General features: G+C 43.2%; 7 protein-coding genes and 2 long non-coding RNA genes across 14 annotated transcripts in view; 5 read left to right on the top strand and 4 right to left on the bottom strand.

The window, feature by feature from the left end:
* Positions 1–18,222, top strand: part of camkk1a (calcium/calmodulin-dependent protein kinase kinase 1, alpha a) — a 52,630-nt gene extending 34,408 nt beyond the window's left edge. For 2 of the 3 annotated variants that reach the window (XM_076888878.1, XM_004561664.5), the window contains 11 exons: positions 2,424–2,460; positions 2,772–2,793; positions 5,870–5,958; positions 7,295–7,494; positions 8,834–8,887; positions 9,118–9,191; positions 10,624–10,711; positions 12,058–12,186; positions 13,032–13,135; positions 14,712–14,759; positions 15,112–18,222. In XM_076888878.1, the coding sequence (XP_076744993.1) occupies positions 2,424–2,460; positions 2,772–2,793; positions 5,870–5,958; positions 7,295–7,494; positions 8,834–8,887; positions 9,118–9,191; positions 10,624–10,711; positions 12,058–12,186; positions 13,032–13,135; positions 14,712–14,759; positions 15,112–15,184 (918 nt within the window). In that variant the 3' untranslated portion in view covers positions 15,185–18,222. The remainder of the gene's footprint in view (positions 1–2,423; positions 2,461–2,771; positions 2,794–5,869; positions 5,959–7,294; positions 7,495–8,833; positions 8,888–9,117; positions 9,192–10,623; positions 10,712–12,057; positions 12,187–13,031; positions 13,136–14,711; positions 14,760–15,111) is intronic. The other variant, XM_004561665.5, reaches the window with a different exon arrangement.
* Positions 18,223–18,272: 50 nt separating this feature from the next.
* Positions 18,273–31,543, bottom strand: p2rx1 (purinergic receptor P2X, ligand-gated ion channel, 1). 3 transcript variants are annotated; one of them, XM_004561662.5, is made up of 14 exons: positions 31,049–31,528; positions 27,507–27,651; positions 25,830–25,901; positions 25,438–25,495; positions 24,295–24,382; positions 24,116–24,196; positions 23,581–23,722; positions 23,347–23,477; positions 22,617–22,707; positions 22,469–22,534; positions 21,306–21,401; positions 20,936–21,025; positions 18,749–18,793; positions 18,273–18,653 (listed from the first exon to the last, which is right to left on the bottom strand). In XM_004561662.5, exons 1-14 carry the CDS (start codon positions 31,183–31,185, stop codon positions 18,648–18,650), a joined length of 1,248 nt encoding a protein of 415 aa, XP_004561719.1. In that variant the 5' UTR covers positions 31,186–31,528; the 3' UTR covers positions 18,273–18,647. The 3 variants fall into 3 exon arrangements, with proteins under 3 accessions (XP_004561719.1, XP_004561718.1, XP_004561720.1); XM_004561661.4 differs by having other exon boundaries at positions 25,426–25,495; XM_004561663.5 differs by lacking the exon at positions 20,936–21,025 and having other exon boundaries at positions 25,426–25,495; positions 31,049–31,543.
* Positions 25,489–27,125, top strand: LOC105941161 (uncharacterized). Its single transcript, XR_001167784.3, has 3 exons — positions 25,489–26,121; positions 26,226–26,369; positions 26,947–27,125. It is a non-coding gene; the product is annotated as an uncharacterized LOC105941161 (long non-coding RNA).
* A 4,315-nt stretch (positions 31,544–35,858) lies between the features above and the next one.
* dhx33 (DEAH (Asp-Glu-Ala-His) box polypeptide 33) lies at positions 35,859–40,881 on the top strand. The gene is made up of 12 exons (XM_004561660.6): positions 35,859–36,271; positions 36,555–36,715; positions 36,814–37,041; positions 37,153–37,323; positions 37,452–37,637; positions 37,741–37,852; positions 38,420–38,579; positions 38,673–38,761; positions 38,849–38,976; positions 39,075–39,278; positions 39,360–39,446; positions 39,717–40,881. The coding sequence occupies exons 1-12, from the start codon at positions 36,061–36,063 to the stop codon at positions 40,023–40,025; spliced, it is 2,046 nt and encodes a 681-aa protein (XP_004561717.2). The 5' UTR covers positions 35,859–36,060; the 3' UTR covers positions 40,026–40,881.
* Positions 40,882–43,595: 2,714 nt separating this feature from the next.
* On the top strand, positions 43,596–46,971 carry c1qbp (complement component 1, q subcomponent binding protein). The gene is made up of 6 exons (XM_004561658.4): positions 43,596–43,995; positions 44,447–44,597; positions 44,667–44,757; positions 45,930–46,025; positions 46,107–46,232; positions 46,333–46,971. Exons 1-6 carry the CDS (start codon positions 43,743–43,745, stop codon positions 46,480–46,482), a joined length of 867 nt encoding a protein of 288 aa, XP_004561715.3. The 5' UTR covers positions 43,596–43,742; the 3' UTR covers positions 46,483–46,971.
* A 5,748-nt stretch (positions 46,972–52,719) lies between these two features.
* On the bottom strand, positions 52,720–74,963 carry nherf4b (NHERF family PDZ scaffold protein 4b; the record flags this gene model as incomplete). Its single annotated transcript, XM_076888879.1, has 11 exons — positions 52,720–55,839; positions 55,973–56,093; positions 56,190–56,399; positions 56,535–56,731; positions 56,814–57,018; positions 57,111–57,247; positions 57,355–57,553; positions 57,648–57,859; positions 57,941–58,005; positions 65,255–65,282; positions 74,921–74,963. Coding segments are annotated over 11 exons (1,434 nt in total), but the record flags the coding sequence as incomplete, so codon positions are not given.
* Positions 74,964–79,136: 4,173 nt separating this feature from the next.
* Positions 79,137–115,155, top strand: cltca (clathrin, heavy chain a (Hc)). Its single transcript, XM_004561654.3, has 30 exons — positions 79,137–79,463; positions 92,365–92,572; positions 96,661–96,929; positions 97,084–97,245; positions 97,327–97,440; positions 97,937–98,110; positions 99,939–100,136; positions 100,233–100,433; positions 101,068–101,220; positions 101,374–101,496; positions 105,289–105,426; positions 105,518–105,682; positions 105,800–105,980; positions 106,447–106,610; positions 107,716–107,841; positions 107,928–108,070; positions 108,407–108,641; positions 108,751–108,873; positions 108,956–109,101; positions 109,179–109,362; positions 109,453–109,645; positions 109,865–110,022; positions 110,116–110,388; positions 110,539–110,856; positions 111,116–111,247; positions 111,347–111,457; positions 111,542–111,712; positions 111,801–112,022; positions 113,548–113,623; positions 113,901–115,155. The coding sequence occupies exons 1-30, from the start codon at positions 79,422–79,424 to the stop codon at positions 114,032–114,034; spliced, it is 5,037 nt and encodes a 1,678-aa protein (XP_004561711.1). The 5' UTR covers positions 79,137–79,421; the 3' UTR covers positions 114,035–115,155.
* Positions 115,156–116,275: 1,120 nt separating this feature from the next.
* Positions 116,276–118,137, bottom strand: ptrh2 (peptidyl-tRNA hydrolase 2). Of its 2 annotated transcripts, none has more exons than XM_004561651.5 (2): positions 117,981–118,137; positions 116,276–117,622 (listed from the first exon to the last, which is right to left on the bottom strand). In XM_004561651.5, exon 2 carries the CDS (start codon positions 117,611–117,613, stop codon positions 117,104–117,106), a length of 510 nt encoding a protein of 169 aa, XP_004561708.1. In that variant the 5' UTR covers positions 117,614–117,622; positions 117,981–118,137; the 3' UTR covers positions 116,276–117,103. The 2 variants fall into 2 exon arrangements, with proteins under 2 accessions (XP_004561708.1, XP_004561709.1); XM_004561652.4 differs by lacking the exon at positions 117,981–118,137 and adding an exon at positions 117,818–117,971.
* A 1,448-nt stretch (positions 118,138–119,585) lies between these two features.
* LOC143420658 (uncharacterized) lies at positions 119,586–120,974 on the bottom strand. The gene is made up of 3 exons (XR_013100382.1): positions 120,812–120,974; positions 120,427–120,487; positions 119,586–120,352 (listed from the first exon to the last, which is right to left on the bottom strand). It is a non-coding gene; the product is annotated as an uncharacterized LOC143420658 (long non-coding RNA).
* Positions 120,975–122,107: the final 1,133 nt, after the last annotated feature.

Genomic DNA, 122,107 nt, shown 5'->3' on the forward strand with positions numbered 1-122,107 from the left:
TTATGGGACACCTTGTTAATAACGCAGCTTTAGGGACTGAACCGGCTGATATTAATTCACACCGAGTGGCAGGACGCCCTGTAACTACTGCCAGATCTCAGCTGGTGTCGGGGCTTTTGTCATTTCTCAGTATCCCACTCGTTGAACGTGTGGATTGGATATGTTGTTACCGACGTCTGGTGAGAATTTCATGTCAATAACACTATTAGAGACCGAGTTACTTGGTCAGGTGTTCAGTACTTACTTGCCCACTGTATAAAGCACCAAATCACAGTCGCGGGCTGCCTGGGGGGCGGGCAGACACGCGGGGCAAAAAGGTGAACCAAGAAGTTGTGGATTTCTGTTTAAACACAGACTGCAGGTGAAATTACTGCGGCTCTGCTTGTTTTCATGGCCGAGTCCGGATCGTGAGTCTCCATCCTTACTGTGTCAGCTGTTGGATTTCTGGGAACATCTCCACTAAAGTTTAATATTAACATCGATCTCACGAGCCATAATTGGATCAGTATTGATGCAAGCGTTCCTCTTTCTTCTGTTTTTTCTTCCTGCTGCTGCTTCGAGCCTGACAGACATTTTGGTCACAGTGAGGAACTAATGATTGTACGGCTGTTTAAAGTGTCCCAGTTTGCCATTATATTGAAGTAGTGTGCAAACAGAAGAACTCCCGTAAGAGGAATGCAGGCACCAATAATAAATCTTTGCCTGCTGTGACAAGTCAACATGAGAAACGTCTGTTAGCTGCAATAAAAGACCATTAGCACCAGCTAATGTCAGCTCAAGCTGCTAGCTGTGAGCACAGAGGGCTACCGAAGTCCTCGAGCCGAGGCTGTTTGTTTCCCCTCTGTCAACAGTGAATAATGTCACTCTCTGCACTGACGCATTGTTTGTAGTCTCCTCTTTCAAATCTTTACATCGCAGATTTTGGGGTGGATACTGCACACCAGAGGACGTCTCACTTTACTGGGAAATGGTTGCATCAGTATAGAAAGAGCTGCGCGGGTTCATTGCAGCCTGTTGCCAAATATCCCAGAGTCCAAACGTTATTGGACAGATGCACATAAAAAATACCCCAAATCTGTAAACTTTGTTGTTGCTGCTTCGGCCACGTTGTGATGTTGTCCTTCTGAATGATGACATGTCAACATAGACTGGAACAGCTGTGTGATCACCCTGCTGATGCCGGCGTGCCTCAGCGATAGCACCGCTACGTTCGACAGACGAGGGGGGGCTGTGACTCCTGAGCCGCTCCTTTAATTCTTCACACTTTCTATTATTTATTTATTTTTTAGAGAGGTTGACCTTTCATGCTTCCACAGAACTTTATTTCACGAAGCTGCTGGGTTTCTTTTGGGCCTGACCTTTCTGTTTTTAAGGCTCAGCAGGGGGGGTGCACGTCCCATCCCCGTGCCTCTGAAGCCTGTACTGCTGCCACCACTGAGCTCTCGTTATGTTGCTAATAGAGTCAGTCAGCGATGTAAGAGGCAGGTACCGTGAAAGCTCTGTGGTGACGCGCAGTTTAATCTGGGAAAGAAAAGCGTCTGCTGAAGATGTTTCATCCCAGAAGCTTCTTCAGTTCTACTGATGAGCAACTGGTGGAAAGTCCCAGATTCAAACCCTGTGGGAGTGGCCCCCCCAGAGGGTCACGGACCCCCTATTGATCCTCTACGTAATCACACGAGCCAAGCTGTGAAACAGGTGTGGGTCACAATCAGCCAAGGTTTCACCAACCGTCTGCCATCTACAATCCACCCACTCACATCCTTCTGACCTCAGCGAATCAGGTGGCAGGGTGGGGCCAGGTTGGCTGATTGTGTGAAATGGAAGCATGTCAGAATAATGTTTTATTCTGGTGCTCGTGCAAATAGTTTAAAAAACATCATGTCTTCACGTATCGTTCTCAAACATGAACGAACCTCAGCGTAACATCTTCTTTGTCATCCACTCATCGTCTTTGAGCTCATTTGACATTTTGAAGGTGGACTAGTTTTCAAAGGCACGCGTTGTACCTGTGCTGTCTTGTACACAGCTCAACCTTAAAACACTTAAAAAAGGCTACACGGAGCATTGTTCCAAATTGTCATAAGAATAGTCAAATACAGCTTTTGCAGCGATGGCGGCCTCTGCCCGCGTTAATGCGTCCGTGGTGTTGTTCAGTAGAAAAGGTGTACGCAGCTTTTCAGTCAGCCTGTGTACCTGGTGAAGCGTCGACTGCACAGATATCATTTTTGTGCAAATGACGCTGAGCCACTGTTTTAAATTGTAACTCCTCAACCTGCTGACTGCCGAGAGTTGCAGGAAGCTTTTATGGTAGCAGACGAGTTGTGCAGTGAGTCAGTGAATGCATGCTGTCAGCTCTTTAAATGAAAGCACTGAATGTTTTTATGTTGCTCACCATTTACGCTGACTGTGTTTTGATGCTGCAGGTGCTGGATGATCCATCGGAGGACAACCTTCACATGGGTATGCACGTCTTTGTTTTATGTGTCCAGATACTTTTGCTCTGTTCTTGCCCTGTGTCTGTAAGCCTGTGGCGTTCGATGCGTATGGCGCCGACAAGTGTACGTGTCATTTATTCAGAGATGGTCGTTTCCCTGCAGACCTGCTTAGGGCTGGCGCGTTATGCAGAAGCTCTCCATCAGCAGTGCTGCAGTCAGGCTGTAGAGTAATACGCAGCCTGGTGGCAGCAGCGGTCACAAACAGGCCGAATGAACAAAAGAATGAAATATTTGGTCTCACGTGTTCGTGTTTCCTTCTCTCCCTGTTTCTGACAGTGTTTGAGCTGATGCGTAAGGGGTGAGTAGAGAACCCGTCCTTCTGTCTCTAAATAATTTAAGGCTCACCCACCCACCTTCTCCTCCTCATTTCTCCACCCTTCATCCCTGCCTCGATCACTGCTGCGCTCTTCTTTCATTACTCTGAGCCGTACGGCCGTTTGTTCCACCTCAGGCTTCAAAGGGATTCGTCATTTTCTTGGGTTTTCAGTTCTTGGCGCTGAAAGCGTTTCACATCCTCATGCATGAGCCGCTCCTTGCTACAGTGCTAAAGACATTATGATGCACAACCTTTTGCTGTTATAACCAAATTGGAGATGAAGGGGACGGCTGGTATCATCCACATGTGCACGTCCTTCTCAAAAAAACTAGCATATTGTGATAAAGTGCATTATTTCCTGTAATGTACTGATAAACATTAGACTTTCACATATTTTAGATTCATTACACACACCTGAAGTAGTTCAAGCCTGTCATTGTTTTAATATTGATGGTTTTGGCATACAGCTCATGAAAACCCAAAATTCTTATCTCAAAAGATTAGCATATTTCATCCGACCAATAAAAGAAAAGTGTTTTAATACAAAAAGAGTCGACCTTCAAATAATTATGTTCAGTTATGCACTCGATGCTTGGTCAGGAATCCTTTTGCAGAGATGACTGCTTCAGTGCGGCGTGGCATGGAGGCAACCAGCCTGTGGCACTGCTGAGGTGTTATGGAGGCCCAGGATGCTTCGATAGCGGCCTTAAGCTCATCCAGAGTGTCGGGACTTGCGTCTCAACTTTCTCTTCACAATATCCCACAGATGCTCTATGGGGTTCAGGTCAGGAGAGCTGGCAGGCCAATTGAGCACAGTAATACCATGGTCAGTAAACCAGTTACCAGGGGTTCTGGCCCTGTGAGCAGGTGCCAGGTCGTGCTGCAAAATGAAATCTTCATCTCCATAAAGCTTTTCAGCAGATGGAAGCATGAAGTGCTCCAAAATCTCCTGATAGCTGCATTGACCCTGCCCTTGATAAAACACAGTGGACCAACACCAGCAGCTGACATGGCACCCAGACCATCACTGACTGTGGGTACTTGACACTGGACTTCAGGCATTTCCCTCGCCCCAGTCTTCCTCCAGACTCTGGCACCTTGATTTCCGAATGACATGCAAAAGTTGCTTTCATCCGAAAACAGTACTTTGGACCACTGAGCAACAGTGCAGCGCTGCTTCTCTGTAGCCCAGGTCAGGCGCTTCTGCCGCTGTTTCTGGTTCAAATGCGGCACCTGTAGCCCATTTCCTGCACACGCCTGTACACGGTGGCTCTGGATGTTTCTACTCCAGACTCAGTCCACTGCTTCCGCAGGTCCCCCAAGGTCTGGAATCGGTCCTTCTCCACAATCTTCCTCAGGGTCCGGTCACCTCTTCTCGTTGTGCAGCGTCTTCTGCCACACTTTTTCCTTCCCACAGACTTCCCACTGAGGTGCCTTGATACAGCACTCTGGGAACAGCGTATTCGTTCAGCAATTTCTTTCTGTGTCTTACTCTTGAGGGTGTCAGTGATGGCCTTCTGGACAGCAGTGAGTCTTAGCCATGATTGGGGTTTTGAGTAATGAACCAGGCTGGGAGTTTTTAAAGGCCTCAGGAATCTTTTGCAGGTGTTTAGAGTTCGTTGATTCAGATGGTTAGGTTAATAGCTCGTTTAGAGAACCTTTTCATGATATGCTCATTTTTTGAGATAAGAATTTTGGGTTTTCATGAGCTGTATGCCAAAACCATCAATATTAAAACAATGAAAGGCTTGAACTACTTCAGGTGTGTGTAATGGATCTAAAATATATGAAAGTCTAATGTTTATCAGTACATTACAGGAAATAATGCACTTTATCACAATATGCTAATGTTTTGAGAAGGACGTGTATGCGTAAATAACTTTATCCTTTTCATATGAAGCTGTTTTAAAGGATGGATTTGCTCTCTTACTGCCTCTGAGTCGGCTGCTGTTAGCGTGAGCGTCGGGCAGCTTGATGTTCACTTCATAGAGCTTACAGTCACGCTGTTATCTTTGCTGTAACAGGCGATAACAAAGCAGCTCGTTTCACCCATGCAGTCACTGCTTTGCTGCTCTGACATGAAGCTGCATTTAAAAGCCTGAGCAAATGAACTGTAAGCAGAACAAACACGGCAGCAGCCGCTCTGTGTGAAAGCGTCATGCTGCTGGTAATGTTCATAATTTGGTGCTGCAAAGCGTCACCTCCTCATTAACAGCTCTGAGTAACACGTGGAGACTGGTGTGCAGCTTTAGACACACAGAGGGTTTTTAAAAGCATCCAAAAAGAGAGCACAGACACTCACACACAAAAGTACAATGACATTTGTGAATGTGTTTTCCCACACACGTCAGTCATTAATGAGCAAAAATGATATTATGATGTATTTGTAAGGAACAAAGTCATTTAAAAGTATTTGTTGACGTCTGTTTCATTCATTAGAGACAAAGAGGCAGAAAGATTTAAACGTTTGGTGAAGGCAGAAGATGTTTGATCAGATCTGTGATTATTACACAGAAGAGTCAGCTGTTGCTTTGTTGTTTAAATTGGTTTTTAAAAATATGGATGATGCTCAAAGATAACGTTGGTTCTTCACATGTGAAGGATTTAAATGGATCCTCTGTGGAGATGTCAACCAGCCCTTTCACAGATTTGTTCCTTATAAATGTGCAGTTTGAGATGGGATGAATGTGAATTCAAACTTAGTGATAATAAATGTTTATAGAGATATCTGTCTGTATGCGGTGTTATCCATCGGTATCAGTGCGTGATGGAATACGGAGCGCGACGCAGGAAAATGCTGGGATGGTTGGGATGATGTGGCTCCCAGCACCGTCTGCAGCGTCACAGCGTTGTTGAAATTACAGCGAGGGCTTCGTTCGTGTCCTCGTGTGTAACTTGCTGTCATCCAATCAGACGCGTAGCTGCCTGCTGCTGAGCGTCGGAGCTTAAATCACATTTAGAGTCAACAGCACAGCTACCAGTGAAACAACTGTTACACATAATCTGCACATTTGTCTGTCACGCTGCCTGTGTTGTGTGTGTCTGCGTGGATTTGCAGCCCAGTGATGGAGGTGCCCACAGACAGTCCTTTATCAGAAGAGCAAGCTCGCTTATACTTCAGAGACGTCATCCTGGGTATCGAATACTGTAAGTACCACGCACCCTCACAAAGTGACTAAAAGATTCAAAGCAGTCATTTTAGCGCCGTGTGAGATTGGCGACCTGTCCAGCTCTGCCTCTCGCCCTGTCGCAGCAGCCCCTCTCCATCTTTGAGCCTCCGTCACTATCCAGCTTCTATTAAACGATACAGCTTTGCCCGTGCCCAGGCCTCGTGTGTTGCAGGTGATTAATTTCAGCAGGCGATGATCTTAATCGTTTAGGAGCAGTGCCGTGTCATCCTGAGCTCCATGGTGGTAACAATGGGACAAAATGGAAAAGTACAGTCACCAGTAAAGCCCAGTCACCCAGTGCTAATGAAGCAGGTTCCTCTGATCACACAGCTGTTTGCTAAGCATTAGGGTTTGTTCCCACTTTAAGTAATGATGGATTTCAAAAGTCCAAATTGTTCCAATTACAGATCAGTTCAACCTGCTTCTGCTGATTATTTCCATTTTTGAAACCTTATAATTAAAACCTGCGTTTGAAAGGAAAAGCGCTTCCCGTCACCATGTTCAGCTGACAGTTATAATTACTCGTTAGTGTTCATGTTGACATTTAATTACAAGTAATATTGAAACATTGTTTCAGTACCTAAAATACCTAATGGTTGTTTTTTTGCAAATCCTGAGGTGGAACTTTGGAAACTGATGAAACAATAATTATAATGAGCTCATATGTAACACTTTGTTCTGTTGTGTGTCAGTGTCTGTTTCTCTCTTTATGTCTACAATGTAACGTAGCATTTCTTCTACATGATCCCAGCTGTATTTTAGTGTGTTCACGGTTGGCAACAATTGCATCCACCATGGCAGGCGTTTACACCGCCATCCAACCAGTGAAAGGTCACTGGTTCCTCTTTGAGCTTGAGCCACATAATATAATATTAACCTTTATAATGCAATGCTTTGTTAAAGATTGAAATAATTCCCAACAATTTTGGCTTGTTCTCGAATTTGGGAACCTCCCATTTGCTGAGAGTATTTATTTTCCTCCAGTTTGAACACCAATCAGGACGCAGGCTGAAGAAGCGCAGCTCTGCCCTCATAATGACACAATCACCACAGTCTGGGCTTTGTTCTTCCCCATGAAGACGACATTTCACCACCTGCCCTCTGCCCTAATGACATGTTCTCAAACCTCGGTGTATACGAGTAAAGATGCGACCTGAGGATCCTCAGGCTGCGTTCCGGGTTCTGCGTTTTTCCAAGGATAGTTCCAGTTTGTGTTTAGAAGCTGGAAATATTCCAGAAAACAGAAATAAGCTTCCACGTGTCCAAAGGGGAAACTTGCGCTCTCTTCTTTGTGTTTTCTTTTTTTATCCCAGTGCACTACCAGAAGATTGTCCACCGCGACATCAAACCCTCTAACTTGTTACTCGGGGACGATGGCCATGTGAAGATAGCAGACTTTGGAGTCAGCAACCAGTTTGAGGGCAACGACGCTTTGCTGTCCAGCACTGCTGGCACTCCGGCTTTCATGGCACCAGAGACGCTGTCAGATGCGCGAAAGAGCTTCAGTGGAAAAGTGAGTGAACTCGATGAACATGAAGAGAGTTTAAAGTGTAGTGTTTGATGTGACCCAAACTGAAAACGCTGAACCCGAGCCTCCAACTCCAAATGACAGCTGCTGAGCTACAATGAGTTTCTGGCGTTTAGCCGGCCCAAGAACAAGGAAGTGATCGACACCGGGATAACGACAGTGGTCTTGTGTTCAGTTTCCATCGAATGAATCAGAAATGTTTCACCTTGTTATTTCCACAGTTAGACAATGAGCAGTTCTGTCTATAGCAGATAAGCTTCCATCTTTTTTATCGTGATGAGGCTGAATATAACGCACAGCCGCTGATTGGACAAACCACACACTGTATATCAGCACAAAGGCCTCACGCCAACATGAGGACCTGACACTTGTTGGTGATCCCACGCACAGCAGCAGCAAATCAAACCGAGTCCAGAGTCCAGACCTGAACCCGGCTGAGGTGGTGCGGCGGGATCTAAGAAACTGATGAAGCCAAACAGAAAACTCAACATTTGTTTTGGTTTAATGACATTGTGTGTTTTTTATTATGTTCTCATACGAGAAACCTTAAAATTGTAGAGGGTGGACACTTTATGAGACACTGCCAGTCCTTTAGAGATTTGTATAATAGTACTTTGATGGTCCTGATTGTTGCCGTAGTCCTTATTTCGGTGAAATAAGCCAATTGTTTTTAACGTAACTAGCAGGTGGATGTGAACGTCCACACGCTGGAGCTGCTGCAGGGAGGGGTTAAGACATCAACATCACCAAATCGTCCCTTTTCTCCCCTCAACCCTCCATCACAGACTTTGTCAGGTTATATTCTGCGGTTGTCTGAAAGGACAGACTGGTGGATTCGCTCAGACGCTGACCATGAACGAGGGGCCGGAGCAGCTGATTACAGACAGAAGCCATCAGGGTGTAAGAGTCACCGGAGTGCCTCCGTCTGCTGTTTGGGGGTTTAGAGCATTTTAAGAGATGCACTTCTAGTTTCTGCCTGATGACTCGGCCTCTGTAAAGATGTGATTTGGCCAAACTGTTTTCAGAGGATGTGCAAATCAGCAGACAGGATGCTTCATGTCACATCTGCAGCAGTGTGGCTGAGATATTGCACAGGTTCAGAGGGCTGCTTTAATCATCCGTATCTATCAGGGATCACAAACAGATCCGAGCTACAGGGAGCGAGGGGTGGGGGGCACATGTGCCGCTGCTATGTCATCACATAAATTCATCTTCAGGGTATCTGACAGTAGCTGCCCCCAAACAATAACCTTAAAACGACTCTTGTCCTCTACATGTTTCCCATTTATCTGAATATAATGTCACTGCTGGAACTGTCTTACAGGCGCTGGATGTTTGGGCCATGGGGGTTACCCTCTACTGCTTCGTCTTTGGAAAGGTAAATGTGACGTCTGCCCCACAAGTCTTCGTTTAAAAGCATAGAAGAATGTGGGAGCGCAGTTTTGAAACAGCAGCTTTCTCGTGCTGTCGTTGAATGTAATGAATCCAAGCGGCCGATTGCTGCTGTTGTTCGTCTCGGTCGTCTTTTCTGATATTGGCCCGGTGCAGCAGTCATCGTGCATGTGTGTTCTTGTGGTTTTCACCTCCTTTCTTCTGCTCTTCCTGCAGTGTCCCTTCATTGACGAGTACATACTGGCGTTGCATAATAAGATAAGGACCAAGCCTGTAGAATTCCCAGAAACGTAAGTTTCCACTTTATTGAAATGGACAGTCATCATCTTCACTTTAGTTATCCTTCGTCTGCAACGCGGTCACGAAAACGTCTTCTTCTGTTCTTTTTCCCCAAAAAGCTTGGCAGGATGAACGTCACCAACATGTGAATCAAAACGAGCTGAAAAAGCAAACGGAGGCTTCAGTAGCTACATGAATACAAGGTCAAAGAAAAGCTGGCAGGCCTGCTCACTGTAGGGGAATATCATAGAGTGAATAAAAGACAGATGTTAGGCAGTGGTGGAGGAGGACACGCTGAGAAGGGAGAAGAAGTGAAGAAGGGCGGTGTGAGGAGGTGTGAGGACAGGGCTCAGTGTTGGTGTTGGACTGTGCCTTCCAACAGCCGCGTTCATTAAATCCACACATATCTGTTCTATTCCAACAGAATGGAGCAGATTATTGTTAGCTAAAGCTACTTAGTATCGTGCGTACCTTCCTTTTTTAAATTTGTGTGTGTCATAAACGGTGGAGCATGCACGTCACGCACCGCGGCCTCCATCTCTTTTTTAAGCGTCTGTGGCATAAAGACAATAAAATGCAATTAGTGAAAAAGTCTCATCATTTATTCATCTGAACACTTGAGTACATATTTTTGGCTAACTGCTTCTAGCATTAATCCAAGCTGACTATATATTTTAACAGTTTAGCCCTTTTGGCTAGCTAGTGCACTTTACCAGCTGCTGCTTGTGTCAGCTGGTTACTTCTAGCTGCTAATTTATTTTTAACTAAATGTGGTATTTTTGTGTTGTGGCTGATCAAATATAAATATAATTATGTCTGTTTGTCTATATGACATTACTGGCATGCAGTAAGCCTCCCTTTCAGTTACAGTCACCCCCTCAAACAACAGCCAAAGCTGCCTGAAGGAAAAAGTCTTCATACAAATACAGACCATTTACCGTTTTCAGGGCTGCTTATAAATTTCTTTCACTTAATAGAAAAGCCTTTTTTTTTCTTTTTTTCTAAGAGCGGTTTGGAATATGTGGGAGGAGTTAAGTGAGCATTTCTTACAAAGAGCAGAAATGACGGCTCTGTTACACAAAGGGGCCAAAATGTTTCTGCTGGCTTCACTTTGTCCAACATGTGACGACCTGTTGGCAGTTTAATGCCGAGCCTGTGTTTAGACTTCATGTGACCAAATCTTCCAGCGGTGAATAAAAGTTTTGATTCGTTTTTGGGGACGTTTTTTTCCCACAGCGAGTCCAAGAAATGAGTAAATGATCTTTTGCATGTTAACAAACACGGCTTGATACAGGAGACAGCAGAAAAGTCATAATTTCATGCTGTTCCTGTTGAGTGTGTCTCATGTTAAATACAATCATTCGATTTCCTCCTCAGGTAAACATGATGGAAACATGTGGGTCAGAAAACTTTTCCCAAATCGTCATTTTGTTTTTTCTTCAGGCCCAAAATCAGTGAAGAGCTGCAGAAGCTGATCTTGCAGATGTTGGATAAGAACCCCGACAGCAGGATCAGCATCCCAGAGATCAAGGTACCAAACTGATGGATGATAAGAAAACCAGCTCAGATTACTGTCCTTCAGCTTTAGCACCTTCTTCATACTTATAAAGCATCGCTGTGATTTTCTCACTGCTGATTAACACATGAGATTGTGACCTCGCTGTGTTCCTACAGAGTAGTTCTTAGACAAACTGAGTGTGTATTAGTGCCGTGGATGGTCCACAATCATGGCCCGATCACATTCCCACGCCCCACTGTGTCTCCATCACACAATCTAGTCATGAGTCATGTGACTCTTTTTCTGTGTGTTCGTGGAGATATGGAGGCTCTCGGGCGTCGTGCACGTCCTCGTGCACAAACACACGATGACTCAAAAACCAAAAAAAGCATTTTTATTGTGACCTTGCACACAGCGTTGGCTCACCTCGTATTTTAAAAAGAAGAGGCTTGAATATTTCCTGTTAATGCAGCTGTTACAGTCGCATGTGTCGTGTGAGATTTGCATTACCTCGGAAAGTCGGATAAATCTGGGACAACCTGGCATGTGCATCTGCCTGCAGAGCTGTCAGCTGTGAGCCTTCAGCAGAGTCAAAGGAGCTCTGAGTGCAAACAAAGCAGGCCATCCTTGGGCTGCTGGAATCAACTGACAATCGGAGACAAACATGCGGTGAGCTCAGCTGCAGAACGGTGTAGTAAACGAAGTGCCGTCATATCCAGTCAAAGGCTGATTCAACAGTATCTAATTACAAAGGCTGTAATCAGCCTGAAGAAAAGAGGCTTAAATATACAAATACACAGGCGTGACACGGGTATCTGTGAAGCACAGCAGAGGCATCACATGTTCCCATTGGGTCACTAATGTTTGCTAATGTTTGACAGAAAGAGCCTGTTTCATTCGGCACATTTAATCAGCTTATATTTATATTCAACTTTTGTAACTGTCTAAATGTTTGGCACACAGTTGGAGAACTTGGCTTTCTTGCACCTCCAACATGGAAAAAGGGAAATGCAGAGCAAATCCATCCCGCCCTCTCTGCAGCCCACAGAGGGTCTCGTTGCGTGAAGTGGAAAATGCGCAGCAGTGATTGGTCAGTGAATGTCACTTAGGTCACACTGATGCCTTGAATCACCTACGACGTCTTACCATGTTGGTTCTTGCAGAGTAACACTTGTAATCAGTACTGAGGACTGTAATCTGAGGACCGCGCAGCCTGAAACAAACCTTCCTGTAAACGTAGGAAAGCTCGCGTTTGCCATTAAATCATTGCTTGGACACAAGCTGGTAAACTGACTGTATTTACTGCTGTGCGTTTCTGTGAACCTCTGGGTGTCAAGTTATGAAAGTGCCCTATTTCACTGCGGTCCATGCCCTTTCAGATGGACCCGTGGGTGACCCAGGGAGGTGCTGACCCCCTGCCTCTGGAGGAGGACCACTGCTCTGTGGTAGAGGTGACAGAGGAGGACATCCAGAACTCCGTCAAATTCGTTCCCAGCCTCTCTGCAGTGGTAAGAAACACAGAGTGTCCTCCGTTTATCAAACTGCTGCGTGCAGCAGCACTCAGACTAGCTGCTCTTAACAACCACAGCCTTCTGTCTGTTAACCAAAGATGTGACAAAGCGCAGCCAGACAGAGGGGCGGGGTTTCATCACTGTTCAACCATAAAAGAGCCAAATGAATGCATTTGAATGTCTCCATTATGTGTCTCCTTAAATGCACTAATGTTGCATTCATTTGAAAGCAAGCTCACATAATAAGCTGTGCAATCACTGCAGACCCTCAGCCTGGGCTTCTGTTAACTGTGTTGGACATTATTAGTCTAACGAAATGAATTGAATTAGGGAAGCTGAGGACGGTATACTGCACACCAAGACCAGAGTCAACACAGAATAAGTGAGAAGTTTTCCAGTTTAAAAAAAGCTCATTACAGCAGCAGGTTACGTTATATGTATACAGTTACAGCAGTAACACAAAGTCCTCTATGAGCAAGCACTCGGTAACAGTGGGAGGGAAAAACTCCCTGTTAACAGGAAGAAGAGGCAAGACGAGACACGCTGGGCAGGAGAGCCAGAGATTAACAACGAATGATTAAATGCAGAGCGGCGAATAAACAGAGAGTGAAGACGAAACACTCAGTGCATCATGGGAAACCCCAGCAGATTAGGCCTGTTGAAGAATGAAGATCACCTGATACGTCGCCACAACATTAGTAACAATATTAGAGGAACATTGTAACCACTTGTCTGCTCCACATGTTGAGAACAGTGTTTCCCCCTGCATGTCTGTAACAGTACGGCGCCCCCTGCGCCCCCTCTCATGTAACTCGTGTTCGTCCCGTGTTTGTCTGTTTCAGATCTTGGTAAAGGCCATGCTGAGAAAGCGCTCCTTCAGTAACCCCTTTGAGTGCCCAAGCCGGCGGGAGGAGAGGTCCATGTCTGCACCTGGTAGTCTGCTCATGTAAGAGTTCAGCTTCCTGATTGTCTGCAGCTCAGTACTTGCTTATCTTGTCTTTGAAGACGATCTTTTTGCTTGAGATTCTAACGTAGATCTTTTCTCCACACCTGTCTCCTCCTTCTTCAGGTTAAATAGCGCTCATTTTTTGCAGCAGCAGCTGCTGCTTCCTTGTGTTGCCATAGCATCATAATTCACTCTTTCATTGTATGCAGTGGAGCTTACAGCTTGTATAAGTGTTTCTTTGTGTGTTGCTTTTAGCTCTCAAGACTAGAAGGACTCAGCGTGACGCAGAATGAGCTAGTGCCTCAGGCTGAGCTTGATTTGTCAGTAACGTGGATTCAAAGTATCACAGGTGTCAGTGGCCAATCGGCTCGTCCCGTCCCCGCTGTGCATTTTCAACTTGTATAGCCGAAAACAAACAGGCGCACGCACAGCTGTTAGCAGGTGTGTCGTGGGCACCGTGGGACTGTCTTCTGATGATGAACATGCTGCTGCTCGTGGACCGTTACACGCTCGGCCGTCAGAGGTGGAGGTGTTTTCACAGCATATGGATGTTTGAATAATACTGCCCCCTGCTGCACAGTGGAAATCCAACTATATGGCTATCATAGAGTAATGAATACAATTCTGAGTGAGTACAATATGTTTATGTAAAGATGTCAGATATTATTTTATAAACATATGGACACATAACCAAAAACCACTGGAAAGCTCTGAGAGCTTTGATTTCCTCCACGTCAAAGTCCAAGTGGAGCAGAGCTGGTGGGATATTTTTCTCCTTTGATGAGGGGAAGCAAATGAATGCTAACGGCTAATGTGACTGACAGATGCTACCAGTGCCAGACGCTTTTTTTCACCAGGATTTGTGGGGGAAAGATGACGTAGCCGCTATTATATGTTGTCCTATTTTGATGAAACATCACAGGTGGCAGCTTCTTGTGTCCATGGTGACTGTATCCAGGGAAGCTCTGCTGACTCAGCAAAGATTTGAGTTTCTCGCTAAGCTACAGTTTCTCAGGCTGGAATTCAACTAGAAAATTTCCGGCCTGCATGTTTGAAATTGAATGCACCATTAACACCAGTGTTCCCATGCAGCCCACCAAAGTATATTTGGAGACAAATTTTCCCCTTTCTTTCATCCAGGAAAAAAAGAAGTTCATCAACAGCCAGTTTGAGTGGAAAGTCCCGTCGCTTTATTTTGAAAGTTCTGCTGCAGCTAAACCCAGCCTTTTGTGGCTCGTGCTTGTCTATCAGGGTCATTGTATTGACAGTTGTCAGTATCATTGAGCTGCTGCGCTGAGCTGCAGCTGCAGACAAAAGTCCTTTTGCTCTGGTTATCGGCGCATCCTGAGTCAGAGTGCGGTTTTCAGATTCAGCCACAGGGAGGCCTTTAAAAATGTGTTATTTACTTTGCAATGCTACGATACAAATGAAACTCTGAGGTGTGTGATCATTTTTGAAAGATGCTAAAAGTGCAGCTGGACCCTACGTGGTGGGGAGGCGGGTTTCCTCCCACGGGCCTGCGTTCCTTTGTCCTCTCATATGTGACTTGTCCATCTTCTCTCCCACTTTGCTGCAGGGACTCGTGGCCCTTCCGGCCCTCTTTTAAACTTCAGCCCTCACTCAGGTAACACTTCGTGCGAAGCAGTCCGGCCTCTGTCTGTCCCACATCCTCCAGCCGCTGCTCCATCATCATTTTCGATCCTTAAACTTGTGCTTGTCCACATCACGAGATGTGATGGCAGAGCAGCCTTCCCCTGCTGTCGTGTCCCTGCTGCTGTCATTTAAAAGCCATCCTACGTCCATAAAGCCTTCTGTGTGTTTTTGATATTCATCATGCATCAACAACATCCAGACCTTCTCTAATTAGCAGGCTTGGTAGTGTCAGCATTTAGATAATTCCCTCTCTGCTGCTGTCCAACCTCGAATGATCATAAGAGCTGTGACCCGTGTTTGTGGTTTTTCTTGTCTCTTTTTAGAAAGGCCAGCACGGGCGATGGACCCAGAGAAGGAGAGCTGGAGGACCTGCATGAAGATGAGCCCTCCTCTTGAGTCCCAGCGACCCTCCTGCGTGCGCAGCGTCCTCTTTATATCCACTTACGCCTTCATTCACACCTCAAAGTGGTCACACAGTGCAAACGTATCATTCTGCACCTGAAACACAAAAACTCGAGGTTTTTTGTTTTGTTTTTTGGGGAGAAGTTTGTCATGTGACGTACACGCTTGCTTCTGCGCTGTGGAGCTGTTTTATCCTCAGCCGATGTGAGGAACACGAGCACGTCTGTGGATCATCACCGGTTTATTTTGCTGGCCTGAAACTGTATTACAGGCAAAGACAGACGAGTTTTTCCCATTGTGCATGGCGAATATTTAGACCGCATCTTCAGCCCGTCTGCAGCCACCTGACAGGAGGAAACAGACCTCAGCATGTAAAGGACACTGCACTGTCTCCTAAGTGAACTACGAGGCTTTCATTTCATCAGTCACTGTAATGTTGTACATACGTGTCTTGTGGTATCTGCTGTGTTATTGTGAAGACCCTTTAAGCATATCTGTGCCAACCTTTATTCTGAAGCAGGTGCTTCCTGCGCTGCCTTCAGACACCTCGATCGACTGCCTGGCAGTGATCGCAGGGTGACTGCGAGCTGTGTGTTAGTCTGTCCTTCACGCTGCTTCTCCTAATGCGTCGTCTGTGTCAGTCTGGTGGTTCTTGTTTCTTTGATGCTCTGCTGTTGGATGTGTTTGCGATCGGATGGGAAAAGTTTTTGGATGGTGAGAACGAATGTAGTGGAAAACTGATGTTACTCTGTATGTAAGCACTGTTCCAATTTATACGTTATTTATAATATTAATATATTGTAAAGTTCTTGGATGCAGAGCTGATTTTAAAGCATAAATAATCTGCATACAAATGAATCACTGAGTGCTTTGTAGAAGAAATCGAATCACGTTGTTCGTTATTATATTAAGGAGAAGCGTCTGTACCCAAATCATTTTAATGTGAAATGATGCATGCACCTTTACTCTCAGGAAACACTGACCTGCTCTCTTTTTAAACAGTCTGTCACCTGTGTTGAAGCACATTCACAGAAGAGGAAAATAAGGAAACTGTGCTTCAGAGACAATCATCAAGGATCAGATACATTAGTGATCGTTTCCCCTTCAGCTCTGTCTAGTGGACCATGCAGAGCTGTCACTGCGGCGTCAGGCTGCTCCCACATAAAGCCATGAAGGAGCAGAAAATTCATCCAGAAGAGCTTCAGGCGGACTCTGGACAAAGAGCAGCAGACGGAGGAGGTGCTGGAGCAGGGCTGGTGTTTGTCCATCCGCAGCTGATGGTGTCGTGTTTTTGACTTCATGTTTTCATTTTGTGGTTGCTCTTGTTAATTTGAAGTTTTGGTGAGCTTTTAGAAAAGGACCGTGTGTTTGTGTTGGCACAACGTGTCAGTGCAGCCGCAAACTTCTCATTATAATAAATGGGAACACAGATAATGCACGCGCTGGCCACCGCAACATCACTGTTTCCTGTAAACGTTGACATCTGCTTACACAGTGAGGAGGAAGAAAAATATAAAGCATGGCTGTCCGTGAACACGGAGTTGTGTTCTCGTGATTTTCCATTTGATAACCTGTCAAAGTGCCAACAGTAGATGCTGACGATGGCCAGTGAATCAGCTGTGCACATGTGAACCCTCTACAAATGTGGGCGTGGTGGATAAAAGAAAGAGAGGCGTGTCCATTTAAAGGCGCTTGGTTTAACAACGTGTCCTGGTGTGTTACCCCTGTGGGGGGAGAGCTGGGGGAGCGCTCGGAGCAGCGTTGTCCTCTGGCTGGTTGATGCAGCTCGTTTCCTCCAGGGAAGGATGCTAGCTTAGGCTCGAGGCGTGCAAACGGGATTTCAGGCCGTGTTGTTGAGCCGGGGGACATGACGTCATAACTGCTGTGACGTCAGTCATAAACTTTATCATCATCCTGACGTTTTGATGTTCAGCTCTAAATGCTGCACACCTTTAATGAAGGCAACCAAAAATGTCACATGACGTCTTCTGTTTGACGTCACCTGTTTAAACGCTCGTCCTTCTGATTCTCGCGTTTTTATTCTGGGTGTTGTTGTGCTGGACGTTTGTGGGTCAAAGGTACTTTATTGTTGTCTTTACAGCTCTCGACCTTTAACCTGTGTTTTTGTTTATGTTCAAATTCTTGCACTTTTCCACTTAAGTATGTATAACGTCATTATTGTGAGTACGTTTAACACTACTTCGGCCATTAAACACTGTACAGTTTGTGTGTGTCCACCTGTGAAACACCGTATGTGCTTGTTGTCTAATCTCACTGCTGACAACATGCAAAATAGTGAAATACTGTGAAACTGTACGGAGGGGGCAGGTGTGCGCTCAGGACATTCTCACTGATCACTAAATATCACAACAACAATATTTAAACCGTGGGATTTTCCTCTGTGGCCATTTCACGGTGGAAACCCTGAACTCCAGCATAGATTAATCCCAAAATATGTCAGTTTGTTCATACGGGTCTATTTCTCCACCAGAGGTTTCCTTCCTTTTAGATGTTTTTCATCATTCAAAACCCTTGAATGATTTAAATGGCCATGAATCAAAGATCACCTGTGCGTGACCTTTGAAACCCTGCATAATTAGAGTATATCGGTTTAAACCAGGCGACCCTCCCGTGGATTGATCAGACCTGCTGCTGTTGCTGCAGTGACACAGAAGAAAAGTCAGTGGGTGTGGCAGCACAGGAAGTGAGTGGCATGACTCGTTTTATTGTGATTTCAGGTCATATTTAGATCCAAAGGACGGAGACTATGGTGGAGTCTGTACATAATATGAAATCCGGGACTATGTGACTCTCCTGGTCTGTGCGCATGCGCGTGTGCCTGTCTCAAAGGCATCCGCCGTCTCGTGTCGTCTCGTGCTTTTCTCTGACTGTACCCACTAAAACGGAAGCATGGCACATCCATATGGAACGTAGTTACAATGTAAATATGTACCGATATATATAAATGCGCTATTTTTTGCATGCTTTTTGTACACATACTCGAAGAAATAAAGAAATCTGAATCATTTCAACATTTTTCTCAGGTTCTGTTCGACCAAAGCAAAAAGAAACTGCGCTGATGTTACTGTACATGTTTTTATTAAGTCAACAGCCGATCACAAGGTGCACACGAGGGACGATCACTGACAGCAGCGCACCTACATGTTTCTTTTACAACGACGGCGACTGAGGTAACAGAATTACAGACAGAGGCAACACCCAAAGCATGAAGACAAGCAAACAGTAACACCCAAGAAAGTACACACACCGCCGAGCTTGGCTGCCTCCACATACAAGCGTCACAGATCCTCAGGATGACTAAGCTGCTGATGGGAATAACGTGACTCCATCTCGCTGTGCTCCTTTCTGTTAGTCCAGGTAGTGTCTGAAGGATCCAGGCTTCCAGTGCGTCACACCTCCAAAAGAGGCGTGGCCTTTTGGCTCGTTTGCTCCCGGGTCACTTCTGCACGAGAAACAGCAAATGAATAAAACATCAGTCATTAAAACAAGTGAGACTCGTGGGAGTGATTGTTTTGGAAGGATACGACGACGCCTTACTTTAGACACATCAGTCTCTGTGCTGCCTGCCTCTGAATCAGGATCCTGTGGGACAGGAGACATTCAGATCATGTGCAAACCACGCTGCTGCTCATCAGAATCAGAATCGTGTTTATTGGCCAAGTATATGTGCAGACACATACAGGGAATTTGGTTCCGGTAGATGGCGGCTCTCAAGCACAGTAATGTAAAAAACACACACACACACACACACACACACACACACACACACACACACACACACACACACACACACACACACACACACACACACACACACACACACACACGTCTATATATACATTACACATGCATACACATACATACACAAGCTGTGTAAACCAACTATAAATAACGAATCTAAACTTGTATACATGAAATACAGAAATCAATGAGGTGGAATGAATACTACACAATGTACATAAGGTGCAGCTGCAGTCTGGCAGTGGGAGCAGTGTGACAGGTCAACTGTTTAGGAGGGAGATGGCGAGGGGAAAGAAACTGTTCCTGTGTCGGGTGGTCCTGGTCTGCAGGCTTCTGTACCGTCTGCCAGAGGGCAGCAGATCAAAAAGTCTGTGTCCAGGGTGTGAGGGGTCTGTGATGATTTTCCCTGCCCGTTTCCTGGTTCTTGAGAGGTACAGATCCTGGATGGAGGGCAGGGGGGCGCCGATGATCCTTTCTGCTGCCCGTACAGTCCGCTGCAGTCTGCTCCTGTCCTGTTTAGTGGCTGCTCCATACCAGACTGTGATGGAGGAGCACAGGACAGACTCAATGACCAGTGTAGAACTGGATCAGCAGCTCCTGTGGGAGACTGTACTTCCACAGTTGTCTCAGGAAGTACATCCTCTGCTGGGTCTTTTTGAGGATGGAGTTGATGTTGGTCTCCCACTTCAGGTCCTGGGAGATGGTTGTACCCAGGAACTTGAAGATCTTCACAGTCGACACAGGGCTGTCTGATATGGTGAGGGGGAGCAGAGTTGAGGGATGTCTCCTGAAGTCCACTGTCATCTCTACAGTCTTAAGAGTGTTCAGCTCCAGATTGTGCTGACTGCACCAGAGTACCAGCCGCTCAACTTCCTGCCGGTATGCAGACTCATCACCATCCTGAATGAGGCCGATGACGGTGGGGTCATCTGCAAACTTTAGGAGTTTAACAGCTGAGTTCTTGGAGGTGCAGTCGTTAGTGTAGAGGGAGAACAGTAGGGGTGAGAGGACACATCCTTGAGGGACCGGGTTTCAGAGGTGATCTCCCCCAGCCTCACTTGTTGCTTTCTGTCTGTCAGGAAGCTGGTGATCCACTGACAGGTAGCTGGTGACACGCTGAGCTGGGAGAGTTTGGAGGAGAGAAGTTCAGGCACAATGGTGTTAAAAGCCGAACTAAAGTCCACAAACGGGACCCTGGCATAAGTTCCCGGGCGGTTGAGGGTCCAGCTGGTGGCCTGTAATGTCTTTCAGATGGGCTAACACCAGTCGTTCGAAGGATTTCATGACCACAGACGTCAAGGCGACAGGTCTGTAGTCATTCAGTCCTGTGATGGGGATCTGTTGAAGATGCGAGTAAAGATGGGAGCCAGCTGTTCAGCACAGGTTTTGAGGCAGGAGGGTGAGACGCCGTCTGGTCCGGGGGCTTTCCTGGGCTTCTGTTTCTGGAATAGTCGGCTCACATCCTCAGTGTGTATTCTGAGTTTCAGTGAGGAGGAAAGGGGGGTGAGAGGTGTGGTGGAGGTCGTTGAGTCTTGATTGGGGAGGGCGGTGGTGGTCGTTGAGTCTGGATTGGGGAGGGCGGTGGTGGTCGTTGAGACTGGATTGGGGAGGGCGGTGGAGGTCGTTGAGACTGGATTGGGGAGGGGGAGGGTAAAGGAGGGAGAGGTGGAAGGTGTGTTGGGGGTCAATGTCTGAAGCAATGTCCCTGGGGAGGGGAGGGTGGGGCGTGGGAGTCTGTCTGTCTCAAACCTGCAGTAGAAAGTGTTTAACTCGTTGGCCAGGTCTTTGTGTGCTTCAATAGTGGGTGGGGGCGTCTGTAGCTGGTGATTTCCTGCAGGCCCCCCCACACTGACGCAGGGTCGTTGGCTGGGAGCCGTTCTTCCAGCTTCTGGGAGTAGATGCTTTTAGCTGTCTTAAATCTGCCGCGCGATTAGGCTTAAAATAAAAGAACCTGCTCTACTGCACAGACTGCCTCCTACTCACTTTGGACCGGTCTTTGCCTTGAGCCTGTTTTGCATTTGCTTCGAGGGTGTAATAGACGTTCGTGTCTACACCAACCGACTCGCTGTCCTGCTGTAAAACAGAAGTGAAAGAGGAAAGCAGTCTGGGTGGGACGGACACAGATTTCATCTTCCATCAGATAATCTGTACTAATCACAGACTCTCTCACACGTTATGGGAATGAACACAGCAATAATCTGATGGTAAGTGAAGGTTACGGCTTCCGTGTGAAATGTATGGCTGGACGTGGTGAAGGAAAATAAGCTCCAATGACTTTCTCTGATTGGTTGAACACCTCTCTGCTGCCCTCTGCTGTTCAAAGAGAGCACAGACTCATTTTTGAAGGTCTTACCTGTACTTGTGTGTCCGTGTATTTGAATTTCATGTTCTTGTAAAATTCTCTTTTCGGTAGCAAATAGAGCAGCACCAAGTCACACACTACAGTCGCCTAAAAAGAGGAGAAAGAAACAACTGCGTCATCTCCTGTTGGATTACAACACTGTGCAAAAGTCTCGAACCACCGAATATTTTAAATCTTTGTCATTACCTACAAAGAGAACACCTCTGCAGACTCTGGACACTCACTGGAGTTACTTTTAGCTCCTCATCAGCACAGCAGGTAGCGCTGCGTGTTTGTGTGTCGCTGGCTAGAATGAAACCAGCAACCTCTCACCTGCCACACAAATGTGTAAACTACCACATTATGGAGCCTCACACACTAGCTACTCACTAGTAGGTGCAAACGACCTCTGATCTCAGCCAAGCCAAACTAACGGAGCCACCGTTAGGCTTTTACAGTGTTGGGTGGCCGATTGCTGAACCAGGTGTGCACTGGCACCTGAGGGGAAAACTGGTGGCAGCTGAGTTCAAGGAAGACAAAATAGTACACAGATATAAAGGCCTGCTTTGTCTGCAACACCAGGAACATTGGACATGTGGTCGAACGTACAGTTTGTTTAACTGAAACAAGTCTTTATTCTTCAACACAGCCTGAACTCGTTTGTTGTCATTTCTCTTCAGGAACAGTTCTCCAGACTTTTTGAAGGACGTTCAAAGCTCTTCTTTGGATGTTGGCTGTTATTTGTCCTGTTCACTGCTTCAGTAATGTTGAGATCTGACTGATTGTGTGTTTGTGTATCCAGGTATGCCTTTGCTGCATTGTGTTTGGGATCATGGGATCATTGTCACGCTGAAGCTGTCACCAATCAGAAGCTTTCCACTCTTGCTGCACCGTGGATCAAAATCAGATTTTTGTTTTTTTCCATCAGTTTTGACACGACCTCCAACACCACGACATAACCTGCACCACATTTAACCGCGGTATGTTTGGACACAGTCCCTGGAGTTAGGTGCCTCAGTCATTCATATGTCAGTGTCCACAGAGGCCTTCAGAAAACCTGGAGAACCACTTTAAAACTTAGAACGGAGCCTGGTTCCTAAGAGTATCAAACACGAGGGCCGACTTTTGCACAGACGTGTGGAATATGTAAGTAAATATTTCAGCTTTCAACATACCACTCCAAAAATTCCCACTCCAGAGCCGATGGCTGTGAGGGTAGGGATGATATCAAATTTCCGCGCCTGTGAAGAGCAGAGTCATATCAACTCCTTTGGTTTATTCTTCCAGTGACAAAAGCATACTTAAGATAAACGTGTTACTCACAAGTGACTGGACGATGATGTCAAACCTGATGCCAAACACTTTCAGAAGTGTTCTTTTCTGAATTTTGTCCTCCATATAATGCCTCGCAAACCTGCAGACAGACACAACCACAATATGTTAGCAGGCATATGAAATACGTTTCAAAAGCATTTGACAAACACGTCATCATCCGTGTATTTACTGAGCGAGCTGTGAAGAAACAACAAGAAAAGGCAGTTGAGACAAGTCAACACTGTTTCACTGAGCAAACATCAGAAACTTCAGCCAGTCGACTTGGCAGATTCAGCGGAGCTGAAGCAGCATTAGGAGCAAATAGCGAGTGAAGCCGATTCCATGGAAAATGAACAATAACAGTGACAGAACAACATTTCTCCATCAGCCAGCAGGTGAACAATGAATAACAGAGCAGGAGCATGCATGTGTCTGTGGTGCGCGAGGAAGCAGAAATGAACTGCAGTAGTTTCAAACACTGAGCCAATATGTGCGATGTTGTCAACAGTTTCAAAGGTTAGATGAGAAGAGCGAGTCCACGTTATCATGAAGTTAGCGAGAGCTCAGCAAATGGAAGTGTAAAGCTTATTAATTAATATATAATATTAATAATATTATTAACATGAGACCTTAAAAGTGCTGCAAGCTAAAATGATAATATATGCGCTTCAGAGGTTTTCTGGACACAAACTAACAGAAAAAGGAACAAATCTCTCGCTGAGCTGTGTTTTTCACACACCTGAAATTGTAGCCCACTGAAGAGCCTTCTTTGCTTCCATAGAGTCCATGAAAGGTGTACTCTGGTTTACAGTGTTTTACATGCACGTCAAAGTTACACGTCCAGTCGACCACGATCCCGATGGCTCCTCCCTGTCAGGACACAAACGCCGTCTTCATCACAGCAGGAGAAGAAGAGAAGCAAAACACGGAAACATGACAGGAATTTCAGAAAGAAGCAGAAATTCAAACTCACCACTTTAGCTACTGTTTGAAAGTTTAAGCCAGAAAGTTTAATAATGTCTCCCAGTTTGAATATAGGGCACAGGGGAGCGCTGAGTGGATGATACAGGCAACTGCTGATGTAGTTGGAGTCGACGTCCTCCACTAGGTTGCTCCTGAAAACGAAAAAACAGTGAAATATTTGACACTTTCTGTACTTTTACCAAAATGAGTGATTAGACTTGTGGTTTGATTTAGAAGCTGAAGATATAAGAGTTAAAAGAAGAACAGAGTTTACTGTGTAGCTCTGTTTGCTTCAAAGCTGTGTTTCATTTGGCAACAGGTTACAGAAGAAACTGAAATGTATAAAATCATTGTGATTGTTTTTATGACATCATAGAAACGTGAACAAATATCTCAGTAAAAACTGAAGAGTATAAAAAACAAATTTGTGCCACTGACTGAAGATTTCTGGCCACAACTGTTTTATAAAGTTACAATAGTCATGCCAGAGCAGGACACACTCATCACACTCATCACATCTTCTGAGGTAAATGTGTCTCCGTCACCTCGAGACGCCGAATGCGGGGAACGTGACGGAGTTTTTGATGAACAGAGTGTAGTTCTCTGCAGACAACAACAGCGGAGGACTGAAACGGAAACAAGATCAGATTTCAAATGAGCATGTTTGCTTCCACAGATGATTGTGTAATCGCACAATCGTGAATAATTCAGTTTGTCTGCGTACTCTGGTACGTCGCGGTCGTCCTCCACTGGACACCAGGCCAGCACTTCACAGGTCTTAGTCCTGTTCACGCAGACTCCGGTCATTTCTCCTTGATACAGAAACAAAGAGTTAGAGTCGATTACTCAACAGTGAAACAGGCAGCAGCGTGGGCGTTGGCAGCAGTTTCAAACACTTTCTTGCCTCCACTTTTATCTTGAATTAGCATCAACAGCAGCGTATAAAAGCAAAGCAAACGCTGAACCAGCTCTTTCTTTTAGCCTTAATCCCAATGTTATCGCCTCCCTGTGCGCGTACAGCTTCGCTGCTATCGGTCTCTCATCGTGCGTGTGATGAGCTTGCAGACAGTCTCCAGCAGGCGCCCACTCGGCTTCGGCCCTCTGACCTTTGTGTTTGGCTGCAGGACAGTCCCGCGTTTACTTGTTTTTAAGCGTGGAGGCTGAGCGCCTGCATGTGACTGGTGTGAGCCAGACAGATGTAAAGCTTCGGTCTGATTGAGGGCGACGTGGAAAGGCTCTGAACTGAACTCTGGGACGGATGAAGGACAATAAGTTTATATAACTGTTCTTAGAACCAGCCACACATTTGGACACATTAGAGCTCATGTGGCTGTGTCTTTGTGTGCTTGCAGTTTATATTAGCTGGCATGCATGCAGTTGAGCGTGCTTATATATACATGCATGTATGTCTGTTTGCTTAAGGCAGAGTTTCAGCTGCTTACTTTAGCGGACAACAAGCCGTACTACAAACACACACCAAATGTTTGGTTGCTAAGGCCTGGTTTGTTGAGATGAATCTGTTTCTTCTTCTCAGCGCCGGACGAATGCAATTCATGAATTCTGTGTAAATGTTTACCTCAGCAGCCGTGACTCATATCTGCTGTATTTATATAGATGCTGTTGCGTGAGCCTGTCCTGTCACAGCTACGGCCCACTTTGCAAATACACTGCTGCTCCATCACCTGACACCATCCCCGACCTCGCTCAATAAATGGCTTCAGTGAGTTTCAGAAGGCTTCTCAGCTCCGGCGAAGCAAAATTACATAACAAGAAGCACAAAATCTGGACTGGTGTGAGTTGGCAACAGACTCAGTGAGGACCGCTGAGGTCACACTCTCAGCCTGTCAGGATTTACCGTTTCCCGTACGTTTGAAACTCCCTCCTTCACAGTCGGCGTCTGTATTGCAGTTGTGTTTGCCCGGGAGCTGTTATAAAGAAGACACTGGGGTCAGTCTGTGTACACAAGTACAAAAGAAGGACATGAAGAAGAAGACAGGAAAACACCCTGGGAGTGTGAAAGAAACGTCTTGTTTTTATAGTCTTACATGTATGGATCCCACACACACTGCTCTTTGGGCCATTAGGCTTTAAAAGAGCCCTTTTCTGCTATACAACTTTCGGACAATTACCCAATTACAGAAATAGTCTTGGAATGAGATACAACTTCCGCTCGTTTTACTAAATATGGAAGCGCAGGAGGAAAGGAAGGAAGCAGGAAGAGGGAGGAATGAGAGAGAGAACCAGTGCTTTTTCACCTACCTCTGGACAGGTTCCCATTGACTGACCCTCAGTCATGATATAGTTTGTCATCACTACAAATGATGAGTCTCCCTGAAGTTTTAAAAGAGAAGAAGCAATGTGTTTAAAAGCAGTGAGCACAGACCTTAAAGCAAACTTCTGCGAGCCATGGCTCGTTGTATTTCACAGGAACTGGAGCAGAAGAGCTGAAATAGTTGCAGAGCAACAGAAATCCCCTCACAGGAAGAAGGTTGGGGTGGATGGATGGGTCAACACGGCGTTCGACGGTCAGGATCATTGCACAATCTCAACTGTGAGACTATTTACAAGGCCGTGATCATATTTACAGTACAGTGATAAACGATATGATTGGACCGGTTCGTATATAACACCTTTCTACTCTAACACTTTTTACAGTGCGCCTCATTCACCTTCGGTCCAGCACCGACCCTCCTGGAGGTGACGTGGGTTTCAGCATCGTACCCACGGATGCTTTGACACGCAGACTCGAGCAGCAAAGGTTCGACCCCCCGAGCGTCTGCAGTCACCCTGAGCACACACGTATGTGAGAGCTGTCACGCAATTTGTGTGTTGTGTAGCGAATGTCCTGGTTCCTCTGTGTTTCCAGTTTGTGATCTAAGCCAATAGAGAACTGTAAGCATCTTTATTATACTGCGAGTTGAACTTTTGGCAGGTCAAATGCCATATCATTAGGCAGTAGGAGGGGGTAAAACTCTCTTTACTTTTGCTCAAAATCACAGTTAAATTAAAATGTTCTGTATAAGTTCATTGTGACACTGACACATTCCAGGTTGTTTTTCTTCTCTTTTGCATCTCTGGTGGCTTCCTGTGTTTCCTGTGTCTCTCGGTTTGTCTGTGGAGCCTTTCAGTGTCACTCCTTGTTGGTATTTCCTGCAAGGTTACCTACTTGTCTTGTGTGCTCGTGTGGTTTTTCTCCTTCGTGATTGCTGGCTCCGTCCTTTTTGCTTCACCTGTATCTTGTTATCCAATCAGCTGTTTTTAGTGCAGCCCTGATGCTGGGCTTCAGTTATCGCCGACACCCTTCCTCTTGTGCTTTGCCTTAAACGATTGCATTCATATGTTGTTCCTGCCAATGTTTTCTTTCTTCCTTTTTCAGGCCTCTCTTTGAACCGAACGTCGACATAACAGTGAGGTCACGTGACGATTACTAAAACAATGACCACCTGACAATAAAGTGCATTTGATCAAAGTGCGTGATGGAGAAAAGTGATCTTTTCATTGTGTAACACTGAAACCACCTGTTTGCCTTGCTCTGAATTAAAGCCCACACCCACACCTCAGAGCAAACATGGCAGCCTACATTGTGTCTTCTTTTTTCTTTCCCACAGTTAACAGGACACAGCAACACTGGAGGCAAACAAAGTTATCTATTTGATCAGTGTCCCTGCTTTGCTCTCACATGCAATAAAGCTGCAGAGTCGCGTCGACAGAGGTGAACGTTACAAACCTCTGCTTCTTTGTCAGCCTTGAGTTTTCTAGCAAACAGCAGTGACACGTTGTCCTGCTCAGCTGATGTTTCCTCACTCTGACAGTTGATTTCATCAAATCTGCCTCTGGTGACCGACTTACATCAGGTGCCAAACAAATTACCGACCACTTAGGAGTCACGAGACGACGACATATCAAATGTTACTGGGGGCACGAAAGGTCACTGACCTGTGAAGGGAAGACATAATCAGCCACGTCCCAGACCCTCTCTCCCCCGCTGTTGTTGGTGTAGCCCACTCCTTTCATTTTGGTGAAGACGGAGCTGACGGCCGTGTCTGTGGACTGGTAACCTTTCTCATAGATGAAAACCCACCTGTGCACGAAACAGAGAGCATTCTGTTCAAAATCCCACTTCACCCCAAAGCAAGGGCTTGCACAAGGACGACACCGGCACTGCACACAGCCATCAGCACAACTACCAGGACAAACGTGCCTGTAGTCATGCAACGCACTGGCTCGTGTTCTTGTCCATTCAGCACCGCAAAGACACAGCAGACGTACTGCATCTCAGCTCCAAACTATCACAGCAGCTGCTGAAAGAAAGCAAAGGTAAAAGTGTTCGTGCTGAGCATTAATAGGGGCGATCGTGGCTCAAGAGTTGGGAGTTCGCCTTGTAATCGGAAGGTTGCCGGTTCGAGCCCCGGCTCGGACAGTCTCGGTCGTTGTGTCCTTGGCCAAGACACCGTTGCCAGTGTCCGGCAGCCTCGCCTCTGTCAGTGCGCCCCAGGGTGGCTGTGGCTACAATGTAGCTGCCATCACCAGTGTGTGAATGTGTGGATGACTGGGTGTGTAAAGCGCTTTACTGGTCCCTGAGGACCCCAAAGCGCTTTACAAATACAGACCATTTACCATTATCAGGGTCCTGATCAGTGTTGACAGGATTTCTCCAGAGTCTGTGTCACATTCAAAGGTCAGCTTTTGTGTGGATCTGCAAACACGTCAGTAACAACTAGTTAAAAGTTATTTCATCTGTTTGTTAAACCTGACTCTCAAATAGGGAATATGACATTATCATGTCCTTCACAGCTGGAGTGAGATGGACTGCATCCCAGCTGTATAGTACTATAGATGAGTCCGGTCCCCAGACCTGTTGTCAGCAGGGACTCCTTTAAGATCTCCGAGTCTTCCCACCAAAGACACATTTCCCCTTCGGTACCCGTATGGCTGCCGTATATGAAAACTGCTATTTTATTTCTTTTGTTTTAAATTTGTCAGAAGGTTTGAAAAACACTACAATTTTTAAAAAGTTAGAATTTTTCATGGTTCGTGCTCGACGGGGTTAAAAACGTCTTTCACAGCATCAGCACATTAACACATACTGTAGTTACATTTTTGTGATGTTGTATTAGCTCTAAGTTTGTGAATGATGGTCCGGTCTTTCCACTGGCTGCGACAATACAAAAAAGCTGCAAGATCCACGGCCCACATCTCGCTGCAGGCACTTTCACTTTGTAAAGTCATTGTTAAAAACATTGAGTCCTCACAGAAACTGAGTGCTGGGTTTGTCACGGTGAAGCTGAAACTTTGCTCACATGAAAGGATTCCAGTTCAGCAAAAAGCAGCTTTACACTTGGGGTGCATCACCTTAAACTCATTTACTTCCTCTGCTTGCGTGTCTGTGTGTGTGTTTGTAGCCACGAGGTAAAGGCAACAGCTGGTGTGCACTGAGCTGATACAGTGTGTACACACACACTGTGACGCATGTGTAGAGCTATTTCATACAGGCTGTGAAAAAGCAATTAGCCCCTGGCAGGAAGCCCACAGGACAGCGTGTGGTGCAGCATATCTTCATTCGTCTGCAATGAAAGCTCCTCAGAGCGGCGAACGAGAAGAAGCATCTTTCAAACTGCAGAGTGAAGTCGTAAGCACAAAAGCAGCAACGTCTATCAGCATGGCAAATCGAATTATATAGGTTGGAGGGAGCTGGTGAAAAAATGCGGAGAAACGGGAGAAAAAACAGGGCAAATTAAAGGAATAAAGAAAGCTATGAGCGTGGAAATAATGGAAGCATCTTCCAAAACAGCAGCGTAAGAGAGATGCGTATCTGCGAGCGGCTGGGAGGAGGCTCTTTGATGTTGGGGAGAGTTTCCCACCATACTGTGCTGCTGAGATTAGTTTTTATTTAAAGACAGAATGAAAAGAAAAATAAATCAACCTTCAAGTTAAAGCCAAAAACATAAACAGAGGATTGGGATTTTTTTTTTAGCATAAAAGTTACAAAAAGAGAGTGTGGTTTTCTGGGGCTGTTCTTTATCCCCTTCTACTGCTTATTTGAGTCCAGGTCGCAGGGCACCAGCCCAAACACCCCTCTCCCACCTCCTCCTCCAACTCATCCAGGAGGACACCAAAGCATTCCCAACACACCAGAGATGTAATCTCTCCAGCATGTCCTGGGTCTACCCCAGGGGCCTCTCAAACAACCTGAACTGTGAGGGATTTATGAAGGCCACTCAAGTGTTTATTACATGTGAAGTTTGAGTATGTTCGTCTGTTTTTTCCTGTTTCATTTGATAGATGCTTCCCAGTTAATTACCCAGCAGAATGTCCTCTATGGGAGCGCCTCTGTCTCAGCATCCATGTCTGTAGTCTGTTGCCTGCCTTCGATTCTGTTTGTCCCCTGAGCTGTTGAAGGCTGTTTGCTCAGGCTGCCTCTGCTGTGAGTCTCGATTCACTGAATCCCTGCTTCAGCATCCGAGAGAGAGACGGGCGGACTTCTGCCCTGACCCGTCCGCTTCAAGTCTGAAGAGAGGAGACGGCTTTATAATTGCATCTCCCTCATGCACATCACCACGCCGCTTTAATGTGGCTGCAGGAGGCAGGTGTGTGTGTGTGTGTGTGTGTGTGTGTGTGTGTGTGTGTGTGTATGTGTGTGTGTGTGTGTGTGTGTGTGTGTGTGTGTGTGTGTGTGTGTGTGTGTGTGTGTGTGTGCCATGAACTTTTTCTGATCTTGATGATTCAGATCTGAATCAGCCGTTTAAAATCACATCCCTCACTTATAAAAACCCGACTTTAAACAAGACACGATGTTAAACTTGTCTACTGCTTTTCCATTTTTGGTCACCAGCAGCAGCAGATGATAATGCGTCTGTGCTCTGTTTGGCAGTGAACTGGGCAGCAGTTGATTGTTATCTGTTTGAGCATATGCCCGGGCATATTTATCACACGCAGCTCCTCAGGTTCTGCTGTTTGGAGGTGCATGAAGGGAAACGTTAGAGTCACACAGCTGCATAAGCAAGTAACCGTGAGATGAAGTGAGATAAGTAAAGGAAACAGGTTCTCCCTTTTTCAGGATGAATTTCCAGCGAATAGCTCCGGCATGTCTAATCAGGTTAGGGTGGGTGGGTGGGTGGTGAGAGGCTGAGTAGACAAACAAGTATGCTGCAGGGGTTTTGTCCAAACATGAAATGGGCAGGAGCTCGGCTCTGTTGTGCCATGTTCACACCTTCTTTTCACAGTCAATCATAGTGATTCTTACAACTGTCATTTGTGCCTGTTTGCTGTGTCAACAATAACTGCAGTGACGGTATGTGTCCCTGCACAAGCCCAACATCTTCCTTTCACTTTCCCCCCACTCTATCCACACAAAGTGAACTCTGGGTCACTCGGGAGGGAAGTTCCAGACAAGATGAACTACACAAAGTGATGCAAACCCTTTCTCACCATTTCCTTACAGCTAAAAACAAAAAGAGAAAAAGGTGTGCAGGTCTTACCCGATGATGTAAACCAGAACCCCCAGCTGGATGAGCCGGCACACCACTCCCACCCTCCTGTTCCTCACCAGCACCTGGCGGGGAGTCTCATACTCAAAGAAGAAGTCGGAGAGGGCGCTGGTGATTTGGTTCTTCATCTTCTCTCACGGCTGACCCGCAGGGAAGAGGGTCTCTGTTTCTCCTCACTTGCATATAAAAACTCCCAAGAAATTCTTTTTTCCTTTGTTCTTCACTTGTGTCCTCTGCCTCCTCTCATGAATAATCTCTTATACTCTTCATGTGAAGTCCTAAAGTCTAAAGACTTCCTCCTCCCTTCCTCCTCTCTCTCTCTCTCTTGCGCTCCGTCTCTCCTCCTCCTCCTCTCTCTCTCTCTCTGCACTCGGTCGCTCTGTTATCAGCCTGTTGCCTTTTTGCGTAACTTGACCGTTTCCGTGCATCTCCTGGCTTTTCTCAGGAGACATAATAAGCACAGAGACATCTGTCGAAATTTACTGTTAACTTGGTCTGCAAGTTTCAATAACTTAACAGTTGCCACACACAAGCACCGGATGCCCTCCTCTCTTTGAGCAATCAAACCTTATCAGCCACGCTGACACTCTCTTCCTGCGTGCTACACAGAGATAGAAGCCACAGAAGCTAAGCATAAACACGGTGCATCTTCCACAGTTCTGCATGTTTGCCCACTCTCGTCTCACCGTTTGTCAGGCAGTAAGCCTTCTTAACTTTTATCAACACCGTGTGTGGGCGCACGCCGCCAAACACTTTGATTTTCTCATCCAGCTCAATAATTCAGGCCCCTTCTCTCCATTCTCATGCCGACGGCTGCTTTGCATTTTCTAATCTTCACAAAGGGAAGTCCAAATGGCCTCATGAAACTGTGAGGCTTTGAAAAATGTTGCTTCCACTTGTGAGCATTTCTTGCCTTCTCGCTCCCGATATAAATAAACGGGGGCATCTCGTCTGGAGTCAAATCCAAATCTAAATCTGGTTAAATCTAAAAGACACGAGTACATGCTGGGAATCGCCACAAAATGCCATGCATAGAATTTAGTGGGATTGCAAGGATTGGGAAGGATTTTAAGGATTTTGCAAAAAAAGGGCTGCATGACAATCAAAGTATTAAATGAAACGCTCTGTTAGCACAATTGGCACAAACTGCTGTTTTTATAGGCACACTGGTGGATAAATGACTGAGAAACAAGAGCGAGCGTCAGATCACTTTATAATTCAGGCACTTTTCCAGAGTCAAATGAATGTTTTCCCAGGGTGACATGCAGTGTGGCCCTGACTCCTGTGCTCCAGAACAACCCCGAGACTGAGGCTGAGCGTCACAATATGTGAATGAATGAACGCACCACGAACAGGAGGGGCTGGATGAGCCTCAGACTGACAGTAATTGGCAGAGACAGACTGAAGTCACGACTCGTGAATGACTGCGTAGAAAGGATTAGTGCTGACTGCATGCCTGAACTAACTATCTTCACTGAACTAGTTCCCGTTGCTGTTTTTCTTCTCCTCTGCCTCACGTACGTGCTGTTGGAGCAGTGAACTCTCATGAGAAACGTGGCCAAACCTTCAAATAATGAGACCAGTGCATGTAAAAGTAGCCCGCAGGGTTATGGCTGGTGATGGAGGACGCCGTGGCGGGCAGACTAACCGGAAGAAGCACAAAGACAGAAGCACAAATTCCACAAAATGGTAATGGGAGGGTGAACACGGGAGGAGGGGACAACACTGTGCACTGACAGGAGACACGTGAACCCACAGGTGGGAACGAGGCACAGGTGGGGACAGTGAGCACGGCAGCTGTGTTTCATGGCTTCCTGTCACAGCACCCGTGATGAAAGCACCACGACTCTGTTTGCTGAATGTTGCGTTATTCTGACTTCTGCTGGTTCAGTATAGTCTCAGGCTCTTTGAGTTTAGTTACACAGGTTCTGCTTTTGGTTACAGTTCATATCCAAACCCCCCCCCCACACACACATACACATTAGGCACCTGTGTGTAGGGCTTTAGTTTGCATGTGTTCTTTGTTGTGGTGTCTGCTTCTCTACCTGGTCTGGGATTCATTCATGGACTTGTTTTGTGTCAGGCGCTTGTGAAGCATCAAATAAAGGTTAGTTCTTTAACATGTTCAGCTCTTTGTCTGCCTCGTGGTCCACATTACCACCATCACGCACAGAGAAAAGGTGAAGGGTTTGTTTACAGCTGACTGTATTTAATAACTGGTCTAAGATGTGAAGACAACAAACAGGTATTTAAATGATCCTCCTTCATGTTCCAGTTGCAGCTGAGGAGGACTGAAGACAGTGGAGAGAAGGCACTAATGAGAGTAAAGCCTCCACAAAGCAATCATCAATGTAGAACAAGTCAGTGGGATAAAGTTATCCAGAGGGTAACTTTTTTTCTTGCTTGTCGGGGCAAGAGCCACGATTCGCTCCCGGGAAAGGAGACAAATTCCTTTGGGCTTGCGTCAGGAAGTGCGTCCGATTTAAACATCTACAAATCGAACATGGGAGCTGCTCGCTGTGACGACCTCTTGTTAGTAAGGGAGCAGCTGAAACAGCATTATCACACACAGCCCAGATAGCAAATATTCATTCAATTAATGTTTAATCAGCATCAGTTCAATGTCCTCCTGCTATCTGGGGGATCTATAAGAACTAGTGATGGGAATTCCCAGTCTCTTTAGATTCTTTATGATATGCTGTTCTTGCAGACTCTACACTCGGCCTCTGTGTTGTCTATAAAATTCCAGATAGAAATAGATTTTCAATCTTGAGCCGAGCCACAAACAACCTGCACAGGCTCCTGAGAACTGTCCACCCATCAGTGCAAGGGGAAGATGAAACACAATCAGCTGAGTGTGATATTAACGAAGATGCCAGTGTGTCTAATGCACCTGCTGCTGCTGCATCTACAGCATCTTGCAGTACACCACCATCACCACCTAAACCAACCCAGAGCTCTATGAGAGCGTTTTTGCAGAAGTCTGTGACCCAGCAAGACACAACTCAGCTGATAAAGACCTGAAAACGATTGCACTTGATTTCCAACTATTTTCAGTTGTGGATGATAAAGGATTCAGAAAGTTTATTCATGCACGGAATCCTATGTATGTAATTCCAAGCAGGAAAACACGCTCCCAAAAAATCCTCCCAGGCCTGTCTGACAGAGAACACACATCTTCTTTTTGTTTTGCACATTAATTTATATTTCATTGTGTTGTGGTTTGCAGTGTTTTGTGTTGTTTCACTTTAAATTTATTTAAAAGGAAAAAGCTGAAAATTTAAATGGTCCAAAGTTGAACTGTAAATAGTTGGTTTTTGTATTTTATAATGTATTTTTTTAATTTTAGGTGGAGTGAATAAATAAAAGCATATTTATATAATAAACATATATAAATAAAAAACTTTTTTTACATTAGTATTTCATGTTGTGCATATTTTTATTGTTGTTGATAATAAATTAATTAAAGCAACAAAACAACCTGAAGAAAGAGCCGGCTCTCTAAAAAAATCCCATCACTGATGTTGACATGTGTGTCAGTGGGGCTGTTCATGATTCTGTCTGCATGTTGTAATATTAATACTGACTTTAATGACTGACCACGGACTTTTGGAGCTAGAAATAAGAGTGGCACAGTAACCGTTTCTTCATCACACACGGACGGCTCTGGATCGGGTTTGTGTTCTTCTGCACTTTGCACAGCTCGTGTTTTGAGAACAGATGTCAGGTTTATACGGTGAAATTTGGAAGAGTGTAGTTCTCCTCTGACTGACTCCGGCTGAATCCACATGAATCTCAGCCCACAGGAAAACAGTCCCATCAGCTCCTGACATCAATAATCTGTCAGTTGCCCCTCAGTGATTTAAAAAAGAAATTCCCAAATGCCTAAAAGCCGTGGTTACGTAGTGTTTTGATAAGCTGACTACGTTAATAAGATCTTGGTACAATCCTGGTTATTAATGACATGTCTTTGTTTATCAATTAATCCATTTTTACTATATAATCCACAGATTTTCATCTCACGCAAACTCGTGCTCGTAAAGTTAGTGTTAGTCTGACCTTTAGGGTGATACTAGCTGTCAGAGTTTGAGTGGCAGTAACAACGCAGGCGGTGAGAAACCGAAGGACACTGAGGAACAGTGAGGAGCGCCGCACCTGTAAAAATAAAGTGCTTTTCACCACAGGAAGTGAGTAACGTTAAAAAAACTGTTGCAGTCGCTCCCATCTCATTTATTGTTTCATGTCCTCCAAACTAGAGTGATGTTAATGGACTAAGAAGTGTAAAGTGTGTATATATCCTGTTTTGTAGAGCACTCTTGTATTGCTTATACTGCAGTTTAAGTCACACTGGTGTCTGCTATATACTCCCTAAGACACACCTATTGCCTTGAGAACTGTTTAAACTGTGGCACAGATTCATTCCTCAGAGATGCTGGTTCATACAGACATGATGGCGTCACACAGCTGCCGCAGATTTGTCGGCTGCACATCCATGATGCCAACCTCCTGTCTTACATCATTTATGATGTAAGGAGTGGCTCCATCTTTCTCCTCTGAAATCTCTATCAGCATCAAGTCACCAGCTGCCGCTCACTGGATGTTTTGCTCTCAGCTGCTGATGCTGCCACCAACAGCCATGCCGCGTTCAAAGTCACTGAGGTGAACTCAGTCGCTTGCTGCCCTTAAAGACAGTTGAATAGCTGTACCTAATAACGTGGCCGGTGTAGTAAAGGCAAACTGTATGGATATGTCCAGGAGGTCAAAGGGCTGTGCGCCAGTACAGGACGTATGTTACTACGTGCTATAAACGCGACCTATGACGTCAAACCTCTGCGCCGACCACGTGGGAAGGTTTTTTTTGCCGAGGTAGCAAAACATCCGCAGTGCCGCTCGCTGGTCTGGCAGCGAGTATGAAAACAACTTTATTTTCTTCATTTCTGGCGTGAAACAATCTGAAAAAGGGCCCTCGGCGGTTTCGCTCCCACAGTCACTTTTTCCAGAACATGCCTCACGACCCCGACCCTCCTCCGGCTAAAAGATTCAAGCCGGGATCCGTGTTTTTCCGCCTCGATAAGAACAAGCCTGGAATGCTGCTGCCTAGAAAGGGAAATGCGAGCACTCCGATAGACGTCCAGAGGAAGCAGCTTCCCATCTATCAAGCGAAGCCTCAGCTCCTGAGCCAGCTGAGGCAGCTGCACGGTGCTGTCCTCATAGGTGAGTGTTCACAGCTACAGCTAGCTGCTGCTACACCTGAGGCCAGCCGCACACGTGAACAACACTATACTCTGTAGTTTATCTTAAACTGCCTATTTTGTGTTGGGTTTGTGGGTAGAAAGTCTGGCTAACGTCTCTTCACAGACATGTGTCTTCTGTTATTTCTGCCCACGTGATAATCAAAAGTATGCAACGTTAAATATATAAATAGAGTTAAAGTTTGCTTTGGGCTCCGCCCTGTATCTGTATGTGTCAGATAACTCAGTCCTGTGTGATCCGGCAGGTGAGACCGGCTCTGGGAAGACCACTCAGATCCCTCAGTATCTGTACGAGGCTGGCATCGGGCGGCTGGGCATGATCGCTATCACTCAGCCCCGAAGAGTTGCTGCCATCTCACTGGCAGGAAGGGTGGCAGAGGAGAAGAGGACTCAGCTGGGGAAGCTGGTACTCACGATAAACGGGATTCCCGTCTGCTGTGGACACCGGAGTTGATGCCTCTGCGTTGTTGACGTCTGCGCTGTGTTTCTGTTGCTTCCTCTTAGGTTGGCTACACGGTGCGTTTCGAGGATGTCACCTCCCCTGAGACAAAGCTGAAGTTCATGACTGATGGTATGCTCCTGCGCGAGGCCATCGGAGACCCCCTGCTGCTGCGCTACACTGTGGTGGTCCTGGATGAAGCTCATGAGCGCACTGTGCACACCGACGTGCTCTTTGGTGTGGTTAAGACGGCTCAGCGCAGGCGCAAGGAGCTTAACAAGATTCCCTTGAAGGTAGGAGCAAAGTTCACACGTGTTGTGACTTCGGCGTTTCTAGTAAACGCAGTGTGAATCGCCTCACCGCATCTGCTCTAAAGCCTGCACCTGGTGTCCTAACCTCCACAGGTCATAGTGATGTCGGCCACGATGGATGTGGATCTGTTCTCCGAGTACTTCAACAAGTCCCCCGTGTTGTACTTGGAAGGCAGGCAGCACCCCATTCAGATCTACTACACCAAACAGCCACAGTCAGACTACCTGCAGGCTGCTCTGGTCTCCATCTTCCAGATCCATCAGGTAGTTTCTGTGTCTCCTATTTCCAGTTTAGATGAAGCCAAACAAACGCACCGCTCTTCTTAGCATCATTATTGGAAACACAGGTTACGTTCTGTCGTGATGACGATTTTCCACACACGGTCATGCAGGAGGCTCCTTCATCACACGACATCTTAGTCTTCATGACGGGCCAGGAGGAGATTGAGGCACTGGCGAGGACGTGTCGGGACATCACCAAGCATCTGCCTGACAGCTGTGGCCCGATGGTAGTTATCCCACTATATGCATCTCTGCCCCCAACACAGCAGCTCAGGGTCTTCCTGCCAGCTCCAAAGGTACAAACATGTCTCAACATCTCACACTGCTGCTCTCAGCAGTATCTTCTGATTTAGACATTCAGCATCATGTTGTAAGTCTTGCAAACGTTTTTCTCTCCAGGGCTGCAGGAAAGTCATTCTCTCCACAAACATCGCCGAGACATCAGTTACAATCTCTGGGATCAAATACGTCATAGACACGGGGATGGTGAAGGCCAAACGCTTCAATCCAGGTGAGAAGATTCAGATTGCAAATTCACAAATCACGCAGAGAGAAATACTTGTGCTTGAGTCTTTCCATTTAATACTAAGGGGGGGGAAACACGGTGCACCCGACCCCTGCAGCGCCTCCTGCGGGTAGTGGGCCTGCAGGAAGATGGGTCCGTGTCCCTTTTTCACACTGTGCCACATGGATTTAGGCCCAGCCACCAGACGCTCGCCCGCAGGCACCCTCCCCGGGCCTGGCTCCAGGGCAGGGCCCCGGTAACCCTATCCCGGGCAGGGGGAACTGTTCCCTCGATGGGCTTCTTCTGAATTGTTCTTAGTCTGGTCCCTCGGTTGGGCTGCTGCCCCTGTGACCGGCTCTGGATAAGCAGCAGAAGATAGATGGATGGAAAAAAACCCACAAATGGGAAAAAATGTGGTTTCCAGGGTTTTTTTGCTGTAAGGATCATTTAGATGTGTAAAAATATTTGTTTGGCTTGTGACCCTTTGAAAGAAGTCGAGCCCTCCCCCGTGATCCTAAATTGAACGGCACAGATAAGGTGTTCTCCTAACAGCGCACATGATGTGACTCTCAGACAGCGGCCTGGAGGTGTTGGCGGTGCAGCGTGTTTCCAAAGCGCAGGCGTGGCAGCGAGCAGGCCGGGCTGGCAGGGAGGACTCTGGCTTCTGCTATCGTCTTTACACTGAGCAGGAATTTGACAACCTCGTCCCCACGACTGTTCCTGAGATTCAGAGGTAGGCTGTGGAGTCTGCTCTACACGCGTGATAGTAAAAATCCACCTCACGTGTCTCATTGATTTAGCTGTGTGTGATGCTTCTCACCCGCAGGTGTAACTTGGCAGGTGTGATGCTGCAGCTCATGGCTCTGGGGATTCCAGACGTGACAAACTTTGATTTCATGTCCAAGCCTTCTCCAGGTAAGATGCTGTCAGTCAGGAATCCCCTCTGGTCCTCCGGTAAGCGATGCAGAGTTAGCTGTAGTAGTGCTTTGTGTTTTCCACCAGAGGCCATCCGTTCTGCTGTGGATCATTTGGAGCTGTTGGGAGCTGTGGAGAAGAAGGACGGGCAGGTTTTCCTCACCACTCTGGGAAAGAAGATGGCGAGCTTCCCTCTGGAGCCCAGATATGCCAAAGTAAATCCTGCTGGTTCTGCTCTGATATTCTTTGTACATTTAGTCAAAGACAAAGTGTCAGCTCACAAGCAGACCCCTCTGTTTGCTCCACGCCGCAGACCATCCTGCTGTCCCCGGACTACTCGTGTTCCGAGGAGATTTTGAGCATCGTGTCGCTGCTGTCTGTGGACACCGTGCTGTACAACCCTCCGGCCCGGCGGGACGAGGTGCTTGCAGTGCGCAAGAAGTTCATGTCCAGTGAAGGAGACCACATGACGCTGCTAAACATTTACAGAGCGTTCAAGAAAGTCGGTGGCAACAAGGTGGGTGCGATGAACACAACTAGTGAAAATACATAAATGAAATCGTGCTGCTGAGCTGTCACGTGATCTCTGCTGCTGTAGGAGTGGTGTCGGGAGAACTTTGTCAACAGCAGGAACATGGGCCTCGTGAAAGACGTCCAGGCACAACTTAAAGAAATCTGCCTTAAGGTACATCTGCTGACCTCTGCCAGCACACAGGGATTCTCCCAGGAATCGCTGTTTATCCTGATCAACTACAGAGTATTTATTAACATTTAATGTGTAAATATTATTATGAATGTGCATCATCTCACAGGCTAACGCCTCCGGGGCTATTTTGAAAACAGCGAGTTGATGAATGGGTGCTTTCCTCCTTGATCTCTGCTGCACACCTGTCTTTGTGCGTCTCTGCGGTGAAGTCATGTGACCTGTCTAATAAGTCACGTCTTGTTTTCCCAGCTGAACCTGAAACTGGAATCGTGTGGAGCAGACACGGCGAGCGTTCGCCGCTGCCTTGCCCACGGGATGTTTGTCAACGCTGCAGAGCTGCAGCCCGACGGCAGCTACTTGGCTCTAGACACCCACCAGCCCGTGGCCATCCACCCGTCCTCCGTCCTTTTCCAGGCCAAGCCAGCGTACGTGGTCTTCAACGAGCTGCTGCACACCTCCCGCTGCTACATGAGAGACCTCTGTTTGGTCGACGCCGACTGGCTGCTGGATGCAGCGCCCGAGTACTTTGGCCGCAAGCTCCACCTCAACAAGAGCTAACCAACAAAGAAACGGGCCGCCTGCCACAAAGACTCTTATTGCAAGTTGGTGCAGAACGTCCGCTGTGTCGTAAACTACTCTGGATTTCACTACCTCCCAGTTGACAAGCTTTGGGCATGTGTCACTGAAGCAGAAGTCTGCATATCGAAGCTTGACTTCCTCCGGACTGTCATTCCAATTTTATGAGCCGTAATTTCTTCTTCTCGTCATTTAGCCACACGGTTGGCCTGAAAAGCCAGTTTGCTTTGAAGTGTCTTGCTTTGATTCTATCAGTAGTTGCATGCATTTACACAGCACAGGTAACCTCAAAGGAGCACAGCACGGGGCTGTTCTCCACCATGTTCTTCTTCATTGCTACCAAATAGCCATGAAAACGCTACAGCAGACAGATCAGTGGCTGCTCTACTCTGAAGGATGAGTTTTTCAGGAGCTAAGAAAAGCACTCTGATTGTTTGGGGTCTACATGAAGTGGTCTTACAGGGGTTTCTTTATGCAGTCAAAGTAGATTTGTTTCAGTCTACTGTCAGCTGTTCCCTTATTCACAACATGAAAAACAAACGCAGCGTGTCACACTGACATGGTTTCACTTACACAGCCTTGTTAGCTCGTGCATGCTCTTCTTCCCATCTGCAGTCGTGTCACCGTCCAGCATGCCTTCCTCTCCAGGTTCTGCTTGTTGCTGTTGGTCGTGCAGATGCCCACGCAGTCACCACACGTACGTGCAGACGCGTGCGGCTCCGTCACGCTTCGTAGAATGTAAATGACGCCGTGTTGATGAACAGGACGGAGTGTCTTTTTTTTACACGTTGGACTCAGGATTGTAAAATATAACCTGAATAAAATACACAGTTTCTAACTTTGTAGTCAAACGCTGAATGCTTTAGAGAATTATCAAAAGATCTGATCTGCATGAAGTTTATTGGAACGAATGCACGCCTGCCGGGGCTCCTCTCTGCGTGGATCATCTGATCCTAATACATGTTTGTTACGTATTCTAATAAAAACGAATCCACCTGACTCGGCACACGTCAGTCAGGTTCTAACATGTGTTTAGTGTTGTTGTGTTATGGCCATAGTATGGTTTAAGCACTGTGCGAAAGTCTTGAGCCACCTCGTTTTTAAAAACATTTTGCTTCCAAGCAGACGACCTAAGTGCTTTTGAGCAATAGTTCTCCAGGCTAAGTTCTCCGTTGGATGCTGGATGCTTTTTCACTCATTTTCAGTTCTGACCATTTTCAAAGGAACGTTTTGGGTTTTTTAAATTTATTTATTTATTTATTTAGGACAGTGCATGTTAATGAACATAAATGTAAAAAAAAAATTTACATGAATGTAAACATACCAGATTATAGCCAAGGGCTAATTTCCATCTGTTGTCCTTAAACATAAAAAATAGACATAATTCATAAAAATTCATCATTCATTCATAATAAAAACTCCATCACCAAACTTACACATACACACCATTCTGTTCCCAAACATTAAAACTATACAACTCATACATGATCTCACACTTGATTTGTCCATAACCAGTTTTTAACCTTTGCCTTAAACAAATTGAATGTCGAGCATTCTCTAATGGGTTGAGGAAGACTGTTCCACAGATGGCCTCCTGGACAGAGAGGACGTTCTGCCCAAATGCTGTCCGTCTGTGGGGTATAAACAAGTCTCCTCGGATTAAAGCTCGAGTGGTCCTGTCTGAGCTTTCTTTATGCCTAATGAACTGCTTTAGTGGTGGTGGAGCAAAGGAGTGTAAGACTTTATATATTAAACTCTTTTAAGTTTCACTAAGTTATTGAAGTTCAGTAATTTCTGTTTTTTTAACACATGACAGTGGTGGTGGGAGGTCGGTTTTTTGTCAAGTAGTTTTAAACGTCTTTTATAAATGTTTTCAATAGTTTTAAGTGTTGTTGGACAAGCAAGTGACCAGGACGTCAAACAATAGTCCATATGAGAGATGATCATTGAGTAAAAATAAGTTTTTGCAACATTCATATTTAAATTATTACGTATATGATTAAAATTTCGATTATTAAATTTAAGTACCTGGGACACTTTATGTGACTCTTGAAGGATAATGTTGGGTCTAGAATGACCCCAAGATATTTAAATTCTGGAGCTAATTCAAGCTCTACTCCATCCAGGAATATGTTTGACTGCTTCAAGTTTAAGGGGCGTTTTGAAAAATACATACTGACAGTTTTTGAGGTGTTCAACATTAGGCATGAGTCTAATTATTATTCAAGTCTCTTAAACAGCCAACACTTTGCATAACTTTGAGGGAGAAGCCAGTGTTGTCTCCACATACAACCTGTCATATCTTTAGACGCTGTGTTACTATATCATTCGCTCCCATTTCTTTATTTGAATCAACAGAAAATGCCAAAGATGACATTTCCTCCAGGGGCTCTTGTGTTATGATGGAGTTATGATTTTGACCCACCATGCAATACTATCAGAAGAGTAGTGTGTTTGTTTTTTAGCATGATATTGGTCACAAACACTCTGCCAATGCAGTAAAAGTAGACCTGGATAGAAAAGCACGCAACAGCGCACCATCAGTCGTGGCCTGACGTCTCCATCGCTGAAGCAGTGAAGCAGCCGACATGCAAAAAAGAGCTTTGAATGTCCGTTAAGAAGCCCGGACGACTCTTCCTGAAGACTACTCAAAGAAATGGCAAGACTTGTCTAAGAGAGTTTAGGCTGTGATGAAGAATAAAGTGTTCATACCAAATATTTGGACTTTCAAGCTCATTAGAAGTGCACAAACTCTGTTTTTGCCTCATGTATTTGCGTTTATGTTTCAATGGACTTATTTCCCATTGTAGTAGCAAAACGGAAATGAGAAGCGTCTCAAGACTTTGACTGTTCATTGAGTCACTTCAGTACACAGGATCTCCCTGCTGCCGTTCAAAGACAGGTTCACAGACGCTGTCTGCGGGCTGTTGAAACACTGGAAAGCAGCTCCATCTGCTGGCGGGAGGGATTCACATGATGCACCTGATCAGCGAAGTGTCTGTTTTACTTTGGCTGATGCAATCCCGTCCTTAGGAACCTCAGTCGATCATGTATGCACACACACACACTGAAAAGGGAAATTCCTACAAATGCACTACGGTAAACCAATCGAAATAAACCCCTTCCAGCTTTTCAGTAGCAGAACTGAGGCTGGGACTATTTTATTGAATCTTGACAGTTTTTAAGCCAAAACGGGGTTTAACTCTGGAGCAAAGCCTTATTAAATCTCGCCCCTGCACGCAGATATTTTTGCACTTAATCTCCTTAAATATGTATTTGTAAGCGTTTCTGTTTTAGTGTCACAGCGTGAAGTTTTAGATTTGTAGCCACACTGTAAAAAGCTGCAGCGCCCTCTGCGCTCGCTGATTTGAACTGCAGGGGGCGCTGATGTGTAGACAATCGTCTACACACACGTAATTTTTCCAAATAACTTTAATTAGTTTATTTATTATTTATTTTTCCTGTTATAGTCCTTTTTGTCGTATTCTGTGTAGTTTTTTAATATTTAAAATTGCTGTTTCGTGTCTTTCGCTTTTAGAGTATTACTTCCGGCGCAAAGAGTATCTGGGTCAATGTGTCCTTCCACACGTGCTGTCGGCGTCTTCTAGAAGCAGCGTCGGTAACCGGTGTTCACAGTTAGCTGTGCGGCACTGAGCGCATTGATTCTGTCGTGACAGGTCGTGGTGTTTTTGTACAATCATGCTAAAGTCAGTCGTCCGTGCGGTGGGAGCAGCTGCTCGCCTTTCTTCAGCCAGCACCTCCGCAGCGCGAGTTCTGCCCCTCAGCTACCCGGCACTGCGCTCTCCGAGTTCGGCAATAACTCGGCCCTTCACCCGGTCTCTCTGGATGTTAAGTAATAACGGAGCCTCGTCTGGATACAGGCCCAAACTCTTCAGCTCCAAGGTGTTGAGTCCGTCGGTGTCGTGTGGCTGTGGAGGACTGCACACAGAAGGTGACGTTTGGTTTAATCTGCTTTATACAAGCCAGGCAGCCAATAAACGTAACATTAGATGGATCCGGCAACTTGGACTGCTTGGATCAACACGTCCTTTACAATTTAAAGGGGTAAAAAGATTGTTTAACGATCGTTATAGACTGAGATCAGCATCTTCGGAGTCTTTCACCTTAAACTGTGATTAGTGGCTGTCACTGAAAAAGGCTCTGAACCTGCCAATAGTCTTTGATCATTCAGCACACGTGACACGTGTAGGACTGTTCATAGTGTCAAACGAGAAGTTTTTGGACAGCCACAAAGCAGATGTTTCATTTTCAGCAGTCTTACCAGCACCCGTGTGTTGTGTAAAATGTTAGAATCAGCCTCGATGGTCATTTTAATTGTCAAAATGAAACCTTTAAACAAACTGCATCACGTCTCATGATGAAACCATAACCTCTTTGTTCAGGTGACAAAGCTTTTGGCGACTTCCTGTCTGATGAAATCAAAGAAGAGAAGAAGATCCAGAAAAACAAAAGTCTTCCTAAGGTGTCTGGAGGATGGGAGCTGGAGATGAATGGCACAGAGGCTAAACTCACAAGAAGTGTTTCTGGAGAAAAGTAAGTCTGCTAAAATGTGTGGGCAGCGTGGCGTGACAGACCAGCTCACCGTATTTCTGCTCTTCACAGAGTCACGGTCACATTCAACGTCAACAACAGCATTCCTCCCAACTTTGAGGAAGAAGTGGAACAGACACAGCAGAAATCAGCAGAAGAGGAGGTGAGGCACAGCCAGTGGTTTGACGAGGTTAAGCTTTTTAACACTGACCTGTGTGTCATTCAAACATAACCAAAGACGCCTACGAAAGACAACAGACGATTTAGAAAAGAACTTAAACTTGTATCTTTAAGCACTTCGTTGCTAGCAGCCTGTCACAAAAACATTTATTCCCATTTCTTTAGTAGAAACTGTGAAAAACACGCCAGCGATGGTTGGACGCAGTTTGACAGGTTAAACATTGTATTTCTGCAACAACAAGATGATTCCCAAAGAGCTGTCATTGCAGCATGTTGTGCAATATGGCCTTTTAAAAACATCTGAGGAAACTGGACAACAAGTGATAGGCCTAAACCAGGGGGGTCCAACTCCAGGCCTCGGGGGCCAGTGTCCTGCAGGTCTTAGATATCACCCTGCATCAAGTGATTAGTTCGTTACCAGGCCTCTGGAGAACTTCAAGACATGTGGAGGAGGTCATTTAGCCATTTAAATCAGCTGTGTTGGATCACCAGCCCTCGAGGCCTGCAGTTTGACACTCCTGCCCTAAACTATCTACAGCAGATGAAGAGTGTCTGAAAGCTGCGTCCTTAAGAAATGGATGAAAAAATACAGCAAAGATTTGACAGAGAACACGAGAGAAGTTTGTTTATCTACTGCGACCTCATCAGAAATGAAGTGAAAGGCTGGCTCTCAAGAAGCTGTTGAACATTAGTGAGGAATCTAAATGTGAGAGTTTTCTTTCAAATCATAGTCGGTACGTACAGAAAAGGTCAGGAGAGGGAAAACAGGCTCCGACTGTAAAACAGTGGAGGCTGCATTTCAGCCAGCAGTGCTAATATTAGATAAGATGGCCTTTTGTTAGTCCAAGAGATGGAAAACATCTCTGTTAGCGCGCTCGTCAAACGCAACAAAAGCTGAGTTGAAGAATAAAGACGAAATATTGACTTTCAGGCTCATTAGAGTTGTATGAACTCGTAAGTTTGTCTTCTACACTGTTTTCATATTAGTTTACTGTGTTTTCATGTCTGCACTCGTTTCAATAAACGCCTCCTCCATTTGCTCATTTCCTAACAACACTTAAACGCTTGCACAGCGCCGTAGGCGGCTCCTGCCTTACACACTGACGTTTTTAACCTTAACGTTTCACGTATTAAGCTTTTTCCCCCTTTTTGCAGCCGGAGATTGTATCAACACCCAACTTTGTTGTTGAAGTGACAAAGCAGGCTGCCAAACATTCCCTGGTGTTCGACTGCCATTTCCCTGAAGATGAGGTAAAGTCAAATAAAATGAATGTCTAATATTGCCAGTAGGAGCAGTACAGTGCTCAATACTGAACAATTTGTATTTTGTAGATGAGTCACGGTGAGGGAGAAGAGGAGAGCGACATCTTTGCCATTCGAGAGGTCAGTTTTCAGCCACAGGGAGATTCAGAGTGGAAGGAGACGAGCTACAACCTCAACACAGACTCTTTGGACTGGGTGAGAGCCGAAGCAGTACACACAGCAACGGTTCAATTATAACAGTCACTGAAACCAACGCTGTGTTCAAGGTTGCTTACTTTCTTGTACTGTTTCTCAGGCCCTGTATGACCATCTGATGGACTTCCTGGCTGACCGTGGGGTCGACAACACCTTCGTCGATGAGCTCACGGAGCTGAGCACGGCCATCGAGCATCAAGAGTACATCAAGTTCCTGGAAGACCTCCAAGGCTTTGTCAAATGTAATTAACCTTACTTCAGTGCACATTCTGGGAGAGTTCGAGGTGAGAGGGTACAGTAAGACTAAAGCACTCGGCGGTCCATCGATATGTTTGATGACCCTAAAAGACTGATGATGCCATCGGCCAGCAGCTGTCACGTGGCTGCAGATGTGCTTTTTGTGACGCTATTTTTCTGTAACTTGAGGTTCAGACACAAATGTATGAAAAGAATTACAAGTTGTGGTCATGTGTATAATCTGCTTTGTTGCAGTCAATATTTAAATATTCTAACAGTTCTCAAGCCAGTAATGGGACAATTTGTCAAAGTGAGACGTTGAACATTTCAATAAAAATCATCTCTTTGGTGTAAATGTGACAGCCTCTGATTTTAAAGCGTGACCACCTGGCTTTGAGTCTAAAGTGTGGCTGGCTGAGCAGAGTGTGTGGCCTTACTGAATGTGAATCATGTTGGTCAGAGGAAGGAACGGCGCTGTTCAATAAAACGGTTTAATACAGTACGTTTGTCTATTTTCATTTTTACATGTATTCATACAGTGTGACTTTATTTCATGCACTAAAAAGTCATTTTAATTCATAAACTAGTTTTTGACACTGTCACCAGCAGGCACACACAGCTAAGACCCGTCAAGCACCTGATATTTTGAGCTCTTGCTTGGTCCGTAGCGTTCTGGTTACAAAGTAACAGAAATGTGTCGATTGCCTGCAGCTTCATGCATATTCAGATGCAGATATTTGTTTCTAGACAACATTTTTAAAAACTCGTTACTTTTGGCCCTTGAACAGAAAGTAATCCAAGTTTTAAGTCAGTTAAGTTGTTATGGGCTCAAAATGTGGTCATAAATATTTTGTACTTGTAAATCAGTTTCGTATGTGTAAAAAGAATTTGTGTGTGCGTAACAAAGATTTGTGTGTGGACTTAGCCAAAAAAAACCCTGCAAGTTACAAGTACGAATTTTGACCCTATTTTTCTTCCTTTCATCTGATTGGTGAATGTCATGTCGATCACAAATGTAACAATCCAATCAGAGAACAGATGGGTTTGGCTGTCGGAGGGGCGCTTTTTTGAACTGCAGGTCCTTGAAGGGTGATACAGTTTGAAGCTGGAGGATCGCTATATAAATATCCGATAGCAGCTAGGTCCCCTAACTTTCAGTAGCTGTTGAAAGGATAAAGTTGTGCTATATCAGTGGTTAGAAATACTATTATTACTTTAGGATTAGTTTAACACAAAGTCAGGGCTGACCCAGGACCATTGCTGTGAGTCACAGTGCGCAGCATAAAGGTCCTTTCACATCAGACGCAGGATGTGCTGCTAATGCTAACTGCTAACTAAAAGCAAAGGATCCAGAATTTGTTGCTGGCTGCTGGGCTCTGTGGGTTTTTGCAGCAGCTCTACCTGTACTAGATGCACCTGCTCCTTGTCTTTTCTCTGACTTTATGTCAACTACAAGAGTTTCTGGGTTTTTTTTGCTAGTTCTTCAAATGTTCAATAAAAACATGTATGCTAATTCATAACGAAGAAAGCTTTGTAATGAAGACTGTCATTTCCAAAACACTGCCCACCCCCACCCCGCGGTCCGCAGCACTGTTGAAAAGGCTGTGGAAATCCCTGTATTAAACACGTAGACCTGTGACACAAAAATCACCAAACTCGGACGACCACAGACTGTTTTCCTTCGTGGTGATGAAGGAAAACGCTGGGTTGGCATGTAAAAGGGCATTTATTCCCTTCAAAGACCTGCAGTTCAAAAAAGCGCCCCTCCGACAGCCAAACCCATCTGTTCTCTGATTGGATTGTTACATTTGTGATTGACATGACATTGACCAATCAGATGAAAGGAAGAAAAATAGGGTCAAAATTCGTACTTGTAACTTGCAGGGTTTTTTTGGCTAAGTCCACACACAAATTTTTTTTTACACATACAAATCCTGATTTACAAGTACAAAATATTTATGACCACATTTTGAGCCCATAAGTTGTTGCTTAAAATGTCTTTTGAATCTTAAGAAGAAGGAAGAGAACAGGCTGCATTTCCCTGCTGTCATGCCTTCTTTCATTTTAGTAAACAGTCGCACACACAAGTCTAAAGAATCACGTCTGTGAGGCACCAGTGAACAACCAAAGGCTCTGGGTTGGAGTGATTTTGATGGAAACATTTTCTGCAGCTAATAAAAGACAAAGTGGCTGAGCTGATGGTTGATACAGTGTTATCAGTCGTGTGATGGAATATTTGAATGATAGTCTTTTGCTGCAACCACACACGGCGGATTGTTTAATGCTCGCAGCTGAGCTGTATTTATTAAAACTCTGAGCGTTAACAAGCTTGTGCTGTGTCTAAAACTCTGCAGGTGCAGGTTTAAGGGAAACCGTTACCGTTCATCCTCCAGCTTCTTTATGTTTATGGTATGCTAACCATAGCTGTGTAGCTAACCATAGCTGTGTAGCTAGCCACCGCTGACAGACCACGTGACTTTCGCGCATTGCATTGTAGGTACGAGTGGCAACAAAATCAAAACACTGCATCAAGCCTTTCCAGCACCGGTAATCATTAATTCTGCAGTTTTAATCCCCACTTGCATTTTATTTGCCCCAAAAACAGTTCTGTGCAAAACGACGGAGAACACGGCAGCTCCGCACGAAGACAGACGTGACGAAAAGGCAACAAAAAGTAGAGGAGTGAAAGGGTCAGACCCACACGAGCACAGAGTGGAGTAAGGACGTGCTGCCCAACTGTCAGCACGCACATATTCATTATTATATGGTCCTAAGTGTGAGTGCACACACTCACAAAATGTTTAGTTACTTCAGTTCACTGCAACAAGCCCAAGTCCAGTTTTCTAAGGCACCTTTGAAAAGCTCGTCCATTTGTATGACCTGCTGACTTCCTTCCTGAGCATATCTTCCAGTTTTTTCCTTTTCTTTCACTGTCTTCATCTCCCCATCAATATTACAAAGAACCCCCAACAATCAGATGAGCCCTATGAGCAAGGATTTGGTGACAGTAGGAAGGAAAACCTCACTTTAAACAGGAAGTAACCTCCACAGAACCAGGCTCAGGGAGGCAGCTGTCTGCCACAACCGGTCAGGGTTGAGGGGAGGAAGACAGGCAAACCATATTAATGATGCAAGGAAGGCCCCAACCCCGCCTCCCTGATGTGGGAGCCAACCAATAGGACCACTCCCTCCATAACTGCGACCAGTAAGAGCACGATCATCACCACCTAACAAGGTACCAGTGGTATGAAACACACACGTGTTGTATTCCACTTGTATGCACAATCATAGTGTGTCACAGGCTGAACAGATATCCACAGGTGGTACGTGGCAGTCAGGTGAACAGGTCGCTGGAGGCAGGAAACGAAGTCCGTGCGTCAGAGGGGGAAAGCCGAGATTCAGTTTGTTAGGATGGGGGACAGTGGGTTTGGAGGATGGGTGCAACACTGAGCGTCCAGGAGCAAAATTCAGTGTTTGGACTGTTTTCTGGGTCTCCCATCTTCCTCTTCATCATCCTCCTCCTCCCTTGGTCTCCTCCTTGAACCTCCCAGTACTGGGCTGGGGGGCAATAACACAATCCTGACTCCATCATGTCTCCATCATCATCACTGTCGTTGTTATCAGTGTCACTGAGGAGGCTGAGAGGCTGTCACTCTCAGCCTCCTCATCATCCCAGAACCGCCTCATTTCTTCAGCTATGGGATCTTCTGCTTGCTGGGCCGCGTTTATTTCCATTTCTCCTGCTGGGATCTCTGCTCTGTTATTGACCCAGGGTCCTTCTACTTCCTGAGGTGGATTTATTTCTATGCCTGCTGCTGGAACATCAGCATCTTCCTCATCATTCCGAAGATTGTCCTCCTCCTCATCATGTTGTTGCAGTTGGTTAATAACTTGGCCCAGAACACGGAGGTTTTCTTCAGTTAAGAGGCCGCGCAATAGACCGAATTGAAAGCAGCAGACCATCGAGTGAATCTCTTCAACATCTGGACGCTGTTGCAGTTCAAAAACCAGTTCATCAGCTGGTACCCCTACAACAACAAACAGAAATATTATTGTTATCATTCATATGATGCTAAAACTGTCCACAAATTCCAATTTATGCAAAGTAACTACATAGGGAATATACAAACATACGCCCACTACACTTATTACAGTGTGTTTGCTCCTTCAAATAAAAAAGGCTTCAGTCGATGAGCAGCAACGTGTAAACGTCCTCATGTCAGTTTTCCTCAGCCCTCACTCACTGTTGTAATGCACTATTAAACTAAATTATTAGGATATTGTTACAATTAAGTGCAAAGTCTAAATCCTTTTTATAAAGAGACGTGTATTCCCAGTGCACCAGGAAATACACAGTACCACACAGATGATTTCAGGGCTCAGAGCAGCCTCTGGGCTTGTGTGACTGAGGCCTTAAAACTTGAGAAACGTTCATGTGTAGAAACAAACTGTCAGATAATCCACGAGAAAAACTGCAAAGAGAGACCACACTCCTGTCACAGCCCTGAAAACAGGGGGAAAGAATCACAGAGTGATATTTAGTTGTGTCTGTCATGCAGTAGTTTAATGCAAAGAGGAGAACGCGTGAAAGCCCCCTGGTGGAGGGTGGAGTCACTACCAGTCGATCCCAGAGAAGGCTTACTAGCCGATGAGTAATGTACAGATCGCGGGTCTCTTGATGACAACCATTAATGCAACGTGAAAAATAATAACAATTTTCTTATCGCATTTACATCGTTTCTATGCTTATGGCACCAAATATGAATTAGTATTAACTGTATACACCTTTGCTTTGTCGTGAACCCCATGAATAACAGCTGTATGGAGCTTTTTGATACTGCCTATGGGGAATAACAGTAGCCTTCCAACCGATCACGCTCTTACTTTGAATCGGGTTGTCTCTTCGTCCGTCTCCTCTGTCCATTCTTCTGGGATGAAAACAGTCTGGAGGAAACTAAAGCAGCACAGCTCTCAAACTTTAGCTGACTGGTTTCAGACTTTTAAAATGTCCAGAGTGATGACAAAGTCCTTAAAAATGCTGTGAAGTCTTTCAGCTCTTTAAAAACGCGGAGAAAATGTAGACTAATCGCTAGTGAATGCTGCGAGGAACGCTGCCAACTGTTTACTGATATTTCTCCACCAACTATCCAAATATAACGATGATGATGATGATGATGAACGTCACAGGTTAACTTGGTAGTTTTCTGGCTCTTCAGTGACGTCATCGACTGAAGCTGCTCTGCTGGTGAAAAAACGTCACTTTGAAGCATTTTTCACAAATCTTTGAAGGTGTAGTGACAGAAGGAGGCCACGAGATGGCGCCATTCTTCACGTAGTGGATACCGTTTGTTGGCTGTTTGGTTTCTGTTCACACCCTCCACGAGTGTTTTGCATAAAGTTTCAAGCATTCCTCAGGCTCATGATTTACGTTTCCTTTCTGGACAAATTAAATTAAGGAAACTCGGGCGAGTCTTTCACCAGTAATTCGCTATTTTAAACACTTTGCTTCCTAAAGCGCATTTTTGTTGCTTTGTTTGCTGAACTGTTTCATGGGCTAAAAACTTGCTGACTCTGTTCTTCAAATAAAATCTGTACTTTGTTTTCCATTTGGCTTCCTGGATTGACAAATTTCAAAATAAAAGCATTGAACAGTGTGAGTGTCAAAAGTGTAAGTGTAGAAATATTTCTGTTGTAGGAAAACAGGATAAAATGACTGTTTGGGGCTTGAGCTTAAACTAAAAACGAACTTGTAGAATCAGAAGAAGATACAAGCTTGAGTGCAAAACTTCATGATGTGGGTATTTAGGCCCGACATCTTGGATGTTTTCTACAGAATATCTTTTAATTTTTCTTTTGGGAATGAACTAAAACCCAACACCACCTTGGTCACACACTGGCTGAGTCGCAGTACGTGACCAGGAGTTGCCAGGCTGTTGTGGCTGTGTATGGTCCTTCCACGTGTTACTGAGGCCCCTATTTGTTAAAAGAATAAACCGTTTAGTTGCAGATATTCTTCAGAATTCAGTAAATGACACCCAACAAGTGTCAGTAGCAGAATAAGCTGTCCGGCATTGGCAGAGAACATTCGACGAGTTTTTCATGGCCACAGCCCACATACTCAACTCTGCTGCTCAACCCACATTTTCCTTACAAACGTGACACCATTGAAGGGGAAATAAACGGGCTTTCCAGCAGTAAGACCTTTATAGCCAAGAAGCATAGTTACAACAAAGAAAAGACTGAACAAACACAAATTGCCTCAATTTTTATTCTCAGTTTATGTTTGCAAAAATGAGACAAAGTCACTCATTTTTGTGATAAGAGGACGATGCAAAGGCGAAGCAAGCATTAGTTATCGCTGCAACTCTACAGACGGAGGAAGCGCGTGTTGCACAGGCTAGGACAGGTACCAGTGAGGTTAGACGAGATGGCACGCTTCTGATACTCAGTAATATCTGGTGAAACATGTGGGAGAGATCTTCTTCCACCTCTGGAGAGACTGTTTTTACTTCCTGCATTGAGCTAGGCAAAGACTAAAATGACTTTCCCAGCATTATTTTTCCAAATAACAGGTGAGATTGGACGTGCTGTAATCATATGAGATTCTCAAAAGCTTTTTCTTGTAGCACCACATAATTTTAATGTGATTTTTATTAAACCATGGGACATAAGTTAAACATTAACGTTAAACATCAAATTAAACTGAGTACAGAAATAAATGTTGAAAGGATAGTCTATCATTAGAATCAACTTTTTATCTTTTTTCTGTCTTTGAAAAAATGGTCATAATAAGTCAGACTTTTAACATGATAAACATACATTAGATAAGACAATGTAGCAGTGCAACACAGGAGCTGTTGTTCCCTTTGTACGTACAGAACGGACGTATTCAAGTGAAAGCCATTCATGACTAAGGACGATACTATGCAGCATTTATAATTCTTTATATTTCTGACTCAATATAACAACAAATTTCAGGGTATTTAGACAACAAGATGTTTTTAATGTAAATCAAGCTTTTCCCATCACAGCAGATTATATAGGAGCACCAGGTCAGGAAAGACTGATAAAAGGTTTTGAGCTGTCTCGCTGCAGAGAAAGCAGAGATCTGCCAGGAAAGGCAGCTAGGACTGAATGCTGCTCTGCCTCTGTAGTACATAGGCTTTAAGTGACCACGAGCCACTGATGGTGTGACAGATTAATAAGCATGCATAAAGTGGAGCTGTCAGGGAGAGGCTGACACTGGCTTTTGGAACAGTCCAACTCATTTTTCAATAGTATTTTTTTATCCTGGTGACAACATCCCGAGACATGCAGACGCAGATTAGACTCTAAACCTTCCTCCTTGATGGATCACTTGGATAAGAATTATAGCCCAAGACTGTTGCTCAGTGCATCATGGGACGATGCTCAGTGCACTGAGTGTTTCAGTCTCACTCACAGTGTGTTTGGACATCACTGCTGATTGTCATCAACGCTTGTCGTGTGTGTTTTGTCCTGTTTTTCTCTGCTCTCGTTTTGTTTCTCATTTCCTGTCTCCCCTCACCCCCAGCCGGAGCCTGGTTGCTCCTCTCTGAGCCTGGTTCTTACCGAAGGTTTCTCCTGTTAAAAGTGACCAGCTGTTATATTTTAGTTTCACTAATCATTTTGTCCTGCTTAAAGAAAATCATAGAACATATTGTTTCTTTGTATGGTTAATCCTCTGCTTTCTTGAAGCACATATACACATATGTATATATGAATAACTGCATTAGTCCTATTAGCCTCCTCATATGGAAACATTCCTTTTTGATTTTTTTTCACCTTGTAGCTCATTTTGCCCAATAAAATGTTCATATTTTGTTAAACAATGATTACTGTTTTGTTTTGCTGCAAAACAAAGTCTCCAGGATTTTATTTTCTTTTAAAAAAACAAACTACATCATCAAACGTTGGGAGGATGAGTGAGCTGGAAGGAGGAAAGCTGAAAATCTAGACTAAAGAATTTTTGTAGATGTACAAAGTTGGGAATTATAGTCTGAAAGGAGACAATCACTGGAAACTTGATTATCATTTTCATTTTCTTTGTTTTGTGTCTTTGTCTGTGCAGTTCATTACAGGCACTAAAAAAGCATCCTCTGCACTCCAAGTGCGTTTTCACTGATGTAAATGACATTTTCAGATAAACGTTGTTTTAGAAAAAATACAATAAAATGTGCATATTACTGTAGTTTGAATTGTGTTTCTACTTTTATGTGTATCGTATATGTGGGACTGTTCTGGAGAATTCACCTGTTATGAAAAGCCACAACAAAAGTGTGATTTCTTCTCCTCATTGTCACGGTTCTGGGTCAGTTTCTTATATTTTGGTATATTTCTGTATTATGATTTATGTTTTGGTTCTGTAGTTGTGCTATTTTGATTATTATTCTAGATTTAGATCGGTGTCAGTCTGCGTCCTTGTAAATTGTTTCTTGTTTCCTGTTTTACTTTGAAGGTCCGTGTCTGGTGTCAGAGTGTTCAGTTTTACCTCGTCAGTCCAATCCCTCCCAGCTGTTTTCCATTCCCTGACTAGTCCCTGTGTATATAAGCCCCGTGTTTCCTTTGTTCTCTGTCGTATTGTTAATGTCTGCTCACCCTCGGTCTCGTTGTGTCTTCTGTTTGCCTGCCTGTTAGTTTATTTGTTTTCCCAGTTCAGTTAGTTTTTGTTCTTCTTATTTTCCTGTAATAAACTGAGTTTCTTAAGTTCACCTCGTTTGGGTCCAATCCTGCCTGCAACACTCAGTGTTATTAATAAAGCCTGAACATCATTATTTTTTTATTGGAGTGTTGATGAAATTGATTTAATTGCACAATATTTGCTACATCTTTTTGTTTTTTAATCTTTGCTCAAGAATGTTTTGTGTTATTCATTTTGCTTTTTCAGGGGAAAAGATCACAAGTCCCAAAAACTATTAAATGTATCAAATATGATACAAATGCCTTTAAATGGTTCTGTCATCTGAGAGAGCTCTCGTACTTGCATCTGGTCTGTTTCAGGCTTTCAAAAATCTTTCTTGTGATGGGAGAATTTGATCAGTCAGGTGTTTAAAGTAGCATTAAACACAAAAAACTGTTTAAGCAGTGGTCGTGGGGGGAAAGAGCTTCAAGTCCACCATGGTATGGGAGGGGGGAGGGCCATTTGTTGTTGTTTAACCAGAGAGTTGTTTAAGCCGTGAAGCATTTGGTTTCTAGTTTGATTGCATCCTATCTAAGTGAAGTTGTGTGTTGAAAATGTTGGCAAGGATTAAAATCTGGAATTCTTGAGTGGGAGCATCGTGCTGGGAAATGTCTTCGAGGTTTATATCTGTTCCGCTCACAAAGCTGAGATCTCGTTATCTTCTTCCTCCTGCTGAGATACAAACACAAAGTTAAAAACTGTTTTGCCACCTCTGTGCGAGTGACATCTTTGCTGGGTGCTTCAGTCTGTTCCATCTTGGTGTAGCGTGTCGTATGTGTGACTAGCAATGAAGGAATGTGCCCACCTTCTTCCACAAGCATAGTCACATCTTCCAGAGGTTTTCCATCCACACTTTGTCCATTGACTTCCATCACTACGTCACCCACAAGCAGTCCAGCACTCTGCCCAGGACCCCCAGAAGCAACCTACGAGGCCAAGTAAAAAAAAGTTTACAAGATTTGACACAAAACTGAAGCTTATGACTTTTCTGTGTGTGTGTTTATGCAAAAGAACACTAAAACCTGACTGATGAAAGTCCCAGGACTCTGTGGGTCACAGCCTAATTTAAAGCCAAATCCCAAAGGGCCTTTCTGGAGAGAGCAGAGTCTAAGATGACTTGAGGCATGCGTTTCCTTTGGTGGTGAGTTCTCCTCTACAGAAGTCAGCATACTACTCTCCTTTCCTTCATCAGCTGCATCATCCTCACAGAAAAGAAGTGGAGACAGACCCAGCTGCAGGAGAGAAAACAAAGGAAAGACGTAACAATATCCCAGTACCAGGTGTGGCCTCCAAATGGGTGCACCACCCTCGATGTACACTTGAATCAACTGGAAAAGCAGTGCACGTATGTGGTAAGTGATGGCCACCTGCGTATAAAACTCTAGCCCCTTGGGAGTGATGGTGGTGAGACGGACCTCTCGTCCGCTCAGCTTCACTCTGTCCACAACCTCCTCGTGCTTCAGTGACTCCACTGACTCGTCGTTGACCTCCAGCAGCAGCTCTCCATCCCTCACACCCGCCCTCTCTGCAGGACTGCCTCTGGTCGTTTCACGCAGGACGTGATCTGTTGGTTAATATGTACCCAGTTTATTTAACAGCAAAACAGTGAAAATAATTCAGTTTTCAGCAATTTTTCATCATCTCACATGTGCGTCCTGATGGCACTTTCTCCAGTCGTAGAAGAAAACCAAAGCTCTCAGACACAGAGGTCAGGTGGAGTGTTCGGGCTCTATAAGGTAGCTGATGAGGGGTAGCCATGGTGGGCAGGACGGGGAGCCGCCTTTGCGTGTACTTCTTTTCACTCTCGCTGTCGATCACTAAGATGGTGATGTGATCACCACATTTCTTCATCTACAATAAAATATATGGAGATATTATTGTTAGACCAAAGATAACCTGATGTATTATCTGCTGCATCACACAGTTACAAAAAGTCCACAAACCATTTTGCTGAGTGCGGAGTGTGTGAGATCAGACACCATCGCTCCGTCTATCCACACCAGCCGATCTCCCTGACGCACCGCTGCCTTTTCAGCTGCACCTCCTGCCACTGGGTTCACTACAAAGCAACCTTTCTCTCCTACGGAGCCGAAACAGGAGCAGCATCTGAATAACACTGCACAGACTTCAACCCGGACATCTGATCTCAAATCTTAGGCTTCTTGTGATTACAGGGAGACGTTTTACCTTCCAAAGGAGTAACGGTGATGCCCAGACCTGAGACAGGATCCCTGGTGATGTGACAAAGCCTGGGTGGTTTGCAGCTCTCATCCATGTGGGCCAGACGTTGCAGGTCCTGACCTCGGGACACAGCCCGTTCATAATCCTCTCCATCCAGCACTAATAAACACAACTGGCGTCCGCTTACCTTTATCTTCCTAGCCACCTGATTTATACATTTGGAAACGTGACAGATCCAGTTAGACAGCTTTGTGTTGCTTCTCTGGTTTCTATTTAACTATGAAGGAAGCTTGTCTTACCTCAGGGTGAGGAACATCATCAATATAGCAGTTGTTGACTTCTAGCAGTCTGTCTCCGTCTCGAAGGCCGCTACGCTCTGCGACCCCACCTGATACCACATGACTAATTATGTGTCCCTGACGGCCCCTCTCCACACGCAGATGGAAGCCGTAGAACTCGCCATCCTCGCGTTTAAGGATACACGAGCGTGGGATGGGCGTCCACACAGAGCCTGAACCAGAAGAGACACAAGAGAGCTGTCATAAAGCAAGCAGGCTTTGCCCAATGGCTACTACACAGGCAAGCGGGGTACCTGCATCATCTGTGATGACCATCGCTGGGTTGTCTATTCCCTCTTTAGGATTAAATGTAAATTTCCTTAAAAGAGAGACATGTACTTTAATTACAACTTCATAGTAGGTTTTAATGGAAATTATTAAAGTAATTCTCGCTCTGTGTGCAATACAGTGTGTGCAGTAATGCACTGTAATCACGGTGTTGCTTCTAGTTGCTTTCTACATGTAATGCAGTAAAGTTTATGCAAAGTGCACTTTACATATTTAATAAATGGTCTGATCTTGTATCGAGAGTTTTAAAGATTACACGGTTCCAAAAGTCAGCATGCTGAGCCATTCAAACGGTGGTAGAGTCACTGACAGTTACACATCTGTAAAGTTGGTAACACCGTGCATCTAGGGGTCACGTAACACACTGGTGTTGTGTTAGTTTTGATACACATTGCACATCACGACATACATGAACATAAAGAAAACAAAAATGTTGAACCATAATCTTCTTGCCGCGTTCACATTTAGTTCTTTTTTCTTTTTTTCCCGCCTGTCCCGTTTGGTTCTTTTGCATCAGAATTTTTGTCTAAAGGCAAAGAAAGATGCCCAACAGATTTACTTTACCAACTGGGCCGTCCCAGCCTCGCTGTATTGGTCTATTCGATTCACCTTTTACTGTTTATTTTATTTTATTTTCACTTGCTACACACGGGACAGACGTGACTGGGGGAAAGAAAAACAGCGGGGAAGAGGGACGGGGATAAAGGGCAAAAAACAAAAAACAAACAGACAAAAATGCATCTATCAATCACCAGCTGAGAAAGAAAAAAGAGAAAACAAGCAAAAAAAGAGAGCAATATAATAAACAACATCATCGTGATGATCTATGTGAATGTAACAGTAAATACTAAATATTGAATATTATTGTGCAGCACATAAGATCAACAGAACACAGTGTGCTTTGAGGTAGGAGCCAAAAAGGGTGTAGTTTGTGTGTGCGAGCACCCGTGTGTAGAATCAGAATCAGAAACTTTATTGTCATTGTCATGAGAACAACGAAATTAAGAATGGTCCCCGATCATTGCATCATCCCTAGCAATATCAAAATATAAATAAAACAATAAAATTCAATAAATAAAATAGATAGAATACTTAAAATACTAATAAGATATAACAGTAAAACATTCACATACATTCCCACACACATGCTTCAGACCGTGCATAGATTAACACCAGAGTGGCGTGATGGACATTTTTTTGTAGTATTCAGATGTGTTATTGCAGTTGGATAACAGCTGTGTTTGAGTCTATTAGTCCTTGCTCTGATTGCCCTGTACCGTCTGCCTGAGGGCAACAGTTCGAACAGGGAGTGGCCAGGATGTGAGGTGTCTTTTATGATGTTTTGGGCCTTTTTAAAACAGTGGGCGTTGTGTAGAACTTCCAGTGTGGGGAGAGGGCAGCCAGTGATCTTTTGGGCGGTGTTAATGATCCCTTGGAGTGCTTTCCTCTGAGCCCCTGTGCAGCTAGTGTACCAGATGCATATGCAGTAAGTTAGAACACTCTCAATGGTGGCTCTGTAGAAGGACACCAGCAGTCTCTGTGTGATGTTATTCCTCCTGAGAATTCTCAGGAAGTACAGTCTCTGTTGGGCCTTTTTCAGCAGCTCGGAGGTGTTCACACTCCAGGAAAGGTTCTCCTCTATATTGACTCCCAGGAAGCGGAAGCTTGCCACCCTTTCTACACAGTCCCCATTTATGAATAGTGGTTGGATCTCTGCCTTTTTCCTTCTGAAGTCTATTATGAGTTCTTTGGTTTTTGAAGTGTTGAGGAGGAGGTTATTGGCCTTACACCATGACGTCAGCTGCTCCACCTCGTCTCTGTACGTAGACTCGTCTCCCTTGGAAATGAGCCCCACCACTGTGGTGTCATCTGCAAATTTCACAAAGATGTTGCTGTGGTGGCGAGGAGTGCAGTCGTGTGTGTAGAGAGAGTAGAGCAGTGGACTGAGCACACAGCCCTGGGGTGAGCCAGTGCTGAGACTCAGGGATGAGGATGTGTGATGGCCAACTCTGACTCTCTGTCTACGGCCCGAGAGGAAGCTATTGATCCACATGCAGGTGCTGTATGGAAGCCCCAGGTCTTGTAGCTTGGCCACCAGTTTGTGTGGAAGGATGGTGTTAAAAGCTGAGCAGTAATCCACGAAGAGCATCCGCACATAGCTACCATGCTCTTCCAGGTGAGTTAATGCAGCATGGAGTGCTGTGGCTACAGCGTCTTCCGTGGATCGGTTTGCTCTGTAGGCAAACTGGTGTGGATCCAGGCTGCGGGGCAGGGCTGCTGTGATGTGTCTGCGGACCAGCTTCTCAAAGCATTTCATTACCACTGGGGTGAGTGCCACCGGTCTGTAGTCATTCAGGCCGGTGATGTGGGGCTTCTTAGGCAAGGGGACTATGGTGGAGGACTTCAGGCAGAGTGGGACAGTCGCCTGTGCGAGGGATTTGTTGAAAATCCTGGTGAAGATCCCAGCCAGCTGTTCTGCACAATCCCTCAATATTCGACCTGGCACACCATCAGGACCCGCCGCCTTCCTCGGGTTAACAGCCTGCAGCATGCGCCTCACCTCGTGCTCTTCCAGGGTGAGGGTGGTGCTGCTATGGGTGGCGTGTTGCTGCTGTGGCTCCAATACCTCCGGTACCCTGGTCTCAAAGCGGGCAAAGAAGATATTCAGCTCCTCTGCCAGCTCCAGGTCACCGTCCGCAGCTCCGAGATTGATCTTATAGTTGGTTAGGTGCTGGATGCCTTGCCACACCTGCCGGCTGGTATTACTCTTCAGATGGTCCTCGATCCTCCTCCTATAGTCCCCCTTTGCCTCTCTGATGCCTCTCTTCAGGTTGGATCGGGCTGTGGTGTAGTAATCCCTGTTGCCAGACCTGAACGCAATGTTCCTCTCCTTCAGCAGCTGCCTGACCTCCTGGGTCATCCAGGGCTTTTGGTTGGGATAAGCCCGGATCCGTTTGACTGCTGTAACAGTGTCTATGCAGTGTTTTATATAGCAGAGGACACCGTCTGTGAACATTTCCAAGTCCTGATGTTCAAAGATATCCCAGTTAGTCCTGTCAAAACACCTGTGAGCATGGACGCGCTTGTTTTTAAAAGGTTCCTTCATCTGCTAGAGGGTGTGGGGGGGCCACACAAGAGCTGAGGAGAGTCCCAGATGAGGGGTCACTCAGCAGCCGCGGAGCAGAAGCCAGGGGGTGGCCAACTCCTCCTCCTAGCCCCCCTGCTCCAGCAGGCCGCAGAGAACGGGGGTGAGAGAAGACTCCAAACCTCCCTCCACCCGCTCATTGTAGTGTTGATGCATGTGTGTTCTAAGGTGCATTTAAAACCCAGGAGGGCATGGAGCTACCAGCCAGAGAGCAGCAGGTAAGCGCATAGTCCCTCCTGCTAGCCCTCAATGTCTACGTGTATTTAAAATTGAGAGGTGGGCAACGACGCCAGGGGTGGGGTGTACACCCTGATGGTAATTTGGACTCCGTGATTGTGCCCACCCCCAAGATCCTATATGTATGTGTTATGAGAGTGTGAGTAATGTGAATGTCTAAGTTGTGGGATAAAATTGAGGCAGAGGCAGCCAGAAGGGGACGGGGGGGGGGGGGGGGGGGGGGGGGGGGGGGTAGCCTCCTCTGCACCCTGGTGACATACCCCTACTCCAAGGTCCTGCATGTGTGGGTGGTTGTGGTGGAGCGGGAGGAGGGAGGCAGCTGGAGATGGGGAGGGAAGGAAGGAAGGAAGGGAGGGGCAAGTCCCCCCCGAGCCCAGTAGGCACCCCCATACTCTGCAACCCACCAGGGCAGTGGTGGTTGTTTGTGGCAGCAGCGCCGCCCGGCCCCACAGAGCCCGGGACAGCCCACCCGACCCCACCACAGAGAAAACTGCACCCACCCCACCATCCACTCATCTTCCAGACTACACAAGACAATAGACGCCCAGGCTGAGATCTTCCTCCACCTCTCCTGTATCTCCCCCTCCTGCAGAGTCAGTTCCTGAAGAGAGGAAAGCTCCTGCAAGATGTAACAGCCTCCCCCACAGTTGAAGAGCCCCCCAGGTGGCTCGATGCACTGGCGGCACCCCGCGCCAGGGCTGAGCCCCCCATGCACCCACCCGCCCACAACCCTGGCGACACACCAACCAGGACCAAAGCCCCCAAGGCCCAGCAAGGACCCCAGCCCAGAGACTGAGCGCCCCCAGAACCTCACACCCACCCAAGGGCAGCCAGGCTACCAGGTCAGTAACCCACGTCCGTCAGCACAGACCCTCCCCTAGCCCCGCTGCACGCAGCCACCAGGAAACCGTCACCTAAGAGTCAACAGAGCCCTTAATAGGCCATGATCGATACTCCGGGTTGAGCCCGGGGTATCGATCCCCACTGCTCCTGGGGAACCCCCCGACGCCCTAAGCCTGTCCCTACCCCCACACCAATCACAACAGCAAAGGTGGGACCAAACTATGACCCCCCACCCCCACTAGGTGATGAAGGAGCCCAGAGCAATTGATCTGATGTGGTGGCCGAGGCTGTATCAAGACTAATGTAATCTAATAGATAATTTCTATATTGGTTAGAATTAAGATTATTTTTATTTTTCCAGTTCATGAGGACTGTTTTCTTGGCTATGCATAGGGCAGTGAAAACCATATGGGCGATATTCTTTTCTGAAGTGACATTATCTAAGCTGCCCAACAAACACACTAAGGGGGAAGTTGGAATGTTACATTTCAGACACTTTGATAAGTCTTCACATATCTCGCGCCAAAACTTCTGCACTGGTGGACAGAACCAAAGAGCGTGGATGTAATTGTCTGGTGTATTTGCCTGACAGTGTGAGCAGTTGTTGGAAGCCGTAAAGCCCATCTTGAACACCCGATGACCTGTATAGTTCACTCATTTAGTTCGCTTTTATTCCTCATACTGAATTGTTAAATTTATCTTGTGTTTTATTTTCCCTCTTTTACTGGTGCTGGGAGGTCGGTATGTCTGCTGGCATCAAGTGAGCCTGGGATGGGCCCTAGAATATTACAGGAAGTGCTGATTGGTGCATGCCACATTTTGCTAAATGACTAGTCAAAAATACAAAAGTAATCGTCTCTGATTCTTGAGTTATATACTTTGTTATTTTGTATTTGTTTACTGTTAAGTTAAAGAAGCGATTAAAAGGTTGCTTGTGTTTTTTGCTATTAGATCATTTGATGTTTTATGTTTCCCCTTGTGTGTCTCGAGGCTGTCGGGTCAATTTTGGTTATTGTTGGTTTGTTCAGATTGAGTTTGCATCTGTTTGTTTTATATTTACCTAAAACTAAACTAAAAATTACATTTGGAACTTGGAAAATGGAATAAAATAATAATCATAAAAAAAAATAAAGTAACCTTTACTTTAGTTTTTATTGTAATACCTGCGCTGATGACATATTTCCTCATTAGAATAATAAACACTGAAATGAATGAAAACTAAACTAAAATTAAACATTTTCAAAAACTTTAAAAACTAATCTGAAAGAAGAAAATCCATCCTGGACTAGAGATGGCACGATACCACTTTTTTATGTCCGATACCGATACCGATATCATAAATTTGGATATCTGCCGATACCGATATGAATCCGATATAGTGTTTTTTAATCAACAAAACTGTTTTTTAAAATATCTTGCTGCATTTTGCAAGTCTGCAAGTTCATACTCAAGTTTAAAACAACAACTACACTAAAGCTATTCTGTTATACCTGTATACAAAAAAAATATTTCATAGTTCAGCAATACTGATCAATCTAATAAACTTAGACCTACACCATTCTCCCTATTCTGGTATTTTAAAGAGTACTTAGCGTAAATATTAAGCAACCTAACTAATAGGGTTCCAACTCCCAGCAACAACAAAAATAAATAAATAAAAAATAGGGAACCACCCCTCACGCTCCACCTCATGATGCTTAATCGACGTAATCAACCTTAATTTGATGCAGTGTGAAAAAAAAATGCACAGAAATCAATTATTTTTCAAGAAATATTAAATAGATTCAACATCTTTCTTCAACAAAATTGCAGACTGCACAGATGGTACCTTCCCAAAGGAAAAAGTACTATAGCTTACTAGGGTATATATATTAGACTTAATAGTCACTATATACAGTAATTGACTTCTATTCATTTTACATCAAATTAAAACTTTGGGTGTCAGATAATTATTTATTAAAAGCTATACATTTTAAATGAGAATAAGAAAGAAAAGTATGTCTTTGTGCCCCCTTTTCCCTGTTAATGCCCTATCGGCCCCCCTGGCTAAACTTTGCTAGATCCGCCCCTGCACAGTTACCAGCGTCAGCTACGTAGAAAACGATCCTGGTGTAGAAAGTAATATTAAATAAATTCTAACAACAGCTTATCAAACTTAAACATGCTGGTGTTGTTCAGCCGCTGGTTTCCTCTTTCTGGTGCAAAGTGGGCCAAAAACAAACAAGAAAGACGGACTCGCTACAGAAAAGCCGATCAGCTGATCATTTAAGCAGTTTCACGATTGAAGTAGCAGCAAGAAGAGGCAGTCGCTCGTTAAGCTTAACGTGGGAATGCTTTACAAACATTCAGAGATGGACTTACACACTTGCTTTACTTCTCTCGGGGATAACTTTGTCGGAGATGAAATGCCAGGTTGCTAGCGAAGCTCCACATGCTATCCAGACCACCGACAGGTCCCGCATGCCACAGCCGCTCTATCACGTGATGCATACTGCTCCGACTGCTAACGTTCTGAGGCGAGTTACGGCGTGTTGCAAGTTTTGTGAGGTGCTTTCGTGATATTTAATGGATCGGATTACATTTTTTATTTTTCTCCGATATCCGATCCAGTAATTTAGGTCAGTATCGGACCGATACCGATACGTAATATCGGATCGGTCCATCTCTATCCTGGACACTAAGTTCGAAATGAATTCAAAAATAAAATAATAATTAGAAAATACAAAAGTAAATACAAACTGTAGTTTGATGTGTCACTTATGTTGCCATTATAACGTCAGCTTAGTTGTTTTTAAAGCTGCACAATTATAACTTGATTTTTTAAAAAGAGTCTTGGTTTGTTTTGGGGGATCTGAAACGGTGCCGTGTCAATCTCTCACACAGTCAAACACATCCTGTCAAACTGTGTAGTTACTCAGAAATAGTGCTGAGAGGATGTGTGTGGTCATGTTCATGCTGACCATCATATTTTATTAGCTGTTACAGTGAAATTGGAATGGCCACTGAAACAAGTCAAACGCATTAATGCATGAAATGAAATGAAATGCAGACTTACTCTCTCAAACCACCGTCAGCCACCAAACCTGCAGAAATTGCAGTAAATATCAAAGTAACTGTATGTATGACATTTAAACAGTACATTTATTTCACACACACACACACACACACACACACACACACACACACACACACACACAATATGTAAGATTACCCATTCTTGAATTTTTATTGAGCTTATTCTTTATCAGTTGCTGTTGGCACCTTAAAGCATACTAATATTAAAAACACAAGATAGCATTATTAATTTGAACATGCGGCTCTGTGAAAGTCTGCAATGTTCTGTCTGCCAGACCGTGAGGCATCAGCTCAGCAATCAGAGCTGGATGTGACTGGTGACTCTCAGTAGAGGGTTCATCAAACAGGGACTGACTTTGATTATCTTTAGTCTTTGTCCTCTAAAAGCTGAAGGAATTCAAAAACCTGAAAGCTGAAAACGTCCAAAAGTGCGTGACATCACGCTGCATGAATGAGTGTTGTTTTATAGATGTAATCTGAAAGCAAAACTGATATTCAGTAATATCATTTTCATAAGAGACTCATTTGTTGTCTCTCTTTCTTCTTCTGCTTTCTCCTTATCAAGGGTGTGGTGGAGGGATGGCACAACACAGAAGAGCCTCCTCGTCAGGCCAGGACTCTGCAGTCTATTTACACCTACACTGGACACTCTTTCAATGATGAGGATGTTCACATCCTGGACAGGGAGGAACGCTGGTTTGAGGGCGGAGTCAAGGGAAAGACCATCTCTGAATCGAGGAGGGGGCCTAAGGATACATCTTTTGCCATCTTACATGCTGTGATTGCAGCCATTCCCCAACTCTCTGTGAATGGGACTCATGGACATTGATCAACAGCCACTGATCAATGTTCATGAGAATTTGCATATTAATGATCAAGGAACTGACCTCACAGCCCATTGTTCCTGGTGCTGGTTACATTGTGCAGATGTCCTGTTTATAAGGTTAGAAACCTGCAGTCAGCTGGGACTGAAGACGTCACCTGGATGAGTGACGACATGTTTCTCTCACTGAAAACATCCAGATGATCAGAATCAACTTGTACAGCAGTACCCACTAAGGTACCGCCCCCTTGGACAGCATTCTTCTGAACTCCACTTTACAGAAACGTTAAACTTGTAACAATTTTTTTACTGCAATTTACCAGAAAATGGATTTATCTGACATTCAAGCTTTATCTCTGCACCTCACCACACACAGCAAGAACAGACCACTGTGTGCCACCTTGTCACTGAAATACAAGACCGATACAGAATGAAGCAAATGAATGAGAATGAAAGGCTGTCTTAAATACTTTTACATCCATTTTCTCTTATCCAGTTTAGACAGCCAGGAGCACGGCCCAGCGGATGTTGGGCAAGAGGCAGGCTTCATTGTCACCAGGTTTGTCAGTCTGTTTCATATGGAACGCCAGGACTGCCATAATGAATTAATTAAATACACCATTAAATAATTAATTAAATGTGGCAATAATTAATTAAAATTGGAATTAATTAATTAAATAAATAGTTATGACACATGTAATTAATTAATTATTGACACATTTAATTAATTATTTATGTATTTCACATTTTAATTAATTATTGACACATTTTAATTAATTATTGACACATTTCATTAATTATTGACACATTTAATTAATTATTTAATGATATATTTATTTATTTCATTTTGGCAGTCCTGACGCCTGGCTCTCGTCATGAAATAATTTTATCTGTCAGCCTCACCCATCAAACTCAGGGGGCGGGGTTAACGCTGCCCATGCAGCTTCTCTAACATTTGATTGGTTGCCGTGCAAAGTAAGTCAAAACAGGTCGATCCTAGAAAATCGATTGCTTGTGTAGACTTGGGGCAGCCAGTTATCCCAGAATGCAGATCAAATCACAGGCAGCAATGGTGGTGGTGTAGTTTTAAAATACCCCGTTTTTCTGTCACCAGCTACACTTTTAACAGTGTTTTAGCCGCGAATGTCGCGACGTATGTCTGGTCAGGTTGTCAACATAGAACATGTTTGCAAAAGTGCTCAGATGTTTTCAGGGATTTCACTAGCTCTGCTAACAGTTAGCATGCAGAGCGCACCGAGGGGGTTACGTTAACCGGTTTGTTTACATATTCCACTCTCCGTGTTCCACATGTTGCATTCGCAGATTCTCATTTTCACCGAACGATCGTCTCTTTCCGCCTGGTCTTGTGTCTCTGTGCTTCTGTAACATAAAGAACGAGCTGACATTTTTCTCACGAAACCAGCGATCAGCTCAGCAGACCCTCAGTTTACCTGCATGCATCCTCCTCCTCATCTGTCAGCTGTTTAACACCTGCTGCTAATTCAAGAAACACGCCTAGTTACCTGGTGATAGTCACAGTTTAACTGGGCAGCCGGTGCTCGATATAAAGCAATGTCAGCGCATTTTTCTGCACAAGATAAGTAAATATAGTGTTTTCCCCGAGCGCAGAGCTGCTGGAGCTCGTTTCCTTACAGAGCACTTTATAGGCGAACAGCTTCATCAGCGGCTGATGTCCAATCACCGGCACACAGCTTTCAAACCTCAGCTGAGTTTTAGCTCTCAGTGGTTAAACGCTGGACTTCATTCACTCAGGTTCTGTCTGTCGGGTCACGTTTACTTCGCTGTTTTATTTACAACTGAGCAAATCGGTTTGGCTGAGGTTAAAGTTACGTTTCATAACTGCATAGTTTCACAGACGTTTAATGGTTCACTGGCACATGTGTTAGACTGAACTATCATCTAAATATCATCTGTTTTTTAATAGTTATTCAACTGTATTCTAAGCACCAGCTGTCTGTTAGAATGTGATTTTTTTCTCTCTCTGTTGGCAGAGGTATAAAAATGCGCAGGAAAATCTGACGTGCATGGCGAACTTCACCGACGATATTTAGGGAGGAATAAACACACATCAAACATAAATGAACCATTTGCCTGTCTCCATAATTGAGAGAATTTTCTCTTCTTATGTCAACACTCTCTCTCTCTCTCTTTTTTTTTTTTTTTGCTTTTTCGGTCATGTTATGTTTACCTGTCAAAGGCTTGTTACAAACTATGAAACACATTGTGCAGACTTCTGGATGTTAGAAGAAAACTAATACTGCTCATGAATGAGACTAAAGGCAGGAAGGTGTCCTTTAAAACTAAACATGTTAATAGGACCTCCCTGTTTATATCATAGTTTATGATATAGCACGTGTATTTCAGTAATAGCCTGCTGAGGCCACTATACGTGCTGGCCTCATATCAAATGTGAAGGCAGACTGAGTCTATGTTTGACGTTTTTTATATCTAATCTTCCTTTTCAAACATTTAAACAGCAGCGAGTCTGCAGCTGAGGGAATACAAACTCAAATTGTCGGAACAGGTTTGCTCGTTTCTTGGATTCATTTGGTGATTTATTAAATGTATAACTGTTATTCTAATCTGCTGCTGAGTCTCTTACACTTTTCTTTATGCTGTATATTTTCACGTCTCTGGAATAGTTGGCAGTTAGATAGTCAGCTGGGAAACTTTGTGTTAACTCATGGAGCTGAGGATATCGTGGACATGCTGACCTCGCTGCGTGGTGTACAGAGCGAGGTCAGCATGATTAATATTCACAATAAAAATATTAGCCGAACATCATGAAGTCTGTATGTGTTTCATAGTGTCGAACAACCTTTGTACAGTTAAAGCCAGCAGTTACTACATGACGGAAACACAAACGTTATCTCTTTTATGTGTTTATACACAGGTCACGCTGATTACTGAACAAAAACCTAAAGATCAGATGTTAAACAGATTTATTTGCTCTCTCTCCTCCTTAAACATGTTTTTAATGTTAGTTATAATTCAGAATTGGCGACTGAAACACGTAGGACACATAAGAACATCAGGAAATAAAACACCGATAAATATAACCTCAGTAAAAGAAGTCAGCGGGGGTTACTACAGCTGTGTACCGGGGCCTGCGCTTTGTCGGTGGGATTGCTTGCGAGGCGAGCGGGTCTATCCCACGCTTTGCCGTGAGACTGGGCAGACATCTCCGAAATCATCGAAACACTTTTGCAAAGAGGCTGTATCTTGACAAACCGACCAGACACATGAAGATTAAACCACTACATTCTCGGCTAAAAAAATATTAAAACGGTATTTGGTAACACACAAACAGGGTTTTTCAAAGCTCAGTTCTGTTAGCTTCCACATGCCGGTTGTTGTGTGCTAGAAACAATGGCCACCAGGCCAAAGCAATGGTTTTGACTCGATCAGCGTTAACCCCGCCCCCTGAGTTTGATGGGTGAGGCTGACAGATAAAATTATTTCATGATGAGAGCCAGGCGTCAGGACTGCCAAAATGAAATAAATAAATATATCATTAAATAATTAATTAAATGTGTCAATAATTAATTAAATGTGTCAATAATTAATTAAAATGTGAAATACATAAATAATTAATTAAATGTGTCAATAATTAATTAATTACATGTGTCATAACTATTTATTTAATTAATTAATTCCAATTTTTAATTAATTATTTAATGGTGTATTTAATTAATTCATTATGGCAGTCCTGGCGTTCCATAGTTCCAGGGCGAATTTAACTAAACAATAAATAAATGAATAAATAAAAATGGCTATTTTATCTAAATTCTTATTGGTTTCAACCACTTTAAATTTGAAAAGAAACAGTGTAAACTTTAGCAGTACCTTTCCTACGTAAGAAGAAACACTCTGTGGACTAAAGTGTTTGTGCTGATGTTGGAGCTCCGCTGTATCGAGCCAGCTGAGCGGTGGAGACTTTTATGGGTTTTATGAGCCTCAACATTCGGCGACCCCAGTGAACTCTCTAAAACGACCCACCAGTGTTTGTAAAGAGCGTAGATGCTTGACTTTACACACCTGTGGCATTAGGACCCTTTTCCATATAGTGCATGTATAGCCTTAAGGCCCGAGGCAGTTATTGATGTTCTATAGTTATCGGACTTTTCTCATATTACAATAGTCCTGACAGAAAACTGGCAGGAAAGAACGTTTTATTTTTAAGAGTAACTGCTGTTGTTAAGGAGCAAGAACACACTCAGCTAACGTGCTCCACAATAATAACTTGAAAAGTCAGAGACACAAAGTGTCGCCCTCCTCTAATCTACAACACTCCTTATCTGTGGTCGAATATGCCAGCTACGTGGAGTCCTTGTTTCTCTGTCACAGTGTGAAGTGAATACAAACATTAAAAAGAAATGGCATGCTTAAGCCATTTACTCCCAGAGAAATCCAGATTTCAGAGCAAATCTACGCAGCTCTCATGAACATATGGGCACAACAGCGTATGCTACAGGTACTTGAGTGCAGCTAATGGGTCACTGAAACCTTTTTTTTTAATGATCTAGGACACGTTGATCCTGCAGACACTCAAAGACAAAGTCCTGGAGCTCAGCTCAGTCCGGGGAAAACTAGAACGAGCTATTCGAAGTATGAATGATAAACTGGGATTAATCTTTCCTACTTTTTTACTAGAAGTATCCAGTTTTGAAACATTTTAAATCTATAATTCATTAACTTTAACTATTTAATCAATTCAACACTGTTCAACTGCAACTTTCTGTTAAAATAAATCCCAAATGCTTTACAGTAGAAAACAAAAAAATGTGATACACGTTTTGATATAAGGAAACAGAAAAATAAAGCGCACATAAGGTTAAACTGTCCAGAACAAAAGGACAGCATAGATTCGACTGATTAAAAAGCAAAGACAACGCTCGAAGTTTGAATGTTTTACCTCTGCTTGATTTCATGGTGTGTTTCTTTCCCATCATGTGCCACAGTTTGGCCACAGTGGGAGTACTCTCTGTCCAAATATTTATTTTGATTCCATGGAGAGACTCCTCCCACGCTCCTCCCCTTGAGATACACTGCAGTAAATGTTTAATCTGTGTGTGATAATTTCAGTGTACACTCTCTTCCTGTGGGTAATGTCTGTGCTGCAAAGTTCAGTGGACTGAAAGTACAAAGACTTCCTGTTCTGTCTCAACAAATGACTTTTAGTTAAAACGGGTTTTAATTTAAACTAATGTGTGCCCGCTTACAAGAGCGATAGGCTGTCAAAGCCTGAGCTACAGAAACTGCAATAAAATTTCAAGAATGGGTTTAAAGTTGAACTGACTGGAAATAAAGACAAAAGGAAGATGGAAGAGATGTAAGCAATCAGAAGTCAGTCATCTGGACACTGAACAATGCTGGGCATCCTCTGCACACGGCCATAAACAATCAGAAGAGTCTGTTCAGTGACAGGTTGCTTCTCCCCAAGACAAGAACTAACAGACTTAAAAACTCCTTTGTCCCACACGCCATCAGACTGTTTAACTCCTCTCTGGAGGGGAGAGGGAGGGGAAACAGGAGGACAAAGGAGGGGGGAACAACTAAGCTGTAGTGCCTCTGCACCTCACTGTACAATATCTTGTGCAATACTTTTTGTAAATAGTCAACAGTGCAATAGACTCAATACTTGAAATGTGCAATTCACTTGTATTTTTTTTTATTCCTATTTATTCTATTTATCCCCTTTGTATATTTTATTTATATTTGTCTCTGTATTTATATATATGTGTGTGTGTGTGTGTGTGTGTGTGTGTGTGTGTGTGTGTGTGTGTGTGTGTGTGTGTGTGTGTGTGTGTGTATATAACAGTTCTGTAACTGTAACTTCGGTCGTTGCTGTGCTTTTTTTTTGGAAGTCGAATTTCCCAGAGGAACCCACCCGAGGGATTAATAAAGTTCTATCTTATCTTATCTATTCAGCTGAAAACTTTAATGATCACATATGACCTGGCAGTAAAAATGTTAGATGGGCAACCCGAGCCTGAAATGTCTGCTCAATAACTGATACTAGCATCCCTGATCATTGATCAATGGAAGTGAAAAGTTTCTATTTCAAGAGCCACAGTCTAAAAACAAGTTCATATATCTTACTGGGATGTTACCCTTTAGTTCAATTTGTCTTAAGTGCGATAAGATTATTTTGACTAGAAACAAGACAAATATACGTGCTAAGATTTTGAGTTTTTGCAGTGCATAACAGCAGGGTGTAAGATGCTAGCAGCAGGGCATACATGGAACGCCAGTGTACAGAAACATCTGTGCCAAGTGTGTCCTGGAAGCCCTGAGGTCAAAATGGGAGATGCCCCCACGAGTGGTGGAGAATGACTGAGCTAAGATCCTGTGGGATCCAGATACAGACGGACAAAGTGATGACTAACCAACCGGATATACAGTGGCTTGCAAAAGTATTCGGCCCCCTTGAACTTTCCCACATTTTGTCACATTACAGCCACAAACATGAATCAATGTTATTGTAATTCCACATGAAAGACCAACACAAAGTGGTGCACACGTGAGAAGTGGAACGAACATCATTCATGATTCCAAACATTTTTACAAATAAATAACTGCAAAGTGGGGTGTGTGTAATTATTCAGCCCCTGAGTCAATACTTTGTAGAACCAGCTGCAGTTCCAGCTGCCAGTCTTTTAGGGTCTGTCTCTACCAGCTTTGCACATCTACAGACTGAAATCTTTGCTCATTCTTCTTTGAAACAGCTCCAGCTCAGTCAGATTAGCTGGGCAGCGTTTGTGAACAGCAGTTTTCAGATCTTGCCACAGATTCTGGATTGGATTTAGATCTGGACTTTGACTGGGCCAGTCTAACACATGGATATGTTTTGTTTTAAACCATCCCATTGTTGCCCTGGCTTTATGTTTAGGGTCGTTGTCCTGCTGGAAGCTGAACCTCCGCCCCAGTCTCAAGTCTTTTGCAGACTCCAACAGGTTTTCTTCCAAGACTGCCCTGTATTTGGCTCCATCCATCTTCCCATCAACTCTGACCAGCTTCCCTGTCCCTGCTGAAGAGAAGCCCCCCCAGAGCATGATGCTGCCACCACCATATCTGACAGTGGGGATGGTGTGTTCAGAGTGATGTGCAGTGTTAGTTTTCCTCCACACATAGCGTTTTGCATTTTGGTCTCATCTGAGCAGAGCAGCTTCCTCCACATGTTTGCTGTGTCCCCACATGGCTTGTGGCAAACTGCAAACTGAACTTCTTATGGTTTTCTGTTAACAATGGCTTTCTTCTTGCCACTCTTCCATAAAGGCCAACTTTGTGCAGTGCACGACTAATAGTTGTCCTGTGGACAGATTCCCCCACCTGAGCTGTAGATCTCTGCAGCTCGTCCAGAGTCACCATGGGCCCCTTGGCTGCATTTCTGATCAGCTCCTTGTTCGGCCTGTGAGTTTAGGTGGACGGCCTTGTCTTGGTAGGTTTACAGTTGTGCCATGCTCCTTCCATTTCTGAATGATGGCTTGAACAGTGCTCCGTGGGATGTTCAAGGCTTGGGAAATCTTTGTGTAGCCTAAGCCTGCTTTACATTTCTCAGTAACTTTATCCCTGACCTGTCTGCTGTGTTCTTTGGACTTCATGGTGTTGTTGCTCCCAATATTCTCTCAGACAACCTCTGAGGCCGTCACAGAGCAGCTGTATCTGTACTGACATTAGATTACACACAGGTGCACTCTATTTAGTCATTAGCACTCATCAGGCAACGTCTATGTGCAACTGACTGCACTCAGACCAAAGGGGGCTGAATAATTACGCACACCCCACTTTGCAGTTATTTATTTGTAACAAATGTTTGCAATCATGTATGATTTTCGTTCCACTTCTCACGTGTGCACCACTTTGTGTTGGTCTTTCACCTGGAATTCCAATAACATTGATTCATGTTTGTGGCTGTAATGTGACAAAATGTGGGAAAGTTCAAGGGGGCCGAATACTTTTGCAAGCCACTGTAGTGGTGGTAGACAAACAGAAGGAGAGGGCCGTAGTGATAGATGTGGCGATACTGAATGACAGCAACATCAGGAAGAAGGAACACGAGAGAGATGTTAGGTTACTTTTTATACGTTGTTCAGAGACATGCACTCTATGTGGAACATTTAAAGAGTCAAAGTTTCTTCTTTGTAAAAGAAATACAGCTGGTAGGGGAGTGAAAAGCCTTTTTCCACAACAAAAAGCAAAGTCAAAGTAGCCACAGGGTGTGTGATCTGGGAGAGACTCTCACAAGGATGATAAGTTATTTCATTTTTAGCAGAGAGAATGTTGCAATTCAGGATAAATAAGACACACCAGGACAGAGCAAAACTACCAGTAACAACTTTAAACATGGAAAATATTATAATGCTGCAAGCCATATATTATATGCATGAATCTGGGACCTGACTGGTGATGCCATTTCATATACACGCTAACCCACTGAGCTAACCAGGAACCAGAAGTATTTCTTCTGACTTTTCTGCTGTTTAAATAATTTTCCATTTCCAGTCCTTCTCACTCCCTTTTTATTGAGTACTTTAGCATTTTGATTGTTCAGAGATCATATGCTTATGCCTAAAGATGCGCCTCGTTACAGTATGAGAACTGGGGCAAAACTCTTCCATCAATTCAAATTTTACATTCACAGAGGTCTAATTAGAGCCTCGCTCCACTAGGTGGCATCAATATCCAAATAACTGCCTCCAGTGAAACCAGTCCTTCAAGGTTTTATTGAAATGCAGAAAAACATGTTTTTGTAATTCAATTATCTCAGAAATAGTCAATAAAAGGCTCATTATTTCTCACCTTTCACCTCATGCAAAAATGTTGTGACAATGCTGGTGCTGATTTAGGCTGTCATCTGTGGCTTGTGACACACTATACTGCTGCCTGTTTGAAAGGAGCAAAGGCCCTCACACAGTCAATTAGTAACTTCCCCTTGAACTGTTGTTCAAAGGTTAGGCTACAATGCACATGTGACTGAGGTGCATGAGCAGAAATGTAAAGGGTCAAGATGGTCAAGCATTATTTAGCGTGTGTGTGTGTGTGTGTGTGTGTGTGTGTGTGTGTGTGTGTGTGTGTGTGTAATAAACTAGAAACTGCTAAATTATGAACACAAAAACACAGCGTGGCATGTGTCCCTTAACCACTGGCTGTTTTAGTGACACAGGCAGATGAAGGAAAAGAGGAAAGGGGAAAGAAACAGAAGAGGAGCTTTTCAATGTCAGTTCCGGATCCCAGTGTCAGTCCCTCTCAGTCATTCCTGATGGGATCCTCCCAGCCACAGGAAGACATGGAGCTCCCATCTGTGGCTAAATGCTTGCCAATGCACTGGGGTGTACTAGCGGTCAAGAAATGGGTAAAGGAGACAGTCACCTTTTTGTAAGTTGCTTCCAGTTACACATATCCCTGAGTCCAAGCATGGCTGCTCCTTTCACTGAGCTACATGGAAGACGCTTCTGTTATAAGACAATCAGAATGAAAGACCAGGGCAAGGGTGGCATAACTACCAGTGCTGCCCCTCATTTTGCATGAAATCTGCAGCTATACTTTCAGTGTCAGCAGGCCAGTGTGACGTGCTGATAGTCCCAAAGCCACTCTTTCATCGTAACACACATGGTGTCTCTGTCTTGGGTTTCCTCGCCCTGTGAATCCATGGCAACAGCAGCCTGAATGGTCTATTCAGGACTCTCTACTACGCTCTCCCCTGAAACTATAGAGAAGTAAACAAACGCCATAGTTGGTCTGTTCCAGATGCAGGCACACATTATAAGTAGATGAGTTCTTTTCATAAGACTTGGACAAACAAAATTCATCAGTTCATTTCTGGAAAAACTTAAATTGAAAATCTCATTGTCCTCTGCATCTCAGCAGCCTCCACTGAACTTGCTTCATATGTGCTTCATGTGAGTCAAGAGTGACAGTCAGGCTGGTTTTCACACTGTGTGCATTCGTGCAGATGTGTTTATGTTTGTGGCCAAAAACCTTCATCCCAACAGCAGCCAGACTGTACAATAAGATAAGATAAGATAAGAGATAAGATAGAACTTTATTAATCCCTCGGGTGGGTTCCTCTGGGAAATTCGACTTCCAAAAAAAGCACAGCAACGACCGAAGTTACAGTTACAGAATTGTTATATACACACACACACACACACACACACACACACACACACACACACACACACACACACACACACACACAAACACACACACACACACACACACACATATAAATACAGAGACAAATATAAATAAAATATACAAAGGGGATAAATAGAATAAATAGGAATGAAAAATAAAAATACAAGTGAATTGCACATTTCAAGTATTGAGTCTATTGCACTGTTGACTATTTACAAAAAGTATTGCACAAGGTATTGTACAGTGAGGTGCAGAGGCACTACAGCTTAGTTGTTCCCCCCTCCTTTGTCCTCCTGTTTCCCCTCCCTCTCCCCTCCAGAGAGGAGTTAAACAGTCTGATGGCGTGTGGGACAAAGGAGTTTTTAAGTCTGTTGGTTCTTGTCTTTGGGAGAAGCAACCTGTCACTGAACAGACTCTTCTGGTTGTTAATGGCCGTGTGCAGAGGATGCCCAGCATTGTCCATAATGTCCATCAGTTTCTTTAATGTCCTTTTCTCTGCCACTGTCACCAGAGTGTCCAGCTTCATGCCGACCACAGAGCTAGCCCTCCTGATCAGTTTCTCCAGCCTGCATGAGTCCCTCTTTGCTGTGCTGCTCCCCCAGCACACCACAGCATAGAAAAGTACTCCAGCAACCACCGACTGGTAAAACATCCTCAGGAGCTTCCTGCAGATGTTAAAAGACCTCAGCCTCCTGAGGAAGTACAGTCGGCTTTGGGCTTTTTTATACAGGTGCTCTGTGTTGCATGACCAATGCATGACAATGCATGACAATATGCACAGAGGATAAATCAGTGTTGAAACAGCTAAAAAAAATAAATATGGGTCAAAATGCCCTTGATGCAGTAAAATGAAGTCTTTGTGACATTTCTGTGTATTTTTTTGTGTATTCTTCTGTGTATTTTAGCACATTTTTGGCAGTTTTACTTTTTCCTCATTCATTTATTGTTTTCTACTGTATGTCTAATACAGTGCGTCTAACAAGTGTGAGATTAATAAAGTCTAAATCCATCTATGTTGTAGTAAAGAACAAATGTGATCAGATAAGATAAAAGTAAAGGAGCTTAGATGGGTGGGATCTAACCAATGAAGGGTGTCGATACATAAGAACATATAAGAAGAGTTGGCCATTCTGACTCAGTTATCTTTATTTTATTTTATTAGATATCCATTAGTCAGGGCAGCACGGTGGCACGGTGGTTAGACCTTCTTGCCGCACAGCAAGTGGTGGAGTTCAATTCCACCATCAGGCCGGGGTCTTTCTGTGTGGAGTTTGCATGTTCTCCCTGTGTTTGCGTGGGTTCCTTCCAGGTACTCCGGCTTCCTCCCACCGTCCAAAGACATGTAGTTAATTGATTAATCCAAATTGCCCATAGGTGTGAATGTGCGAGTGAATGTGAGTGCGAATGGTTGTCTGTGTCTGTTAGCCCTGTGACAGACTGGCGACCTGTCCAGGGTGTACCCTGCCTCTCGCCCAGCACCCCCTTGCGACCCTGAAAAGGTGAAGCGGATGGATGGATAGATATCCGTTAGTCATGCTATGAATCATCATCTTTCGTATAAACACTGAATCCTGTTTGTTTGTTTTTTAATGAGCAGAACTGGCTTAGTCTCTGTTGTTGTTCAGTTCTCATCTGCAGGGAAGAACAACAATAATCTGATCAGATGTTCACCACCTCAAATTTAATCCCCCTATAACACACTTTATGCACAGTAATCTTGGAGGATGGTACCACAGCTAGGCATCTTGACACATGATTGACTAATACATGCAGATCTAGTCGTTTTCTTGCGATGTCTGTTTCCTCAGAAGCTATAATTGCTGGCTCGACAGAATAACATTTCTGCTGAAAGGTCAGCTCACTTAAGAGATGGCTTTCCCATAATTCAGTTTTATGTTGAGCAATAAGGTTACATCCTCTGCCAACAGAAATTGTGGATGTAAAAAAGGGAAATGAATACTCACTAAAATGCCTGCACACTCCACCCAACACGTATTGCATGCATTTGAACAAAACAGAAAATTTCTGCTATTAGACTTTCTAACCATAATATTTCACACATTATAATTCCTTTGACTGCCAAATTATAGAAAATAGATTCTAGTCGTCATGTGAATTCATAGGTATAGATTTCAGGGAGAACACAAGGGGACACAGCCTTACAAATATGTAGGACACACAAAGTTAATAAATAAATAAATAAATAAAAAGCTGTAAAACTACTGAGGAATGTGTTGACGTGTTAAGTATACTTTTACAATTAAAGACATTTTCTTGATAAATTAATGCAGGGGCGATTTCAAAAATTCACCAGAACAAGTCCCCCCAAACCCCAAGGCTGAAATTAAACAACACAAACACAATGGCCTGTATCAATAGGCACTGTAGTGAAAACTTAGTCCTTTAATGTGAACCATGCTGTGTACACTGCGTACTGACCAGTAAGTTCTTGTCAAGGATCAAGAAAATATATATTATGATAAGGAAAGAATCTCCTCTGCGCATTTAAATCGTAATTTAAAGTAATTTAGCGCTGTCCCGTAATTAGAATAAAGTTGAATTACTCGTTTGAGTACCGAGTGATCGGATTGGCTGAGAGGAACAAGTGTACAGCTACTATACACCGCGTAGGAATGACGTTAATTTAGAAAGACGAATGATGTGGCAAAAATCAAAGGGCGAACAGAAAGAAGTAGTCCCACTTTTACGTTTGTTCTCATATATTTTTATGCTGAAGTTCATTGTCTTATTTTGATATTTTAAAGAACAATTAAAATGTTATAAATGTTTCAAACAAACGGCAACATACTAAGCACAGTTCACGTTTTAAAAGTCGAAATACGTATCCATCCGCCTTATTGAGTGCACTTCCATTTCCGGGATGTTTTCTCTGCTGACCAACCTCCACCGCCATTGCAGGTCCAGGGAGTCGGTGTAGTGACAGTCGTTAGCCGGGGAAGACCGCAAGTAAACAGTTAAGGGAAGGAATAAAAAACAAATAAAGTACAGTCACACCGACAGCGCGTTTTAAATAAGGCGTAGAATTCGCTTACAATTGGACTTTAGACTAGAGACTTCCTGGCTGTCCGGCTAGGATCTGAGAGAAGCAGCCGTAGTTTGTTAGCATTAGACGAGACCGGAGGAGAGTGAGAGAGGAACCGCCATGGCTCAGATCCTGCCTATTCGCTTTCAGGAGCACCTGCAGGTATGTGAATCAATGAATGGTTAAATTGTTTGATCAAGTTCATCTTTCGGTCGCAATAACTGCCAGACTGGCTGTCGCTTCAGAGACTCTCAACACAAGTTTGAGATTGCTAGCAAGCTAAGTTAGCGTTTGGTGCTACGCTAACTAGCTTGACAGGGTGGATGACGTTTGTCTTGGCTAGTAGCATCAAGCATTCTTGCTAACACTTTGCTTACCCACCCTCGTTCGCTTCTTTAAGTCTGAAGTACAGAAATACAGCTTATAAATAATGCTAATAGGTCGTAGTGATGAACGGAAATATGTGTTTACCATTTCTCATAAGTATTTGCCCCATTCACAGCAAAAGTGTTCATTTTCTCGGAGTGGCTATTGCTGTCGTTGGTATTAATCGTCACTATCAGTGCCTTGTAATCGTCTGATTCAGAAATGAAATAGTTATCCTTATTGTCGCCTGTTGCGACACCGCTCAATCGATTTCTTCAAATCACCATACGGCGCAAAAAAAAATATTAAAACTTCTACACCCGCCTTATTTGTCTGCGCCCTGATTATATGTACCGTCGTGTTAATTTGAAAGTGATTATTTGACCTTAAGGGGATATCACGTTGGCTGGTTGTACAAATGATCATGTGGTATGTTAGATAGCAATCCAGCGCCCGTGCTGAATGACTTTGCCAAAGTTAACTGTGACTCAAGAATTCACGGAGCCTCCTTTTCTATTCAGTACTCTTTCTTTTTATCTCCGAGGCACACCTTTATCGCAACGGAGCTGCTATTAAAGATTTTTATGCTATTTGTAAGTTCTTCCTTTTTGTGCACCCCCACGTATTACCTGGATTGTACGTACTTCATGCTTTAAATGGCCACACCTTTACTATAATGCCAATAAAACTGCTTTCAGGTCAGGTGGAGGAAACAGGAAGCCTATGGGTCAGTCTAAAGTGTTCCTGACTTTCAAGATGTAATGAATAAAACATAGACTTTTCGTGTCTAAATCAAGCTTCAAATGGGAACTCTGATCCACCCAAGTCTGTATTTGGTCTTTATTAAACAATTATCTCTGTTATCCAATGACTAAAGGCTTTGGGTGTCACATGAGACTAATAATTTGGTGTCAAGAAAGACATTTTAAGCTTTGATCAGTAGAACTGAGTTGTAAAAAGGGGGTCAGGCGTTATGTTCATTGGCTCAGTCACAGGTTAGCTGAGTGGATATTTGAACACCAGGTTCCTGATGTTACTTTTTCTTGCTGTTCAGACTCTGATCCTAATTGCATGTCTTAAGAGATTAGCAGTGTAGTAGTATGGTACCGCTGTTCTTGTTCATAGCAGGTAAATGCTATGGGTTGGCCAGACTGTAATTTGTGTCTGATAAATCTGTTAAACCAAAGATGATTAACATTTTCAGTACAGCGCAGCATTCCCTGTTACTACATTCTTAATTCATAAAGAAGTTAATTCATGTCACAGACATTGATGAGTTAATATGTAGGCCTATCACATGGGGTTGTATGGAGGCTGAGCTTCACAAAGCTATGCAAAGACCTTTTGTGCCTAGAGTTACAATGAAATTATTATTGAATGATTTTTGACATGCTTATTAAGTCCTTTTGGTTGTAGAAGCAAACAGAGCAATACAAAATTGGCAAATTGCATTGTGACTTAACTAGTATTTTATCTTTAGTGAGGGGAAAAAGCGCTGTCATCCCCTAACAGTGCATCTTTCGCTTTCAAATGTGATGACCATTTAATTCATTGAAATCACAAATTTCACAGTCAGCTGCAAGGTGAATGTATTTTTTGTGCTTGTTCTTTGGTCCATCTTTAAAAACTGACGCTATAGCTTTTAATTAATGTACTGTACTGTAATTCTCAGACTCACCAGGTTATGTTATGTGACAAACACAAAGAGATCTTCAGCACATATCACTAATGCATGACCTGCATATGCGGTTTCATTCATGATGCATATGGAGTTTCTGAACAAATGCATGGTAGAATCACTGCAAGAATTTCTTTCACTTTTGACTTGGTCAAACTCTTTAGCTGTCCGTTTAATTATACTCATGAAGTAATCTTTTTTTTCTAATTATACCAGCTAATGGTTACCACTATTATGAGTGTGTTTAAGCTTGGATTATCTGTGAGAAACATCTTATATCTTTCTTAGTCCAATTACTGAAAAACCAGATGAAGCTGAACTCATTTGATCAAATGAGTAACTGTCAGTGCCTGGATGCAAATCTGTCGTTTCACCTTATGGTTGATGTTCTTTTTGCTTTGTTCATGTGGAGCAGAAATATTTACATAGTGCTGCTAGCCGTGTTTTATTTCTTAAGCTAGTTGGCAGGAATCCATCCAATATAAGATTGTGGCCCAATGGTGATATTTTATAATTAGTACTATTGTGATCACTAGCCAGTGCCAAAACCATTTATACTTTTATTTTATGGATAAATAAAATATAAATTGTGCCATGAATACAAGAATGTTAAAAAAAATTCAGCTTCTCTATCGTTGCATAACATATGAATCATCATCACATCTCATTTTCCAATAGGCTAATCTAAGTCCACAAAGCTGCCTACCAGTGTTCAGCTTATATTGTTGCATTTCTTTTGGGTACTAGTTAGTAGTAAATCACCGTATAGGCACTGTTTGAGTCTACACCACTGTGTGCTTAGCTGTGATTAACAATGGATTCGGAGCCTGTTAGACAGACTTGAAATTACCTCTGGTATCTCTTTTTTGTTTGTTTAATGTCTTAGGCTGAAAAATTGGATGTATCATAAAACATTCTTTGTGCAAATATGCATATCTCAGTTATGGACCATTATAGCTCCTTCACATCTAGCTCTACTGCTTTATTTATACTTTAGACTCAAATGTCCACGGTGAGACCGTCCTGATGTCAGGTCATGGTTTATGCTTTTGTTTTTCACCCGTGAATTCTCAACCAAGCGAGTTCAAATACAGACAGACTTTAAGATTTGCTTTAGTGTTAAGTCAAAGTCAAACCCAATTTCAATCACTCACACAGTTTTGCATCATGATGTATGCAGGGATATTGTTTTCAATGCCATGTTCAAGGTTTTTTTTTTTTTTTTTTTTTTTTTTAAAGCCTAAAAGTGATTTTGGATCACCCTTCAAGGCTGCTGGGTGTCACCAGTGTTGGGTGATAGCTTAATTATTTTGCTCATTATTCATATTCTGACCAAACTGACATAAATGTCACGAACAAACTGGATGTTTGCTGATGTTGTGCTTAAATGGATATTTAAAGGTATGCTGGTTAATCAATTAGTCGGCACAAAGCTTGAATAAAAGCTTTAGATTAATCAGTAACTAAAAATTATACTTGAAACCACATTAATTTGGTTCTATACTTTTGAATCTGAACTTTTATAGATGTAAAACATGTCGAAATAGGATTGTTGCATTAATCATGTCGATTTTACTGGATCTGAATTGGAGAGCTGAGGCACTGAGCTAGCAATACATGTTAAACTTGGTAGTCTCAGTCTTTGCAGTTTCCTCCCTCCCTTGGTCTCCCTCACACTATCCATCTGTGTGTCATCCGGTCTACTTGCACATCTTGCATTTTTATATATCATCCATTTATATAGTGTAGTGTTGACTCCAGTCAAACAGACATGATAGCATAAGTGACAGTGTCACATCTTTCCCTCACGTGGTATAACCTTCAGTTTGCCATTCAGAAAAAGAGATAATTGTCATTTAGGTTTTAGTGGTGTTATTGTTCTGACAGAAACCAGTCTCAAAGTAAGCATGGGAGTGTAATCTGTAATCTTCAAAAATGGCTCCAGTTTGCGTAATGGCAACATGGTATCATTCTCTGTTGATGAAGACTTCCATTTTGCATTTAGTAAGCAGGGTTTGACAAGGCAGGCTTCCTATCCAGTGCCCAAAGATAATCTGATGATATGTAGGGAAAACCATAGATTGTGTGTTGAGTAAATACAATATTTCACATGCACAAGTCCATAATTGCATGTTACTCTTATCTACTTTTGGTGTACACAGATTTTTTTTTGTCTTGATGTACACAGTAATTTGTTACATTTGCAAAAGATGTCTTCATTTATCTCCCTTGGTTAAGATTTTGAATTGTACTCGAGCTTTTTCTATTGTGTTTTGGTATATACTGAAAACACTGCATTAAAATACACTATGACAGAAAATGTATACATTTCCGTAATTGGGCTTTTAGTAACAAATGCATGACAGCAGGCCCACAATATAGTGAAAATTTCAAAAAGTTTCTCTTACTTGTACTAGTCTAATTAGAATACTAATTATAGCTCAGTGTCATTATATTACTGGACTAGGCTGTCTTTTACAGTTGTACTAGCTTCTTTTCCTTTGAAAGAGTTTGATATTCACAAAAAATTGTCATTTAGATAAATTTTGCCCTACATAGGAAGACCTTGAGTTAAATATACAAATTTACGCAGGGTGCAAGAAAGAAGAGGATGTGATTATTAGTGGTGATCTTTCAAATAAGTGTTGTGGTTAGCTTTAAATTAGCTGTTTGTAGTCTGCGAAAGGGTTTAGTTCCCTGAAAACCTGACGCTTTGTATCTAAAGTTAAATGCACTCACAATAGTATTTAATAGCAAATTGATTTAGTTCAAAGCAAATACTTGTACATCCCTTCTGTTTGCCTGTTGAGGAGGGGCAGGTTGTTTCATGCTTTTTACAAAGGTTTGCATGTCACACTTTGACCTGTGCTAGTAAATGACCACCTGATACCTCGTGACAGGCTGGCAAGGATACAGATTTGCTGAACACTTGACATTCTGCAGCAGCCTCTAAATGTAAGATAAAGCTCTCATTTAGGGAAAGAAGGAAACTGTAGTCTCACAACCACCTCAGCAAGAAATGACCTGAACTGGAGACAGATGATGTTCAGAACCCCTTCCATCTTTTTTCCTTTCTAATACTATAATTGTAAAGGCAGCACTTTTTATGCCTCACCCATGATCCCATGTCCCCCTCCAGTGGCCCATGATAGCAGAGAAGGCAGGATTCGGCAGGCCTGTTGTTTCAGTCCTGGTAGACAATGACTCCCTGGCTTCCTGTTGTGGAGTATTGCAAACAAGTCCTGCTAGCCTCAGCACATTACATAGCACATCCTTCCCTACCCTGCCTTGAACTTTACATGTGCAAAGTTTATTTTCTGCTGAACAAGATGCTGCTTTCCTTTAAGGGAAGAGCATACAGGTTAACTCTACTGACAGGGCTGACAGGTTGTTGGAGAATAGTTCAAATCTTTCTGTGGATTTATTGTCATTGTAAGATTATGCAGCAGCCATGTGCTCAGTTGTTGGGCCTTTACTAAATGTGTTTGACTTGACTTTCTTGGAGTTGGTTAAACTCCATTCTTACTAGGGTTATATATTTGTTTATAGAGGAGTTGCTTAAAATTTGACCTATTTTGGAACAGTACATGCTCGATATATTATTGCATTGGTTGCAAACAGGGTTTGGGGCTTCTTGTGGTAAAGAAAAATGTAAAGATTTTCAAAATATTTTTAAGCCTGTTAAATATTTTTGTTACGCAGAGTAGTGACAGCATATCCAAAAATGGATGAAAGAAACTGAAACATTATTAAGATTATATAGTGTTTCCAACTTTTGGCCAGAATGGCCTCTCCCTCTCCAAGGGACTAAGTGAATAAGTACCATCATATGGGGTGTTAATTATATTTTTATCTAGTTAGTTCTCATTCCCAGGATATGATTTGCTTAGACTTGAGTTATCTGTCCTTCTCTGAAGTTCAGTTGTTGTCACTGTGATTAAAACTGATAATTTCCTGTACTGTGATCTCAGTTCCTGTTGCAACCTCACATTGAAGGTATTGGAGTCAGTCTATTTATGACATAAATCGAGGTCATGAGTGTCTGTAAACCTTGGCTAATGTGCTTTTTTTCCCCAGTAGATAAAAATGCAATCTGTATCTGCTCAATTTTCGGATCAGCGAAAAAAGACAAAAATTGAACATTTACTTATTTACTTATTGAAGTATTTTTTTGCCTGTTAAAAACATTCAACTCTAGACTCATTCCATGCAATTATTAAAAAACAAATTATGGTACAATATAGGGCTTTGTATCTACCACTCAATTCAATTCAATTTTATTTATAAAGCACCAAATCACAACAACAGTCGCCTCAAGGCGCTTTATATTGTAAGGTAGACCCTACAATAATACATACCGCTCATTATATCGCACTCTGCTGTGATATGAGCTGTCACGGTCACGTAGCTTTCCGTTGTCCCGGAGGTCCACCCATTTGTAGTAGTTAGGGCAACAGAATATGCCTGGGACATTTCAGCCATAACTTAAATCTTTTTCTGATCATACATGCTTGGAATGATCTTGCCACTAAAGTGGACACGCAACGAGATATCATAGCGTGGCTCGAGCACGTTCATCATAGTTTAAACCCCTTGTTTTGCACAAAGGAATACGGCCTCCCGTCTGCAGCTAAACACCCCAATAGCTTTTGTAATAGCTTTAGCCCGGTCGGATTGGGCAGCAAAGGGCTGCTTAAATACTGCAAACTCCTCTGCTCCTCCACTCACTCCACTCCACTTCGCTAGCGCTGACCATAACTATTGCTTGACAGACCCACCACGCCACCATACACATATTTTTTTTTTTCTTCTTTTTTGAATCTTCGGATCACATGCGTGCCGAACCGTGGAGTGGGATCGGTTCGGATTACGGATCAACCGTGATCCGTTGCACCACTACAGGGCACATGGCCAGGTATCTTCCTTAGCTTATATAGCATAGCAGTTTTGGTCAGTAAAGGAAAAAATGATTGATCGTGGAAAAAATAACTAGAACATTATAATCTGTCATTGAATAAAATAAGGCTGGGCTTGAGCTAATGGTTTGTAAAGAGATGAATAATGGTAATAGTGTAATCATAATTCACAATGTCTCTTGCTGGCATTTTGTTGCTGCCATTGCAAGTGCTTGCTGAACTACCGTATTTTTCGGATTATAAGGCGCACTGTCGACAAACGGGTCGGTTTTCATAGATAAGGCGCACCAGTATATGTTGTTCCAGTGTCTTTCTAATTTTTGCTATGTAACTTTGCACTGTCCACTTTTTGCTGTAACAAAACAAATTTCCCACGTGTGGGACTAATAAAGGTTATCTTATCTTGCATTAATGACTAACCTCATATTGTGGCTGGATTATCTCAGTTGTTCTCCCCTACAGAAGTTTGGTCCGTTTACAGCAATTTTCCATGCGATTGCATTTGTCAAAAAAACATCGGGAACTTTTATCAAGTGGAAAAAAGTTAGCGTTCAGGTTCACTGTGTTATGCTTTGTTATGCTAACATAGCTGTGTCACTAGCGATCACTAGCACAGCATTATATACCATCTAGCCCTACTTCAGTAACCCTACAAACATCACTATTGTGTACTTTTCTGTCTTCATTCATGTTGGTAGTGATAGCAGCCAGATTGCTACATTACATTGTTTTCATGTAATCTGCATGAAAACAAGCGCTCACTCTTCCTGCTCAACAAATGACGAGGACGGAGCCTTATACCACGTGATACAGAAGCTGTGCCGTGTGATGCTAAAATTAGCAGGGAAAAACAACGGAGAGCACGTCAGGGATGACGAGAAAGTGACAGGAGAAAATCCGTCCCGGTCAACCACCCAAACATCAATAACGGGAACCTTATACAGCGCTTCCCTTTACCCGTCGAACTCCCGCAGGCACAAAGAAATTACGGAGGCTATTACTTATCACCTGACCAAAGATATGGCTCCCATCAACACTGTGCAAAACGAGGGATTTAGGAAAATGATCAACACCCTAGACAAACGCTACACAGTGCCATCCCGCAACTACTTTTCTATTGTTGCACTACCTGCTCTATACACGCAGCGTCGAGCAACGGTGGAGACGGAATTTCGTTCGAGGTCAGTAAACACAGCCAGAATTCATAGATAAGGCGCACCAGATTATAAGGCGCTCTGCCGATTTTTGAGAAAATTAAAGGATTTTAAGTGTGCCTTATAGTGTGAAAAATATGGTAGTCTCTGCTACATCAGCATTTACGTGCTCTAGGTGATCGATTCTGTAATTATCTTTCTTAAATGTGTTTATTTTTTCCGTCTTCTTCTTCATTAAAAAAGTGTTTTACCAGGTGCTTTGCCTACCCTTCGTTAGGGATGGGTATTGATAAGATTTTAACGATTCCGATTCCATTTTCGATTCTGTTTAACGATTCGATTCTTTATCGATTCTTTTTTTTTTTTTTTAAAAAAGGAGAACACTAAGGTCGATTAGCTCAGAGCTTTGTTTTATATCTTCTCTTTGAACAAGATAGAAATTTAGGAGTAACATGGCCTTACAAACCCAACAGTGAGATCTTGAGAGATCCAGCCTACGGCTCTTCAATGGGGTGTCACAGGGTCCCCAGGAAAAAAAAAATTGTAAATGTAAAATAATAAAATAAATATTCTTGTGAGACATATCACATATTGACGGGGTCGGGTTATGTTAAAAAGTATAAATTGTTATACTTTGTTCATTGGTTCAAAGGTACCCCACACTTCTTTTTTTGTTTGCTCTGGTGTATTTTTCATTTGAACTGTTACTCTGCCAGAGTACTCATATTTACAAGATGGCATTGAACGCCCCATTGGTGTATCAGGAAAACTATTTTGTACGTATGTTCCTTGAAGGGGATTGAAGTCGTTCTTTTTTCCACCGCAGCGAAGGGCTAGGAGTAGGAGAGGAGCTGCTGTATGTTTTTGTTATCGAATCGATCTGATTGTGAAATAAAGCATATGCAGTGAGAAAGCAACTCCAGGAGTCATCCCTGCCTTAAAGCTGCAACATTCTTCTGTAGCAATAACAAAGTATAACATAAATTGTTCTGTGGCAATTACACAAGAATATCCAGTAATGTCCCTGCCTACAATTAAACACATTCACTTACCAAAAATCGGGGGCATCTGCTGTGGCAAATGGGTGCAAGCCTTTGACCACAAACTTAGACACTGCTCGGTGACATTAGTCTATCCTGGCCTGAAAGGAGACACTACCGGTAGACTGCAGCGAGAACTGCCTGTCTCTCTCATCATGGTCACCTACATGTACAGTAATGGCAGGTCTTGTAATAAGGCAGATTGCGCTAACATAATATGCACTGTTAGTTGATTATTTACCTGCCGCGTTAACGGGAGAGGACGTGCAAACGTTAGCGCTGCTGCTGGGTTGAGAGTCACGAGTCCGGAGCGGAATTAAAAACGCGTGTCATCGCATGTTTTGTGAGCAAATGCTTTTGCATATTCGTAGTGTTTCCTCCCTTAAATGAAATATCTACTTTGCAAGTTGCCCTGTTGTCATCGGTTCTCATAAAGTATAATCAAACTTTTGAGCGTTTGAGCCGCTTAGGCGCCATGTTTCCTGCCAGGTAAATGACGCTCCGCAACGTGGTGACGTCATTCGGGGCGACTGGAATCGATAAGGGAATCGTTTGCAAAAATGGCAAACGATTCCAAGGAATTGAAACAGTGGGAACCGGTTCTCAACAAGAACCGGTTTTCGATACCCATCCCTACCCTTCGTAGTTGTATGCATTCTTTATTCTCTTTGTCCACACTTTCTAAATACAGATTAGTTTGATTTTCACTCTTGCTTCATGCAAGTCTCTCGGAGGCTCTTCCTTTGTTATCCTATCATTGATCAACTGTGGAGGGCAGCACAAACAAATTTTTAATTTCGATTATGATTTTGGCATATCAGAATTAAAAGAACATGATCATACAATATTTAAAATGCATGCTCATCATATTGGCATATCCTATTCAAAGAGTACTGTCTGTTTGCAGAGCAACAGAACTAATCTAACTAACCTTTTACCCTGAAAACACACGACAGTCTGCGGTATAGTTAATGCGTAAAGACCAAGAAAAACGTTTTATGTGAATCGTTCAAATTGTCAACTTGGATATCAGTAAAAATGAGCTTGTGCAGTGTGTCAGTGCAGCACAGTGTAAATGTGAAATCAGTGGTCTGTTATTTAATTTTGCTAAGTTTCAGTACAAAGATTTATACAAAGCAATGTTCTGTTTACATCAGAGTGCAGAGAATTCAACAAATGAATAATAATGACTTTACTATTGAACAACGTCACTTTGGACATAATTGTGTGGCTCTAGTTGGTTGGTTGATGTGTTAACAGCTATGCAGAGCAGTGCTAGACTGAATGGTTAAATGATTTTCCACATTGTTTGTAGCTCCTTTGGGCTGACCTGCTTTCAGCCAAATTCCTGCTCAGTGATGTTGCAGCAGTGTTAACCCACAGTAGTGTTTTACTCTAAGGTTTCCATAGCAAAACAGTCTCTCAAACTGTGGTGTGGTCAATCAGTCTGCGTTTGCTTTTCTTTATTCCGTGCAAGAGGGGTAGCATTCATTGTGATAAGGCCATGCTGGTCTTTCCTGTTTTAGAAATGCTTTTCATGTGTGAATGAAAGGGCTTCCTGCTGATCCAAGAATAGATGAGAGGGAAGCGAAACGCATAAATCTGTTTAGAAATATTGTGTAATAATAGCTTCTTCTTGTGTTTTAAAATGTAGAAATACATCTGTTTGAATTAAAGTGCACTCATTTGAAGGCAAACTAGTAGTTCATTCACACAGCAGCTGCATGGGATGTTGCCATAACTGAATAGAGAGTGCTTGGTTATGCTGACCATCTATTTAAATTAATTTAAGCTATGTAGTATCTCTTGCTGTGTTTTCATGAAACAAACTGTTGCTAGATATTAGTGAAAGCTGATGTGTTCAGGGTCAGAAGGATTCTCCACATAGGCCGTTTCCCTTTGTCCGGTGTTTGAATAAATGTTGTCTTAGTAAACAAGGCTTCCATACTGGACAATGGCAACGATAAGAGGCATGGAAGCTGCAGTGACGTTACTGTATGATGTCACCTCTCCACTGTTCAAAAAAAATGTTCAGATCAGTTTTCAGTTCTTTCCTCATAGCTTGTAGTAAGACTTGTTCTGTACAGTTGTTTGCACTGTCATTGAGAGGGAACCAGGTTACACACTGTGTGGTTGGGGCAGGGTTGTGGAGAGGGTGTGTCCTGTCATTGATAAAAGGTCTCTTTCGTTGAGCAGTTTTCAGAACTGTGAGTGTGTTTGCTGATTAGAATTGAAGTAGGCAAAATTTTTAGAAGGGGGTCACATTTTTATCTCAAGAGTCTTAAAAATGAACATTTGCCAACAAAGATGGGAGTGATCCAATATGCTTTAACCCCCTCCCCCCCTCCAACATAAAACATTTCAGGACTACAAGTGAATGTGTAAAATTTTATGGCTGGTTAATTTAAGCAGGCAGTAATAGATTGTGCACCTTTAACACACAGATTAAGATTTATTAAGCGTCATTATAAGTATAGTAACAGCTGTCTACTGAAAAGACAAAAGATATTTATGTCATTTGCACCCACGGATTTATTTTGAATAAAATGAGAAAGCATTGTAACATTTCTGAGGCCATTTTTCCTGAAAGCAAAGCATTATACAACCATTACCAGCTTTATTCACATTACTGCAATAGGATATATGTTTATTTTTTGTAAATGATTGCTGCGCATGATATAGCAGTTATGTCTGATCAAAGATGCAAATACTTGGCCATAAATAAAAATGTATATACACGGTAACGGTCTTGGGTTTAAACACAAAACCATGTTCTAAATAGTTGTGATTATTCAGCAGTTGTACAACTGTGGTATATTACTCATTGACAGCCAAAAATTGGAGGAAGTTGCAACAGCAAAACATGGTGCATGGGATGGTTTTTGTAGTTTCATTTCCTTTAAATTTACGTTATACCAGTGTTGGCTGCATGTGGTTGATAATTGCCTTTTTCTTATTTTTCATGTTGAGTATTATTCGTATAGTTAAGCAATGAAAACTGCTTCTTCTTGATACTCTCGCTCAGAGCTGGCTTTGCCCATTGCTCCTCTGACTGTCCTCAGCAAGCACTGCTGTGTCAGGGTTTGTGTAAGGCAGGCAGGATACCCTGTTTCCAGCCTTTGTCAGTAAGCAGATCTGCAGAACTTGCTGGTGTTACATGCGGCAAATTGTTTCACACACAGCCTGAGGCTTTATTTTTATGCAGGTTAATTTTTTCACGTGTCCTGTCTCTCTTTTCATGGAACACCTACAAGTAATTGAAGCTAAAGCTAAGGCGTGCTCTAATGTACTTGAGTTTCCCTCAGGGATTCAAATTGGTGTTAATTTAGGTAAAACTTGGACAAAATAAAGCACCAGTGGTTGTCTATATGACGTGACAGAATCCTCTTCATGCACTGATATTGGTATATATTGTGTTGGCAAACCAGCTCCTGTGAAACATAATAATTTCTGAGATGTCAGACTGTGAATAGTTCCTGTTAGTCAGACTAAAGAGACACTTGAGTGTTATGTAATGATGTTGCAGTTTCCTCTTTGGCCCATACTTTGAGAACTTGGCTGTGCATTAGCTCTCCACCCAGGCCAGGCAATAACTGTTACATCCAGTATAAAACTACATGTGTCCAAAGAACTGCTGCCTAGCTCCAGTATGGCAAACTCATCCGCTCTCTGTGGTAGTGCACAGTAGCTGAGTTTAAAGTCCCAACATTCTTAGTGGACCCTGTTGTTTGGTCAACTCCTGGCATTAATTTGACTATAGATTTGTCAAAGGCTTAGGTTGAAATTGTGACAGGAACAATGTGACGTATTGTTTCCCAAGATGATCTTCATATTTACCTAACGAACCTTTTGCTGCCCAGTTCTGTTCAGGCTCACATGGTTCTGCTTTTTTCCCCTTGTTTCTTTTAGCTCCAAAACTTAGGGATCAATCCGGCCAACATAGGCTTCAGCACCCTAACCATGGAGTCTGATAAGTTCATCTGTGTGCGTGAGAAGGTGGGTGAGCAGACTCAGGTGGTGATCATCGACTTGGCCGACCCCAACACACCTATCCGCAGGCCCATCTCAGCTGACAGCGCCATCATGAATCCAGCCAGCAAGGTCATTGCACTTAAAGGTATGGCAGTCTATTTACATTTCAAAGGCTGCATGTCTCTGAGTGCAGTGCATTACCACAGAGAGAGGGAAATGTGTTAAATCCTGTGTGTTAAATATCAGGGTTTAACACAAACGTTAACTAACCACTTGTAAGGGACTTACAGCATTTCATTAGGACATGTTTTTCTTCTATATAGCAACATGTTATCCATTTAAAATTTTAAGAATATTATGAATTATTTTCACTTATTTATGTCCATACACATCCAGCTACTTTAGTTTTCCATTGTGGATTAGTTTTTAATGGCCAACATGTATGTTTTTGTTTTTTTTCTTCCTCAAAACATTTGTCCTGTAAATACTCAGAATGGGATATTTTTTATTCTTTTTGTCCAGCATCCATGATTGCTTTGACTTTTTTGTTGTTTTTGTTTTTGTCTTCTCTTATTTTTTTTTCCTTTACTGCTTTCTTATGTGTTTGCAGACGGTGAGTTGAAATTTAACTACTTCATTGTGGAAGTAAAATCCTGTTTAAAGCAACATTTATAAGCTGAATATCCATTTGAAGCATAGAGACTACTGTAGAGTTTGTTTGCTCTTAGAGCCTCAGCACTAATGGGCTAGGTTTAAGTATTCTTTACACACATGTTTAACCAAGTTTTAGTGCATTCTTGAAATTCCTTTCCACATCTCAGCCAATATTCTGTAAACAGGATTTAGCTTTCACAGTTTTACGGCTTGCTGGCATTTCATCATTTTTGTTTTATGTACAAGTGATTTAGAACCTGTTGCAAGTGTGATAATACTGTGGGTAAAATGATTTCATTTTAATTTGCATTTCTTGGTTTCCGTTTGAAATTCATGTCCTCTTCCATCTGTGTTATGTTGTAATTAACTTTCTTCATTTGTCTCAAAGCTATGCTTAATAATTTTTATTAATTGTTCGCTGTAATAAGAACTAAATATTACAGTTTGTTACAAGACCAGAGAGCACAGGAATTTATCTTGTAATCTGTGCGAGAAGTCTAATGCCACCTGTCATCAGCACTGACTTTACTTCACATGGTCCTAATGGGACATTACTCTGTCACGTGTAGTGCCTGATGAGGATTGAATTGGGTCACAACATAGAATGAAGAGTAATCTGTAAGGCTTGCTTGTCAGGGTGTGGAAATGATAAAATTATACTCATAAGTTTACTGTGGTAGCTTATCCAAGAGCTCAGAAACCTTGAGTATCCTCACGTGTTTAGTCCATGAGCTTACTTATGCACCTTTTTAAAGATTTTGTGAGCAAAGCAATTTTGGTTTTTTTGGGGGGGGCAAAGCTTTGTCCCTGTGTTCTCAGTGATATTATGTCACGACTTGGTCATTTCACACACATGCTGCAGCCCTGGTTTTGTTCAGGTTCATGCCTGATGGAGATGCTTGTAAGAATGTGAGTGTCTCACTCACTAAGCTTAGACAGCTGCCTGCGCCCATATCATGAAACAGGTACTTGTTTGGTGATTGCACAATGAGCATGTGGGTGTTTTGGGTCCTGCCTCTTGCTCACTCAGGTCCAGCCAATAGTCTTGTCTAAATCAGGTGAATTTCCAGTAGGGATAACATGTATGACTCAGATTTTCTCCTGTTGTGTTGCATGTGTGATGGTGCACCTGTGGACAATGTGTCAACATGAGTCCCTCCACATTGCCCACTATTCATGTGTGGAAAAAAACACACGGTATCAGTGATTTATTTATTGAGGGAACTGGTGTCCGTTTTTTAAGGCAGTTCATAAAAATGCTTAAAAAAAGCACCTTATCACAGCAAACAGGAGCTATATATGTACAGGAACAGGAAGCACAACAGTATATAGAGCGCAGCAGATGCAAACTGTTGCCTTGTATTTTTGCAGTGTAAGGCCAGTGTAGCTCTTTCTTGTTCAGTCCCATAGTGAAGATGCTTAGTTGACCTCGTCTTGTGACACAGTTTGAGCGTTAACTCCTCCATGTAACCTAAGGTTGACCACAAAACACACACGTACACACACACCGCCAGACGCTAATCATGATTGAATTTCAAATATTGCATGCTCTTTGAAATTTGGCTGCTACTGCTGCAAGTGGTCCATTTACCAATCTGCTTATTGTACTTTGGCTTAGTAATGGCAAAATAATCTTCACGGTTTGGCTGATGCATTGGTCTTCGCTTTTCTGACACAAGGTAAAAAGTGAAGAAGTCACACTGCTTCTTAGTAAAGCTTTAGCTTCTCAAATTAACCCCAACTAATAATACAGAAAATGCAGGTGAGTGAACTTTCTTCTAATTGTTTCAAATATGTTTGAAACATTCCAAATATTTATTATTTTTAGCACACTATTTAATATTCACAACACCGTACTCACTAGTCTGTGTCCTCTAATCTAGAATGACTTGTACTAAGAAAGAGGTAGGCATGTATCGAACCATTCGGTGACAGTCGGCACCTCTAATCCTTCATTAATTTTGTCACACGTGGAAAATGACCTTTCTCAATAATTGTATTCATGTTGATAATTTTTCATGCAGTCAGTGGCAGTAAGCAGAAGTGTTTTTATTGGCTTCCTACATTGATGCACCATTTGGTTTAAATTATGAATTTGTATGCACTTAAGTTCACGTCGAGCCTATCGCACCTTTTGTATTCTGGAAATAAATTCACATTAGGGCTGCTCAATTAATCGAATTTTAATCACGATTACGATCTGGGCTTTCAACGATCATTAAAAATGACTGAGCCGATTATTAGCCCCTCCCTCATTTATCCGCGACACCTTAAAGGCCGGTCCGTGAAAATATTGTCGGGCATAAACCGTCCGTGGCGCAAAAAAGGTTGGAGACCGCTGATTAAGAGGACCCGAGGGAAGCTCGGAAAGCTAAGCAGAAGTTATTTGGAGAGTGACTGCCGTTGGTTGAAAAGAGAGTTTAAAAAAAAAAATTTCAGTGGTGTTGCACACTATTTTATATTATTTTTTTAAAGTCATTGTTAACCCTTTAAAGCCGTCAGAGCAGCACGCTCCGTTTTGCGTAACTACTGTTAAATCCCTGTAGAACCTGAACCGTGTAAGCTAGCGCAATAATTTGTTTTGCATATGAAACCGGAGGAGTTGTACTTACATCTGATGCCATCAGCTTGTCCTCGGTCACGGTTTCGTTCCACATATAGCTTTGAAAAAATTGCATAAAAAGCGCTTGCAGGAACAAAAACATAATATTCCAGAAACACGCTTTGCCGTTCCTATCAGCTGTTCGTAACACTTCCCACAGTGAAATGATGCACCTGCTGTTTTCTTTGCAAATTTGCATCATAGGATTGTTTTTTGTTTTTCCTGCAGTATATAAAAATTGCTGTATCTCCAAAATAAAACTATGAAGACACTCAAAATAAATTTCCTGTTGTTGTAAACTATTTTTTGCAACTTTATTGTATTTAAAGTTTTGAGGGATAAGCCTCTTAAATTTCTCCAAGTAGAAATATATGTAAACAAAACAAAAGCGATTTTCAATTTTTTTTGTAGTTTATTGCACTTTTTTGCAATTTATGTAATTACTATGGACTTAATGCATACATATTATTAAAATATGGGCTATAACAGTTGTATTGATGTATAGCAACTTGAAATGCTCCCACAAATGGCACTACAGTATGTAAAAAAATAATATAAGCTCTGGTGGACTTGGTTCTATAGTAGGTCTTAAAGGGTTAAATAAATATCGTCAAATAATCGTGATCTCAATTTCAGTGAAAATAATCGTGATTATCATTTTTGCCATAATCGAGCAGCCCTAATTCACATTCTCCTTTTTTTTTTTTTTCTCTCTCACTACACTTCATATGACAAAAATTGCAAAATGCAGCTTGTTCGATGTTTTTCATCTTATCAGTTGTGGCATTGTTGCTTGATGACCTCTGTGCCATCAAAACAACATTTCAAATTTCTTGTCTCTTTAAAAAAGAAATGGTGTGCTTCTTTTCCTATGGGAGGTTTTTGTGTGCGTCTCTCTGTGTGCACGGACTCGCTCTTATCGTGAGCTATAACATTCTCCTGTGGCCTGGTTCCTGCCCTGTTTCTCCCCCTTGTAGCTGCCAAAACTCTTCAGATCTTTAACATTGAGATGAAGAGCAAGATGAAGGCGCACACCATGACCGACGATGTTACCTTTTGGAAGTGGATCTCTCTTAACACAGTTGCACTTGTGACTGACAATGCCGTCTACCATTGGAGCATGGAGGGTGACTCACAGCCCGTGAAAGTCTTTGACCGGCACTCTAGCCTGGCAGGCTGCCAGATCATCAACTACCGCACTGATGCCAAGCAGAAGTGGCTCCTGCTCATCGGCATCTCAGCTCAGGTAGTTTGTTCTGCATGTGTTCTGGTTTAACAAAAAACAAAGCCAAGGTTCGTAATCTATGGTCGAAGCATGTCAGTCACAAGGAATATGCGGTCATAATTACCTTATGCATGTTTATATCTTTCATTCTGGGGGGGTTTGTTTTTTCTTTCAGCAAAATCGAGTGGTGGGAGCCATGCAGCTGTACTCTGTTGAGAGAAAAGTTTCTCAGCCCATTGAAGGCCATGCTGCCAGCTTCGCCCAGTTTAAGATAGAAGGGAATGCAGAAGAGTCAACTCTGTTCTGCTTTGCTGTCAGAGGCCAGGCTGGAGGGAAGGTGACTGGTTTTTACAAACATAATTGTGAAAAGTGATTTCTCTCGTATGGTTTTGTTACAAATGTTTTGTCGTCCTCATAGTTGCACATCATTGAAGTGGGAACCCCACCAACTGGTAACCAGCCATTTCCTAAGAAAGCAGTGGATGTCTTCTTCCCTCCAGAAGCCCAGAATGACTTCCCTGTAGCCATGCAGGTATGTTTGTGTGACATCAGTAGCATGAAAGGTAGTACTAGGTTGGCAAAACTGCAGTTTATCAGTGTTTTAAAAGACCAGTTTGGCTGATGTGTGGTGATGTTTTTGTTTTTTAATTGTTCATAATTTCTTTTACTGACAAGGAAATCTCTGTTAGAATAACTTTATAGAGCGCCAAATCACAATAACAGTTGTCTCCAGGTGCTTAACCACCAGACCACTTGTCCACCAAATAGTGATGTACAACAAACATCAGCCACTATGGTTGCTAAATGTCATCTTATTTGCTGGTAGGCCCATATTTTTCATCATGGCTGGTCATCCGTGTATCTTACACACATGAAACCCACACTTTCAAAAGCAAGTCTCTGATTTCTGTAGACGTCCCTGACCTCTCACTGAACTCAGAAATACACTTTGAGTAGGTACTGTTTTGGTGATGTTTCAGATAGCAATGCACAGCTTTATGTAACATCACTAAATTGGTTTTTGACAGATAAGCTCAAAGCACAATGTGGTTTTCCTGATTACCAAATATGGCTACATCCATCTCTATGACTTGGAGACTGGCACCTGCATCTACATGAACCGCATCAGTGGAGAGACCATCTTTGTCACCGCTCCACATGAGGCCACCTCAGGCATCATTGGGGTCAACAGGAAGGGGCAGGTAAGAATGTCACGATGTGCTAATTCTAACTGCTCATGGAAATTAAAGTGATGCCTGGAGTTGCTGTCTTGTTCATGTCGAAACGGAACGTGCAACCGTATATTTTCCACTCAGTTTCCTAAAAATCTGTATATAATATATCATAACATCTTAATTTATAGTTCAATTTTACTATTTAAATCTTGTTTCATCTCTAGTCCTAGTAATATCCAGCAAATATGACGCTGGGCAACAACAAACATCAGCTGACAGCAGCATCTCTTTGTTTGTCTGTTGTCATCAGGCAGGTTCACTTTGCCAGGAGTCATTATAAATAATCCAAGGTGTAGTGTTTCACAAACAGAAAGCAGCGACTGTTGCGTCTTACTGCTTTTCTGAAGCAGAACCAGAGAAGAGAACTGGATACAGCTAGCTGATGAATAATGATCCAGCCAGGCCACACACCACATGAATAATTGAGCGCAGAGAGGAAAGCTGATCTCAGACTGTGACAGATCTCACAGTCTGCCAGAGCAGAGTGTGTGTGTGTGTGTGTGCGTGAGTGTGCTTGTGTGTGTGTGTGTCACAAGCACACAGAGACAGTGATCTGAGAGAGAATAGGCCGCTGTCTGCGCCACTTACTGATTCTGGTTAACTGGGTTGGTTACCAGCAAAATTAGTAATTGGATACTGAGTAATAAATTACTCCAGTGCTATATACTTCCATCAAGTAGCCAGGTGAAAGGAAAATTGGTCTCAACTAGACTAGCAGCATAATGTTCACCGGGGGCGGTTAAATCAACATAACCATATTTTTATGGAAATGTCGGGGAGTAGAAAAACATCATTATTACCTCGTAAACATTTCAGGTGGGAAAACATTACATTATCATACAGTGCTAAGATATTGAGCTCATGAATGTAAAATCAGTGAGTGCATGAGGAGAGTATCCTGGCCTGTCAGTGACATGCATTGATTATAGGTGTAGCACTGAACTGCTGCACAGAAACCCGACAGGGGTGGAGGAGGTAACATGGAGAATTTAAATGACAGAGTACGGGTGGAAAAAGGCCCATGTCCCATCAGCGTGTGATGCAGAGTGGGAAGCACATCCTGGTGCTCTCTGTCAGTGTAGATCCTCTCGGTAGTGTCTGCCTGAAATGAGCTTTGCTATTTGTTCTTGGTGGATCTGTCTCAACTAGGTTTATCACTTGATACTTGATATTTTTTTCCTAGCATTTAGGAACAAAATGTTAGGCCACCCTGGGCTTAGTGTGCAGGCTGGTCTCCCTCATGATAGTAATTATCGGACTTTAATATCAGCCTCTACAAGCGTACTCTCCTCTGGACACATGTAGTGCGCACTGAGCAGAACACAGGATGAACACTAGGAAACCTTTTGTTAAACTCCTTTTCCTTCTTTTTTGTTTATTTTCATGTATTTACATTTCCACATTACTTCCATTTAGTCCAGTAACATTATAGTAAGTGATCCTGCTTGAGTAGTTGCCAGACTTCACACACAAGCCCTGTGTTACACTGAGCCACTAAAATAACATTTGCATTCAGCACCCATATCCCAGTGCTAGACGGAGTTTAATTTCATTGCACATACTTAAATTTAACATCTTGACTACTGATTTATTTATTTTTGGTTACCTGACAAAAGTGTATTGAATCATGCCTCTGTGGTCATAATGTATCTAAGATGAGTTAAAGTACAAAAGACTGTTTTTCCAATCAACGTTTCATTGTGTATTTGACCAAATCTGTGAATCTGTTCCACATGCCTGACATAAACTTCACAGATTGACTTTGACTTTAAAAATGTCTTTTCCTGTGGCACAGGTTCTGTCTGTCTGTGTGGAAGAGGAAAACATCATTCCCTACATCACCAACGTGCTGCAGAATCCAGATCTGGCTCTCCGCTTAGCTGTCCGCAACAACCTCACGGGAGCCGAAGAGCTGTTTGCACGCAAGTTCAACAACCTGTTTGCTGCTGGCAACTACTCCGAGGCCGCCAAGGTTGCTGCTAATGCACCAAAGGTACATTAGTGACTTCCATGGTCTTTTACTGCCCGTTTTGTCTTTTATCATTGCTTTATGGCTTTTCTCATATTCTGCTGACATTTCTTCACTCAGGGCATCCTGCGCACTCCAGATACCATCCGTCGTTTCCAGAGTGTTCCCACTCAGCCTGGCCAAACCTCCCCCTTGCTGCAGTACTTTGGTATCCTGTTAGACCAGGGTCAGCTCAATAAGTTTGAGTCCCTGGAGCTTTGCAGGCCTGTCCTCCAGCAGGGGCGAAAGCAGCTTTTGGAAAAGTGGTTGAAGGAAGACAAGGTACTGTACATCCATCTAAGCGCCAGCTCGCAGGAAGTCGCTCTTCCTGAGCTGCCTGTTATGTTTACACAACTTGCCTGTTATCTTGGATCAAGCAGGATCACGTGATATGCAAGGAATTTAGGAAGTCCCCTTCAGAAACTTTGAATCTACAAATTCTCCATGGTTAAGAAAAAAGTGAATTATGCATTTGAGTTGATTTTCATTCACTTAATATTTGCTATATTTTCTATATCAGTGGAGAACCAATCCCAACAGTTTTAGAGAAGTCCATCAAAGTGTTAATACTATAATCTAGATCAGATCTCTAATCCCTAAACCTAACCAAGGAAGGTAAAAAGAAACTAAAATCCGGCAGAACAGCTTGTGATAAAAGACCGAAACAGCCCGTGAAGGCACACAACAATGTGTCCCGCTGGTAAAGTTTCTGCCTTTCCTCAGCCATCCCTCAAGACTTTATTTGAAGCAGTGCATTGTCAGGGATTGTAACATCTAGTCCTTTTACTGAAACAGTGTTAAGATTTTTTTTATTGTCATACATTTATTATTTGCATTTAAACAATGTTTTTTTTTGGTTGTTGTTGTTTTTCATAATTGTCTCTCTTAAACGTCTGATGCTTCTTGTGTATTCCAGTTGGAGTGTTCTGAAGAACTGGGTGACTTGGTGAAGGCGGTGGATCCTACCTTGGCTCTCAGTGTGTACCTGAGGGCCAACGTTCCCAACAAGGTCATTCAGTGCTTTGCAGAGACTGGTCAGTTTCCTAAGATTGTCCTGTACGCCAAAAAGGTATGTCTAAGATTGCATTTGGCCATTACTTTTAATTATCTGTACTCTGGATTTTATTTATTTTTTAATCTAGTTTAATGAAATTGGTTCTGACCATTAAGTGGAGTGGAGAGAGCTTGTTGGTTATTGTAGCATTTTCTTTCTTTGTTCCAGGTCGGCTACACACCAGACTGGATCTTTCTGCTCAGGAATGTGATGCGGATCAATCCAGAACAGGGCCTGCAGTTCGCACAGATGCTAGTCCAAGATGAAGAGCCACTGGCTGACATTACACAGGTAGGATATGAAGGATATGTAGTGATGCAGTATGTTTTTATTTTTGATACAGTAGTCCAACAGTTATTTTATTTTGAAATTGTGTTATGTGACCTTGAGGTCACTTAATTATCACTTTCTCTGTGATTAACAAGTCAGCCTGAAATTGTCCCAGAATGTAAACAAATAGAATTTTTAAGTGCAGAATGAGTTTACAGCTACAATGCAGACTTTATTTGCAGTAGGCATGGCTGCAAACCGTATATGTGTGAAGTTAGAGAAGCATGTGCTTTCTTAAGTGAGTGAATGAATAAAACACGCTTAATGTTGTTTTCATGTTTATTTGTCAAGTACTTGGTAACAAATAAACAACTGACCAATACAAAAGACAATAGTCGTTGTTGTGCTCTGGAGCCTCCGTGATCTCAGTGTTAGGGGCACATTAAGCGGTTCTCTGGCTGCCGCAGGTTCTGGTCAGTGTTTCTCTAGCTAGCCTCAGAGCAACAAGGACTGCTGTCACCAGCTGCAGTTCAAGAAGGTGGAGTTAGCTGTATTTGGCCACAGAACCAGAGCCTCTCTGGGATGGCCTGAGAAAGACATTGAGGACCACTACAACAACAACCCGGCCACACAGCAAGGAGTGCAGGACAAGAAGGGTAGCTGGGTAGCATTAGCTGAACTTTCAAAATAAAGGCACGGGTGTTTCAGTAGTAAATTGAAAAGGATGTCATCATTCTGTTAGGCAGAAATGACAACTTAAAAAAAAAAATACTATTTGGTGTTTATTATTGTGTCATATACTTATGCCTGCCTACTTCAGTGTGGAAAACACTGAATAAGTTTATTGAGCATAAGTATTAGAGATGGCACGACACCACTTTTTTATGTCCAATACCGATATCATAAATTTGGATATCTGCCGATACCGATATGACTCTGATATATTGTATTTTTTAATCAATAAAACTGTTGTTTTTTTTTTTTAAATATTTTGTTCATACTCAAGTTTAAAAAAACCCACTAAAGCTATTCTGTTATACCTGTATGCAAAAAATACACTGCACCCAAAATATTTCATAGTTCAGCAATAATGAGCAAATAAACTTAAACCTGCTCCATCCTCCCTATTCTGGTATTTTAAAGAGTATTTAGCAGAAATATTAAGCAACCAAACTAATAGGGTTACAAACTCCCAGCAAAAATAATAGGAAACCACCCCCCACCCTCCGCCTCGTGATACTTAATCGACGTAATCAACCATAATTTAATGCACGTGTTTAAAAATAAAAAGCATAGAAATCAATTATTTTTCTACAATAATTAAATGGATTCAACATCTTTCTTCTACAGAGCTGCAGACTGCACAGATGGTTCCCAAAGGACAAAGTACTATAGCTTACTAGGGTATATTAGACTTAACAGTTACTATATACAGTAATGGACTTCTATACATTTTACACCAGATTAAAACTTTGGGTGTAAGATTCAGATAATTATTTATTAAAAGCTCGACATTTTAAATGAGAATAAGAAAGAAAAGTATGTCTTTGTGCCCCCTTTTCCCTGTTCATGCCCTGCTGGCCCCCCTGGCTAAACTTTGCTAGATCCGCCCCTGCACAGTTAGGTCAGCTGTAGAAAAAGATCCTGGTGTAGAAAGTAATATTAAATACAGTCTAACAACAGCTTATCAAGCTTCAATGTGCTGCTGCTGTTTATCTGCTGGTTTCCTCTTTCTGGTGCAAAGTGGGCCAAAAACAAACGAGAGACGGCCTCGCGACAGAAAAGCCAATCAGCTGATCATTGATCAGTTTCATGATTGAAGTAGCAGCAGGAGAGGCAGTCGCTCCATATATCGGGAATGCTTTACAAACATTCAGAGATGAACTTACACACTTGCTTTCTTCTCTCTGGGATACCTTCCTCCGAGATGAAATGCTGGTTTGGTAGCAAGGCTCTAAATGCTCAACTAGAGCTGGGCGATATATCGAGTTTTTAAAAAATATCGATATATTTTTATACGAGATATAAGATCTGACAATATCCTTTATATCGATATAGTCTATGTTACGTTATAATTATACTTGTGGAGCCGCAAGTTTGCCTCTCTTTCGTCCACTTTTGTCTTTACGCAACTTTACTCCGCCTCGCCTCTCCTTCACTGAACACAACTCCCCCTCCTCCCCCATCGCTTCACCTGCAGGAAGCGACAAGATGGACACGGCAAATCCGTTAACGAGTTACTGCGCATCGCCCCGTGCGTGGGGCTGGGCGCCGTCAACGTGTTAGCTAGCTAACCACGCTAACGAGCTAACCACGCTAACGCCATGCAGCCCAGAGGCGCTGCGCGGCCTAAAATCCTTGCATTTTCTCAAAAATTGACAGCGCGCCTTATGTATGAATTCTGGTTGTGCTTGATGGCCGTGAACCGATTTTATGTGGAACACGGCGCTCAGCAATCTGTCAAAAATGTTTTATTACGACTTTGGTAAGCTACGGTGCTGCACCGCTTGATGGATTGTCAGAGCATTACGGCTACCGAGGAGCCTTCGCGGAGTGATACGTACTGTGCTTCAACGTAATATTACCCTACTGTGTATAAGGACCATAAATGGCACCTGTTCAGAGACGTGGTTACGAAGAGGATTTCAAACTCAATGCTGTCAGTCACAGAGTAGAAGTTGGGAACAGAGCAGCTGTGAAATCTGTCTTTGTTACTATGCTCAGCGTCTTTTAGTTTACATTTTGACTGCACAATTGTGAGCTTTTTGTTATGCACAAAAACAACATTGTTTTCTTTTATTTATGGAGCATTATTATTTAATAAATGCTCATAATTTATTTTTGAGTAAATTTTATGTACATCTGCTCTATGTTAATAAAAGTGCCTGTGTGACATCTGGGACACAGCTTTGACTAAGAACTCTCTTTTTGTTCTTACTTTATGGCTTTTAAAAAAAAAAAATCGAGATATATATCTTATATCGCCGTCCAGGTAAAAAATATCGAGATATGAATTTTGGGTCATATTGCCCAGCCCTATGCTCAACCAGACCGCCGACAGGTCTCGCACGCCACAGCCGCTCTATCACATGACGTGTACTGGTCCGACGTGCTACGGTTATGAGCTGAGTTACGCCGTGTCGCAAGTTTTGTGAGGTGCTTTTTTTGATATTTAATGGATCGGGCTACATTTTTTTTTTATTTCTCTCCGATATCCGATCCAGTAAATTAGGTCAGTATCGGAGCGATACGTAATATCGATCGGTCCATCCCTAATAAGTATATAATATACTAGTTTATAATGGTGGAAAACACTGAACAAGTTTGAGCACACGTTTATGTTTCTAAATCTTGCCTTTCACATGGTATAAAGGAAATTCACCTCTTCCTTTACTTCCTGCCTGTGCATAACCTCCGTGCTGCAAATGTCAACCGCTGACACAGCTCGTGTTCCTAAAGTGCAACAGAGCAGCTGATAGGAACACAAATCATTGCATCACAGGCAGGCTTTTTTTTTTTTTTTTTTAAACAGTTACTGTATTCAGACAACTTTCACTTGTCATTGCAACTTGTCTAAAAGCTTTAGAGAACTGTGTGGGCTGCATTCCTCACATTTAATCCTTTAAGTGGTGCCGAACATTAGACTGCTGACAAGAATGTTGGGTTTATATCAAAGGTGAAAGCTGCAGTAAATAAGTGCTACCATATTTGATACAAACAGGCCTTTTTTGTTGTTTTTTTAATACTTCTCAGCTGTACAAGTGTAGTCTAATTTTTGGTTTATTTCTTACCTGTGGTTCTGTTTTTGTCCAGATTGTGGATGTGTTTATGGAGTACAACCTGATTCAGCAGTGCACATCATTCCTTCTGGATGCCCTGAAAAACAACAGACCCTCAGAAGGACCTCTCCAGACTCGCCTGCTGGAGATGAACCTCATGCATGCACCACAGGTAGACCAATATGCACACACTTGAAAGAATGAAATGAATCCATTTGTTAAGCATGAATCACTGTTTTCTAATGATTCGTCTCATGGTGTAGGTTGCTGATGCAATCCTGGGCAACCAGATGTTCACCAACTATGATCGTGCCCACATTGCCCAGCTGTGTGAGAAAGCTGGACTCCTGCAAAGAGCACTCGAGCACTACACTGACCTGTATGACATCAAGCGTGCTGTGGTGCACACACACCTGCTCAACCCAGAGGTAGGCTTCACTTACCTACACAGTCAAAGTGTTTTCCCATCTGGCAAATGTGTCATTGCTTGCTGTAGATTGTACAGCCTCTGAATTAACTTTTTTTCCCCCCCACACAACCTCCAGTGGTTGGTGAACTACTTTGGCTCATTGTCAGTGGAAGATTCTCTGGAGTGCCTCAGGGCCATGCTCTCAGCTAACATCCGCCAGAACCTGCAGATCTGCGTCCAGGTGGCGTCCAAGTACCATGAACAGCTCACCACACAGGCTCTCACTGAACTCTTTGAGTCCTTCAAGAGCTTTGAAGGTGAGACATAAAAATTCATTCTTAACATTCTTTATTATATCAGTAATCCATAATCCAGCCAATACAAATAGCTCACTTGTACCTACTGCTCAACATGGTTTTTAGGGTTTTCCATTAGATGGTAGTACCTGCTACCAGGTACTTCTTTAATACCTACTTGACCGGGGTTCCAAGCAATCTGAATGTGTGACGTCAGCAGACTACATGCCACTGCTTGGCTAGTCAGTGGCATTACACAATGAGTCATGAAAGCATCTCCTTCACCAACATCAAAATTGCCCTTTTTGAAACCCAGTAATAAGGGACAAGCATTTTAGATGGTACTCGATTATCAGGGAAAACGAGACGATCTGAGTAGGTACTAATAGGTAAACTAATTGGGGAAGAACAATATTTTAATGTCAGCAATGTCCCTATCCACATGGATCCCATTTGAAGCTTAATTTTAACTGTGTGTTCCCCTCAGGTTTGTTCTATTTCCTGGGCTCTATTGTAAACTTCAGTCAGGATCCTGAAGTTCACTTCAAATACATCCAAGCTGCCTGCAAGACGGGCCAGATCAAAGAGGTGGAAAGGATCTGCAGAGAGAGCAACTGCTACGATCCTGAGCGTGTCAAGAACTTCCTCAAGGTAGTGACAGGGATGACTGGAGCGATCAAACACTGACACAAGCAGCTTTTATGACTTTGACTCTTTTAATTTTTGTTATTCTTTTACCCTCGCCCGTTATTTCTCAGTTGGTTCCTACTGGTGCTTGTTTGTAACCTGTAACGCAGTCAGAACTTTATCAGTAGTTTTATGAATTTAATGTTGGGTTGATCAAAAGTTTAAACTCTCCTGAAATCTCTATTTTATAATCAGACGTTGCTTACAGTGCATAGTCTGTCTTTATATTTTATAGAAAAGCCAAGCTGCACACATTGACAGTTTACCTGTATTTGTTGCAAATTGTTCAACCAGCAGTGCTGATGGCAGTCAATTATCTTTTGTCCTTTTCCTCTTTTGTCTTTGGAATGGCAGGACATGTATCAGGTAAATCTATTCCTCCCCACAGTGCAGGATTCATTCCCTGCTTTTCTTTCACCCCTTTCCCATTATTTTCAGACACATGATTGAAACTGGGATTTGTATGGAGGCGTATATGTTTATACACCACAGTCCATACACCTGCTGGGGTGTATCTATGTGTAGCCACTGATCTATTAACTTTACGTAGTCGTAGTCATTCATTGGCTCTTGCGTGTGCAGGTAACGGTGACCGTGTTAGGCTCCTTTACTTCACATTTAAACACAGAAAGTGTCGGTTTGTGTTGTGTGTAATCTTGTAAGGAGCTTTTTTTCTAGTGCAGCATGTTGTTGGATAGTCGTGTCAAGATGCACAATCCCAGTTTTGTTTTTTTAAATCCTGTGGATGGCAGCAGTGTTTCAGTACTGCTTAGTGAGAACTGGCATCTCTGCTTATTAGTATGAAGGAAGTTTATTGTTCTTTAGTGCGAAACACACACGTTGTTTTCAATAGTTTGACCATCCCTTTAGCCTCCCTAGCTAACAAAGCCAAGACGCTTGATTTTGTTTCTATGTGGTTTTTTAACTGATTAAGTCCTGATACTTTTAAATAACAGACATTTTTTTGGTGATTATAATTATAGAGGGCAGAAACCAAACCAATCTAAACATTCGACTGTGTACAGATTCACTGACTACACTCTCTTCCCCATTACTCTGTGATGCACAGGAAGCCAAACTAACTGACCAGCTCCCACTCATCATCGTCTGTGACCGTTTCGACTTTGTCCACGACCTGGTCCTCTACCTGTACCGCAACAACCTGCAGAAATACATTGAGATCTATGTTCAGAAGGTAAGAGTCAACACAGAGACATTTAGTTTTCAGAGCACGGTTCATTCACAGATCAAGGAGAGATTTATTGTGAAATCTTTGCTTAGGTAAATCCGAGCCGTCTGCCTGTGGTGGTTGGTGGCCTCTTAGATGTGGACTGCTCTGAGGATGTCATCAAGAGTCTGATCCTGGTTGTCAGAGGACAGTTTTCCACGGATGAACTGGTCGCTGAGGTGGAAAAGAGGAACAGGTGCTGCACACATTCAACTTATGTTATTTTCTAAAACATAATGAATTTTTACCTGACACTTATTCTTCAGTGTAATTCAGGGAGCTGTATGGACGTTAATGAGTGAATATCAGGAGGGAAACTGTGATGCAGATGTTTACGGCTTCTTTTGGAGCTGGCTTTTGTCAAATAACATTTTTTAATCATTTGAAATAAAAATTTATATATACATATATATGATTTATATTTGTATAATTGTATTACTCATCGTTTACAGCTTACTGAAACTAGATTTGACCCAAGCGTCAAAGCTGTATACGTAGCCAGGGATAGTTCTGACGTCCACTGTCCTTGCAGGCTGAAGCTGCTCCTGCCCTGGCTCGAGTCTCGTATCCATGAAGGCTGTGAAGAGCCAGCAACCCACAATGCTCTGGCCAAGATCTACATTGACAGCAACAACAACCCTGAACGCTTCCTGAGGGAAAACCCTTACTATGACAGCCGTGTGGTGGGAAAGTACTGTGAGAAGAGAGACCCCCATTTGGCATGTGTAGCTTATGAGAGAGGACAGTGTGACCAGGAGCTGATCAATGTGAGCAAGATGATTTGATGCCACCAGTCCAAGTTTCAGCCAATCCAGTTCTGTTGTTGTGAACTTAACTGTAGCACAAAGCACTGTAATTCTTTCTTTCTTCCATCAGGTCTGCAATGAGAACTCCCTCTTCAAAAGCTTGTCTCGCTACCTTGTACGACGCAGAGACCCTGACCTGTGGGCCAGCGTACTGCTGGAGACCAATCCCTACAGGCGACCACTTATTGATCAGGTACGCACACAAGTTCTGTGGGTTTTTAATCTCCCTGCCCGCCAGCACTGCTTCTCTAAACTTACTTACTTTGTGCTGTCAGGTGGTGCAGACAGCACTGTCAGAAACCCAGGACCCAGAGGAGGTTTCGGTCACAGTCAAGGCTTTCATGACTGCTGACTTGCCCAACGAGCTCATTGAGCTGCTGGAGAAGATTGTGTTGGATAACTCAGTCTTCAGTGAACACAGGTGCTGTAGTGCTGTACTGTTCATCCCGATTATTTTAAAACTGCACAGAAATCCTGATCTTTTTCTTTCTCCCACAGAAATCTGCAGAACCTGTTGATCTTGACGGCCATCAAGGCTGACCGTACTCGAGTGATGGAATATATCAGCAGGCTAGATAACTATGATGCCCCTGACATCGCAAACATTGCCATCAGTAATGAGCTCTTTGAGGAGGCCTTTGCCATCTTTAAAAAGTTTGATGTCAACACCTCTGCTGTGCAGGTCTCTTCTTATTTTCTCGACACTTGGACAAATAATCGTATTACCTGAAGAAGGTTTGATAATACTTCCTGTCTGCCTCCTGCCCCACAGGTGCTGATCGAGCATATTGGCAACTTGGACCGAGCCTATGAGTTTGCAGAGCGCTGCAATGAGCCCGCTGTGTGGAGCCAGCTGGCCAAGGCTCAGCTGCAGAAGGGCCTTGTTAAGGAAGCCATTGATTCCTACATCAAGGCTGACGACCCCTCTGCATACATGGAGGTGGTACAGGCTGCTGATACGAGTGGTACGCAGAATGGTCTCACTAAATTAGAGCAGGTTTTAGTGAAGGCTGTTAGTTGTGTGCTCGTGCCACTTTAATTGAAAGCAATTAATCAATCAATTACATCGACTGTGTTATCGGGTCTTAGATGGCAGCCTGTGCAGTAGCTTTGCTTGTGCAGCAGATATGAAAGGATTACTGTGAAAACAGAGCAACAGCCTCATTACTGTAAATATGTTGCAGGTAACTGGGAGGACTTGGTCAAATTCCTGCAGATGGCTCGTAAGAAGGCCCGCGAATCCTACGTAGAGACCGAGCTGATCTTTGCTTTGGCCAAAACCAACCGCCTTGCTGAACTTGAGGAGTTCATCAATGGGCCCAATAATGCTCACATCCAACAGGTTGAGCTCACTCTCACGCAGAGTCACTCACGCTCTGACGAGCCGACGGGTCATCGATGAAATAATGTTTATTGTACTTTTTATTTGCTTTAGGTTGGTGACCGCTGCTATGATGAGAAAATGTATGAGGCCGCTAAACTGTTGTACAACAACGTTTCCAACTTTGGTCGTCTGGCTTCAACCCTGGTGCACCTCGGAGAGTACCAGGCTGCTGTGGACGGCGCCCGTAAGGCCAACAGCACCCGCACCTGGAAAGAGGTGTGCTTCGCCTGTGTGGATGGACAGGAGTTCAGACTGGCGCAGATGTGTGGTCTCCATATCGTAGTGCACGCCGATGAGCTGGAGGAGCTGATTAACTACTACCAAGTAAGAGATCGATGAGAAGCATTATTGTCCTTAAAATAAATTCAGAAGTTTGAAATCTGGCATAATGATTTTGAGGTGTGCAGCTCTCGTAGCTTAGCCCAAAAATGAGCAAACATTTGACGACCTCCCATCGCTGTTGTTCTCTCTCAGGACCGTGGTTACTTTGAGGAGTTGATTACCATGCTGGAGGCCGCCCTGGGCCTGGAGCGTGCTCACATGGGGATGTTCACAGAGCTGGCCATTCTCTATTCCAAGTTCAAGCCCCAGAAGATGAGGGAGCATCTGGAGCTCTTCTGGTCAAGAGTTAACATCCCAAAGGTCCTGAGAGCAGCAGAGCAGGCTCACCTGTGGGCCGAACTTGTCTTCCTGTATGACAAATACGAGGAGTACGACAACGCCATCATCACCATGATGAACCACCCGACAGATGCCTGGAAGGAGGGCCAGTTCAAAGACATCATCACCAAGGTACAGTTTAATTGGATATCACAATCACGACTTGTTTTTTTTCTTCCCAACAAGGATGCACAACGTTGACCGTTTGTGTCACATTAATGTAGCAGTAAAATCTTGGCTGGTCTGGTATGAGTCAAGCTAATTACAATTTTCCAGCAGTCTGCAAAAAACAGAAGCCAATACATTTATCTCCTAATGCAGTGTTTTGTTTTTATTAAACAGATTTGTTTAGAAGCATGAAATCATTTCTTTGCTTCTGTGTGTGCTGTAGGTGGCCAACGTGGAGCTGTATTACAAAGCCATCCAGTTCTATCTGGAGTTCAAACCATTGTTACTGAACGATTTGCTTATAGTGCTTTCCCCCAGACTGGACCACTCACGCGCCGTCAACTTCTTCACCAAGGTACATGTTGTTCCATGTCATAATGATTCAGATGCATCAGGCTGGTTTCCTCTGTGGTTCAAACTGGGCTGAGCACTGAGCGCACTTGTGTGTTAACAGGTGAAACAGCTGCCTCTGGTCAAACCGTACCTACGGTCAGTACAGAACCACAACAACAAATCGGTCAACGAAGCACTTAACAACCTCTTCATCACAGAGGAGGACTATCAGGTGAGTAACTGTGGATTTAGTTCAATCTTCTGTTATTTCAAAAATACCCACCTCACGCTTTCATTTTCTGCGTACTCCTGCTAGGCACTGAGAACATCAATAGATGCCTACGATAACTTTGACAACATCTCACTGGCCCAGCGCTTGGAGAAGCACGAGCTGATTGAGTTCAGGAGAATCGCTGCCTACCTGTTTAAGGGCAACAACCGCTGGAAACAGAGCGTAGAGCTCTGCAAGAAGGACAAGCTTTATAAGGTGCCCCTTCCGTTTGAGTGCTCAGGTTAAGGTAAGCAGGTGTGTTGCACTCTTCCTGACCCTGTGTGTGCTGCCTCTCGCTCTGCAGGATGCCATGCAGTATGCTTCAGAATCCAAAGACACAGAGCTGGCAGAGGAGCTGCTGTCCTGGTTCCTGCAGGAGAACAAGAAGGAGTGTTTTGCCGCCTGCCTGTTCACTTGCTATGATCTGCTACGACCTGATGTGGTGCTGGAGACCTCCTGGAGGCACAACATCATGGACTTTTCTATGCCGTACTTCATTCAGGTCATGAGGGAGTACCTCAGCAAGGTGAGTCGGCTCTTCTCGGGTTTCCTGTTAGATGGTCACTCAAAAGATCTGAGGACACGTTGGCACACGAGGAATCCTCAGTGAAATAAAACTTGCACAATTTTGTCTGATTACTTTGCATCTCCAGCCGCCTCTGCCAGTTTGTTTTTTTTAAATGTTCATCTTCTGTGCTGCTCCTCTTCTCTTTCAGGTTGATGCAGTTAAGGAACAGGTGACAGTTTAAAGCTCTGTGTTTGATCAGCATTCAGTTTAGGAGATTGCAGCCTGGAGTGTGCATGGTTTTAGCTCTAATGCTCTTTGCGCACTCAAAAACTGATCAGTCGGTCAAACTGGTTTTGTAATTGTTGGGCAACTATCCATATAGGCTGTAATACAAAACTTGGTATAGCCGTAGCATGTAAGTAAGTCTTATTATTCAGTATGTTGTTCAGTGGCGTCGACGCAGTGATTTGAAGCATTCCTGTGAAGTTGGGCGCGTCAACAATTCTAAAAAATGATATACCGCATATCTAAAGTGCATTTACCTCCAGCTGTGTAACACTGTTGGGTTTTTGTGTTGCATTCTGATGCTTGGGACTTGATGCATGTGTGTTAACCAAATAAAAGTCTTGCTCATACAAACCTGCAGGCTGTTGGTTTGCCCAGCTTCATGCACAAGGCTTTGAACGATAGGAAGCACCTGAAGTAACCTGGCTCCGCCTCTAAATAAGCTGAGTCTTACTGCTGCAGCAGTGTGACACATACAGCATGAGACACTCAGCAGCTTTGTCTCACTGCTTTTAATTAAAGGGCTGCTGTTTGTTACACTGCATGGACAAACTGAATGTGCACACGGGGTGTGGAAGTAAACTGCTGAGGAAGCCTTTATTGCTGTGTTTTAGAAACAACATGCATCCAGCTGCTGCTGCTTTCCCCTTTGGACCGTAGAAGTCCATTCTGCATATTGCTGCTAGCAGTTATCTGACTCACTGCTCAGAAAGGTTCCTCCTGCTCTCACTTGTATTCATGTATATTGCTGGTTGACAGGAACTGACTTATTTCCTGCCTCTGTGAGGCAGAAGCAGGGAAACACTGGACCATCATAGCAACCCCAGTCTCAGCATTTATGCCCAAAAAAGATGTTAAAACAACGACTGCTGTTTTCGACTGCAGAAGCCGTTACTGATATTCACGTTTCATTAGTTGACTATTAAGAAATAAAGGGCAACTGCTTTTGCTACTAAACGTAACTGAGGATGTCATAAATGGTTGTATTTTTAAAATCATGCAAAATATGGCACTTTATTAACGTTTTTATTGCAGTTGGAAGTTCTCAGTTGCCTCTGTGGGTTCATGTGATCCCACATTGACACGTATCGTTGAGCTCGGGGCTCTGAGGGCTCGCACCATCTGCTGCAAGAGTCCATTATTGTTAAGAGATCGTGTGTTGACCCCTACTTTTTTTTTTCCTGACCTTGAACCGTGTAAGTTTCATTTTTAAGGGTTTCAGCGTTTTGCTAAATGTATTCATGTATTCTGTTTGCAGGTAGATAAACTTGAAACCTCAGAGTCTGTAAGGAAAGAGGAGGAGCAGGCAACAGAGACGCAACCCATCGTCTACGGTAACCTCAACATCCACTTATCGTGATCAGTATCCAGGAGAACGCTTTGCTTTCTCGTCTTTCACTTTGTGGTTCCAGGGTCTTCTGTAGTCACTCGGTTTAATCACTGTGAATTCTTTAAGTCATGAAAGGTCCTGAAAACCTGGCTTTAACTTGTTGTTATACTTCTGATGACATAAAAATAAAACCAGCTTCCAGTCTAAGCTTTTAAATCTGAACGAGGAAACAAAAACAAATGTGCATGTGTGACATGTTTCCTCTGTGTGTCGGCTCGCAGGAACACCCCAGCTGATGCTGACAGCAGGCCCAAGCGTCCCTGTGGCCCCTCAGCAAGCGTATGGCTACGGCTACCAGGCGCCCGCAGGATACGGTCAACCAGCAGCTCAGCCAGGCTTCGGCTATGGCATGTAAAGACCCCAGCTCCTTATCTCCACTTACAGGGTGGAGCTTCCATCCATCCATCCCCCACAGTCCTTCACCACACCATTACCCTCTCGCTCTGCCTTCAACAGGGAGAGGAGAACAGCAACAAACTCGTCTTCATCTTTCTTTTGTTTTTAAACCTTTCTTTACCCCCCTTAAACTGCCATGAAGGACTCAGTTTTTGTTCTGTTGTCAAACGAAAGGTTTGAATCACAGATTTAATTTCCTCACATTCCGTATTGACTACATTAATTTTTCTTATGTTTATTTTATTTGAATGGGAAATGGTTTATGTACAATGGGAGGGTTGGTTTGTGGGAAGAGCTGGTCTTCTCCAAAACAAGAAAAAAAAAAACACACAAACACACAAAGGTCTGTTGTGAAGCATCTGGTTTGCACTCTGTAGTGAGAAGAAATAATGTAGAGCCTCTTCCTTTTGATGTGCGTGAGCAGCTTCTTCTTTCAGACTGTAAAATGCATTTAATTATTGTATATTCAGACACATGGCCGCTGCTTCCGTCCCCACAATCCTGAAACACTACGCTGTCCCATTAATGCCCCAAACTCAAACTTCAGGGCTGGTTTGATGAAGAAAATCCCAGAAGAGTATTTTACGTACAATTTACAGGAAAGTTTGGTTCTTTCCAGCAAAGCCTATGCAGAAAAACATTTACTTCCAGATGACATGTCTATGTGCTTTACACACGGCTTTAATGTGGGACGATTCCACCTTAGGAGGGGCTGCAGACCTGTTTGTGCTCGACTAACAACCCCCCCCCCTCTATGCTGTGGTTTGTTTCTGCAGGAGACATTTTTCAAACTTTGTTCTCCTGTTTGATTAGATTGAATGTTAAGTTGAACTCCTCTAAATCAGAAACAATATCACAACACTTGTGGGATTGTGAAGGTTTTTTTTCTTAAGGCTTGTGTGTGTGTATACAGGAAATCAATCATTAACTCTTTGAACTTATATTCTTATCTCATTACCTTAGATTTAAATTGTGCACTTAAGATACTTGATTGTGCATAATCAGGATCATAATGAATGAAACAGCGGTTTTGTTTTCCACTTAAAAAATAAAATAAAGGCTTCTTGTTTGTCAAGAAAAGTGTGACCGTGTCTTGCATGTGCTGTAACAAACTCTCACAGTTCTGATGGGGGTGATAACAGAGTGACACATATTTTTGTCTCTACTACAACAGTAACGATCAGTGATTGCTAAATCTGAAGTCCCAAACGTGATGCAGGTGCAGTACGAAAGCTTTGTTGAAGAGAGGAAATGTGTAGGAACACGTTGCGCACGTTACTGGACGACCCTGAATGTTCTTCTGTTTGTTTTGAGACATTTCGTTTTCTGTGGCTGGCTAAGTGCTCGGTTTGTACTGCTATAAATGTTCAATATGCCACCCAGCTGCGAATATATTGTCATGTTTTGCCTCTAGGGGGTGCTATAGTAAAATAAAGCTCTATGCAAGTCATTTCAGCTATTATACACTAAAACCGGCACTGCTTAAATACTAAGGGACCACTTAAATTACAAATCCGCTCCCGATTAATAACATTCAATTTGAAATTCTATGCTGTCATCAGATGCACAAATAGCCGATGTTCCATAGGTTTTAATTGGATTCATGTCAGAGGAACGCGCTGGCCGCGAGGCCGAGCTTCATCCATACCAGCAGGATCCCACTGCACCATCTAAAGGTCTGGCAGGCAGTCTCAGAGGTACATGCCTGTAGCTAACAGCAGTCAGGGTACCGCTGGCCAGCAAGTCTGGTCTGTTGGCCATCCAAGGATAAACCTCTCCAGACCATCAATGACCTTCTGCCAAATGGTCATGTTGGATATTATTGCTGCTGGCGTAACCGTTCACCGTGAGATCTCCTTTGTTACAGGTGCTCAGTGTGAACCTGCAGTCATCTGTAAAGTGGAGGACCTGTTATCAGGTGAACGCCAGATGCACCGGGCTGTGAGGTCATCCCACGCTATGTCGGGATGTCACGCAATGAGTGTGTGTCCAGCAGTTCAGTCAGAAACATGCACAAGTAGGCTGCTGAAGGGGATTTTGTGGAGCTCTGCATTTAACTGACCTTGATGTAGTGGGATGATAAAGTGTCACCTTCGTTTTTTACAGTGTAGAAACATTGCTTATGATTAAAACGTGAACGTCTTTTCCCGACCCGGAAAACACGAGGTCAAGCAAAGAATCGCGGTGCTCAGACAACATGACTGCACTCACGTTAGACTACCTAATGATGTGGCAGCAGATGTTACTGTGTTTCATAAAAGTGGGCAGGCAGACGCAAAACGTTATCAGGGCTGGAATTTTTAAATACGTAGCACAACAGTGAAACATTGGTTGTATTTACACACATGGCTCTGATCTGTAGCCTTAAACTCAGTTACATGAATGTATCCAATTGTCTTTGTCACTTTTCTAAACTCACATTTCAAGTGTTTCACACTGAAACGGCTTCATACGAAGCAGATTTTAATACAGCAGCGTTACGAACACTAATAGCGTGACATCTCCTTTCTAGTCAGCGCATCTTTCTTTACCTTCTAGAGAATTTGACCAGCTCATGACTGACGTGTAGACAAAAGCTTCTCATTTTAAACATGTTAAAAATAAGGTGATTTTCTGAACTGCTGTTCTGTAAAACCTCCACCTCTGCTTTGTAACTGTGGCTTTCATCAGCAGCACCCCATCAATTAGTTTTCTAGTTACAAATAAAAAAAAATTAAAAAAAAAACAAAACATTATTTTATAGGAAAAAATAAATGCCATTGAGTCTCAGCACCATTGTGATGTTACATTCATTTAAGCTGCTCTGCTGCTTCAGTGCAACATCACAGTATGAGTTCCTACAAATCAATCTTCTCATTAGCAGTACATAATTTGGACAAAGGTTATTAAATCATCATATTTCTGAGCGTCCCGTTGATGTGAAGAACTGCTCCGTGTCACTGAGCTATCACAGTAAAAGTACAAATGTGTCATTACTGAACTAAGCCCTGCAATAAAACTCCTGGTAGCTCAGCTGAAAGCTGGATCTCTAGTAGAGCTTCAAGTCTCCAGTGACACTGTCGATCAGATCGGCCAGGCCCGGGCCGATGCCCAGCACGGTGCGTGAGCCCGGTGCGATCTGTGTCCTTCCTGCATCCTGGATCAAGCTAACGGGAAGTCCCACTTCCTTGGCGCGGCCTAGCAGGTCAATCAGGGTGTCCTCGTCAGGCGCCTTCACCACCACTTTGGGCTGGCCACAGTATTCCCACTGTCTGAGCAGCTCAGGGTTCCTGCGTTGGACCTGCTTGTAAGCCGACACAGCAGCATGGGCACACTGGGCAGCAACTTTCCCTTTGCCCATCTTTAGGTCATTCCTGACCACCAGAATCATTTTGAACTCGCCTCCTTCTCCCATCACGCTTGCTTCTCCAGAGCCATTCCCTTTCAACAGACTTTTGGATGTTGCGCCAAAGCGGGCCCCAAGGCGCCAACCAAGAAGGAGCCCACAGCCAAGGCCAGCTGCTACACCCAAGACCAAGGGGCCATACGACAAGTCCATACTTTAAACCTGGAAAAATCAGAAACAGGTTAGGGCTACACACACACACACACACACGAAATACACTGTAACTGCTCCAGAGGAGGTCTCTGAATAAATAAGTCTTCCCATTTTAACATAAAAAATGTCCATATTCAAATTTCCATTTTGCGCTGTAATTCGGGAACTTTGCTTCAAAGAGGTTCGAAGGCGGGTTTTTCTCACTGGTTCACGTGCTGTTCACGTGCTGTTCACGTGCTACACTCGCTGACTTTGAGCCTCCAGGTTACAAACACGTTTGAAAAGCAGGACTTCAGAATGACACGAACAGACGCACACGGTAGAAGAAAGGAGGAAACCGCAGGACCACACCGGTCACATTTCATACCTGTGCTCGGCAAGAAGAAGCGTCTTCTGCCTCACTTCCCGTCGCTCTGTGATGACGTCACACAACAGCTGTTTCGTCTTTGTTAACGATGCTCCGAAGTTGCATGAAATGTACCAGCTTTATCCATCGTAATCTCTTTTAAACTATACACTGTACCTATTCAATCTCCTTGTTATATTTCATTTATTACTAATTTTTATTAAAATTATTATTTTAACTACCGTAACCAAACATTTCCCCAGGTATTTCTTATCTAGCCTGAAGTAAACTTGTGCTTTTTCTTTAATCAATAACCGAAAAAATTACGAAAACCAATTAAACAAAAACCAAACTGCGTGCATGTTCTTCAGAAACACATCTGCTGACGTCGTTAAGCCAACAGGAAGCGGTTTCGTTTGCACAGCTTTTGTTTGTTTTGTTTTTTTAATTTATTGAGCAATTGAAAATACAAACGCTCAAAGACGATGACAGTGATAACAATACAAATGACAAAAGTACAAGAAATATAGAATTAGAGGAATTATGAATAATAGAAAAAAAATACAATCTAAAAACAAAACAGAAAAGATTCATATGGCAGGCATTTAAATTTTGCGTAAAGGAGAGCAATGAAAAAATAAAATAAGTTAAGTCAAAATAGCAGGAGACGGGCAAGGCCCTGATAAATATTTTTGGCATATTTGCTCTTAGTCTTTTTAAGCAAAGAAAAAAAAACTTTAAATCATTAATAAAACAAAGAAGGCGTCGAGTTCCTCGATTTAGCACAATGGATATGATATTTACCCAACAGTATGATGATGTTAATAATGTCTGAGACACCCAAAGCTAGATGATCCATATAAGAAATAATATGACATAGTACGAATGGTTCAGGATTCAAAGATTCAAAGTGTTTATTGTCACGTGTACTGAAGCATTTCTCTGTGCAATGAAATTCTTCCTCTGCTGTCCAAACACAAATGCCAGGTTAGGTTGAAGGAACAAGATAAATAAATAAGTACAAAAATAAGTAAGTGAAGACAAGTGAGGTATGCAGATGTCGATGGACGTACAAAGGAGCTTAATGTGCAGAATGAACTTAGGTGGTGGCAAAAATCCAATTTGTTATGTCATCACCAAAAACATTGTGATAGTTTGCACAGGTCTTTGATTCACTGACGCCACATAAATGAGGGAGGAAGCACACTATGAAACTCACCCATCTGAAGGGTGTGTCACAGATAATACTTTGTAAATATTTGATATTTTATTAAAGACTGAAATCACCAAATGTTCTCATGTGTTCCTCAGAAATAACATCTTATTTCAGCTGAACTGAAGCAGCTATAAATGCTTCAGTCTAAAGCCTCGTTAGTTCAAATCAGTGTTGTGAAAGCTAGCATATTAATGGAACAAATACATGACCATATAAATATGGAAGAGTGTCCTAAAATGGTTTGAATGGTGGAGAGTTAGGATGTTATTAAGGAGAGAGGGTCTTCTTCTTTTTATAGTTGCTCCCATTATGGGCCACCATAGTAGATCCTTTGCCTCTATCTCACCCTACCCCTCCAACCGTCTTACACCAGCCCTCTGCATGTCCTCCTCTACCTCATCCATGAGCTTTCTTTGTGGTCTTCCTCTTTCTGCCTGCCTGGCAGCTCCATCTTCAACATCCTTTGCATCAAATAAATTTCCTTCCTGTTGTCGCCAAGTGGAATCCAGTGGTTTTCAGTGTTTGGAGTAACACTCGAGGGTCATCTTATTGTTGGGTTTTTTTGTTTTCTGTGTTCGCCGTATCATCGTAGGGTCTTTACATTACAATATAAATCGCCTGGAGGAAACAGTTTTGTGATGTGGTGCCATAAAATAAAACTGAACTGAACTGAACACGGCAGCACGGTGGTTAGCACTGTTGCAAAATTACAGACATTACTCAAAGTATGAAAGTGCCATTTAAAAATCATTCAAACATCAGAGAAAACACAGCCGGGGAGCCTCCTTGATCAGGATCTCAGTGCTGCGTGTCTCAACAGGCTCAGGTTCAACATACTTTTACAAAATAAATAAATGAAACCTTCAAAGTCTAAGTTTTCCAATTTTTTACTCTTTTATTTAACTTGAAAGCAACGACAGAGCGCTGCACGAAGAGAGCCACAGATGAGAGAGCCCCGTTACTGGCTGATGTTAATGCTACTGCGTTAGGTGGCGTGTAGACTCATATGAATTCCAGTTAGTTGTTAACAAACAGGATGGACGCTGTGTGCTGCACAGTCGGATTCCCGCAGGTTGGAGGCGGAGTGGCGCAGACAGAGGCCACCAAAACGAGCACACCGAGGAGGAAGCCTCCTAACTTTACTCCCCACACGACCTTGACACAGTTACACCACCAACTAAGCACAAACACACAATACTCAAATCAGCAAAGCACAAGGGACCTGTTTTAGTGTGATGTGCGGTTAAGTACCTCATCTCTGTCTTTTCATTTTGTGCCCAAATGTTGTGATGTTGTATCTTATTTGTGGCATCTGTGCAAAGACAAAGGCACAAAATCAGCAGCTTGTGGCAATACGTGTTATGGTTGCGCAGGAATGTTCAGTGTCTCGTTATGAAATAGTCCCAGTCATGACCCACAGATATGAGATGTTAATTCATTACCGTTAAAATGTGAGTTTTATTGCAAAACTAAGGACTGTAAACCCCTCTGTTTGCAAACAGTCATTAAAGTGGACGCACTCAAACGCAAGGAAGCACTTCCCAAAGAGTGGAAGGCGAGGAAGAGCTAGCGGCGAAGCTGCTTTTAAATACATTTTCCATAAAGATGCTAAACAATGACGCTGTGCTATGTTTACCATAGTCTGTGTTTCTCCTGGACTCCTCTTGGAATCGCAGTGCAGCTCTGTGAAAGTGAAGAACGGACAGATGGGAGAAAAGTCAGTGTAATATAGAAACTGAGATCTGCTCATCAAAGACTGCAGCGTGCTGCAAGTAGTTTCAGTTCATGTCAGTTACTGGTTAAAGGTGTCACTGAGTAACGGAGACTTTTTTAAACCAGCATAAATGATCACGTTCCTTGCACAGGTTCATTTTCCTGCCTGGTATCCAGCTGCTTCTATAACTCTCGTTGCTCCTTTCTTAGATCCTGCAGACAAAAGATGAAACGTTTGAGCGCAGGTGGCAAACTTTATTCATATTTAAGTCTCTGACTGACTTTCCAATCAACTCGTCTCTGACAGCAAAAAGACTTGTAGCAGACGTGACATCCGAAAGATGATGAAGCTGTTCATACCTTCAGTGTTTCTTCATCCTTACTATGTAAGACTATCTCCTCCAGTTTGTGGTACAGGACACAGAAAATCTTTGCTACAGCTATCAATGTGCTATTTGGTCAAAGAAGCAATTTGAAACAAAATTACCTTCAGTTTCTGCATAGCTGACCTCATTTTCTGACCTTTCCCTCTGAGATAATACAGCTGAAAGAGGAGCAGAGCATGACTGTTTCTGACTTAGCTGGAAATTCTTTCAGCTTTTACATGACTCCAGCCGTTAGAGACAAAATGTGGTGTTAAATCGTTACAACAAGTATACTTGGAGACCCAGACGTCGCCTCAGCAGGCAGATGTTCATTTTTCTGTCTCAGCCGCTGATTCTCTGCCTCCAATCAGGACATGAAATCAACACCAGTGATTTGCTTTTGACATCAATGAAATCTGCGACGTTTAACAGTGGCCAGCTGGTCACAGGGTTGTGAGCAGGCCTGAACTCTAAGGTGAAACAGCGTCTGTCCCGATGTCTTTTGGCTGAAGTCAAAAAAGGACACACTTGTGCATGCCTCTCACCATTTCTCTTATTAATGTTTTTTCATATTCCTGCTTCCAGAGTTTTCTCTTTATTTCCACCTGTTGCTGTGACCTGGATTCACAGTCAATCATCGACGATGTCATCATAGCGGTGACATAACTTATTTTGAAATGTTCCACAGAGGAGTGACGTGCACAGCGTTATTCCAGTTTGTGAGACTACAGCCCATGAACAGTGCGTATATATAAAAGTCCCTTCTTTGCCATTAAGTCTAGTTTAGCTGCTAAGGTTTAATATAACAAGCTCTTTTTTTATCTTTGTTATCTTCTCTCCAGGTATCGGCCCGT

Source organism: Maylandia zebra, linkage group LG10 (genome assembly GCF_041146795.1).
Source record: "Maylandia zebra isolate NMK-2024a linkage group LG10, Mzebra_GT3a, whole genome shotgun sequence".
Taxonomy (NCBI): Eukaryota; Metazoa; Chordata; class Actinopteri; order Cichliformes; family Cichlidae; genus Maylandia; species Maylandia zebra.

Bases quoted from the DNA above. Each gene is read 5' to 3' on its own strand.
- p2rx1 (XM_004561661.4), bottom strand. From the start codon at position 31,185: ATGAAGAACCAAATCACCAGCGCCCTCTCCGACTTCTTCTTTGAGTAT. The intron at 23,723-24,115 runs GTGACGGAGACA...TTTCGTTTTCAG, and splicing joins CCCGCATTCGGCGTCTCGAG to GAGCAACCTAGTGGAGGACG. The intron at 22,708-23,346 runs GTGTGTGAAAAA...GTCTGTCTGCAG, and splicing joins TCAGTGGGCTACAATTTCAG to GTTTGCGAGGCATTATATGG.
- dhx33 (XM_004561660.6), top strand. From the start codon at position 36,061: ATGCCTCACGACCCCGACCCTCCTCCGGCTAAAAGATTCAAGCCGGGA. The intron at 37,638-37,740 runs GTACAAACATGT...TTTTCTCTCCAG, and splicing joins TCTTCCTGCCAGCTCCAAAG to GGCTGCAGGAAAGTCATTCT. The intron at 38,580-38,672 runs GTAGGCTGTGGA...TCTCACCCGCAG, and splicing joins ACTGTTCCTGAGATTCAGAG to GTGTAACTTGGCAGGTGTGA.
- c1qbp (XM_004561658.4), top strand. From the start codon at position 43,743: ATGCTAAAGTCAGTCGTCCGTGCGGTGGGAGCAGCTGCTCGCCTTTCT. The intron at 44,758-45,929 runs GTGAGGCACAGC...CCCTTTTTGCAG, and splicing joins AGAAATCAGCAGAAGAGGAG to CCGGAGATTGTATCAACACC. The intron at 46,233-46,332 runs GTGAGAGCCGAA...ACTGTTTCTCAG, and splicing joins ACACAGACTCTTTGGACTGG to GCCCTGTATGACCATCTGAT.
- cltca (XM_004561654.3), top strand. From the start codon at position 79,422: ATGGCTCAGATCCTGCCTATTCGCTTTCAGGAGCACCTGCAG. The intron at 108,642-108,750 runs GTGAGCAAGATG...TTCTTCCATCAG, and splicing joins GTGACCAGGAGCTGATCAAT to GTCTGCAATGAGAACTCCCT. The intron at 111,458-111,541 runs GTGAGTAACTGT...TACTCCTGCTAG, and splicing joins TCACAGAGGAGGACTATCAG to GCACTGAGAACATCAATAGA.
- ptrh2 (XM_004561651.5), bottom strand. From the start codon at position 117,613: ATGGACTTGTCGTATGGCCCCTTGGTCTTGGGTGTAGCAGCTGGCCTT.